Consider the following 144179-nt stretch of genomic DNA (forward strand, 5'->3'; position numbering starts at 1 on the left):
TATTGTGAGTCCGCACGGGTAGGTACCACCGCCCCGCCTATTTCTGCCGTGAAGCAGTAATGCGTTTCGGTTTGAAGGGTGGGGCAGCCGTTGTAACTATACTGAGACCTTAGAACTTATATCTCAAGGTGTGTGGCGCATTTACGTTGTAGATGTATATGGGTTCCAGTAACCACTTAACACCAGGTGGGCTGTGAGCTCGTCCACACATCTAAACAATAACAAAAAAAAACGTATGAAGTAAGTACTTTCGTAATACCCCCGTGGCTTTAATATTTTACCCATCTTCTCAGTGAATCGCGATTCGGATCCGGTGGTAGATTCCGCGAAGCACTGCTCTTGAGCCATCTTATCGTGGCCACCTTACACTTAAAGTATTCCGATTTTGTATTTCTATTTGTTAGGTACCTTAATTTTTTTTTTTTTTATTTATATAATTATATAAAAAAAAAAAAAAAAAAAAAAAAAGGTACCTTCATTTGAGTACGAAAATCTGTAACGGATCTAAATAAATAATTAGGTAATATTAACAGTAAATTCCTGGGGTATCCTAAAAAATCTGATTCTAAATAAAAACCTACAGAACTTTATGAATGCCAATAGAACTAACCTGATGTTTTAGCCACAAAAACCACAAACAGAGAGCTATCGTTCTAAAAAACTATTTCTTAATAAACGCTTAAAGAATTATGCTCTATGATAATTGACAATAAGCTTTTATTGACATTCCCGGCACGCAGATCTTTTATAACGATTTACAAATAAAATTGTAAAAAAATGTATTGAAGTTAATCGACACGAAAAATGTTGCAAGCAGCGCCAATACCAGTCCACGAACAGTTCCCGGATGTGGATAAAGATGTCAGCGAGGACGTCGTGGAACAATTACAGGTATTAATTAGGCCTAAAATTTCACGTCCTGTTGGATCCACTAAAGCCGCTCTCGTGATGGACGCTTCAGATTTTGGCACTGACAGCAACCATACTACAGTGTCCTTAGGGCGAGTTTTTTAACAATCTCGATAGCGTAAAAGTTAGCTCATAGTTGTATGGGATCATTTGCGTACTTTTGCCGCTAGGGGCATTGTTCCAACTGCATACAAAATTGGGTTAACTTTTACGCTATCGAGAACGTTAAGAAGCTCGCACTAAGCACACGGGTCGCTGTATTCGTCGAACTGGTCGCGGTGTGTTATTTAGTCTATGCGCTAAAATTTTTTTTACTTTTATTGCTTAGATGGGTGCACGAGCTCACTGCCCAACTGGTGTTAAGTGGTTACTAGACCCCATATATATCTACAACGTAAATGCGCCACCCACCTTGAGATATAAGTTCTAAGGTCTCAGTATAGTTACAACGGCTACCCCACTCTTCAAGCCGAAACGCATTACTGCTTCACGGCAGAAATGGACGGGGTTGTGGTACCTACCCGTGCGGACTCACAAGAGGTCCTACCAGCAATTTCTCAGCGGGTCGCGATTCCCATGCGGTAGTAGATGCCATCGGTAAGCAGCTGCCCTTGCACTGGTAGGCCTCTTTCGCAGGTGCTCAAGCAGTTTATTAAAAACCCTGCCCTCCCGGCTGAAACTTGGCGATGAAGCTGGAAAGGCTTTCGGACCACAGCAATTATTATTATTATGTATATTTTATTTATTTCAATAAAGAAACCATACATTTTGTTAGTAAATATTATTTATAATCTATGTTAGTAACTTAAAAGCCTAACATATAACTATTTGACTATTTATTACACTTTTTTTTTCTCAAGTGCCTTCTGGAAATGCCCTTATTTAGCAGTTCCTCGATGTTGCTCGATGTTCAGAAGACCTAATTAAAAAATCTTGAGTAACTATAGCATCGAATGTACTCTGGTAAAATTGCTCTTTCGGATTTTAGGATAATTTATATCCATCTCGTTTAAGAGACCTTGGACTATTATGAATCAAAGACCATTCCGTTTATACATATATTGAACACATTAGAACTAATCATAAACATATTTGCAGTATTCGATTTGAAACATTGCAATCTTGGATATCATTGTGACGGATCTCGAGGGAAAATACTTGCTAATCGATTAATACGACATTTTCTTCCGTATGACCGTGTATTTAGCACATTTACAATATTAACTTAAGTAAAACTAAAAAGCTACTACCGGTTCGTTCACATTTTTTTGACAAGTCTCTTTTTCTTAAGACCGTGTTGCCAGACTTAGATCTCAAAAGCTACGTTGCGTATCAATCATTAATTCTATCTCGTAATTCACACTGTATGGCCTCTGGAACATGACAGATAGTGATTGGCATTTGTAGGCGAAAATTAGTCAACGAGCTTAATAGAACATAGTATTCCACGTCACAGATACCGGTGGTAGCGTCACCGCCGTCTCTTCTGCAAGACTTAGCTTCAGTGGACAGACTCTTCATCACAAAACGTCTCCGGGTGAAAAACGTGCTCTTTCTACGAGGCAAGAAGAACAGGTTCTACGTGCGAACTCCCGATCAAAAACTGCTTTATTCTATTGAAGAAATAAACAGGTAATTTTAATTGTTTTTTTTTTATTTGTTTAGGATTGATGGATTACTGGTGGCCCGGAGGCCTTTCCAGTTTCACTAGGACAGGTGGGCGAGCAAAGGTTCAGCCAGGAGGGGTGGGCTTTGCTAACAGCTGCCCGAGCGCCTCCGAAGGAGACCTAACAACTCGCGAATGAATCTACCACCGGATCGGAATCGCGACCCGCTGAGATGACCCGGCGAGAAACTCAGCGAGCTGATTCATGGATTAGGTTGCACGTCGAACTCTTTGTCGAGTTCGACGAGTACGGTTACCGGGGTCCCTAAGCCTGCTCCTAGTGTTAGAGCTGAACGCGTCTAATGCAAAGGTTATTGGATCTGATGGATCCGTAAGGGCGTGGTGCAAGCGCCTGTGAGTGCCTGCTGTAATAAATATAAGTAATTGTACTGTAAAAACGGAGGCCTTAGAACTCATGTCTCGAGGTGGGTGACGGCATTTACGCTGTCGATGTCTAAGGGCTTCGATAGCACCAGGTTGGCCGCCCACCCTAGCAATAAAAATAGTTTTTTTGAAGAGACCGTAATTTAATTTCCTAGTTGGTGGGTTGGTTACCTGTTCTATGGTCTACGGCCGCTTCAGCTGCGCGTTAATAACGCTCAGGGTGTCGAAGTGATGAGAATCGTTCGTCCGTACGCCTGCACGGCCAGGGTGCTGCCCTGCCAGCTACAACGGCTCCAGGTCTTCTCGCCACCAGGACAGCTGGTCGGCACAGTCGAACAGCAATGGACTGCGGTCAAACCTCTGTACGTGATCCGGAATAAGGAACGCGATGTGGTGTTTTGGATACGGGGTACGTTTGTTTGTAAAACTATTGTAATACATGGACTGAAAAAAAAAAATTAGATGCAGGTTTGCGGCTCTGGCTCCCGCCATGGCAACATTACTAATCATCCATCTCGTCGTGGTAATAACATATTTAATTCATTCTACCGAATTATTCTAATTTACTTCTTTCGTCTTTTTTTTATTGCTTATACGATAGTACCAGCTCATGGCCTATCTGTTTTTAAGTGATTACTAGAGCCCATAGACATAAATAATGCAAATGGAATCACTCACCTTCAGTTCTAAGTCTACGGCTGTCCCACCCTACAAACCACAATGTTTTAACTGCTTTAAAAACTGCTCTGTGAAAACAGACAGAAATTTGCATGGAGTTGGAACGTTTGCCGCTAAGGGCGCTATTCCAACTCCATACTAATTTGAGTTAACTTTTACGATATCGAGAACGTTAAAAAACTCGCACTAAGCACACGGGTGTACTGGCGTGAGGAGTTTCCTTAGATCGCACGGGTAATTGCCAAAGACTAGTGGTCGCCTGATAGTCGAACTTCGACTAATAATTATTAATTTAAATTATCAGTTTGAACATTATTATGGTTCTATTGTCAAAGACTATATCATACTTCTATAATCACAGATTTCGTAAAGCTACACTATAGTTTAATTACTGGTGGTAGGACCTCTTGTGAGTCCGCAGGATGGAATAGGCAGGATGGTGGTACCTACCCGTGTAGGTACCACCATCCTGCCTATTTCTGCCGTGAAGCAGTAATGCGTTTCGGTTTGAAGGGTGGGGCAGCTGTACTGAGACCCTAAAACTTATATCTCAAGGTGGGTGGCGGCATTTACGTTGTAGATGTCTATGGGCTCTAGTGACCACTTAACACCAGGTGGGCTGTGAGCTCGTCTAACTATCTAAGCAATAAATATATATATATATATATATATATAGAGACAAATAATATTAAAGAAATCAATATTAATCTAGTCTCAACTTGATCACAGACTTTAACAATAAACAAAATAGTATAAATGCGTGTGTGTGTCAAATACATGTTAGTGTGTGTAATGTTTTCTTTATCGGTTTAATGTATTTTTTATGCATTATTTAAAAAAAATATTAGCATTGTGCACTCCTTCTCTATAGCGTGGGAAATTTTATACTTCTCCTTCCGCGCGATTTTCTTAAAAAAGGGATACAAAGTTTTTGCCTCACGTATTAATATATAGATAACTAAAGGACAAATCTACATTCCTGCCAGGTCCGTTGATAACAATCAGCTGCTTCAAGGACATTAAGTTCGACATCTTCAGGCCTGACGGCTCTCCTGTCGGCGGCACCTGCAAACGTTGGCAGGGAGTCACGCACGCATTGTTCCTTGCACCGGTTACTGACAGGTATAAATAGTATTTCAACTATTACGATTCGCGCAAAACGAAGGATATAGAAATGAAATAGCACATAAAGAAATGAAATAACTTCACACAAAATTAGTGTTTTTATTTTTTTATTGCTTAGATGGGTGAACGACCTCACAGCCCACCTGGTATTAAGCGGTTACTGGAGCTCATAGACATCTACAACATAAATGCGCCCCCCACTTTGAGATATAAGTTCTTAGGTCTCTAGTATAGTTACAACGGCTGCCCCAACCTTCAAACCGAAACGCATTACTGCTTCACGGCTGAAATAGGCGGGGTGGTGGTACCTACCCGTGCGGGCTCCCAAGAGGTCCTAACACCAGTAAAGAACGCCAAAAATGTAATTGGGGAATTGTATTTTTTTTATTTGTTTTTCGATTTTAATACTTTAAGGTATGTGCTTGATTTGAAAGAGACAGAAATAGTACTATGTCCTTTTCTAGACTAAAACAAACTGTTTAATTTTATGAACTGATAGGATACATTAGGATTTAAGTCGTACAAAGTAAAAACTCATTTTCTTAATTTTTTTAGTTAAGCCATATCAATTCTAAAGGCACGATTGATAATGACGCGGCAAGTTAGAAATAAATTAATTGAATTAATCCTCTCTAATATCCTCTATCCTCTTTTAGTAATATTTAGCATTAAATAAGTTCGAGAAATAAAATATACGCACATAAAAACAAAACACCAGGCCAAATATCTACGGAAGTGCAAATTCAGCTTTAATATAAGACTAAAGATTGTACCGATATTGTCTTATAGTGTTGTTCGTTGATTTTTACAGATTCGGCGTGGCCTTCGAAAGGAATCTGACGCTGGAAGAAAAAGCGTTACTACTCGCTGCCACTTTGCTAATGGATTACATGTATTATGATGCCTAAATAATATTGTTTTGAAATTACGTGATAGGTACATTGTATTGGATCGATTGTTCCGGATGTTTCACTGAATAAAGTGTTTTTCATTTCTGTTTTTCAATACTGACTTTTGTTTGTTTAATTTCACCGGTGGTAGGACTTCTAGTGAGTCCGAACGGGTAGGCACCACCCTGCCTATTTCTGCCGTGAAACAGTAATGCGTTTCGGTTTGAAGGGTGGGGTGGCCGTTGTAACTATACTGAGACCTTAGAACTGATATCTCAAGGTGGGTGGCGGATTTACGTCGTAGATGTCTATGGGCTCCAGTGACCACTTAACAACAGGTGGGCTGTGAGCTCGTTCATCTAAGCAATAGAAAAAAAAATGTGAACAATTAATTTGGAATAATAAACATTAGATTTAAATTGCAACCATCTGCAGCCATTGTTGCCGCATAATGTTGGATAACGCATGGAAAATTAATGGTAGTTCAACCAACGTTCCACTAAAAATGCATTTCGGACATTAATATTGAAATAAGGGGACATCCCGTTTCGTTATATTTTAAATGCATTTTACTATTTTGATCGCAAAAACGTCATTTTCCCCCTAAAAATTAATGTCGTCCGCACCACCCCTATTTGCATTGTGTTTAAACTTTTTTCATAACGGCAGATGTCCGAACTAAATGGCGCGAAATTTTGACAGAACGTGTAATTTTTGGCGCGAACAATGACAGTTGGATGTTGCAAGTACAAAAAATCCCTATATTAGGTATTTCGTTGAACCCTTTTTCCAAAGGATTGAATTCAATTATGTTGAAAGTTGTAATAATGGGGTGCTTTTTACTGATTTCGGGAAAATCGCAATGGGGTTTAAGTGTATGTAGGTCAGTGGGTACGCTACGCTTTATGGCATTAAAGTTTTTTCTTGTTTTTTTTTTATTTTTTCGTATAATATAAAAAGTGGCGCGCGTATGTCACGTGTACTGCACAAAAAAGGGTTTAAAAAGAGATCAACAATACGTGTTTAGAAAATGATTTAGAGTTGTTTTTTTTTTATTTGAAAAGGGATTTGCGAAATTACATTTTTTGGGAAAAAATTGAATTTTTTGTTGAATGTTCGACAAAATAACAGAAGGGCTAATGTCAAGATTGGAACTTTGGCAAGTGATTGATAACCTATTGTTGGTAAAAATTAAAGTTCAGCCGGCGTTTTTGAAAAATGCTTTCCTTGTACAACTCTAAAAATACTGTTCTTTTTTGTAATCTGTAATCTAAACATCACTAGAATCGCTCGCTCTTTACGGGAGTTTTTATCAGATATGTCCTTATGCTTTGGTGTGCTCTAGCCTCTAGTACCATTGATTTCCACAGGTGACAACAGATTTTACGACCAGGCGATCCATGACACTTTATATCCACATACTACCTAGGGCCACTTCAGTCATCCACAGTGCGCTTCCAGAGGTCTTTTTTGCCACGTACCATCCGGCTATGGAATGAGCTTCCCCTCCACTGTGTTTCCCGAGCGCTGTGACATGTCCTTCTTCAAACGAGGCTTGTGGACATTATTAAGCGGTAGGCAGCGGCTTGGCTCTGCCCCTGGCATTGCTGAAGTCCATGGGCGACGGTAACCACTCACGATCAGGTGGGCCGTATGTCTGCCTACAATGGCAATAAAAAAAACAGAATTAAAAAATCTTGTAAATTACAGAGAATCTGAATTTGAAATTCAGAAAGTGAGTGAAATACGCGATGTTAAGTTTACAATTCACAAAATCAGTGTGTTCTACGGTGATCTAAAGGTGTCACTGGTCTTCAAAACCCACACATAACTAATTTAGATATGAGGCCGTCAGCGCAAAAGTGTCCTTACAAAGCTTACCATATTTAGTACGGAGCTATTGAGGTTTGAATTGACACTGCTTCGTAGGTAAAAACAATACGCGCAAAGACAATGTTTACAAAGTTATCTAGGACTGAAACTAGGGACAGGCCGAATTGGCAAAAGAGTTTATTATGTTTTAAATAAATTTAGTAATTAACATGAGTATATTCCTACATATTTTGCAGCAAAGCCCTCTTGGGGTCCGGTTTCAAGGATGGAACAGCGTTAATAGAAGTAAATGACGAAGCTTAGACTTATATCTCGAACCCGGATTTACGTCATGATATCTATGGGCCCAGATATCCAGTATTCACTACAAATTTGTTTTCTTTTTTTTTATTGCTTAGCTGGCTGGATGAGCTCACGGCCCACCCGGTGTTAAGTATTCACCGGAGCTCATAAACATCAACAACGTACTGGAAACTATGCTGAGACCTTAAAACTCATATCTCAAGGTGGGTGGCGGCATTTACATTGTGGATGTCTATGAGTTTCGGTAACCACTTATCACCAGGTGGGCCGTGAGCTCATTCAGCCAGCTAAGCAATAAAAAAAGGAGATATGAGATCTAAAGTCTCCGTTTCACAGTACAACGGCTACCTCATCCTTCAAACCAAAACGTATTACTGCTTCACGGCAGAAATAGGCAGGGTGGTGATACTTCCCGGTGCGGGCTCACAAAACCTTACCACCAGTAGATTACCTTGTTTGAAGATTTCCACCTCCCGTCGCACTCTTCATGCCTGAAGGTCCTGATCATCTCCATCCATGACTTTCATCCTCGCGATGTTGTACCATCTCATCCTGTCCCTTAATAAGTACTAGAGGTCCCACAGTAGTCAAAATTCGACTAATTAATTGGAATTGTAAGTTTGTACACATACTATAATCACAAATTTCGCCAAGGCTACACTATAAAAAAATATGAATAAAGACAAACAATATTTAATCTATTCTCAATTTGACCACAGACGTCAAGAAAAAAAGTTTGACAATAAATAGTATTCATGCGTGTGTGCGTCAAATACATGGTATGTAGTGTGTGTAATGTTTTCTTTATTTTTTTAATGTATCTTTTATGCATTATTTAAAAAAAATTCTCTATATTCTCTATAAGTGTGGAAAATTTCATACGTCCTCCGTCCGCGCAATTTTCGTAAAAAGGGATACAAAGTTTTTGCTTCACGTATTAATATATAGATCATCCAATGTTGACGGTTACCTCAAAGCAAACAGCAGAAACATGACGCATTTCAAAATCTATTTCATGATACAACAAACCACAGAGCAGCGTCATTATGTTATATGATAAATGTTATTGTTGTTTTGTTTTCTAATGCTATGGAAACTCAAAGGAATCGTGTTACCATATAATTCGCTTTAATAAGACAAATGCGGTACACGCAAAGTCTTCCTGGTGGCAGTGAGTCAAGGTAATTAGAAATTTATGTGGTAAAGCTACGATTAATTTTAAAATTTCAGGTTTGCTTTGCGTGTGTGTGTATGACTTGACGATTCTTATGTGAGAGTCTTTAAGCACGTGTTCATCTAGACTATTAAAAATTGATTATCCATTACACAACCGAATCCTGGAAATCATTTTGCAAATTGTACATACACAAAAAAAAATTGATATAAACTTATGAATTATTATATTTATGAACCCCAAACGCTTTAAAAGCTTTCGAAATAACGAAGCACGACCGTGTCACGACCGTCGGGTTAACATCCGTGTAATGTTGACATTTTATGTTACAAAACTTAACCCCTCGCTGCGATGTTGTTCTGTTGACGGTTTAACCCATTTTTCTAAAATTTCACTGCGTTTCCGTCGGTACGGGCGACAGATGCGCCGCACGCGGGAGGGACCCTCGGCACACGATTTTTAATGGGTGTCGCTTTTTTTTTCTATATTTATTAAAAAGTACCACTGATTTTCGTTCGGAATTCCGTTTTTTCTGTGTTATCAATCTAAGCCGACAGTTGACGCGTACATAATCTTTAATTAAGAGTGTTTTTCATGTTTTTTTTTTGTACTTTAACATTATTACTTGATTTATTTATTGAAGTTTGAATGGGGTTCCATTTTTAACACGGTTTTATGTAGCTTGATATGTACTTACGTACGTCCGTTTTCGTCATTTTCGTCAACTTTAAGTGAAAATTTTCCATACGCATTAAGGTCCTATGATAATACGATTATTTTATAATTTCGCTCTTATACGCTGACCAACAGAATCTAAAAAAAAAAAGTGAGCCGTCACGGGACGCTTGGCAGATGTGAAACATTGACATTATTTTGTAAAAGTAATATGCAGAAAAGAACAGATTGTGATAGGAACTAAATATGTCATAATGATAAAATAAAATATTACGAAAAAATAATTTGTTTCCAAGTAAAACATAGGTTATATTGTGTACTGTAGTAAACAACACTGTATACACTACGGAGTATAACACTATAGGTATCCGAGATCAGTGTAGCGAGAGAGATGGCTTAACGCCGGATCGAGTGGGAGAGAATCGCACAGTCGATTGCGCATGACGACGCGTCGCCACGGCATGCGTCGCCACGCCAGAAATCGGTTTTACGTGCGGCTATAGATGTTTCACATCAAAAATGATTAATCGTTAATTGGATTTGCTATTTAAACGCCTTTGTTTTTACCTTTAAAGTACTATAAATATTAACTATTTTAAAAGCTTTTAATGTACATATAAAATGTTTTAACTTTAAAATCACCTAACACGATTTAAAAGAAGTAATATTTATTATATTTGAATCCTTCGAATTCTGTTATTTTCATATATGATCTATTATATTTTCTCATTATCGCGCCAATCTTTGTTGAATAATCTTGAAAATTTGTGTGAGATGATATAGAAAACTGAATTGCTGTAATAGTATCACACAAATGCGACACAAAACATCTCAAATGGCGAAGTTGATGATTGTTTCTCTAGCCCCAAAAGCTCAAGATTACACAAAATACATATGTACATATTTAGAGGTTAATAAAACCTTTTAAGCTCTCGAAGAGTGTATGCGGTCTCTAAGCGCTATGACAATTTGGTGTGCTTGAATTTTTTCGTAGGATTGACAATGGCGAAGTTGTCCAAGAAAGATCGTGTTTCCATCAACAACTACACACAAAAATAAAATTTTATTTTTTATTTTTATTGGTTAGGTGGACGAACTCATGGCCGACCTGGTGTTAATTGGTTACCGGAGCCCATCGATATTTACAACGTAAAATTTTCCACCTACCTTAAGATATAAGTTTCTCAGTTCCATAATACAACGGCTGCCCTACCTTTCAAACCGAAACGCATTACTGCTTTATGGCAGAAATAGGCAGGGTGGTGGTGCCTACCCGTGCGGATTCACAAGAGGTCCTACCACCATTAGGTACGTAATAAGTTCACCACAGTTCGACGTGTTACAAGCTTAAATAATACTAGATGATGACCGTGCTTTTCTCGGTTTTTTTTTTGATAACGCCATCTTGTTGTGTCTTTAAAGCGGTTAGTTGCTCTCAATTAAGAAAAAATAGTATTATTATTCGCCAATAGATGTCGGGAAGAGTTGATTATTGAAAACACGAATAAAACAACATTTTCTGAAAATAAAACGTAGCTAGATCGATTTATCGCCCCCGAAATCCCCTGTATACTAAATTTTATGAAAGTCGTTGGAGCCGTTTCCGAAATTCAGATTATATACATATATATTAATATACAAGAATTGCTCGTTTAAAGATATAAGATTAATATTTAAGAGTTGCAAGCGTCTTAGAACTCGTAACGTAAAGTAAAAGCCCACTGAGTTTCTCGCCGAATCTTCTCAGTGGGTCGCGTTTCCGATCCGGTGTTAGATTCTGCGAAGCACAGCTCTTGCTAGGGCCAGTGTTACACTCCCGGTTCGAGCCCCGCGAGCTCACCTACACACGTTAGGGTGAAGCTGAAATAGCCTCTCAAGGCTATCAGCACAGGTAGGAAGAAAAAAAACAGGTATTGAAAATCTTGCGAATTTTTTCAAACGACCTTAAATTAGAGAAAGTAAAGAATCTCTTGCGAAATTTACATTTTAATATTTGCGGTATACCGTTGACTATTTCAGTAGCATGTAAAAAGAGTTTTACGATTGTGTTAATGAGTACCGTCTATGTTGAGTAGTAGATTGCAGAAATACAGCTTAGTTCTATAAAACTGGCTGGCTATTACAGCAACACCTCCGGTTTGAGCCCCGTGAGCTCACCTACACGTCAAAGCGAAGCTGAAATAGCCTCTCAAGGCTATCAGCATAGATAGGAAAGTAAAAAAAGTAAAGTAAACAAGGAAAAAAAACCAATTACTTATTCATTCGGATGCTTAACGAGAAAAACATTGACATATTTGTATATTTAATTTATTGAATATGGTAGAAATGTTTCGCTCAATTAATGAAAAACAAACACGTAACAAACAGACGGAATTAGGAACATATACCGACCACAACACACGCGACAACACTTCACTTTAACAAAAACAGATTTCACGAAAACAAAATGAACCTCCTCCGACTCCTGTTTATAATATTGTTTTCTTGGAAATAACACTTTTTTCTAAATTTCCATACGACCATTATAAAATGATATTGTAGTTAATGTCTTTAAGAAGAAATTGTGGTAATAATGAATAATGTATCAATGTATTTTGAGTGTTAATTGGATTAGTGTATTCTCTGTAATTTTTTCCTGTTTTCGTAAATTTTATACTGTGGTTTTTTTTACTTTTGTTAATTATGTCATTTTTCAAAGATGCTCTATCGTAAAGTGCTGTTACGTGTATTGAGGCATAAATTTGGCTCTCTCCTAAAGCCAGAATGTATTTCTTTTATTTAATAAATTTTAATTTTCATTTCAACCGATGTGGATGGCCATTAATTATTAATTTATGTTATCTACTCAATTGTAACTGTGATAATCGTTTTTTTTTATTTAAATTCGTTCATTTTCAGAAATCGAAATGGTCTTTCCGTAGCTGTCATAATTAACACATTTGAATTATTTGTCAGTATTGCTATATTACATATTAATATATTAATTTCACAACGAATGTCGAACAACAATGCACCATAACAAGACAGACTGTGCGAAATATTTTTCAACTCTAGCAACATTGACAAACAAAACCTTTAACCTTTGGCCTAAAGGTACCAGGCCATAAACTCATAAAAAAAAACCTTTAACCTCGAAACGTCAAAATCCAATGTTCGTAATTTAAACTTTTAACCACAAACAAAACATTTGATTTTGACATTTAGAGTTTTATTTTCTATTCTGAATAGTCTTCATCTAATATATTGAACATTTCTGATCATCCACATCAGTAAAAAATTACATAAAATAATTTGACTAGAAACAATACATTACAGAAATTAAATAAAGTTTAAATCAATCCGTATTGTTTTTTCACAGTCGCACTTATTTTGAAACTATAGAATTTAGAAACTATATATACTATTTTTAAGTCGTCTTTTCACTGTGTTCTCATTTCTCAAGCGAGCATTCAGTAATTATAATCGGAGCGGTGAAACCTCTACTTTATATTAGTTATAAGCTCAAAAATACCATATAACATAAAATATTTATCATCAGACTGACTTATACTAATGTTCTAATTGTTTAATAAGGATGCATTTGAGTCGTCTATTATCAAAGGTGGCAATCTGTGCATTTGGACAAAAAAATGTTATTGATATGACGATACAGATTGATTTGAATATAATCGTCTCCTTCAAAGAATACGGTTCAAAACCTGCATTAAAAGTATTAAGTTAACCTGTTATTTATCTAAGATGTCGTTCAGAAGAGTTTTGTGACTGCCAATGGAATACAAAGTCAATAATTCGTTTTTCTGATTTACCAATAATTGTCCAAAAGTCACATTGCCGGCTTTGATAATAGTCGACTCATTTTAACTACACGTAGAACAATTTCGACAGCTGTAAGGAAAAACATTGTAACTGATTTTATCAAATCGATTTATAAACAACACAAAGAATATAATGTTTATGATCCCCGTATCCCTATTCTTTTATATATATTTAATTCTAACAAAATAAGATACAATGTTTTTGATTGCAGATGTCGATTTATGGATAGAATTTATTTAACTTTTTTTTTATTTGTATTCTGTTTCTGACGTCACGAATGATTAGCTATGAAAGTAGCGGTGCTATTTTCGATGGAGAAGTTGTAATGAAAATCATTTTTGATCAATGTTTTAAGCAGGATGTCTTTAATTTATGGCAATTTAATTAAATCTCATTGTATTTTGCGTGAATAATTAGTCTATGTTGAAACTTCCTTTGCCATGTGATACAATCAACATTTTGAAGTTTCCGAAGTAAACAACTATTAAAAAAATCTATTTATATACATATTTCTTTTTTTTAACGAAATGTTTCCTAAATAAATTTCAGGTTACGTACAACGTGCAACGTTATGAGTGTGTTATTCTTAAACTATAATATTAGTATGATCAAAAAAAAATAGCGATATTAATGTGTGGGTACAAAGATAAACAACTTTATTGTAGATTATTAATACGATAGTTTGTTATTTGCTTCATTTACGCGCGTAAATTAGTCCACGCGTCAAATTAGTTCACACGCCAATTTTATTTAACATGTCGACTGCTGTGTAGGTCACCGGTGACCTACGCGGTCACTGAAGTAATTATGTCGATTTCTTTTACTAAGGCGCCTGGCATGCCGTTTTTTTTTTTCGGGCCGGGGGCCGAACCTCCTACAAGGTCCCCGCGCCTAGGGGGCGCGTGCGGTATGTGGGACTGGTCTGCGACTGCGAGACCGCGGGCCCAAGGATGTTTTCAGAGCCCTACCTACTAAACGACTCCCCTGCACTCTTCGCCCAAGCATCATATCCCCTCCGAGGTCAGAACCCGGATGAGGTAGGGGGGTTACCGCTATCAACACTGGTGCCTAGCTTTGTTTTCTTTTGTTTTTAATGTATATTTTAGACTTTTAGGTATCTTAAAAACATACACATCTCGGTATCATTGAATTCGTCTCTCCCAGAGTCTACTAGATATTCTAGCGTAGTAAGATGATTGAATTGATACAATTACTTCAGTGCGCCGCGTAGGACACCGGTGACCTACACAACAGTCGACGTGTTAGCATTGTGACACAGCACACGCGGGACGCTCGATTGAACACTCGTGAAAAGACAACTTAATTTCTTTGGAATGTCTACAGAAAATATAAATGAGATCGTTTTCATTAAATTACCTATACATTGACTAGACACTGATTACGAGAAGCTTGAAATTTAGCGTTGACTTAAAATTAACACAAAAATATATAAATTTTTCTAACACTGTCGCTCCCGAACGAACAACGCCTAGCAAGAGAGAGACAGCCGACTTCGTACTGAAATATGTTGTAGAATACACATGGCTATGTCATATTAAGCTTTATTTAAATGAATCCTTGAATTTGTGTTTTCTAAGACAAGGAAATATAATTCAACAAACAAACAATGTCTTGAAACACAGCCATTCAATGTTTTCATTTAAATATTGAATTGGTCACTGTGAATCGAATTTTAACGTTTATAAACTAATTTAGTTACGTACTCAAGTATAACGCTTTATCGATTATTTTTTATTCGATTACAGAGATGATTCCAACAAGGTTTTATTCAAACAAAATCGTCTGTTACACGTAACGCAGAATCATTTAAAATATCTATATCTCCATAAAATCTAATAGCGCGAATCTGATGACGTTGACAGAACGAACTGTCACTGTCAAATGTAAATAAGAAAAAAAATTGCAAGTAAGTAGTATCTAAGTCGCATGCATTGTTTGGTGGTATTTTTCACTGAAATTAATGTTATATTGGACCAATGGATTCTATCGTCTGATTTTACTTAAAATTGCCATTCGGCTAAAATAGCCTGGTAAATTAAGTCGATTCTAAGGGTGAATTTCACTTCACAATGAATTTATCTATGGCAATTTTCGGGCAATTCTTCCCAGACATTTTAATTAATTTTGAAAATTATCTGTTGTTCAATACACGTGCAGAGTCAATACGATTGAACAAATAATATTCTATGAATATGATATAACTATCCAACAAAACCACTTAGCTATTCTGAATAAGGAAGAGTTATGTTTTATTGACAATTTTCTCATTGATAAATAACTTTTTTGACAAAAATATTTAAGTCTAAAACTATGTATAGCTTAATAACTAATTAAAATTCGATTCACAATACTTGTATAGGTGTTCAAAACAATAAACTATTTCTGTCTCCTTCACTCATTAATATACTACAAGTGAGAAAGACAGATTGCGGTTTCGTCTATGTACATTATAATATTAATAAAATTATTAACTAAATAACAAACAGTGCGACTGTTATTATTGTATTACGCATTGTACCCGTGTGTATCAAATATATTATAATTTTTTATATATATCATCTTACTTAACAATAATTTGTACTGTATTTTTTTTAATACCAAACACCGTTAAAATTCTCTTTGGTAAATTTGTACTATTCATTCTGGCCGCACACTAGATCATAAGGCTAGCCTATTTAAAGGCTTTGGCAGCGCGGCTAAACACTTGTGCCTGATAAGTAGCAGATCAGAAAAATGCAAGCACGAATGCAAATATTCTGGTACCTCAATGACATTAAGCATCCAAATTAAGTTTACTGTTTAATGGATTGAAATTTCAAACCGTCATGGCGTCATAACGTAAACCTTAAACTCACAGTTCACTACTAATTACAATGTAGGATTTACACCGATTACAAAAAATAATAAATAAATCTACGGCCGATACTGAACGCGTCTATGAAAAGAAATAGGACCGGCATTGATAAATTACCCTCCAATAAAAAAAAAAAATTTATTGGTCAATTTGCTAATAATTTTATTGTGATTTATGGTCCATCCGTAATGATACCCGTCGTCACTTTATTGATAGATGTCACAATGGAAAATTCAAAATATTATTGTTTCTTTTTTTTTAAGTCAAACGATTTCATTTTCGCGGTCTCGGTTATGAAAGACAAGATAAAATCTTAAATTGGAATGCCCATACTTTACAAGGCCCGGCTATCGAATCCGTAACAATACTGACTCCGATTTTGAACAGGACTTGCGATGCCTTAGAGATAAACGTTATGTGATGATATCAACGCGAATTTGTCACAAAATCTGACGTCACAACAAACTGCACTCCATACGTTGTTAGTTTATTATTGGTAGTCGAATATTTTTAAATTAAAATTTTTAGGATTATCGGTTTTTTTTTGTTATAGTTACATTTGCATTTACAAAAAAAAAATGTACTATCTTGCAATACATTTTAACCTATTGTCGTGCTGTCTAACTTTAATATAATCTTACAAAATTATTAACGAAATCAGCAGTGTTTTTCGAATACGGAATAATACATTTCAGGGTTGCAATGAAGTTTCTGAAACCGGTCTATTGAGGTTAATATTCTTCAAAACAGTAAAATCCTCAAGATACTTTTAAAGTTAGACTAAACTACATCTAGATCAAAAATAATAAACAACAATAAAAGGGCTTTCTTTTTTTGTCTACGAATATTATAATTTGTATCTTTCAAATTGCTGTTTAAGCTACAACAAAATTATTTATGTCCATATAATATCATAGCACTAGAACATTCGTAAAATTTGATGTAGCTTAAAGGCTCTGATTCCGAAGCCGTGCAAATCATCTAACAAGCATATAAGCAACTTAATTTGCGGGTGCAAATAAAGGTTTGCAGTAAATTGAAGAGCTGAATGTATTTGATACGTGTGCGGCCACGTTTGTCTGTCGTTCTCTGCAGGTACAATGCAGCTAAAAATAAAAACATTTGAACACAATCAATAGACTACATACAAAGGTCGCGACCTCCGTGAAAATCTAAATTCGAGACAATATAAAAATTTTCGGACATTTCACTCCTAGCTGTGGTTCTGAAATGTCCCTCCTAATGGAATATAGATGGTCACGGTGGGTCGTTGACCGCGCGTACAATTTTTTTTTTTAATTTATTTGTTATAATTTTAAATTTTAATATAATTTGTTGTAATATGCGTTATCTTTTCGGCTTCGCGCGTTTTTCGTTTTTTTTTTATTTGGCGTGACGGAGGAAGACTATAGGAAGGCTCTTCATTAATTAATACAGCTATTTATACCTAAAAGTTTGGAGTTTCTTCAAATATAATGTGATTGAGTGACACGGCACGGTAGATTAATGCTTTTGATAAAAAAATATGTTGAAATAATTATATAGATTGAAGGTTATTGAAATTTAAAATGTATTATTTCTATTTTTTTCGGTTTTATATTGTGATTATATGTGTATTAAATATAATTTGATTGATTTTAACACGGCACGATAAAACAATGCTTTTGGTGAATTTTTTTTTGTAGAAAAAATTTTACAGATTGAAGGTTATTGAAATTTAAAATGTATTATTTCTATTTTTTTCAGTTTTATATTGTGATTATATGTGTATTTAATATAATGTGATTGATTTTAACACGGCACGACAAAACAATACTTTTGGTAATTTTTTTTTGTTGAAACAATTTTATAGATTGAAGGTTATTGAAATTTAAAATGTATTTTTTCAGTTTTATATTGTGATTATATGTGTATTAAATATAATGTGATTGATTTTAACACGGCACGGTAAAGCAATGCTTTTGGTGAATTTTTTTTGTAGAAACAATTTTATAGATTGAAGGTTATTGAAATTTAAAATTTATTATGTTTTTTTTCAGCTTTCGTGTGTCGTATGTATAGTCAAAATTACATTTAGCATTTAACGTCGCGTTTTTCTTCTCATCATATTGATTCCAGTGTTTCGAATATTATACAGTATTCATTATATACCATCCGTGATTATAAACTTGAAGTGTAGTTTTAATTACGTGTTATGTATTTTTATTGGTTGTTTTCAATTGAATCAATTCCGATATTAAATTTTAATAGGGTTGTATTGTAATTGTTTGTCTAATAAATAAGTTCTGTTCTTAATTGATAATCAAGTTAGGTTAGTTTTCTGTTATTTATTGTTGCTGGAGTTTGTAAAATGGGTTTATAGACAGAATTAGAACGTCTATGTATTCTTCACATTGGCTTGCCCTACTAAAGTAATTAATTCGGCCTTATGTCATTTAAGCCGTGGTAAATTTTCATACCTTAATTGTTCCGAAAAAAGAATTATTTGAATTAATGTCATATTAAGTTTTACATATTTTATGATTTTTTTTTAAAGTTTTACCTGCATAATCTGGTATAAAGTTTCAAGTAAATGTATTTAGCTTTATTGATATTACAAAAAAAATATGTTTGTTAATGTAGTGAACAAATACATTTTTATGGAAGAATAAATAGGAACTTTTTTTTTTCATAATTAGTAACTTTGTTTAGTAACTTGAGATTATAAGTATAGTTTTGCATTAAGTCCGAAATTAAGTTAATACAATGAACGTAAATGGATTTTGTGATTTGATAATTTGAGTTCAAAAATTTATTTCGCATACATTTAGCGCGGTTAATATATTTTCAATAAACCAAATAAATAATTTTGGGTCGAAAAAATCGTAACCTATAAATTGTGAAGCTTTGCAACGTTTAGGAACTCGGCTAGAAATCTATAAAAGCGTTTGTATGACGAGACTAATCCTGGTTTCCGATCACAATATTTATAATTCCCTAGAAAACCGAATTTCGCCCCGTAAACGACGCGGAACCGCCAAGATAACGACCTCTATATATTTTCATTAAATTTAAATTACATCTTACGTACATACATAGGAACTTTCTTTAGAAGCTGCATCGTTTGTACAAGCTAACCTCCACACTCAACTACCGAATATTTAATTATTTAAAACAAACTTTCCTCATTACTCAAACAAGTGTTGATAACAAGACAGTGGCCGCGTCCCCGACCCCCTGGTCCCCCGCGCATAGAACTTGTTAACTCATAGTCAGTCTTTTAATGGTGTAGACGGTTCGCTTAGTTTAAACATTAATCCAATATATTACTCGTAGCGTCTTAAAATAGTGTTTATTTATATAATTAATTCTAATATTTGTACTTTTGTGAGGTAGATTGTCGCCGCGGGGGACCGAAGGAGCCGGGGATCGCTTAAGTAACATATAATGTTATCGATTACATGTAAATAAGTATGAATGGAGGCCCGGCCCGAAGGAGGGGCGCGGGACGAGCTGAGCCCGCCACCGCACCCGCTAACAATGACCCGTATGAGCGATGTGTTTCACAACTAAACTCGACCGACCGGGCCCCATCGACACCTAACTAATCAAATTTAATACTAATATTACGTTAATGTTGATCACTGCCCAATAGTACGTATCTTTGTGCTTAAGTCACTCGTCGACAACAATAAATAGTATCGAGTAGCTAAGGGAACGCGCGGCCTCCGTCCGGCGCTGTTTGTGTCGTTGTAACTCCAAAATATAACGTTTCAATAATAATATAATCAAATGTATGGGTCGCCAACAGCTAGTGTGTAGCCCGTGGGCCCGCAGTGAGAGGCGGCGCGAGGCAGCGGTGATCAACATCTTGCGCTAACACTACCCGAGCGCACCCGCGCATTACAAACCTTCCAATAATAAGTTACATACTACGGTGTATTTCTTCTCCCGATCGAAATCGACGTTTCAAAAACTCGTCTCGGACCGACCCGACGGAACATCCAGGAGATAATAATAAATAATCGAATTTAAAAGCGGCAACGTTTCACATTATATCACCCGTTTAATATAATTCTCAATAATATGAAGTCAGACTCTGACAGTAACAGAGGCCGGGGGCCGCCGCGCGGTGTGGCGCTCGAGCGGGCGGCCGCGGACAGCTTCTCCGATTACAATTATTACGTCTCATTATATTTTTTCAGCAATCGCTTGAAGGCACACAGCGTTAAATGTAGTGAGTAGAGTCGAGAGCAGCCGCGGGATGGGCTCGCGGCTAGGCCGGCGTGAGCGTCAGCGTGACGGTGGCGCGGCGGGTGGCGCGGCGCCGCACCGGCAGGAACACCAGCGACGGCACCAGGCTCAGTGCGCCGCCCGCCTCCTCCACCACGAAGGGCTGCATCGTGAGCGGCGCCTGCGGGGCTCGCGGCACCGCCAGCAGCGCGCCCGCCCCGCCGTGCGCCGCCCTCAGGTGCGCCTCCAGCGCCGCGAACCCTTCCGCACGAAACGAGCAGCGTGAACACGAGTACGACGCGTCCGCCTCGCCCTCGATATCGTCCACCGCCTCCGCCTTGTGTTCGCCGCCCTCTGGCTCGCCCGCTCCGATCTGAACTTCGCAAGGCGTTTCCGCCGCTTCGCTCGCCGCCTGTTGTTGCTGGGCGTGCGCGCGCTCGTGGGCGAACAAAAACGCGAGAACGTCCGTCGTGAACGGACAGTATGAGCACGCATAGGGCTTGTCTCTCGCCAGCAGGTCTAGCGGTCGCGGGGGCGGGGGCGGCGGTCTCGCGGGCGGAGCGTGCTCTGCGAGCAAGTGGGCGCGCAGTGCACGCGGGCCCCGGAACCTCCGCGCGCACAGCGGGCACGGCTCCGCGGGCGCAGACGTGGCGGGGGCGGGCGGTGCCGGGATGCCGTGCGTGTTATGCTTGTGTACACGTAGGAAATATTTACTACAAAGCTCCTTGTGACAAATGTCACACGTGACGCCACCCAGCTGTGTGCCGCTCTCAAGCGAGATGCCGTGCATGCGCTGCATGTGAGTGCGCATGAAATATTTGTTGCACAGCTCCTTGTTGCATATTTCACAGAAACTCGATCCTGATGATGAAGCTCGGCGCTCGTCGGGCGGGGGCGGCGAGGCTGAAGGGGGCCGCATTCCGCCTTCTCCCGGGTCTTCTGCTAATCTCTCGGCCGCGAGCTCGTTCAGCTGCGATATCATCGTCTGCAGCTTGCGGAGTTCTTCGCTGGCGGAGCCCGGGGACGCGGCGCCTCGCTCCTCTACGATGAGATTGAGAGGACTCGTCTGTCCGTCGCGAAGTACTGCCTCAAAATCGTCTTCGCACTCTCGTTTTACCTCCGCCATCTCTTCAGTGTCGAACGGTGGCGGGAGCGAATGAGACCGCGGTGGCGTATCAGGCGGTGGAGCCGGCAGAGCAGGTGGCGTATTTAGCGGCGGCGGTAGTGGAGTTCCCAGCGGTGTGCCCAGCGGTGTACCCAAGGGCGTGCTGAGCGAGGTGATCAACTGTCCTCCAGGCGGAGTGATTGACGGTGGAGAATGCTCCATCGACAATGAGTGCATCAGTGGAACCCCGTGTCTTCTTTCCCTGTGCGTCCGCAGAAAATATTTGTTGCAATACTCCTTGCAGCATATCTCGCAGAACGCTTCAGGGTTGACGACTCCGAGCCTTCGCAGCACGTCGGGTTGGAAGCCGGCTTCGCGAGCACGTCGCGCTGAATCAGGCGACAGCCTCCGTGGAGTGCCGCCAGACTCCTCGTCGGATGCACGCCGCGGAGGTGAGGGTTGCGCAGGAGGAGGTGCGGCCGGTTGAGGCTCGTTGCCGTCGTAGATACCATGCTTGTTGGCGCGATGCGTTTTAAGGAAGTACTTGTTGCAGAACTCCTTACAGCAGAGGTCACAGTAGGCTTCCGGATTGAAGATGCGCGGTGGATCGTGTCGCGGTAGGAGGCGGAAGGCGGCGAGCGGGTCGAAGGTCGGCAGCGCGAGCTCTCCAAAGGCGAGAGCGCTCTTGTAAATATCTGCCATCTTCGCGTGCAGGTCTAGGGGAGGGGGCGCGGGCGGGGGCGCGCGGGAGGGGGCCGCCTGCTTGCGTCGCTTGCGCCCCGGACTGCCGCCGCCGTTCTCCAATTCCACCTCGCGCTTCACCGCCGGCGCCACTGACATCGCGTCACCGCCGCATCTGGAAATCACATATACGAATAAATTAATTAAAATATCACAGAATAGGTATGTACTCACATAAGATTAAACATTGACAATTGATGTTTGTGCCTAAATAACTGGAGATTCCCGTGTCGAAATAAATATTTTTAATAAGTTTATTTAATTATAAAAATTTTCGAATAACAATAATTATTAAAAATACTTTTACGGTTTAAACTCGCATATAATATTTTCGACGTTTCATATTTGAAGTATTTGATATTTAATTGACGTAATAGGATTGGAAGAGCATTATTCATTATGAGCTGTTACCACCAGGCAGGACCATCGATTCTGAACTCTACTGCGAACTACTGATGAGATTAAAGCAAGAAGTTGAGAGAAAGCGGCCGGAATTAATCAACAGAAGGGGTGCGGTTTTTCATCATGATAACGCTAGACCTCACACATCTTTAGCCACTCAGCAAAAATTAAGAAAGCTTGGCTAGGAGGTGTTAATGCATCTGCTGTATAGTCCTGACCTTGCACCTTCAGATTTCCACCTGTTTCGGTTTCTTCAGAACTCTTTAGGCAGTGTCAGGTTAACATCACGAGAGGACTGCCAAAACCAATTGTGGTATTTTGATCAGAAGCCCCAAAATTTCTATAACAATGGGATCATGTCCCTACCTACAAGATGGCAAAAAGCTATCGAACAAAATGGTACCGACATACTTTAGTTAAATGTAAATAAACTATATTAAAAAAACATGTAAATTTTCTTAAAGAATGCGAAGAAACTTTTTCCCCAACCTGTTATATCGATAATAGTACTCTTGAAGAGTTAGGAAGGTCGTCGATTTATATCTGAGCTAAATCGTCTCAATAAATTGTCGTTAAGAAGCATGTCTTTTAGTTTCTAAGTCTACATGCATAAGTTTTTCGTAATTTTTTTTTTGTAAGTAAATCATTTTTTGTAAGATCGTGGTCAGGAGTGAAGATTACGAAGATTAATAAAAGCTTTCACACATTCGCTTAGCTTTTACGAGCAAACATTTGACAACAAAGCCATTAAAGAAAGGAGATTAAGATTGTTTTATTAAAAAAAAACAAATTGTCTACTTTTTGATAAGGGAAATTTAATATTAAACTCGGTTCGAAAAATCATAAACAACAACACTAAATGTTTAATACAACATAATTAATAAGAAAATTACTTCCATTAAAAAATATCAGATACAATTTTAATTTTAATCTTTATTCTCTTGTTATAATAATTATTAAACTACAAATTCAAATTCTTAATATAGTTAACACGTTAACTAATTTGAAAGAGGGGATTGGTAAATATATATTTATATCATAAATGGGAATATTTTAGTAAGAACCGCAGCTGTCTCATTTTTATCTTGCTATTGCCAATTCTTTTCAAGTCGCCGTGGCCTAAAGGATAAGTCGTCACCCATAGCGAGCAATACGACTGTCTCGTTTATTTATTTATTTATTGCTTAGATGGGTGGACGAGCTCACGGCCCACCTGATGTTAAGTGGTTACCGGAGCCCATAGGCATCTACAGCGTGAATACCAACACCCACCTTGAGATATGAGTTCTAACCGCATTACTGCTTCACGGCAGAAATAGGCATGGTGATGGTACCTACCCGTGCGGACTCCTAAGAGGTCCTGCCACCACTAATTACCCAAATTGTGGCGTCTGTGGGATTCGAACATACCCAAAATCACATCGCTCGATACGAATGCACCGGACGTCTTATCGCCTAGACCACGGAGACTTCGAAAAACAAAACTGCGTAATGATATCTCAAATCATGTTAAGTGAAAATGAAAGTAACATTGTTCTTAACTAAAGAATATTTAGTTGCTTTTAATTAATGGTTTAAGTGAGGTGCTGTCACAGACATGAGATCTGGTAAGCATAGCTTGTATGCTGTAAAAAAAACCGAATAAATTGTCTAATAACTAATAAGTCACGTAATAAGTAACAATTTTTGTAAATAATAAAAAATAAAACTAAATAAGTACCTGTTGTTCGAACTCAAGTCTAAACTTTTTTCACTCATTGAAGCTTTAAGCTCTTCTTCTCATAATAAGTAAAACTAATTAGAGAAATAAAACGAACAGTTTGTTAAACACTTTGTAACATTAAGTACGGTCGGCGAGAAAAACACTACGAAATTAAGTAGGTACAGTCGATTTCGAAAATTTCACTATTTGGTTTTTTTTTATATATATACATATTATTATGTATCTCGTAACTCCTGTCACCGTGTGTGCGGGATGGCAAGGGCACGTGTGGCCCGCGGCGCGTGCTCCCAAAACTGGTGTTTTAAGTAAAAACGCGTGCCTAACTATTTTTTGGGTAGAAAATAGCAAAAATAATTCACCCCACCCAACTGCCCCTGGTCGCGTCGATTATTGACATGGGGCCGGTGCATTACGTGTAAAGCCCGGTTCACATAGAGCAATGTTTTAAAAGATATTTTTGAGGGTAGAGAATAAAAAAAAAAATTTTTTTAAGTTTTTATTTTAATGTTATCCCGTCTGTCAGAGTGATTACACTAAGCATGACTTCTATTTTGGCTCCGGGCTTTACTCATGGTCGATCATTAACAAAATTACTCAGAGCCATACATTTACATACAAATTTAGATGTCTCACGAGATTAAATTGGCTTTTTTGTTTTGTTCCACTATTAAATGTTCTGCCTAATCATAGCATCCAGCAGCCTTGTAAATATTGCACCTATCAATACGCGATCCTGTCGTGTCATGTGGTGTCGTGTGATAAAACGCAAGTATCAAAATTATTTTAAAAACTATAATAGGTTTAATAACAACTGTAATAGTAACTCTAATATCTTCCTACTTATTTCTGCCGAAAATTTTATGAGTACCAACTACTTCGAAAAGAAGTGAGTTATTTAAATTTCACTAACGCAATTCTGAAGGGAGTTAAAAGGACAATCAGGTAATCTGAAAAAATGAGAAGAAGAATTAAATAACAATGGTATTTTAATTGAAGCTCTAAGTTATTCGAAATATTGTAAATAACAAAACTACAATAGTAAACACGAGATCGAACCTTCAAGTTAAGTTTTAAATGTGTAATAATCTGTATCACATGTAGACCGTCCTTTACATTCAACAATACAACATTGCTTTCCGAAAATTTGGAAACATTATCAAAAGGGCGTCCCTTCGTAAATATATTCCGTCTCTTTCTCGCGAACTAATCTCATATACACCGACCTCTTCACACACCTACTCGATATTCGCTTATTGTACTCTCTCACTCTAACTATAACGATGAAGAATTAATGAGTATGATAATTAAAAATAAATAATTGTAAATAGACATGCTTTAACATTAAGCGACTTCAAATAGAAAAAAAAAGATATTCTAAAACAAATACACTTAAAAAAATCATCGGAAATCGGTTGGCGTAATACTGAGTTATTCATCTATTTGTCGCGCACGTACTTAATCCAAAATTAAGACTTATATGATTTTCTCATGGATACCTTCATCAGAACTGGACTAAATTGAAATAGGACCACACGGGAAGCGTCAGCTTTCTAATAAAAAAAGAAACATCAAAATCCATTCACCCAGTCAAAAGCTATGAGGTAACAAACATAAAAAAAACATACAGTCGAATTTAGAACCTCCTTTTTGAAGTCGGTAAAAAAAAATAGATTCGTTGTTTTTTTTTAGGATTGAAGAATCACTGGTGGCCCGTTGCTCTTTCCAGTTTCACCAGGACAGGTGGGCGGCGAGCAAAGGCTCAGCCAGGAATGCTTCGACGTAAGTTTGGCTCAGGAAAACATATTATTATATTGATTTTTATTTTAACAGAAGATGGATAATAATGGAATAAGAATAATGCAACACTGGACAGCTGTGCATGTTGAGCACTCTGGATTCAAACCAACCTATAGGTTAAGGTAGTTTTAACAATTATTTTAATTATTTGTTTTAAATTTTAAATTAAATTTTTGTTTATATTTTATTCCAAAATTGTTGTTATTGTTTTTTATTTAAATTTTGTATCATTCCATGCGAAATGTTATTGTTCATGTGGATGCAAAATCTGATATAAATGACATAAATAAGACAAGAAAGTTCACTATTATTGGCATTATATTAGTTATCCGGGTATCGTCAGTCAGGAAGGTACTGTTAGATGACAGAATCTCTAGGGGACTTGTTGTTGGACCTTAGTCTGTTCTTAAAAGAACACAAGGCCCAGAGGATTCCACATAGTCGTCGTGGCCTAAGGGATAAGACGTCCGGTGCATTCGTGTTGAGCGATGCGCCGGTGTTCGAATCTCAGGCGGGTACCAATTTTTCTAATGAAATATGTACTCAACAAATGTTCACGATTGACTTCCACGGTGAAGGAATAACATCGTGTAATAAAATTGAAACCCGCAAAATTATAATTTGCGTAATTACTGGTGGTAGGACCTCTTGTGAGTCCGCACGGGTAGGTACCACCGCCCTGCCTATTTCTGCCGTGAAGCAGTAATGCGTTTCGGTTTGAAGGGTGGGGCAGCCGTTGTAACTATACTGAGACCTTACAACTTATATCTCAAGGTGGGTAAAAAAAAAAAAAAAAAACATGGTAATAACATGTCCGTTCATCTATAAGAAGGCACTGGTATTCCGCCTCGAAGGCAAAAAATGAGGTAGATACATCACTGATGATGGGTGTATGTTACTGGTGGTAGGACGTATTGTGAGTCCGCGCGGGTAGGTACCACCATCCTGCCTATTTCTGCCGTCAAGCAGTAATGCGTTTCGGTTTAAAGGGCGAGGCACCCGTTGCACTGTTAAAAGTGAGACCTTACAACTCATGTCTCAACGTGGGTGGCGGCATTTACGTTGTAGATGTCTATGAGCTCCGGTAACCACTTAACACCAGGTGGGCCGTAAGCTCGTCTACCCATCCTAGTAAAAAATTAACCTGCCTCTTTTTGTCTATTTATGAATTTCGTTCTAACGAGTTTGAAAACCGGTGGGGCACTCATTTTGCGGTACCTAATAACCGAAATGGTTTTCCTCGAGAGTTATCATGAAACAAGGTCTGAGAAAAGTAACCGGCAATAACTAACTAAATCTGTCCTCCTGGCATTATTTACGTCCATGTCAATGACATGTCAATAAAAGATACAAACTGGCTCGAGGATTTAAACAAACGACAATCCTAAACGTTCCTTTGTTCGAAGGTAACATACTTCTGTTATAGTTTTGTGACGTGATGCAGAAATAAAATCCACAAAATACGAATTCGAATAATGATAATTTTGAATAACTGGTAACTGGTTTTATTACTGGTGGTAGGACCTCTTGTGAGTCCGCGCGGGTAGGTACCACCGCCCCGCCTATTTCTGCCGTGAAGCAGTGATGCGTTTCGGTTTGAAGGGTGGGGCAGCCGTTGTAACTATACTTGAGACCTTAGAACTCATATCTCAAGATTGGTAGCGCATTTACGTTGTGAATGTCTATGGGCTCCAGTAACCACTTAACACCAGGTTGGCTGTGAGCTCGTCCACCCGATCAAGCAATAAAAAAAAAAGTTATAGTTTTTTGACGTGATGTAGAAATAACATTCACAAAATTCGAAGTCGAATAATGATAATTTTGAATGAATCAAAACAAAAAAATAGACTCTTAATAAGAAAATTTAAAAGAAAAATACGAAACCAGAACTAAGTTCAAACAGGCATTCGGTACAAAACAACGAACGGCGAAGGCCCCTGCGAGTTTTTTCATAATATATATTATTATTTTTTCGGTGCTCAAGTGAAAAGTTTTATATTAAAAAGTGGAAAACAAGTTTAATTACTTCCAAGGGAAGTGGGTGGGCAGACATCAATTTCCTTTATTAAAGTGTTATTGTAATTTAAGGGGAAAAAACTTGTGTTAACTTTTTAATTTTTTTTAAAATAAACACTCTCCCCACCTCTTATTCCCTCTTCTTTTTTTATTTTGGATCGATTTTTTACTTTCCGTGCATCGGCGAATTTAATTGGTGAGCGTATTTGGTTTGTTTATTGCTTTCGTGATTAGCATTGCTTTCAAGTTGTAAGACATTTTCTGGCAATCCTAATGAGTTCTTGTAAAAGAAAATTACATCTGCACGAATCAGTGATTATCGGACCTCTTGTGAGTACGCGCGGGTAGGTACCACCACCATGCCTATTTCTGGCGTGAAGCAGTAATGCGTTTCGGTTTGAAAGATGGGGCAACCGTTGTAACTATACTTGAGGCCTTAGAACTTATTCTCAAGGTGGGTGGCGCATTTACGTTGTAGTTGTCTGTGGGCTCCGGTAACCACTTAACACCAGGTGCCACCCAAGCAATAAACAAAAACTAAATTCACTCAGTTTTAATCTAAACATTTTTTATTTCCCAAAATAATCGTAGCGCGAGAACTATTGTTATTTCGGTGTTTTGTTCTCGGTACGTATATTGTCAGATTCGATAGGTATATGAAATAACATCCAATTGGAGTTAATTGAATATGACATTGATGTTACGAGTAGGACATTAATAATATTACCGGTAGCGATCACAAGATCTCCTGCCTTAACAACTCTGTCCTCAGGCTTCAAATGTTAACTGTGGACTGTGGCTTTTTTTGGAACCGGTGGCAGAGTTAACATTTTCATTTATATTTTGACATTCAACAAGTGTGTTTATGATGACATCCAAGTTGAAATAAATGACTTTGAATTTGAATTTGAATTAACAATTTAATGTGGTAATTTTTTCTGTTTTCGTCAGTCGTATGCATGAATAAAAGGAATTTGTATACACGAAGAAAGATTAGAAGAAAAATGGGAAAGAAAGGATTGTTTTTGTAGAGAGTACCTATATCTCGAAGACTGGCGAATGACGAACTAAAACCCTCCTAAAATACGGTAAATACGTTCCTACAAAGTCCCGTGTTGTGCGAAATCGTGTTATATGAGATTAGAAGCCAGTACAAAAAGTAGAGTATTTTTTCTGAATCAAACATCTCAACTATGCCTGTATATATTTTTTTATCTATTATAAACAAAAAATTATCAGTAAAATTACGATTATTCCTATATATTGCGTGGTCATAGTGTATGCACTATAAATAAATAAATAAAAATAAAATAAAAGTATGTAAAAATCAAATTAAAATCTTATTTCAAGACATCATAGTCTTATAGTGTATCACTACATATGTAGTATAAAACAAAGTCGCTTTCTCTGTCCCTATATCTGTCTGTCCCTATGTATGCTTAAATCTTTGAAACTACGCAATGGATTTTGATGCGGTTTTTTTTAATAGATAGAGTGATTGAAGAGGAATGTTTATATGTATAATAGCATCCATTAAATAGTGGAGAAATCAATAATAAATTACAGTTTCCGAAGCGAAGCGAGGGCGGGTCGCTAGTTATAAATAAGTTAAGAACTATGTTAGTATTTAAGCAAAATCTATCAACTCAACTATGCATTATGTAATTTGTTTAATAATGTAAAAAAATATCTCGTTATCGTGTTGTAGAGGTACCTTGGAGGATTTTGGTGAATTTTTCTTTTCGCGTTAGATTGAAACCGTGTTATAAAATACTGTGGTATAGGGGGGTCACCTGTATTGGAGACTTCGGAAATAATGAAATGTTAATAATTAACAATGAGATTAAACCGTAAAAGTAGTTTTAATTTATTATTATTTAACAATCCTTTTTAAAGAAATTAGTTCGAATACTAAGTACGAAATAACATTTTCTATTTGCAGATTACTATTTTCTAATGCAGTAAAATTAAAACCCAATCGAAGCCGCGACCTCGCGCGAGCGCTCAATATTCATTCAGAATTTTTTTTCAAGTCGAGTGCTAAATTTTTATGGCACAGTCGTTAACTTTGAAATATCGGTCGGGGGGTGTCCGGGGTGTGTCCGGGGGGCGAGGGGGCGGGGGTGGTTGGCAAATAAAATAAAAATAAAGGCCGATTACTGCCGACATTTTATAATGGACGTTGAAATGACATGCGGGCGCCGCCGCGGCGTACGACGCCCGTAGAGTCGTCGCGCGTTATAAATGCCAACAGAATGACCTATATTTCTATGCAATGCGTATCAGATATATATACATATTTGACTACCTAATCCCTGGCTACCTAAGGGACTATTCCGGACAGAGTTTGCTGTGACTGGCCATAGGTAAAGATCGGTATCCACCACTGAGAAAATCCCGCGAGAAACTCGGTAGGCTTTTATTTATATTTATTTTTATTGCTTTGTTGGGTAGACGAGCTCACAGCCCACCTGGTGTTAAGTGGTTACTGGAGCCTATAGACATCTACAAGGTAAATGCACCACAAACCTTGTGATATAAGTTCTAAGATCTCAAGTATAGTTACAACGGCTGCCCAACCCTTCAAACCGAAACGCATTACTGCTTCACGGCAGAAATAGGCAGGGTGGTGGTAGCCACCCGCGCGGACACACATGAGGTCCTACCAGCAGTAAAAAATCTTGGCTTGTATCGGATAGCAAATGTTTTTGTAGAGAACCTCTGTAATCTTTACTTCTGATTACGGATGTTATTGAATGAAAAGAAAATCTTTTTTTAGTAAATTTTAATAGCGTAAAAGTATTGATTTTCATAATTTCAAGATTACATGCACAGCGGTTCCACGTTGCCGAAGCCATCAGTCAAGAAAAGTAATTTTATTGTTTGTGTAGATAAAAATGTTAGAGGATGTTTGAAAATTGCACCTGTGACAGAGAAGTTGAGAAGTGCGCGTTTGGATTGGTACGGACATGTGATGAGACGAAATGACAATGAGGTTGGTAAGAGAATGTTAACTATCAATGTGGAAGGCTATAGAGGACGAGGTAGACCTAAGAAAAAATGGATGGATTGCGTGAAAGACGATATGTGTAAGAGGGGAGTGAGCGAAGAAATGGTATATGATAGAGGAGTATGGAAGGAGAAAACATGTTGCGCCGACCCCAGGTGACTGGGAGAAGGGCAGGAGAATGATGTGATAGATAAAAATATTGAATCGTAATATTATCTTTATAACTAACTCAATGAGGTTTTTAACCGAAATCAATACACAAATCGATTGATTAATGATAAAAAGCTTAAAAGCAATATTTGTTATCGTGAAAATGGTACTTGGCAAAACTGATTCAAATGCGCTGTAGGGTAATGCACGTTTTTTGGTTACTTTGACACGTGAGCCAGCTCACGGCCTCCTAGGCATTAATTTGTTATCAGAGCTCATGGACATCACTACACGAATACAGCTGCCCGCCTTGACATATGAGGTGCAAGCTTCAATTGTTTAGTACAATGGCTCTCCCAAACCGGAATGCATGTTTTGCGGGAGAAATGGGAGGGTTTTAAGTAGTACGGATATACTCCGCGCTATAGGCAGGTTTGGCAGTGCTCGAAGATGAAGTTAATGCATCAAATACCGATAAGGTCCAAAGGAAATGTAAAAGCGGTTTTTTCCAGCCTTATCGTTGGTATCCTAAGAGGCTATTGCAACAACATGTGGACGGGTAGATGAGCTCACGGGGCTCAACTTGAGAGCAGTATTTACGTAAATCCAGATCTTCTAAACAATAACAGCTTATCAACACTTCGAATGCTTCGCTTCTGTATGGATTGAAATGGAAATAAAAAATATCGCTAAAATATTTTGACCTAAGGTTAAGTCCTGTAAAAGCCGGTTTGGTTTTAAATATTGCCCTTGTAATAAGAGAAGCACATCTAATGGTACGTGGTTATCGTCTCTTGTGGATGTCAATTCCTCGGGCATAACCAAGCCACTACTTACAGAGTACTCTCTCTTTCCACAAGCCTCCTTTTAAAAGAGACAAGGGAAATACCATGGAGGAGTGTTCATTCCAAAGACGAATGGTAAGTGACAGATCTATGAAACTGTGGATTAACACAAATGTGTCATGTAATATAGATTAATTCTGCTGCTATGGCGGAACGTGCTACAGTAAAAACGAAATGATGGGATCATCTCAAACAATCTACTGGTACATTTTCATTATCTATCTATATATATAAAAATGAATTGCTGTTCGTTAGTCTCGCTAAAACTCGAGTACAGCTGGACCGATTTGGCTAATTTTGGTCTTGAATGATTTGTGGGAGTCCAGAGAAGGTTTAAAAGGTAGATAAATATGAAAATGCTCGGAATTAAATAAAAATAACAATTTTGTTTTTCCTTTGATGTGTCCCCCGTCGAACTGATTCCTTTTGTTTGTTTTAAGTTTATTTTATACAAAAGTTTAGGTATTTTATTTATCGATTCTGCCGGGTCAGCTAGTTTGTCATATTAATTTGTAGATGTTCTTACAGCACGGTAATAATCGCTTTAACGAAAGACTATTGCTACGAAAAACAAAAGAAAGTGTTGCTACTAAGTGGAATTTAGTGAGATCATATCGAGCGGTGAAAGACTAGATATATGATATAAGCGACACTTCGCTCAATACGCAACGTTTCTATTTCTAATTAAAGGTCCGTTTTATTTGGTATAAGTATCAACAATTCGATGTTTTTAATTGAACTTCAATTACGTTAACCACATTCAAATAACTGAAGAAGTTTTTTTGTCATGATATTTTTACCGAATTTTAGGTTTGAAATTGCTCTCCTGGAAAGTTGCAGAAATCTCGCTTAAACCCAAATTCGGCGAGCAAATTAACCCACAGACACAGCCCACTGAGTTTCTCGCCGGATCTTCTCAGTGGGTCGCGTTTCCGATTCGGTGGTAGATTCTGCGAAGCACTTCTCTTGCTAGGGCTAGTGTTAGCAACGTCGTCTGGTTAGAGCTTCGTGAGCTCACCTACCCGGAGAATCTAGTATAACCCTTCGAGGTTACTAAAATAAGTAGGAAAGAAAAAATTTGTAAAAATATATTCAAATTCAAATTCAAAATCATTTATTTCAACTTAGATGTCAGCATAACACACTTATTTATTTATTTATACTTTATGCACAAAACAAAACTTGTACACAGGCGGACACTTGTTGGATGTCAAAATATAATTAAAAATGTTAACTCTACCACCGGTTCCAAAAAGAGTCACAGTCCTGAGATGAACCGGCGAAACAAACTCAGCGGTTTTTTTTTTGTTTTTTCTCAAATATTTTCTTTTTTTTTTTAAATGAGTAAAAATATTTACAATAAACGAAAAAACAAGTCCAAAAATAAAATATATTCTGCAATTCACGTTGCCCACTCCACGCATCTCGCTGCGAAGTACACATGTCGCCGGGGTGTTTGCATTCAATCAGTTCGAGGCGGGATTCGGACTCATGACGCGGGGCCAGGTGCCGACCGACAGCTTTATAATTTTATAATTGACAGCCGAATGTAAATCAAACGATAATGGTGTTTATGGTGTACGACATACGGAAATTAATGTTGAAGGCTCATTGCACAGTAGGAACGTGGTTTGAGGCTAAGGAATGGCTTTGGAACACATCCACGGTGTTTCCCGAGCGCTATGACATGTCTTTCTTCAAACGAGGCTTGTGGAGAGTATTAAGCGGTAGGCAGAGGCTTGGCTCTGTCCCTGGCATTGCTGACGTCCATGAGCGACGGTAACCACTCACCATCAGGTGGGCCGTATGCTCCTCATCTGCCCATACGACAATAAAAAAAATAAAAAATTAATAGAAACATAAAAGTTGCATCTTCATTTGACTTCCGCAAGTCGTAACACGTTTAAGGCTAATTTATACGGCTTAAATTCATTTTATTTTTTTTCATTAAATTATTTCCGAAGTGTAAAATTTACAGTTTGTAAAGTAATTACAGTCGTGGTCACGTTTTTCGTGGTTCTCAACAACTAAAATTCTGTCCGAACTATATTTCCTTTGCATTAAATAAACAATAACAAACAACATTACAAATTCATGTATTTCAGAGAATCAAACAGATTTACGTGCTCCCTGCGTTGCCGCACGTCTACCTCCGCAGTGACTGTAGCAAATGAGGATACGGTATAAGTGATATTTTAAAAGCAATATACAAACGTAAAATTCATAGTTCAACGACCGCCAGCGTAGGATTTCCAAACCGTAATGTAAAAAAAAAAAAGATGTGTGGTGTCGTGTAGGAACGAAGTTCCTTGTTATAAAAAATATTAATTTTAAGTTCTATTCGAGGTATAAAGAAAATAATTATTCGGATATACATTTTTACTATGATTTTTTTATTGATAAAAATAAAATAAAACTACTTTACAAAGTTATCAACTTTATTTTAATCACAATGATTTATAAAAAATATATAATAATAATAATATACAAAGCAACAGCTATTTATATGAATAATAATAATAACCGTCATCACTTAGACTATACATTAGACACTGTATAGTCATCATACTAAGACTATACATAAAAAATAAGAATCTTACGTTACGGACGTTTTTTCCAAGTTAGGGTACCTCCGCATCGTCCCATAAGGAACTTCGTTCCAAAAAAATTTACTAAATGTATTGATCCCGCGGCATTAGCGTGGTTCTCAAATAATCTCACTACCATTAACATTGAGCTAAGCATAAACACGAACGCGATACCCGAGAGGTCGTGACCCCGCGCATCAGCTGTTCCATTTGCAGTACATTGAGCGCGGAAAACGTCAAGAAAATAAATGATATAAAAATCTCGACTTTTACTTTTTATCGGTACAGATTAAATCAGTTGAAGAGGTCTTACGCGGTATCTATGTATAGCCGAATAAAAAAAACAGGTGTGAGCTTGAATAGAAACACGTTCCATTGTTCAAGAATATCACACATAGTTAATAATACCCTTGTTCGGTAAAGATCTTCCTTTTACATAAATAAGGAAACGAAAACAGTTTCCTTATAAAATACAAACTTGTATTATATTATTGTTAATTTCATGTGTGTTTTTGCTGGAAATATATCTGTATATATCTGGAAATATATCTATACTAATAATGTAAGAATAAGAATATATCTGGAACAATATCTATACTTAATATTATAAAGCGGAAGAGATTTGAAGCGAAAACTTCTTTAGAATCGTTGTGATTTCAAACCGGATGCAACGGAAAAAACGACAGGTAAGAGACACAAATACAAAAATGTGTAGGATGAAGCCAGCAAAGAATGAGACAGAAATATACATACTATTTAATACAGCGCCATCTGTGAGATTTTTTAATACTAACGTGTGTATGAAAGCTCTTGTAGTGAATTTTAATTTAGGATTATACGTGAAATTAAAATATCAATTCACAGAGGGCGCTACCTTACAATTATTTACTAATGACAAAATTTTACATATACTTAAGACGTTTAGGATAATTGTATTTTAATTTTGGAAGGTTTCACTTCTACCACATGTGAATTGCACACATTTTGTTTGTTTGTTTGTTTGAACGCACTAATCTCAGGAACTACTTACTGGTCCGATTTGAAAAATTCTTTCAGTGTCAGATAGCTCATTTATCGGGGAAGGCTATGGGCTATATAACATCACGCTAAGACCAATGCAAGCGGAGCACCAATAAATAATGTTTCAAAATCGTTTTTTTTTCCTTTTGAGAGCTTCCACTGCGTGCGCTAACTAGTGTATTAATAATTCGGACAATAAATTATTATCGATATATAAAAAAAAAAAACTTCATTACACGTACACCGTATAGTTTGTAAAATATCGTAAATATTTGCACGACGATAACATCGATGGTCGTTTTAGTACATTTTTAATTTAGCTTATCGTCGCATTATCTTTAAAACTAGTCCGACGGCCGCGATAAAAATGAAAAATTTCAGACACAAAATCAATATAATACAAGGTCAGCTCCGCTTGTGTTTGTTTTCGTACATTTGTCGTGAATGTGTGCGTGTTAAAAGCTTTCGTGAACGTAATGTCCGAATTTGTTGACCGGCTTCAAAAAAAGAGGAGGTTCTCGACTGCATTTTTTTGTGCGTCACCTCAAAACTCTTTTTCATTTTTATTTTACTGCTTAGATGGATCACCTGGTGTTAAGCGGTTACTGGAGCCCATAGACATCTACAACGTAAATTGCCACCCACCTTGAGATATAAGTTCTAAGGTTTCAGTATAGCTACAACGGCTGCCCCACCCTTCAAACCGAAACACATTACTGCTTCACGGCAGAAATAGACAGGTGGTGGTACCTACCCGTGCGGACTCAGGAGGTCCTACCACCAGTAAGTACATTTTTTGTTGCTCCATCTACTTTAGTGAGATCGGTGTCGCAAATGTTCAATCATTCGTAATGAAAGCTCATTGGAACTTTTAGTGGTTCAAGGAACAGTAGACGGTCAACGCTCTCGCGGCCGATTACCCACAAGATGGACAGACTTGATTAAGTCATCTACTATGTGTTCCTTTACTGAATGTACACGTACCTCCAAAAATAGAGAGAGATGGAGAAGTCTCTCAAAAGCCGCAACCAAGCTATAAGACATACATAACCACAACCACTCCGCCAGGAGTGTACGACTGAGAAGAAGAATATAAATGTGAAATTAAATGACAAGAATGAAAATCTTGATACTTGAAAGAAACCTGTAGGCTTTAATCTCAACGGACTGCTACAAAAGTCAAAAGAGCGCTTTTTAGGGGTGAGTTGAGAGCAGGATAGTGTATAATTTATGGAGTTAGACAAATTAATAAAAAAACGTAATGTAAATTTAAACTTAAACAGTGTATCAGAAGAATGAAAAACTTATAATCTTGACACTTGAAAGAAGTGTCTACTAGGCTTTAATCTCAACGGACTGCTACAAAAGTCAAAAGAGAGCGTTATTTAATTAGAATAACTTATTTTTTTCTTTAATTCAAATCATCATTCAGAATCATTTTACATGAACCTCATTTTCCTCCTCTGGAACATTCTATACTTAGGATATTATTATTCAATCGAATTCTTGGGAATTCAACGTTTTCTCAAACTTGTAATACAATTATCTGAATAATTAATGATTTTATCTATATAATACACGTTCCTGTATTTTGGCACGTGTAAGTTCTCGTTCAATCTCGTTTAACGCCTTGTGAGGGAGTAATTAAAAATTAATACGCGATATTCGCCCTAAATAATTATTAATTAACTATTAATGTTTATGAATTGTATTACTGGCCTTAGACCGCTTCGCAGCTCTATACATTCATACGAAGTCACTGTCTAATTCGGTTTTGACGATAAATCTATTCATCCAGATAGACCCATATTTTTTATAGAAAAAAAATGAAATGTAAACACGAATAAATAACATTGTTTTTATAAAAATGCTTCAGTTCTGTTATCAATTTTACTATAAGCTGATTGGTTTCCTAGACTTTTCGTGCCAAATATACTTGTAAGCTGTAATTATGTATTGGTCAAATAATATCTTAGTTTTCTTATCAATATCCTCGAGAGTTGATGTCCTCAGCACCTTGAGAAATTTGATCACGCGGCTCGGCTACGCTGTCAATGGGTTTTGAATAAACTTTTTCTTTGAGAACGCTCCAATAAAAAAAATCCAGGGGATTTAAATCTGGGGAACGGGCTGGCCACAAGATAGTGCCTGAACGTCCAATACACTTTCCCGGATATTCCTGGTCAAGGAAATCTCTTACTTGCACTGCGTAATGCGCTGGGCAGCCATCTTGTTGATACCAAATGTGGCGACGATCTGTTAGTGATACGTCCTCTAACAAAGTTGGTAAACTTTCTGGTAAAATTAGGAACCTACCAAGAGCTTGTGCGAATAAATAACATTTGAACCTTCGAATAAATAATTATTTATTCGTAGATTTGGACTGAGTAAAATGGGTTCGCAAAAAATCGGGTTACTCGAGGTTTTTAATTTTTTACTAGTTTTTTTTAGTTTGAAACTAACAAGTATTGTACCATTTTACATTCCTGATTAAATGCCCAAACTTTTAATGGCACTTGCCAAGGCACTTTAGTACATTTTTTTTAAAGGAGGGCCTTACAAAGTCGACCAATTTTGAAAATTTTAGATTCATAGCTTAACAAATAGTCTTAATTCTAGAAAACTTGGGGCAGTTGTGTCATTATTTTTGACTGTGGGTCTAGAAATGTTATTTAGGATTACGGTTCCAAAGTTTAAATAAACAAAAATAATAAAAATTAACCACAATAACTGAAAAATAGTTACAGTTTGACCAAATTTCTAGGTTTTTCTTAAATGCCCATAATTTCCAAACTTCAGAAGAAAAAAAAACTCCTATGCGGATAGATTTTTTTTCTGATTTTTCTCATTATGGTTACAATCAATCCTATCACCCAGTTTGGACTTGACGTTGAGTTCTGGGACACCCTGTATATTTCTTCTGTACGTGTGTTTTTCACTGAACTCCTCCTAAACAGCTGGACCGATTTGAATGACTTTTTTGTATGCGTTTGGGTGGCGCCCTGGATGGTTTAGATTCACAAATCAGCCCGGCAGATGGCGCTGCAGTCGGTATCTAGATTATTTATCTGATCTATACTGCAACTAACCGGCTGGATCGACTAGAATGAATTTTTGCAAGACAACGTCTGTCGGGTCCGCTAGTAATCAATAAATTCGTATTAATATTACAGAAAACATTGTTTTGTCTTCATTGTTTTTTTTTATATGATTAAGGGATTACGGGTGACCCGGAGGCCTTTCCAGTTTCACTAGCACAAGTGGGCGAGTAAAGGCTCAGCCAGGAGGGTTGGGGCTTGCTAACAGCTGCCCGAGCGCCTCCAAAGGAGACTTAACAACTCAAGAGCAGCTGCTCCGGGAGTGAATCTACTACCGGTAAATAATCGCGACCCGCTGAGAAGATCCGGCGAGAAACTCAGCGGGCTGATATTTAGGTTAGGTTGCACGTCGAACTCTTTGCCGAGTTCGACGAGTACGGTTACCGGGGTCCCTAAGCCTGCTCCTAGTGTTAGAGCTGAAGGCGTCTAATGCAAGAGTTATTGGAACTAATGGATTCGTAAGGACGTGTTTCTTTAATTGTCTGGAACATTCGATATTATTATACATATACGCGTGTCACCTACGAAGTAACAATAATAATAGCATTTCTTGTAATTTTCCACTCTCTTGGTGGAGATGATTAAATTATCGTTTTATTTTATTGTTTTGTTCAAATAATAATAAAATTACTTTACGAAAACAAGCGGAAGACGTTCTCGGAAATGCTGAGTCGCGCGTGGGAATAACTAAATGTTTCGTTAAAGGCTCAGTAATGAAATTCGATTCACAAGAATGATAAAATGTCTTAATTAATAGGGATATTTTTGTTTTGCTTGCTCGTGGCGAGGCGCACTTTGAGCACGCGCGGGTCGGTACCAACGTTCTGTCTATTTTCGCCGCCACGCAATCATGTATTTCGATTTAAAGTGAATCCGTAGACATCACAACGTGATATCAGCCTTGTGACTTGAGGTCTGCGTTTGCAGGTGGTAGGACCTCTTGTGAGTCCGGATAGGTACCAACCACCCTGCCTATTTCTGCCGTGAAGCAATAATGCGTTTCGGTTTGAAGGGTAGGCCAGCCATTGTAACTATATTGAGACCTTAGAACTTATATCTCAAGGTGGGTGGCGCATTTACGTTGTAGATGTCTATGGGCTTCGGTAACCAGGCGGGCTGGGAGCTCGTTCAACCATGTAAGCAATAAACAAATGCAGATTATATGAGGTTTGATTTTTGTTACATGATATTATTCCTTAACCCTTTGACTGCTATGTAGGTCACCGGTGCCCTACGCGGCGCACTGAAGTAATTATGTCGGTTTCTGTTACTAAGACACCTGGATTGCCTGGCTTTGCCTTCTTTTGTTTGTTAATGTATGTTTCTTTTAGGTCTCGTAGAAATAGATCATTCTCACTATCTTCGGATTCGTCTTTACCAGAGTCTACAAGATATTCCGGCGCCTTAGTAAGAAGATCGAAGAAAGAAATCGACATAATTACTTCAGTGCGCCGCGTAGGGCACCGGTGACCTACATGGTACTTAAAGAGTTAATCGTGAAATTATTTCGTAAACTTTAGTCAATTGGACTTGGACTGACCAGATCCGCACAACCCTCGACACCACAGTTCGCGATGCTCTACACTCGGCGGCGGATAGAAAGAAGCAAATGGCATGGAATGATTCGGAATAGACTCTTGTTTCGAGGAGGTGGTCACGACCCTCAGTATTGAGGAAATCGAAGCGAGAAGAAGAAGGTCAATTACGTATTCCATTAGAGAAATTGGTTCTTTCTCCGGGATTTGAACCACGGCACAGTCGCATCTGGTCATTTGGGCCACGGCGATTTAAAAAAAACTTCGTATTTGTGCTTGTTTCTTTTTTTGTTGCCCTTGTAGGCAGACGAGCATACGGCCTACCTGATGGTGAGTGGTTACCGTCGCTCATGGACTTTAGCAATGCCAGGGACACAGCCAAGCCGGTGCCTACCGTTAAGTACTCTCCACAAGCCTCGTTTGAAGAAGGCATGTCATAGCGCTCGGGAAACACCGTGGAGGGAAGCTCATTCCAAAGCCGGATGGTACGTGCCAAAAAAGATCTCTGGAAACGCACTGTGGATGACCGCAGTGTCTCCAGGTAGTATGGATGAGCTCTATTTCAATGGCGGGCGGTGCGATGGTAAAAACAGTATATTACAATAAAAAGTTTTTTTCTAAGCACCACTATTTAATTTTGTTCCTTCTAGTTTTCGCGGTTCTTCATACATTATTAACATGAGGTTTACGATTTAACCTCATGTGACTACGTAAACTATAACCGTACGCGGAATGTTGGGAGTTGTTAATATTGAAAAGGCGCAAGATTCTTTATAGGTATTTTCGTGGTAAATATAAATATACTAGCTGTTGCCCGCGACTTTGGCCGCGTAGAATAGTTCACAAATAATGCTTTATTTTAGAAAAAAAATTGGTTAGCATAAAAAGCTAACTAATTAGCGTTATAGTGATCCAACCTTAATATATAGACATATGCTGTCGAGGCCTTTTTTTAGGTTTTTTAAAGGGGAACAATTCTGTCATTATTTTATTATTATTATTACATTATTTTAGCGAAACTTTAACCGTTTCTGGAGCGCACGCAGCGGAAGCTCTCAAAAGGGAAAAAAACCCCGATTTTGAAATTTCAAATTAGTCCAGTAGTTCCTGAGATTAGCGCGTTCAAACAAACAAACTCTTCAGCTTTATAATATTATTAAGTATAGATTCGCTGGATGTAAAATAGCGTTCCTTTTGAATTAAATTGAGGCATTAATTTTAATTAGGAATTAATAATGTATTTATAGTTTGTAATATTTATTTAATTGGAGAAGCCAGGGCGGGAAACTGATTTGTGGAGCGAATCATGCTTGACTGCTTAGGTAGCTTCCATAGACAAAATCAACTGAATTTCTCGCCGGATCTTCTCAGCGGGTCGCGTTTCCGATCCGGTAGTATATGCAGTCGCGAAGCAGCTGCCCTTGAGCTGTTAGGTCTCCTTCGGAAGCGCTCGGGCAGCTATTAGCAAATTTTGAAAGTCGTCGTCGCCTAAAGGATAAGACGTCCGGTGCATCCGTGTTGAGCGATGCACCGATGTTCGAATCCGAAGCAGGCGGGTACCAATTTTTCTAATGAAATACGTACTTAACAAATGTTCACGATTAACTTCTACTGTGAAGGAATAACGTCGTGTAATAAAAATGAAACCCGCAAAATTATAATTTGCGTAGTTAGGTACTGGTAGTAGGACCCCTTGTGAGTCCGTAAACCTTCCTCTTCAATCACTCTATCTATCAAAAAAAAACCGCATCAAAATCCGTTGCGTAGTTTTAAAGATTTAAGCATACATAGGAATTTAGTGACAGAGAAAGCGACTTTGTTTTATACTATGTAGTGATAAACACCCAAATAAAAAGCAAACACATCTATTTATCACACACGAATGTTTGCCCGATGTGATAATCGAACCTGGGACCTTCGGCGCTACAGTCAGTACTGCTGACTACCGAACCGCCGAATCAGTCAATAACTCACTCACCGAATCAGGCAGTAATTAAAACTGCTTTTACAGTTTGTTCTAGCGGTTTTTTATTTCTTTAATTCTTTGCGATAATTCGAATACTTCAGAGTATTCGTGATTCACGGACGAAGTCGTAAAATAAAGTATGTATTCGGAAAGTCGGAAATAATTTAATACGATGACAATAAAATAATTGTAAATAGACATGCTTTAACAAAAACCAACTTCAAATAGAAAAAAAAAAGATAATTCCAAAACAAATTAATCTATACTAACAATACTAACATTATAAAGAGAAAAGATTTGTTTGTTTGTTTGTATTGAATAGGCTCTGAAACTACTGAACCGATTTGAAAAATTTTTTCACTGTTTGGAAGCTACACTATTTCCGAGTGACATAGACTCTAAATCTTTATTGAAAAAATTAATAATCCTTACTAAAATTCCAATAATGTAACCCAAGGTGTAAAAAAATTGCCTAAAATATTCTTTACATCGCGTGCCCTACGAAAACTATTGGTGATAGAATAAAATAATGTACTACGGCTTTGTAGAGTACATTATTATTTACAAAAAGTGTCACAACAGTATATGTCTAACTATTATAGTTATGCCGCAATAAGTGTTCTTTTATTTAAAAAAATAAAACAACGTCAAATATCGTTGAAATTTTTGTTAAAGACCCGAGCGGAGCCGGAGCGGGTCGCTAGTACCAAATAAAACGCACCTTAGTTACAAAGATAAATGTCGCATATTACGAGTATGCGAAATATCTCTAAAAATAAATAGCGTTTTACCTCTTGTTAAATTAGGTATAATATCTGTTTATATGACTGTAAATTAAAAATATTTAAAATGATTTTTAGGTAACAATTTTTTTTATGAACCTTGCACAGTTTATGACGTCACGAAAATTAAAGAGAGTGCGAGAGAGAGAGAGGGACAGATATATCACGCATTTCACTCCTTGTGTGTCCAATTGCCGCGTCACTTGTATTTTTTCGAATCAATCTTGAGGGTTTTCTTTTTTAATATTGAATAGTGTTTGCCGTGATATACAAAGTAATTTATGTACCGGATTATGGGGCTTACGGAAGACTAGTATTATCTTACGAAAGTCAATCGAAGGCGTGATTGACATCAGCACAAAGAGCAACATTACCTCCGACGTTACGTCTGGACGATCGCTTTGTTTCTGGAACCGGACACTGAACATCACAGGTTATAAAGATTGTTATTACTCATTGTATTAAAGGCAGTGTCCGTTCATCCCCCACCCCCTCACATCCCCCACATACAACGTATATTAATCTAATCACACTGAAGCGTGCGTGTGTGAGTGTTACGTCTTTAATAATATCTGGGGGGGTAAGGAGCCCCCGGTGGGAGGCGGGAGAGCGCCTTCCCCTCACTAGTGAAAAAATATATCCTAAGGAAAACAATATTATAAATTGGACGAAGCGTGTGTGTGTAAAAATACGTTCCATTTTGCTCGCATGCCTTTTTATTTCATTTTACTTTATTTTATTCGTCGTGTGATGTACTATGTATATACACACATATATATTTTTATTAAATATACTTTATTTTTTTATTTGTCGTTCGCGATGTCGGTTTTTCTATTCTCGTTTCGTATCGTACATGCCTCGGCGTTACGCTTCCGGGTTTGCTTGTGTATTTCTCGATCGTTCAACTTATATTGGCTTAGTGCTGTTTATGTGCCAGTGCTAAACAATAAACTCAACTCTATTGTCAGCTAATAAGGCGTCGCAGACCTTTATAAGTTTCTTTTTCCTACCTATTCTAGTGACCTCGAGGGGTCATACTAGATTCACCGGGCGAGTTCGAGGGGCGTTGCTAGCACTAGCCCTAGCAAGAGCAAGTGCTTCGCAGAATCTACCACCGAATCGGAAACGTGACTCACTGAGAAGATCCGGCGACAAACTCAGTGGGCTGTGTCTATGGGTTAATTTACTCGCCGAACCCTTCCGGAGAATGGTGACCGGTGCTTGAGGTACATATGAGCACCGTTAGTGGATCGGGAGGATCCCAAATGAAGACCTTAGAGCGACGTCGACTGTTTACCATTAAGTTTTATAACGATGAATATAAAAAATACTGCTGTATATATTTTTATAGTTTAATAATAATGACGCTCGCTTCGCAGTCTTAAGAGGAGCGAGTAGAAAAAGTGTAGCGTGATTTTTTTATGGTACTGACATGAACGTTCTCACAGCCCACACGTTTAGTTGGCTTCCAGTGTGCTTAGTGTGAGTTTTTTAACTTGTCGATTACGTAAAAGTTAACTCAAATTTACATTTACATTTATAGTACCTATAAAGTACATGTAACATGATCCATAATACTTTGTAGCGGTTTATTATCATAGAACAAAGTTAATTTGAGATTGGCCCGAACCTCGTTAACGACATTTTCAAAATAAACTCGAGTATACACAAGTTCCGAAAAGCAATATTTAGTTTGTTAGCGTACTCGTCGAACTCGGCAAAGAGTGCGACGCGCAAATTAACCCCTAATCAGTCCGCTGAGTTTTTCGTCGCATCTTCAGTAGTAGATGCATTCGCGAAGCAGCTGCTCTTGAGTGGTTAGGTCACCTCCGGAGACGCTCGGGCAGCTGTTATTACCTTCCCTTCTTGTTTTTGTGGCCACAGAATCGTCATTAAAAGCATTGTTTTATAAAGGAAAACCTTTGTTATGTAAAAATACGATTTAATAGATAGTTTTTTTTTTAAATTTTCGTTAAAAAAGGATATATGTCTTAGACGTTTAAAATATTTCCTGAAACGCTATTGACATCGCAGACAACTTTTAGTGTAGACGACCGTGACTACTAAGACTGTAATTTTGCCTTGAGCAAGGTGCGCAAGTAAGAATTATTTCGACAGGCTAGGTACGTGCTCTTAAAATTATTTCCGGTACAAAATTATTTGAGGTGGTAGGACCTCTTCTGAGTCCGCACGGGTAGGTACCACGACCTATTTCTATACCACTATTTCTGCCGTGAAGCAGTAATGCGATTCGGTTTGAAGGGTGGGCAGCCGTTGTTACTATACTGAGACCTTAGAACCTATATCTCAAGATAGTCCATTTACGTTGTAGATGTTTATGGGTTTACATAACCACAGGTGGGCTGTGAGCACGTCCACCGACCTAAGCAAAAAAAAATGGTTCTCTATTGCGTAATACGTTCTTTTCTCCAATATAGAATACAATAATCAGATGAAATTAACTTAAAACACGTTGACACGGATAAATGTAGTAACAGCCAGGGCCGTAACAAGACATACGAACGACGACCAAAAAAAAATACATTTTTCAGTTATCCTCGAACGTTCTCGTCCCACATAACCGGGCCCGAAAAATAATAAAACGATTTAATCACAAGCGATAGTCGATAAAATTTCATAACAGAGCAACTTGTAAACATTCCACGATATTGTCGTACTAGGGCGGACAAGGGTAGGGGGAGTATGATTCGAAAATATATTTGGACAAAATAATATCTGGTATTTGCTATTATCAAGTTCAAGATCAGTTTTTTTTTCTCTGAACCAAATATTTGTTATTCTTAAAGAGCTCACGACCCACTTATTATTAAACTTTTTTTTCCATACCTAATCGCTGGTGGTCTAAGAGGCTATTCCAGTTACGCCCGGACGGGTAGGTAAGCTCACGGGCTCAACCTGAGTGAATTTGCTAACAGTAACCCTAGCAAGAGCAGTGCTTCGCAGAATCTCCCGGATTGAAATCGCAACCCATTGAGAAGACCCGACAAGAAACTCAGTGGACTGTGTCTATGGATTAGTTCTCTCGTCAAACTCTTCGTCGTAATTGACGAGTTGGACAAGGACGGTGACCGGTGCTTGAGACACCTAAAAGCACCGTTGATCAGGGATCCGACAAGATATCGGGTAGGTTTATTAACCAGCTACCGAAGTCTACAAGTATTACAGCAGGAATAGCAACTACTTAAGACTTGTCTGGTCTCTCCTACCCACCGTAACGAAACACATGATTGCTTAACTGAAACAGCAAGCCACACAATTGTACAGGTACTTCAAAACTCAACGAAGAAGAAATTGAACGAATAAAATAATTGTGAATTAGAAATTTCGATATCGAAATAAATTTTGATGAAAGCTCTCTATTTTTCAGGGGTAGGTTTTGAATGTGTGAAGCAAATTTAGCTGCAATTACTCAATACACAAGAATTTTCTTTTGTTTCTCGTGTGCGAAACACATATGAGATGATAGCAATTTTTCTTCCGTATCTAAGCTGACGGTCTTGAGTGGCCATTTCATCGCATCCCTAACAAGTAGGTGAGCTCACGGGGCTCAGGTCTGACGACTTTGCTAACACTAACCCTAGCAAGAGCAGTGCTTCGCAGAATACGATAGGAAGTATTCGGTAAATCCATAAATGCAAAACCTTTCATAAAGATAACTACTAACTCCGAACACAAGATGGCGCCCCACCTAGTGGCCTAGAATTCGAGCGAGGCGATTAAATGGCGGATAATTTAACAATTAATAAAATTAATAAACGTATAGCTTACAAACAGCTCAATACGTTTAGTTCGTCAGTTCGTCATGCACACGATCGTAATATACAAAACACGATTTAAACTAGAAACAACAAAGAGCTTATTATAAAATCCGTGTTTGTTTCCCACACAACGTTCACACTTACATCACCTTTAATTCCCTTTAAATACAATTGAATACCAGGTATCCGGAATATCCAGGAAATACCGCAAACGTGGTCACCGATGAAATTCGAGTAAACAATGTAAACAATACAAAAAAACATTTACAATTACAAAACGCAGTAGCCGAAGGAACAAGTAACAGGAAAAATAGGTATTATTTTGCTACGCGCGTGGTCACCGCGGGTCCTGGCCGCGTCCCATCCATCTTGCCCCCGGCTCTCCGCCACAATTTATTTGTCCAACCAGACTGACAGACCGACCGACTAGTTTTAACTCAAATACGAACCAAAGTATTTCCGCTCTATAATTTATCGTTGCTGACATAAACGTAAGGTATTTTATCTTTGTCTTTTTCCATTGCTTTTTTTTTTCGTACAAAGTCGGTTTTTATAGGGGTTTGACCTCGGAAAATCGACATACCTAGTATATTATCACGTAAAACCTTGTATTTCGGCATCCTAAAACTATTCTCAAAATTCACATATAATTGGAAGGTCGAAAGTTTTAAAGTCAGGGGTCAAAGGTCACAAAGCCGAATTTTTTTACTTTTGCAAATATCTCGTTTTCTATAGGTTTTACGGTATTTGTATTTATTATCAATATTTTAGAGAATTAAATTCTCTACAATGTATGCACTTAGAAAATACTAGCCGTACTCGCCCGCTTCGCTGGGCCTTTAAAATTAACATTATTATTTAGTGTCATTATTATTAGGGAGTCCAACACTCATATAAATATTAGCCTCTCCATTAAGTACATGTATTTTCTACAAGGATACCAAGTTTCAAGTCAATCGGATGCATGGTTCAGTAGTTATAACGGAACATCCGTAAAAACCACTGTAGATTTATATATTAATATAGATGTAGTACACAACTTTGACATGTATTTAAAAATTGGCGCGAAAACCTTACAAAAGTCGTCTGAACATAGCTTCATTACGTGTGGCGCCATCTGGGATCGTGTTAATGATTAGAAGTGTAATTGATACATAGACCTATATAGTAGAGACACGACATATTGTTCTATACGTACAATTGCTTATATAAATAGCACCCATTTTGAAGGCACATACATAAACATATATCTATCTCGTTCTTACTCAGCACTTTAACTCGCAGGAAAACAATATAACAGTATTTCAGTGCGTACATAAAATGAAACATGATTATACGTAAATATCTCCGTCTCCGTCTAATGAGGCCGAAAATCCGCCATGTTTAGCGCGCCAAATGTCATTGTCACGTCAGTTCGGCCGTCTGTTTTGGGTTGTACATTATTTATTGACTTTGATATCGATTTAATATGATTGATTATATAAAATTTCATAATTTATCATGCTTAAAACATACAAAAATAATAATTAAAACGTATTTTATAGGATCTCAAGAAAGTTGATGTCCTAAAACTATTATCTATATGTATTTAAATTCATTATGGAGCCCTCATCCGAAAAATCCATTTTTCGGTCGGAATCTATTGATCATGACACTAATCATAAATACCACTTTAAAATATGTCATCAAAACATATTTAGACATTCTGTTTAGATATTTCGGGAAAAAGGCTACCGACAAAATCTCTTCGGAACTATTTAAATAAAATAGTTTTATTCCGCAGTGAGTAAAACACTATTGTAAATTTGTTAAATATTTAGTAATTAAGTGATTTTAGAGAGGAAGTCACAAGGAATGACGTTTGTAATTAATGAATAAATGTTCTGTAGGTGTTTTTTTTTTCACGCGGTCCCTTGATAAGTTTAAAATTTGAATCACTCTCAAGCGTAAGTGATTCAAATGGTGCGGCGCACCTTCCTTGGGGTGCGCTGCGGTAGTATGTTACGGACTTTAGAGTCAGCAAAACAATTAAAATAGATTGTAATAGTCTAAGAAAAACACGTACTCAAAATACGATAACATTTAGCATGCTAGAAATGGGCTGATGGCTTTGAACTACGCCATATCTTTATGTTTTGCGACAAACGACAACTTTATAAAATCAGTGTAGCAACTTTTAAAAATCATCATATCGTTTACTTGGCAAATTAGAAGGACGAACTTGTCTTAGATTTCACCCATCTAAATCATATCTTAATTGCACATAACAATATACCTACTTACTTCCCATTAAAGTATAAATTCTACAAATAAATAATACTCAACAATATTTAAAATAAAATGAGCCAAGAACGTTTATCGATAAAACCTGATAACATTGAAATCTTTTGTACAGCACTAAAGCCGCCATGTTTTGTGGCCAGATGACGTCACAGTGGCACGAAATTTTGGTTGACGTTTCATTTCCATAGGTTTCCTACTTCATTGAATTGATATTGTTTAAGTTGAAATTCCGATTTCATACTTATTAAAATTATGGTTAACCCATTGAAGGTTTACCAGCAATAATTTTTATAATAAAAATGTTAAATTTAATTTAAACCCGAAATTAATTTCGCGAATCTTACCAAACCAAACAAAAAAAACTGCCAGATCCGAAGAGGTCTTAATTTTTTCTGTGTGCAAATTATAGTAATAATCTATACTAATATTATAAAGAGGAAAGATTTGTTTGTTTGTTTGTTTCGAATAGGCTCCGAAACTACTGGACCGATTTGAAAAATTCTTTTTCCATTAGAAGCCGACATTGTCCCTGATGAACATAGGCTACTTTTTTTAAATTTTTTTTTAATTTTTTTTTTTTAGGTTTCATGTGTGTTTTAATGTTTCCGAAGCGAAGCGAGGGCGGGTCGCTAGTTATTAATAAAGTAATAACATAACGACATTTTATTAAATTTCACTGACGATATCAGCGTAATATCCTAATTTCAGAGCAGTAAACGTCATTTCAAGTAATTTTCAATTTAATGATAACGTTTAATGATAACAAAAAATTAAAAGTGCTACACAGTCATCATTGCAGAACAGCTGATGTAAAACCATTTCAACATATATTTTTTTAAATAAAATAATGTTGTAAAAGAAAAGACATCAACAATTATCCAGGCTGCATACGTAATCTAGCTTCCGACTCAGAACCTTTATGGGTCAACTACCGCAGTAATGTACATTATTTAAAAAAAAAACATCCTACAAATTCAACATCCAATCAATGTGACTACAAATACATCGTCTTCGGCGAATCGAATCCGTTGACGATGACGTCACACCTGTCTAGTGCTATACAGGGTGTAAACAAACCACTTCTGAAGCCGAAACATGAACAAACAATATTCGCTGAGCACAGATACTCGTCGCGCACACACACACACACACACACACTTCGAGAACGATCCAGAACGTCGAACTCATCGATGGATCTTCAATTGCTATGCTATGTTATGTAATGTGGGCTAGTATCGAACACAGCAGCCTGTTTCATACCCGATCCTGCGGACTGAACGGTGAACAGTCGACGTCGCCTTAAACACGTCACTCCGGACGCTTCCGATCCACTAACAGTGCTTTTAGGTACCTCAAGCACCGGTCATCGTTCTCGTCGAACTTGTAGCTTGCGACGAAGGGCTCGACGAGTAAATTAACCCACAGACACAGCCCACTGAGTTTCTCGCCGGATCCGTGGGTCGCGTTTCCGATCCGGTGGTAGATTCTGCGAAGCACTGCTCTTGCTAAGGCCAGTGTTAGCAAGGTCGTAAGGTTAGAGCCTCGTGAGCTCACCTACTCGTTTTCTAAATAACCCCTCAAAGTTACTAGAATAGTAGGAAAAAAGAGCGTCCTGTCTGTCATTTGGATTGGTTCCAATAAACACGACATTATCAATGTCTATAGTTTGGTGTTTGGTGTTATATAGTGGTCAGAGGGCATTGTAATTCGGCTCGTAAAATTTTGAGAAGCGTTTGAAGTTCTCTGCGAGGATTAGAGGGGATTCTCTGTCCCTTTTCCGAAAAGAAAGTGTTTGTATAAAACTAGTATAATACCCGCGAACATTGACGACGCTATTGAATGTAATCTACTCTCTCTGTTCAACGAGAAATACAAACACCCATAACATATCTTATTTCAGACTGGATTTAGATTAAATTCGTTGACTTCTTGATTCGTGATGACTACAAGGCAATGAAAATAATCAATCGTCTCGCGGATAAGCTACAGATGAGCCCTGAGCACTCGTTAGCACACATGACGCTACAAAACTAGAACCATATATCACAATATCAGTTTGTAACATGTCCGTCCGGTAACATCACAATATCAGTCTGCGACGGTTTACAACCTCTTTATCAAGTCGCTCAAAAAAGACGAACTAATACCCCTTCTGATGGTAAGTAGCAGCGGCCGGCTATTACAAGGGCACTGCTAAGGGTGCAGCCAGACTGCTGTCACCTTAGTTAAGGCTAGTTTCAATATAGACATAGCGTAGGTGTAATTCTAGATTGTCTAAATGTAGCGACAGATTGAATTAAGGTTAACAATCCTTCAATCCTTCATCGTGAGGCAAGCTTATCGTGGACTCTACGAAGCTTGAAATTATATTGAAGCTAGCTTGAAAGAATGTCTCCATAATATTCGTAAATGATATTCTTTATATCTTCATCATCATCATAGTCGGTTACTATTGGCAGAGCAGTCGAGGTCATGTGAAATCCTTGTTTATTAAAGCCTTGACAGATTTTCTTCGTAATTCACAAACTGAGGCTAGGTGCACGCACTCGTTAAGTGAAACTTTTTATCGTATGTCAATTTAAAATAATATTTATTAATTAGTCTACGAAATGAATAAAACACATTCTTACACAGACAAACGTACTAACAATTAATTTAATATTTTCTTTTTATCCTGTTGATACTAGTCATGATATTAGGGCGAACTTATTTATTATATAGATTACTTACTTATAATATTAGTATAGACTATAATCTAGTATAGACTATATATTAGTATAGACTATAATCTATACTAATATTATAGGTATAAAGCTGAAGAGTTTGTTTGTTTGAACGCGCTAATCTCAGGAACTACTGGTCCGATTTAAAAAAATCTTTCAGTGTTAGATAGCCCATTTATTGAGGAAGGCTATGTTACATCACGGTAAGATCCATACAAGTGGAGCACCAATAAAGAGTCTTTCATAATAGGGGGTTTAAATAGCATAAGTCAAATGTAATTTCACTTTCTACTTAAATTAAGTGGGGGTAAAATTTAGCGTTATGCCAAAGTAACTATTCCACGCGGACGGAGTCTCGGACAAAAGCTAGTTATTATTATAAACTTATTGTACTGTCATCGGTCCTTGAGGCATGTACCTATTCAATCGGAGGTTTTCAATCTGTGAAAATGAGGATCAAAGATACCGTTTTATACAAACCTACGTACCTACATATAAAAGAAATATGATCTTAATCTCTTACATCGAATTGACGGAAACTCTCAAATGACAGAAACGATATTAAGAACGAACGCTAATTAAGAAAGTATCTGCAATCCACAATACGAGCGCGTGGCGATCTCGCACGGAGCAACGAAACCTATCGATTTTTGCACCACCACCCCCGCGAAATTATAGAAATCTAACAAAAGCATCCGAAAGGCGAAACTCGCAAGAAAACTAATAACTGGACTTACACCACCCTGTACACACATGCACACGCGCGCAGCGACACGCCGAACGCAGGGCTGCCACTATCAGGAATCGCTAATTATAATTAATCATTTTTATTATCCATAATATATTAATACGTGAAGCAAAAATGTTGTACCCCTTTTTAAGAAATTTGCGCGGACTGAGGAGTATGTAATTTCTCACACGCATAGAGAATGTACAGGAGTATAGAATGCTAATATTATTATTTTTAATTATGCATAAAGATACATTAAATCAATAACAAAAACAATGCACACACACTACCATGTATTTGACACACACACACGCATATATACTCTTTTGTTTATTGTTAAAGACTGTGGTCAATTTAAGAATAGATTAATAAAGTTTACGGTCTAATTGAGAATAGATTAATTTTGTTTGCAAAATCTGTTATTAAACAAGTACAGTTTTTGACAATAGAACCTTATTATTGTTCAAAGTTATAATTTCAATTCATTATGGTCGAATTACAACTACTGAGCGACCACTGGTTATCTTTTATTTTGCTGGTGTACGATCTCACGCGCTAAGCGGTGGACATCACGACGAAGATGTCACCGTCCACATTGAAACACGAGGTCGATATCTCGAGGTCTATATGCTTCGCGAGAGAAATAAGCGATGTTACGATCCCGTGTGGACTCCCAATACGCTTTACTACCAGTTTTCAGTGACGCCATTCAAATTCATCATTACTTAGATCGAAAATACAGGGTTCAGCAATCTCCTAAACCTTGATTGAACTCAAAGGACCATGAATCATTACTGCTTCAGTTATTAATTGGAGAGTACAATCACCACCGCCAACGAACATTGGCAACGCCACAATTAAATCTCGTTATAACAACCGAACAACAGCTATTTTAGTCCCAATACCACCTATCCTAATAAATTTAAAAGTAAACATGTCATGATAATAATACAAACTCCTACAATTTCATTAATTTAGTTAATTTGATCGATTGATGTCTGATAGATAAAATTTACTCAATCACACCAGACTTTAACTAAATACTCATTTCAAATCTTGTAAGCTTATAGTTTATAATTTGATTAATACGTCGCCATTTTCACAATGTATTAAGGCAAATCATATAAAACACAAACTGCTCTTCTCTATACTGATCAAGACAGTTAACACGTGTAATTCTTCAAGTGCAAAATACTTTTATATTGTACACTATTCCCCTCTTATACATCGTATTTCTCTTTGCTAATGGTTTGCTGGAAGAAAACTCATGAATGATTTAAGCTCGCCTTTGTACATAGTATTTAGACATTCTCTAAATCTGTTTTTATTGTATTTTCTTTTGTGTACAATAAGTATAAATAAAATAAAAAATAAAAAGCATTAGTTAATTCGGCTCTATTTCGAATACCAATTTATATAAATATGCTCTATTATGATTTAGCTTTAAAAACCGATAATTTAAACATCGAATTCTCGTTACTCCATAATGGACTTTAAAATTACGAAAACTAATTAAAAACCGCCCCTATTATTATTAATGGATAGCAACACTACGGCTCACACACACACGCGCCGAAAACTCTAATTATATACGTCTACGGAGAAAATAAAGATTGGGGAAAAATTTTAGAAGAAACAAGTATGCCGGACGGTGGGGCTGGGGGTAACTGACCGTCCCCCTGTCATTAGGCCCTCCGACCCCACGAGGGGGGCTAGTTCCCCCCCTGGATGTTTAATAATATGAAGAATTGGAGATAATTTGCGAGAAACTAAATAAGAAAGCCGGACGAAAATTGAAAGGTCGTGGGAGTGAGACGCGTGATGTATATCCGTCTCTTTTTGCGGAAGTTATATCCTCGTGTTATCTGTATAAAGAATTGCAAATTAATTATCATAAATACATAATATATACATGTATTCTAAGTCTGTATTCACATTTTAATTTTTCTATGTACATCATTACAACTTACTGGTGGTAGGAGCTCTTGTGAGTCCGCACGGGTAGGTACCACCACCCCGCCTATTTCTGCCGTGAAGAGCATTTACGTTGTAGATGTCTATGGGCTCCAGTAACTACTTAACACCAAGTGGGCTGTGAGCTCGTCCACACATCAAAGCAATAAAAAATTAAAAAAACCTTATGTGAAGTAATTTTTAATTAACAACGGCCGTCTGGTGTAGTGGTAAGTGACATGGTCACTACACAAGTGGGTCGCGGGTTCGAATCCCGCCAAGGGAGGATATTTGTATGATAAATATAAATGTCCTTTCCAGGGTTATGGATGTATATTAAATATATGTATGTGTATAATAAAAATCTTACATTTATTTCCGTTATCTGGTACCTGTAACACAAGTTCTTTACGAACTTATCACGGGACCAGTTAACGTGGCGTGATTGTTAGTAAAATATTTATTTAATGTTAGATAAACGAGAAATAATTAAATTAACAATAACCTGATTGTTCGTTTTTAATTGCCGCTAATTAGATTAAAGTCGAATGTGGATGAAGAGGTGGTGTAGCTGTTACAAAATCGAAATTTCCACCTCAACAATACAATTATGTTTTGGAGCTCGTGAATCAGAATGGAATAAGGTATTCGTGTTGTCCTTTGCCCCTAAGGTTCGTTCGTCTATAATACGCAACGATAAAAAAACAGAAATTCACCTCATGGTAAGTAAGTGCCAATGTACGATTGTTTTCTTTTGATAATTTGTTTATCACTAAAGGTAACTGTATTTTGGATGTTACTGGATTCCTTTTTATTAATACACATTCAGCAGAGCAAACATAGCTTTATTCTTGAAATAACAGAGTGCGTGTACAGATTACACCGGAAACGGAAAATGATGCAAACAAAAACGTAGATTACTATTAGACGTTGCTTAGTAGATATTTAACATTGTCAATAACGTTGTCCATTAAGTAATCGATAATAACGATTCAATTCTAATGACTGGACGAAAAATGAAAAAAATTAAGAATGAAAACAGTATATATTTTGATTGCGAAATAATTGATCTTAGAATCAAAGCGATAGAAGTTGAAAAGTACTTGAGTATTATAAAAATTCATTTATCAGAGAGAAATGCCAAATCAAAAGTCATAGTAATAAATAACCTTCATAGAAAAATGTGTATGTAAATGTTTAATTGTAATTCTTTTAGTTTATTATTTATACTGGTGGTAGGACCTCTTGTGAGTCCGCGCGGGTAGGTACCACCGCCCTTCCTATTTCTGCCGTAAAGTAGTAATGCATTTCGGTTTGAAGGGCGGGGCAGCCGTTGTAACTATACTTGAGACCTTAGAACTTAAATCTCAAGGTGGGTGGCGCGTTTACGTTGTAGATGTCTATGGGCTCTAGTAACCACTTAACACCAGGTGGGCTGTGAGCTCGTCCACCCATCTAAGCAATTAAAAAAAAAAAAATTGTTTTACTTTATTACTTAAGGTATGCGCTTGATTTTATAGAAACGTAAAGAGTACTTTGTCCTTTTCTAGACCAAAAAAAGAGACTTTTTAATTTTATAAACTGATAAAATACATGTTTATATGTAGTTCCAAGTAAAAATTCATTTTCTAATATTTTTTAATTAAACCACTTCAATTCTGTAGGTGCGTTAAATACGGAATGGTCATAAAAGTGTGTTATAATTTTAAATAGACATGCTTTAACAAAAACCGATTTCAAATAGAAAAAAAAAAGATATTCCAAGACAAATTAATATACACTAAAAACATTGTACATCAATGACTAAAAACAATAATCATCGAAATCGGTTGGCGTGATATTGAGTTATTGAGTTATTTGTCGCGCACATACTTAATGCAAATTTAAGACTTATATCGACGCTTGAAAGGCAAACGTGACTAAGCGACAATGCGTGAACTTTACAGTAGACTAATTTAAAGTTGAAATACCTGAAAACAAAATTTATTTTATCGAATCCAGCTGTAGTAGAATCTAGCTAGTAGCTGTAGGATTGAAATGATTTTAATAGACCTAGAAATATATATTTTTTTACGCATCGAATATGGTTATTGCCTATCATTTATGTACAAAGCAGTTATTGTCGCTTAGTCATGTTTGCCTTTCAAGCGTCGATATGGTTTTCTCATGGATACCATTATCAGAACTGGACTAAATTGAAATGGGTCCACACCGGAAGCGTCAGCTTTCTAATAAAAAAAGGAATCATCAAAATCGATTCACCCAGTCAAAAGTTATGAGGTAACAAATAACAAAAAAAAACAGTCGAATTGAGAACCTCCTCCTCCTTTTTTGAAGTCGGTTAAAAATGATGTGTATTGTTGTGAGCCCGCTTTGGGAGCAAACATGCGCTACTGTTCGAAGGTTTGGCTGATACATTAAGCAACGTAGAATACAACCTCACCTCTCAAAGTGGCATACACGTTGTGATATCTATAGGCACCCGAAACTCAACATGAATAGTGAGTTAGCACACCAAAAGTGATTTAAAAAAAAAACTAGTAACGCCATCTATTATCCGTAGAATAATACTAATTTGTCGTAGCTTTATTGTAGAGATTATTGATGATGAGAGAGATAATTGTAGAGATTGTGTAAATTTAAATGGCTTATGAATTGAATGTAGGGGATACTTTATGCAGGTCGATATATAATGTAAGCGTTTGGAATTAAAGGACAGCTAGGTTTAAAAGGCAACAAAAAGATCTGCGCGTGTAACCCACAAAGCGACCAGCGCCATCTAGTTGATTTTTATGAAGTTCATTTCAATTGTTCTTAGTACTTGCGCGTATGTACCTAAACATATTATATGACACTGATCTATTGTTGAAACCAGAAACTTAGGTCGCTCTAATTTGATTATTACTTAAACTACAATAAAATTTTAATTAGACTAAACAATCTTAACCAATAAATTGATAAACGAGGTTTCTTTAAACGTAAGTTGATAAATATAAATTATTCATAGCTGATCTTATTATACATAGTAAAGGTCGAGAATTCAACTGCGAAGCATTCTTGTATTCCAGTGTGCTTAGTGCGAGTTTCATAACGTTCTCGATAGCGTAAAAGTTAAGCCAATTTTGTATGCAGTTGGAACAGCGCCCCTAGCGGCAAACGTACGCAAACGATCCCATTCCATACTTACAAATATGAGCTAACTTTTACGCTTGAGAACGTTAAAAAACTCACACTAAGCACACAGAAGTGGAAAATTAATGTGTCGATAACTTGCTTCAATGTAAGCGCAGATATTCACGTTATGACATCCCATACCATACCCTGTCGTACATTGCTTGTTTGTTGACGTCAAAAAAAATGGAAGTTTTAAAACCACTATCTTAATCCTTTAATTCAAAACGGCAGCTCGGCGATAAAACATGGCCGGGGTCGCGTCATACCGGCTGACTAAACTATGCAAGCCTTAGACGAATGAATTCAAAGCAGTTTGATCATCCAATAAATTAGCGGAACCAACACGAAGGGAATGCTACATATTTATGAGGTCTCCGGGCCCCTAAAAATGGGCAATCGATAGTCCGTGTTAATTGGGTCTGCGAGAGCGGAACGCCTCGCGATGTCTACCGCTACCTATTTCAAATTCTTTTGCACGCATTGATTCGTCATGAAACTCCCTTAACAGTTGGGGGATACGAACATAGAAACATTCTTCACATATCATTATATCATATCATTATCTTTGTTTACGTGGAGAAAGTTATTATGAACTCCCGACAGTTGCAATGTCTCGTTGTGTTTGTCTTTGCAATTACAAACATTAACACGCGGATTCCAATTTAAAACAAATATATCTATCTATCGGGTATAATGATAGTAGAATATTTCTTTTCTAAATCCAAGTAACTATTCCTTTTTCCCGACAACGTTTAAACAAAATTTGATGATGATTTGCTTGTTTATTAAAGAAAGCGTTAAAAACACTATCACATTTTTAGTATTTCCATAAATAGAATACCTGGTATTTTTATGTCGAATTTACGTTCTCTTCGTACAGTTGAAGGTTGGACGTTATAAGACGTGGGAGGCCACCAATGGAGTGGACCTACCAAATTAAAACTTTTTATTTATTGCTTAGGTGGGTAGACGAGCTCACAGCCCACCTGGTGTTAAATGGTTACTGGAGCCCATAGACATCTACAACGTAAATGCGCCATCCACCTTGAGGTATAAGTTCTAAGGTCTCAAGTATAGTTACAACGGCTGCCCCACCCTTCAAACCGAAACGCATTACTGCTTCACGGTAGAAATAGGCGGGGCGGTGATCCCTTTCCGTGCGGACTCACAAGTACCACCAGTATAAAACTATATAACAAAAAAAATATATAACTGCAAAACCCATTTTCTTACAATTTTTAATCAAGCCACTTCAATTCCAAAGGTGCGAAATATTAAACATGTATTCATTTAGTACGTACGAAATTGAGTTTAAATTCTAGTGCACTAAGGTCTATAATACTGTTTTCTTCTCATCAATGAAAGTCGACTACATCTCTTTTTTTTTATAAAACAACCACTACCACTGCCTACACTCGAATGATTTAAAACCACAAGTAAACATTATCCTAGACATACCGCGTAATTGAATCTGAAGTGGGAATTTCCAATCATAATTTGCACAAACGGTATGATGATGTAACTATTATTTTTTTGCCTCTGTAGGCAGACTTACATACGGCACACCTGATGGTAAGTGGTTACCGTCGCTCATGGACGTCAGCAATGCCAGGGGCAGAGCCAGGCCACTGCCTAGCGGGAAGCCGCTGCCTACCGACGTGCTTTGTCGCAAACTCTTACCGGATCTGTTATCTTGACGTCAATGGTACCTTTTTTTTAATACGCTTTTATTGGCTTCAGACGTATGTATGTATGTAACGGAATCTTTGAACATGATTTTGATCCCCTTCAAAACACCGGATTAACTCGAAAGGTATACTTATTAAGGACCGATGACAATTCAATATTAAGAAAAATATTGAAGAAATTGAAATTCAACTAAAAAATGAAAAATAAATAAAAAAACTAACATAGATAGAAATAGAAAATAAATTTAAATTAAAAGTAGTGTGAGAAAAAATTATTTTATTGTAAAAAAAGCGTGGTGTGCTTTCTATTTTTAGTAGGATTTTCTATGAAAGCGTATTTTGTTAGTTTTTTTTAACTTTTATTTATTTTCTATAGACGGGCTCATGGTGTAAAGCGGCTTCCGGAGTCCATGGATATCAATCATCACATCGTGCGTGTGGTATAGGTGGTGGTACCTACCCGTTCTAACTCAAAAGACTTTACCACCAGTAATGTGATTATACTGTTTAATGGTATCGCAGCATAGTTAGTTAGTGGTAGCAGCCAATGCAGCGTAATTTCCCGACAATCTTTGTTTTTTTTACATATATTATACCAGAGTTATATGCAAATCTTATACAGGAATATGCACTAAAATAACTTTCAAAAGAAGTAAATTCCAAATTCCATTAGTTAATTTTTCACCCAGCTCTACAAAGGAAGTGAAAGAGGAGTTTATTTTTCTAAAAAAAAAAACCTTTTTTGGATTCACGCAGTTGAAAATTCATCATACAATATATGAAAATTGAACATGTCGAATGAGATGATGTGAATAATGAATGTACCAATTTATCTAATTAATCTCGTAGATTAAAAAAGTAATCAAAACATGTTTTTATTAAACTAACTGTTTATTATGAAACGAAAAGTAGTCAAATTATAGTGTTAACGTTTTTTTTTTTTTCTATCTGAGCTGATAGCCTTAGGGGCTATTTCAGCGTAACCGTGGCTAGTAGGTGAGCTCACGGGGCTCAAACCTGATGACGATGCTAACACTGGCCCTAGCAAGAGCCGTGCTTCGCAGAATCTACCTCCGAATCGGAAACGCGACCCACTGAGAAGATCCGGCGAGAAACTCAGTTGACTGTATCTGAGAGTTAATTTACTCGTCGAGACCTTCGTCGCAAGCGACGGGTTCGACGGGAACGGTGACCGGTGCTTGAAGTATCTAAAAGCACCGTTAGTGGATCTGGAGGATCCGAGATAACGTATTTTGGGCGACGTCGACTGCTTTCCATTCTGTCCGCAGGATCGGGAATGTAGTTACCGGCGGCCACGATGAGAGGGTTCTCGTGTCGTGCCGCTTTATCGAAGTGGCGCATCGACGCCGACTGTAGATACTTACTGATGGACTCTAAATCCAGGTCGTCATGGAGGTCGACGTTCCTGACGAACCACGGGGCTCCGACGGCTATCCTGCAGAAACGGGATTGAATAATTTGGAAGGATTTTAAGTGAGTGCGGGCCGCGTGAGCGAACACTACACTTGCATAGGTCATGACGGGGCGTATGCAAGTTTTGTAGAGTGTCACCTTATTTCTAAGGGACATTTTACTTCGCCTGCATAACCTCGGGTAGAGGGTGTTGACGAATTACGAAATAAGCGAACACATATTTTTCACGACCACAAAATGCTTTATAGAAACATCGCTTTTAATTAACATCGGAAAAGTAATATGAATGGAGCGTTTGATGAAACTTTTTTTTTTTTTCTAGATGGGTGGACGAGCTCACAGCCCATCTAGTTTTAAGTGGTTACTGGAGACCATAGACATCTACGACGTAAATGCGCCACCCACCTTGAGATATAAGTTCTAAGGTCTCAAGTTACAACGGCTGCCCCACCCTTCAAACCGAAACGCATTACTGCTTCACGGCAGAAATAGGCAGGGCGGTGGTACCTACCCGCACGGACTCACAAGAGGTCCTACCACCAGTAAAAAAAATGACGCTATGTTAACACCGTGGTAGGTTTTCGATTTAGATCTTAAACTATAGAAATACAAATCACAATACAAATACATCAGTAACGATATGGGCTTTTATCAACGTGTTTCCATATGTTTTTAAACTTTATAAAGACAGACTATTTAAAAAATACTAATAAATTAAAGTCGGGCACTTTTGACACGAATATCATTCTTTCGACGAAAAAACAGACGAACGTATAATCAGACACAATTATTGTACATACTTCGGCCGTACTTTGACTGAATACCGAAACAACTAGCACTTAATTGTACACGCAATAAAGTTGACAATTAAAACATCTACAGAAAATTAAAAAAAATGGGTCATCAGTTCGTATCGAACTAGTTCATTCATTAAAAAACGCAATTCACATCGATAGAAGTGTTCAGAAATATTCTATCTCTTTCTCTCGCAGGCTATATCCTGTATATTTGAGTTGCTTTTGTCTCTTTCGTGTCGCCTTTTCGTTTCATCAAGTTTCAAGCCGGTTCGGTGCTAAAGTTTAAGCTTTGTACAGAGTTAAAAACATAAGGACATGCATTTTTTTTATCTGATTATATTTTGAATTATTAGTAGTGGCATTTGCAAAAACAGTTCCAAATTAAAAGGACACGGCTTGTCTCCCAGAACACAGTTTTTTGTTCTATTTGTTACACGAATCTATAATGTATTCTGTGCAAAAACACGTCTTGTGGTTTCGAACACACAATGGCGGATCCAGGGGGGAGTCATGGGGGTCATGACCCCCCCCCCCCCCTGAGCTAGTTCCAGGACTTGAACTAGCTTGGACTAATTGAGGAACATAATGATATATTTATTATCTATTGTTATCAAAATTAAATTATAAGTTCTTAACTTGCCCACGACTATGTGACCCCCTCCTGGCGCCAAAGCTGGATCCGCCCTTGCGAACACAATAGCCGAATTCCCGACAAACTCTCCCGGATACGTACGATGATGTGAATTTTTAACCGCTATATCATTGACCCTTTGACGTCACAGTGTGTTATGTGTAGTTTTGATCAGCAAATTTTGCACCGAAACATTTCTATTTATTTATTGAACTGTCACAAAAGAAAACTTGTCAAGAAAACTTGCTTTCCGATCTGAAGGTACTTCGAAATGTCACAATGGCGCTGCATTTATGCCACTAAAGGGTCCAGTTAAGGTAAATCAAAAACCTGCGCAATAAGCCGAAACTATTTAGAAAAAAAGATTAATTCCTCATTTCATTAAAATTAGACCATCGTCGACTATTGTCCGTGAAAATTTCGAAGTATTACTGGTGGTAGGACCTCTTGTGAGTCCGCACGGGTAGGTACCACCACCCCGCCTATTTCTACCGTGAAGCAGTAATGCGTTTCGGTTTGAAGGGTGGGACAGCCATTGTAACTATACTTGAGATCTTAAAACTTATATCTCAAGGTGGGTGGCGCATTTACGTTGTAGATGTCTATGGGCTCCAGTAACCACTTAACACCGGGTGGGCTATGAACTCGGCCACCCATGTAAGCAATAAAAAATTAAAAAATAGTATTCGGAAATAATGTAATGACAACATGCAAAATTAAATCGTAAAATTAGTTTCAATTGCCTGTACGAGTCGCGAAAACCGATGAAAAAGACCTCGTTGCATGGTGACCAGACCTTTGACTCTTCTCACATCATTCTTGGAAGTTTTAGCGGCGAGAAACATTTTGAAAGGCATAATAATCAAGAGAAACGTTCATTAAAGCATTAAGTCGACCGCAAATTAGTGACTTTAAATTAACCTTAAATACTGGATGCAAAAAACAATAATAACATGACGTCTAACTAGTCAAAATAACACTTTAATGTTTTAAGATCAATATTCTTTGGTAAATTTTAAACGGTCGTGGATTAGTGGTGTACAAAATTTTTCTCTCTCTCTACGAAACTGGTCATTTAAATTTTGAAATATGTTTTATTTTTTTTATTTTTACGGTTATGCATTAATGGATCTTTTGTTTATTCCTCTCTATACAATGCTGGACTGGGATACTTCATGCAAAGTAGGATACATGAAGCACAGGTTTTGATTACATCTTTTGAATCAAATGAAATCAAATCAAAAAATTTTTATTCAACATAAATGAAAGTACATACTTATTGAACGTCAAAAGAACTACCGCCAATTCACAAGAACTAGCCTCCGTCCTGAGAAGAATGGGCAAGAAACTCAGCGGGCATGTCTTTTTTTTTTAATATTAGATTTTTTTTTTAATATTAGATTTTTTTTAAACATTCATTTTTACATGAGTATTATAACATAACAATTATTACAATATTGAAATGCCCGGAGCGAGCAACTCATTCCCACTTTGTGCAATCTTCTAGACAGAATCTTCTTTTAGAAGACTTCTTTTACAGATGAGTCGTGCGCTTGTTTGTTTGTCCACATCAAAGAAATACACTTACGTATGTATAAATTTACCATGTAATGTCGTAACAAACATGGTCTTTAAATAAAACTGGCGAGGAAGAAAACTCCGCTTAATACAAATGACTATTTCCGCCATTTTTCCTTTTGGATATATTCCCGATAGTGCACACACAGGCGCGTCTAATCCGTGTAGTTCGGGAGCGTGTGTGTCGAAATGAGGGGTGGGGGCAGATTGGGGGTACTGTTAAACTAATTATTGTGAGCGCGGGGGGGGGGACCAGGATTTTTCTACAACGCACAGATATATCACCATGTACGTACATATATTGCAAGATTAATAATTTCTCTATGTATATACACAAGAGCCATTTATTGAGTTCACATACTGGAATCGCCGTAAGGCATTGCTTCGGAATTGGCTCAATACTCCACTGTATGTATGTATCGCGAATTTAACTTAGTTATTTCGTGATATTGATTAATATAGATTTTTACACTTTACGCGACATTGAGGCCATCGTTTTCTCACATAAATGGTATATAGTTGCCGTCTGGTGTAGTGGTAAGTAACATGGTCACTACATAAGGGGGTCGCGGGTTCGAATTCCGCCAAGGGAAGATATTTTTAACATAAATATAAATGTCTTTTCCAGGGTCATGGATGTATATTAAATATATGTATGTGTATAATAAAAATCTTACATTTATTTCCGTTATCTGGTACCTGTAACACAAGTTCTTTACGAACTTATCACGGGACCAGTTAACGTGGCGTGATTGTTAGTAAATATTTATTTATATTTATTTATTATAGTTCAATTTGCTGTATCCGACACCGACGTTATGTTTTGCGCTATAAATGACCCATCGACTATTATTATTTCATATTAATTGAAAATTTATTTGTATTTGTATTGTGGGGTAAATAAATACAATTATTATTATTATTATTAAATGCGAGACAACATTGCGTATCATTTATGTCTTTTTTTTATAAATGAAACTCTCAAATGACACATACAAATGTAGTATTAGTTTATTTTTACAAATTTTAACGGCCGTTGTTTACCCGACCTTTTAGCCTATCTTATCGGCCGGTCATTTTCTTGACCCTCAAAGGGCTTTTTTGTTCTATTTTCCCGCTTTTTTCAGATACTAATCGATTTATCGACTAGCTATTGTAAGACGTTTAAGTTCGAATAAAAACTAAATTGAACAAAAACATCACTATTCAAATATCTGTCAAAAGTAGAGTTGCAATGTTGCCAGCTTTGCTTTTCTAAACTTTTGACAGTCGTCGTGGCCTAAAAGATAGACGTCCGGTGCATTTGTATATAGCGATGCAACGGTGTTCGAATCCTGCAGGCGGGTACCAATTTTTCTAATGAAATACGTACTTAACAATTGTTCACGATTGACTTCCACGGTGAAGGAATAAATAACATCGTGTAATAAAAATCAAACCCGCAAAATTATAATTTGCGTAATTACTGGCGGTAGGACGTCTTGTGAGTCCGCACGGGTAGGTACCACCACCCTGCCTATTTCTACCGTGAAGCAGTAATGCGTTTCGGTTTGAAGGGTGGGGCAGCCGTTGTAACTATACTTGAGACCTTAGAACTTATATCTCAAGGTGTGTGGCGCATTTACGTTGTAGATGTCTATGGGTTCCAGTAACCACTTAACATCAGGTGGGCTGTGAGCTCGTCCACACATCCAGGCAATAAAAATAAAAAAAATATAGAGATATTCATGTAAACAGCCGCGAAAAAAATATTCAGAAGCAAAATTAATGAAAAGGAACTCTAGAAAGACTAGAAAGACTAGAATTGGGTCTGCTTTTGGTTATAATAATACTTTTATATACTAATATAATAAATTTCATGTACTACGAGGGCTGTACTAAAAGTATCGGGAATGGAATATTTCCACTGTTACTGTCATATTAAAATCTTTTTAATTGAAAACTCCTTGGTTTTAAAAATCGAATACCATTTATTTATTTAAAAAAAGATTCTCGGTCTTGTCACGAGGTTTTGTCAAACTTGTTTAGTCGTTGAGAAAATGGAATTGACTCGAGAAAATTGAAGTTTAACACAAAAACAGTGTGTTGACCGGATGATTTCTGCATTTGGTGATGAAGCCCCATCCAAAACCACAATTTATCGCTGGTTTGCTGAGTTTCAACGTGGACGTGTCAAGAAGCTCAGTGATGATCCCCGTCAAGGTCGTCCAAAAACTGCAGTCACCCAAGAAAACGTTGATGCTGTGCGTAAGCTGATTGAGGGAGATCGACATGTGACATACCGCGAAATTCAGGCAACTTTAGACATTGGCATGAGTCAAATTCAAATAATTTTGCTTGAACAATTAGGTGGAAAAAAGTTGTTTTCCCGATGGATACCGCATTCGCTCTGTGAAGAGCAAAAAGCGGCTCGCGTTACTTGGTGCGTCAGAACTCTCGAAAGATTCCACGCAGGATCCTCAAATGCTGTATACAACATTGTATCAGGTGACGAATACTGGATATACGCGTACGAACCCGAAACAAAAAATCAGTCACGAGTTTGGGTGTTCGAAAATGAGTTAAAGCCAACAAAAATTGTTCGTTCACGGAGTGTTGCAAAAAAAATGGTGGCCACGTTTGTCTCCAAAACCGGCCATGTTACGACTATTCCTCTTAAGGGACAAAGAACGGTTAATGCAGAATGGTATGCTAGCATTTGTTTGCCACAGGTCGTTTCTGACCTCCGTAAAGAGAACTGCAACCGCCACATCATCCTCCATCACGACAATGCGAGTTCTCACACCGCGCACAGAACAAAAGAGTTTTTAGAGCAAGAAAACATAGAATTATTAGACCATCCGCCGTACAGCCCCGACCTAAGCCCTAATGATTTCTATACTTTCCCTAAAATAAAGAATAAATTGCGTGGACAGAGACTTAGAACTTGTATCTCAAAGTGAGTGGCGCATTTATGTTGTTGATGTCTATAGGCTCCAGTAACCACTTAATACCAGGTGGGTTGTGAGCTCGCCGAACTATGTAAGCAATAAAAAAAAAAACATCTTTAAAAGCTAAGAAGGCGTAGACCCTGATAATCGCACCTCATGTTACGTGTCTTTCAAAGTACTGAAAGAATACTAGTGTTAAACAAGGAAATTTTTGTCTGCAATCACTCCTCGCCGCCAGCATACAGTTCTTGTATACATTTTCCTCGAGGAAAACACGCAGTGACTGTTGTATGAGGTAACTTAAATTTAATATATTTATTGCTTCGAAAAGGAGTGCTGAAATATACCTAGCAATTCCCGGCGTCTTTACGTTGGGAGTCGACAGAATGGCGTTATCCAACACTGCAACAGGACCCACGGTTAATTATCAAATTTAATAAGTAGAAACAAATCACGCACGGTCATCCGACCGACAAAAAGCACAGGATTCAAAACAAAGGATATGTTATAGGTACCAGAGACTGGCGTACATACTTATATACGTTTAAATATACACATATATAGATAATAAACACCCAGACAAGGAGCAAACAAACCTGTTCATCACACGAATGCTTACCCGATTTGGGAATCGGACCCGCGATCCTTGGCGCAACAGTCAGGGGTGCTAACTACTGCACCATCGAGTCATTCAAAATAATACACGTCATTTTGGATCCTCCCGATCCACTAACGGTGCTTTTCGGTACCTCAAGCACCGGTTATCGTTGTCGTCGAACCCGTCGCTTGCGACGAAGGGCTCGGTGAGTAAATTAACCCACAAACACAGCCCACTGAGTTTCTCGTCGGATCTTCTGTGGGTCGCGTTTCCGATCCGGTGGTCGTCAGGTTTGAGCCCCGTTAGCTCACCTACTAGTTCAGTTAATCTAGAATATCCCCTCAAGGTTACTAGAATAGGTAGGAAAAAATAATGATACAGGGGTTAATAAAAGAGGTCAATCGTTTATCTCCTGTATACAAATTAGCTCGCCTTATCATCGCAACTAGTCTCGAGTTGAAAGAGAGAGAGAGAGTATACTTCATTGCACTCCATAACACTGATAACATATAAATACAGTCAACAGGCAGGTATAATTGTACAAATGGTGGTCTGACGTCAAAAGCGATATCTTCTACCCAACCGCATTTGCAAAGATAAATTTTGAAAAAAAAAAAAAAACTTTTGTGTTGCATTTTACTAACAATATTCGGAGTGATCTACCAAATTGACGAAACCTTTTTAGCACATCATCAAATAATGAAAAAAAATTTAATACAAATATACAATAAATACACATAATAATAAAAATACAACAAAACGATATTTTTTTTAAAACTGAAACACATACAAACAAACAAACAGCACTAATCAAAAAATGTAATGTTTCTTCATCATTCTTTTGATTTGTGTGCTTGAAAAAACTGCACTTCAAAAATTTTGGACGCAATCTTTTAAGCTTTATTTTCTATATTCTTGTTTTTACAGCTAATAACTTTGTGCTTCTAAAGCTTTATGTATAGTATGATAATGATAATGAATATGTTAAAAACGACTTACATACCAACCGCTTATGATGCACCAAACATTAAACCCACTGAGTTTCTCGCCGTATCTTCTCAATGGGTCGCGATTACGATCTGGTGATAGATTCTGCGAAGCGCCACTCTTGCTAGGGCTAGTGCTGGCAAATTCTCTTAGGTTGAGCCCGTGAGCTCATCTACCCGTCTGGGCGTAGCTGGAATAGCCTCTTAGGCTACCAGTGAAGAGATGGGGTGAAAAAAATGCACTAAACAGAACATCCAAAGATAATGAAGACCCTAAGACAAGCTTATCTGCTCCATCCGACTCAATAAACTCATTATCATGCCCGATAAACAACGCAGCTGTGGAACAAAACACAGCATCATAGGTTATCACAACAAAACATTAACGTGACGCGTAACTTACAAGAAAAATTTATATTTATCAATACTTGTTTTTTGTCAATACGAGAAACGCATCGATAATTTTTTTATGACATTTTCAAGGGGAATTCCTATTCCGAAATTTTTAAAATAGGTTTTTTTTTATTGGAGTCATATCGCACCGCTATCTAGCGAACGAAAAAGCGACACTACAAAGAAACAAACATAGGATTTAGCCTGCGAGAGCGCGGCTTTTTGGCGGGAACGCGAGGAGTGAAGTTGTGTGATTTGTTTTATTTTGTCTATTTAGTGTTTCTTCGGGCTTAAATAACTGTAATAACGGTGGTTTATTAAATTAGTATCTGTGAAATTGCACAAATGTGGGAAAATGAGACAAAGTCGGTGAACGTAACTTCTCGAGTTCCTTCAAAAATTCACTGAAAAAATTTCAATAAATGATCACCATTTTACTGAGATTATATTTCATCCCATATCATCTTATCTCGTTTCATTTAATTTCATGCCAATTTATTAAGTTTCCTTCGTTTTTTATTATTCATAAACTGTCAATAAATAAAACGGCGAATTATAAAAATCTTATTACTTGACGCTGGCTAATGCACAAACCGTGCCGGAGCCAAAATCTAAAGAAAAAGAAGAAGCCTGCGAGAAAATGAGATAGATTACTTCTGATCTAACTTCTACGGTACAGATTACAATTAAAACTTGCACTGAAGATACTTATTAAAACAGTCGAATTCAACTTTTTGTAATCTTCTCTTTCACCCCTTCCAAAAGCAGAAAGGTTTCTTTTTTCTGTCTGTAGTCAAATTGAGAATAGGTCAATATTGTTTATTTTTAATATTACTAGTATTTGTCTATAGCGTAGTCTTGGCGAAATCTGTAACAATAGAACCATAATAATGTTGAAACTTATAATTGCAATAAATTACAGTCGAATTTCGACTAATGCGGGACCACTAGTAGTGTTATAATTCTTTATTCTGTGTGTATGTATATTAGTGAAATCCTCCTAAATGGCTGGACCGATTGTGATGTAATTTCATGTTATTCGTGGTGGATTCGAGAATGATTTAATTCACAATTCGATCCACTACAAAATATTTTATAATAAAAGGATGAAATTTTCGAATTTAAGACGTGAATACAGAAAGTCTGTCGGGTCTGCTAAAACAACAGACAGACAAATATACAAAAATTCATTTTTCTCCTACTTACGCCGAAAGTTCGGTTTTCCTCTCGCTGTACAGGGAAGAAAGTGTAACTTTTTCTCCTTGGGTACAAGTGCGCATGCGCGTTAGTGTCTACGTCTGCTCTCACGCACCTAAAATTCTCCGCCATTGTTGTGCTCGGGTAATTTGCAATATTGTGTTTAGTGTAAAAGTGAAATAAAAAAGGCAATAAAATTTAATAGTGAAGTATTAAACAAAGATGAGTTCATCAGACAGTAGTAGTAGTTTATTTAAAAATTAAAAAACAGTTAAAAGTGGTTTTTTTATGAGCCCCTACCCCCGCCAGGGCTTCGCCCCTGGACCCCGGCTCGGTACTCCACGAACTTTCGGCCTGGTAGGAGAAAAAATAGAATGTTCACCGCGGGAAAAAGTTGGACATTTCCTCCCAAGCGTTTGCCAATTTTACACGCGGGAGGAAATGTCCAACTTTTCTTCCGCGGTGCACAATGTAGGTACTATTGCTGAACGAAAATCTTCCTAAGTGTAGAATGTTCCTAATTCTCGAACTAATTGGTTTATGAGCATAAGTGCATAATGCCGGCAATATGTGTAGTTTGGTATGACATATTTGCTATATATAGTGCCATCGTCTGGGAAACCAGGGAATATGTCTGGAGGAATGTCACTCGCGATGCCACTCAAATCTGAAGGTTGATTTACACGGTCTGCCTGTTTGAACAGTGGTTGTTTCGATACGCTAATAAAAACGTAACCTACAACATCAGATATTGGAAATTATAATATGTAATATACTTCAGACGTTAGAAATTAATATAAATAAATAATAAATAAATATTTACTAACAATCACGCCACGTTAACTGGTCCCGTGATAAGTTCGTAAAGAACTTGTGTTACAAGTACCAGATAACGGAAATAAATGTAAGATTTTTATTATACACATACATATATTTAATATACATCCATAAATCTGGAAAAGACATTTATCATACAAATATCTTCCCTTGGCGGGATTCGAACCCGCGACCCCCTTGTGTAGTGACCATGTCACTTACCACTACACCAGACGGCCGTTAATACTTCGAATACAACTGTGGTTTGATCAAAATTTTATATTTGAAAAGTTTCTCGAGTTTTATTTTTATTTTTATTAATATCATTATTTCCATGTCTACGAATAGTTTACCGCAAAATTAGGTTCAACTAAGTAAGTCTACAACTCGCGAAGAAACTACCAAAACTCATAATTACCATTTTTGTTGGCTTCGTTTTTTTGTCATACTAGCTGAGTCCCGCGATGTTACCCGCGGTTATTGTCGTACCGCGGGTGACGCCGCGGGCCGAAGCTAATCTAAAAAAAGTAGCTACTCCTTATATCATCAGCTGCCTATCAGTGAAAGTCCCGTCAAAACCGGTCCAGCCTTTCCAGAGATTAGCCGGAACAAACAGACAGACAGACAAACAGAAAAAATTAATAAATAAATATTTTGATATATGCATTGTGTATACATACTTACGCATTTAGTAAAAAGTGGTTATTTTATTATTACAAACAGACACTCCAATTTTATATAATTGTATATATATGTGCGAGCGAACTCATTGCCTACCTTGTCTAAAGTAAACCTTGAGACGTGAGGTCAGTCTCAATTGCACAAAATACCAACTATCACAAATAACTAACTACTACTAACTAAAAAACTATCTTCAAATAATTTTTTGGATGTTATTTATAAATGTTACAACAACAATATCCCATTTGTGTTTTTATTTTATTGCCCTTGTAGGCGAACGAGCACATGGCTCACCTGATGGCGAGTAGCTACCGCCGATCATGGACATCAGCAATACTAGGAGCACAATCAAACCGTTGCCTGCTGCTTGTACTTTCTAGCGCAAAAGTCTTTGTCCAGGCGTGAAGTACCAGTTCTCCCAACTCGCCTCCCAACATTTTCAATGTCAACTTGGCTTTGTCCTCCCAATGACTCCGATATTGGACATCGAAATGTCGACCCCAAGAATCCCAATACTCGTGGAAGGCTGCAGAGATACTCCTCGCAATAAAGGCCCCGCCACAAAAGGGTGCATTAAAACAGTATCATGTTGTCAAACGAAATAATAAAACCAATTGAATAGAACAAGGATGATAATTATTTCAGGTGGTTTGACCTTTTCTTTTACGAAAACTGAAATCAATAAAAAATTGTTTATTGTTTTTTTTTTTACAATCAAAACACGAATCACACAGCCAAAACCCGTAATTACGGAATAGGCTTTTGATGCTAGATTATATTTGATTAGAAACTTTTCGTAAATTTGGTGGGGTGTATTCTGAGGGCGGACAAGTCATTCGACCCCTTTCGGCCGCGACCCAACCCTGTATTCCGGATTGTACTATGAACATAACTTCGACCTCATATCTCAAGGCAGTACTCATACTGTAATGATTATGGACTCCGTTAGTTACTTTTGTTTTTATTGCCCGTATAGGCAGACTAGACTTGTGAGTCCGCACGGGTACGTACCACCGCCCCGCCTATTTCTGCCGTGAAGCAGTAATGCGTTTCGGTTTGAAGGGTGGGGCAGCCGTTGTAAGTATACTGAGACCTTAGAACTTATATCTCATAGTGGGTGGCGCATTTACGTTGTAGATGTCTATGGGCTCTAGTAACCACCTAGCACCAGGTGGGCTGTGAGCTCGTCCACCCATCTAAGCAATATCGGCTATCCTCATCCACTTCTTACCTGCTACCGTTCGAAAGTCACCGCACCAGCTAGCCAGGGGGAGGATTTTCTACACACACGTTAGGGTGAAGCTGAAATAGCCTCCCAAGGCTATCAGCATAGGCACGGAAAAAAAAGAGACAATCACACTATCTAACACACCTAGTACATTGAATATTAATAATTCGAATAAGCTTCGCTCTCTTTTATAGTGAAACTGCGATATTGAATTACTGAAAATATCTGAGCACTATCTGTAGAAGTTCTTATTTCGTTTATAGCCCGCAGTGTACAACGCATAGGTCGATGCCCTTCGCGTCATAAAAACCGACACGCGCGACACATGAATTGAATGTGTTACATTACGTGCCACGCTTTAAGTATTATTTTTTTGTCGTTAAATAATTCAAAACGAAAGACAAACTTTAAATAAATATTTACTAACAGTCACGCCACGTTAACTGGTCCCGTGATAAGTTCGTAAAGTAGGTACTTGTGTTACAGGTACCAGATAACGGAAATAAATGTAAGATTTTTATTATACACATACATATATTTAATATACATCCATAACCCTGGAAAAGACATTTATATTTATCATACAAATATCTTCCCTTGGCGGGATTCGAACCCGCGACCCCCTAGTGTAGTGACCATGTCACTTACCACTACACCAGACGGCCGTTATTTAGACGTTAATGACAATAATTAGAACTCGTACATATGTATAATGATAATTAAAACTGATCTGTGGGTATTTTTAATTTTAAGCAATTAGTGTTTCCAATTACTATCAAACTAGAAACTATAGGAGCAGATTCAAATATAAGTCGTTCAAAACATTATTCAAACATAATACGTCAACATCCTAGAACCTCGTTTACTATTCAAGAGAGAGCTTAACAGTGAAGTGTAATTTAAGCTCTTTTTTACACTTAAACGCGAGTAACATCATAACGATAATATTATCATTTTGCGGTTTCATTCGCGCTTGTTTGTGAATGTTTTTATTTTTTTGTGGTTACGTGTTCCGTGTAGTTCGTAAGCCATATGATGATATGCGTACATCGTAGACGTTAAAAGCGGATATCGCCACACACCTTGAGACAAATGGGCTCACTAAACTTCCCGTCAATTCTTCTCAGTGGGTCGCGATCCGATCCGGTGGTAAATTCAGCGAAACACTACTATTGCTAGGGCCTGTATTAGGGATTCTCTCAGGTTAATGTTAAAACTAGACTCTCGAACATTGGAGTTCTTTGGACACATTGCGCGAAAGGAGGGTCATAACTTTGAGCAACTGATGGTGACGGGCAAGATAGAGGGCAAACGTCCCAGAGGACGCAGTCCCACGAGATGTTCGGACCAAATTCGGCCTTGTCTGGACATCAAGTTCTACGATGCCCTCCACGAGGCCAAAGATCGCAGCAGATGGAGAACAGTCGTACAAGAGAGATTGATGCAGCGAGGGAATCACGACCCTGAGTAATGAGGAGGAGGAGCCCCGTCAGCTCACCGACCACTACGTGAGTTGTTAAACCAGCCCCTTAAACTACCGGTAGGAAGGGAAAAAAGGCATGACGTCATAGTCTCAACCGTATAATAGTAGAGCTGAAGTGTAGTACATGTAAGGGCTCTTAATAAATCCTAGTAATATTCATTTATTTATTTATTGCGTGAATGGACGAACGTTCTCACAGCCCGGTGTAAAGCGTTTGCTGTCGTCCATAGACATCCCAAAATCAAAGTCAAAGTCTTGATAAGCTCACTGGTCTTAGTCAATATCAGTGTTAAATATGTTGGTTTTCGGGATATCGTTATATTAGTCTCTCTATAATCCCCATCATCATGAGCCCCACAGTCAGTCACTGCTGGACATAGGCCTTTCCCAATTCAAACCACTTGGCCCGATCATCGGCTATACTCATCCACTTCTTACCGGCTACCGTTCGAAGGTCATCGCACCAACTAGCCCGGGGGCGTCCCGCGTTACCTTTTCTATATCTGATTTAATAAATTCTATATCTGAATCACATTACGTCTAATATTTGATTTTAGAAATTTTATTTGTCTTTCGTGACGCGGTAATGTTCGGAAGAGACGCCGTTTTAAGACATTCAATCAACCGTCCATGTTTTTGATTAATAATTTGAAGCTAGCTAGTGTAGTCCAATAACGCGGGGGCTCGGCCGCGGTAATAAGCACGAATTGCATTTTTATTGGTTTATCAGTCGCATGTGGATAATATGGGAACAGTTTACTTATGTTTTATTGCGCGGCAGTTGAAGTCCTATTAAACTCGGCGTTATTCGACGTATTGCGGTTATTAATGTTTTATTCGGCATACGCGAGTCGAGGTGATGCAAACTTTATCGGAATCTATTTAAGGTTTAATATCGCAAGTGCCGTTTTCATTTACAAACGATGCTTTCAATACTTTAGTTTTTTATGGGCTTTTTTTTAAGTTTCTCTTATGACGCTGTGACCGTTTTTGTGTTACGACCTTACGAGTAGACACTACTGCTTCGGCACTCTTAGCGGCAAACGTAAGGGCGCTGTTCCAACTCCATACAAATTTGAGTTAACTTTTACGCGATCGAGAACGTTAAAAAGCTCGCACTGAGCACACGGGTTAGAGTTTTGAGACAGCCGTGGTGGTAGGACATTTTGTGAGTCCGCGCGGGTAGGTACCACCACCCTGCCTATTTCTGCCGTGAAGCAGTAATGCGTTTCGGTTTGAAGGGTGGGGCAACCGTTGTAACTATACAGAGATCTTAGAACTTATATCTCAAGGTGGGTGGCGCATTTACGTTGTAGATGTCCATGGGCTCCAGTAACCACTTAACACCAGGTGGGCTGTGAGCTCGTCCACCTATCTAAGCAATAAAATAAAAAAGTCATTTTAGTTATGTCGACAATTCGCGAAACTCGAAGTAAAATACTATAACATAATAAATTATGTAAATCGTAATAAATTTTGTAATAAATTAATTATAGAACCGGTTTTAACGTTAATAATATACAGTTTTTGTTATTAGAGACGCCTATTTTCCTGCTATAGATATTATTAAAACCCATTAGGTCATAAGCAATTAATTATGTATATAAAAAGGTGGGCCGCGAACTCAGATTTTGGTCCGCTTACTGTTTGAGAGACTGTCCACGTATAACGTTGTTATTATTATTGTTGACATCAGCGGGTGTGAGTATATGTGTAATTACTCATTGTTACTCATTGAAGTTGATAATAACAGGGTCAGAGCAAAGAATCAATGCACGCATTTAAGTCCCTTGCTCGTGTAGATGAATTTATATTACAGAAGTAATTTCAGTGGTAATGGTCTAAAGGATAAGACGTCCGGTGCATTCGTATCGAGCGATGCACCGGTGTTCGAATCCCGCAGGCGGGTACCAATTTTTCTAATGAAATACGTACTTAATAAATGTTCACGATTGACTTCCACAGTGAAGGAATAGCATCGTGTAATAAAAATCAAACCCGCAAAATTATCATAGTGATGGTAGGACGTCTTTTGAGTCCGCACGGATAAGTACCAGCACCCTGCCTATTTCTGCCGTGAAGCAGTAATGCGTATCGGTTTGAAGGGTGGTGCAGCCGTTGTACTGAGACCTTAGAACTCATATCTCAAGGCCTTACGTTTTAGATGTAGCATTTACGTTGTAGATTTCTATGGGCTCCGGTGACCACTATCAGATGGGCCGTGAGCTCGTCCATCCATCTAAGCAATAAATAAATATAAACTTAACTGAACACCTTTCTTATTAATCCTTGCCCGATATAGAGACTCAAGAAGCATATTAAAAAAAATGTTTACATCATCCATGATAATTAACGTAACGAGAGTAATATATCCGTATATGTAAGCGTCTTATCAGCGGGAGACTGTCTGGCCCCTTTAAACACATAAATCACAGATAAAAAAGATAAACAACAACTATTCTTTAACTTAGATATCATTTTTTTTATTTTTTTTTATTGCTTAGATGTGTGGACGAGCTCACAGCCCACCTGGTGTTAAGTGGTTACTGGAGCCCATAGACATCTACAACGTAAATGCGCCACACACCTTGAGATATAGTTCTAAGGTCTCAGTATAGTCACAACGGCTGCCCCACCCTTCAAACCGAAACGCATTACTGCTTCACGGCAGAAATAAGCGGGGCGACAAAATAATGTGTGTTTTTTTATCGAAGACATAACGATTGATTAACTTCACGTCCTAATTTATTTAAACTTATTTATTTAAGCTTTAAGCTCATTGGTTACATCGAATAATCCGTCGTTTAGTTTTGAAGAGCCATTACAAATTACGATAACAATTTCCGGAAGACGCTAACGAAATTTAATGTTCAAAACGCTTTAGTGTTACTAATAATAGTCAAACGAATAAATTGGCTAACTACGATGCTACAGTAATTAGCTAATTAGATAAAAAACCACTTCTTGGAAACGTTGCGTTAGACCAGACGAGTCAGTGACGTCTGGTCTTCAACGCACAAAGCGAAGGCACAGCCCGAAAATTCTCATTTAAATCATGAATCACGTCGCTTTAGTCAGAGCAAACTTCATATATATAGAGCGAACGAAACACCCGTATTGATCATTCTAACATTGTCCACCAAACAGACAACATGTACCGATTCGTTTTCTTGTTCGTTCTTAACGCGGCGGCGAGCGCGGCGCCGGCGCCCAACGACATCCAATGTCCTTGCGAATTAGCCGTCAAGGACCGCGAAAATTTATGGGGCTTCCTGAAGAAGATCTCCCTCGACGTTCCTGATGAAGACAAAGAATTCTATTCAGCTCTGCCCGGGCAGTTGTCGCCGACGCTGGACTGTGACTGCGAGGAGTACAACAGAAAGAAGCGGAAGGTCGTCGAAGTCCCAGAGGTCATTGATGACGAGATCAACCAGACAGGCGCGGAGGAGACCAGAGAAAAGAAATCGTTGTATTTCATTAACCACGGTGTCGGTAGCTGCCCAGAAAACACGGTTGCTATCCACGGCTTGTGCGTTGAGAGAATTGAGGAACTCGACTATTAATTAGGTACAATAATTATTGTTCTATGGCCTAATGGAAAAAATTGCCGAAGTACTTGAAGAGGCTAAGGAAGGTTCAGTGAATTATTACAGGACTTTTCAGATCTCAATAGATCGTCACAAATTAGCGTTTTAACTCGTGTTTTGTGTCATTATATCAGATTCTTATCGTAAATGGTTTCCCGAAGTAACAGTGTTTTTTTTTACGAACTTTTTATGGAAACTGTAATCTGTTTTTACTTATAAGTAATTAGTAAGGTTTTAAGCTAGTCTTAATTTTTTAGTTGATTTTGTTTTTAAAAAAAATATGTCATCTGAAATTAGATTATTTCGTTGTAATATTTGTTTATGATATCCGAGCTTTAATTACAGTGATTAATGTGAATAAAATAACTTAAAAGTATAAATTTTATTTTTCATTTATTTTCTGATACTTTCTTACATCTGTCATTCAATCATCTAACTGTCTTCATAGCTGTCCGGTGCATCGCTAGATACGAATGCACCGGATATCTTATCCTTTAGGCCATGACGACTTACTTAAGCTATTTTTTACTTAGAACAATTTTTATTGACTTTTAGTGGAGCAATTAGATTTTAAATGAACTTTTAAGTAATGTGATGTGAGACGAGAGACTGACTAGAGTACTATTCTAATTATCTAATTAACGTTATGAAAGATACAGATATTTAAAGTAAACAATAACAACGGGAACATTTCTGGAGAGAGATTGTTTTTGCGCCGTATAATTATCGCCAGCTCCATTCACGTTTTTATCGAATTTTCTTACGATCATCGTGTAGGTATAGGTATATTTACCAATTGTTTGCGCAAAATAATTACACGCATAAGATCCAATATATTATGTATATAATTCTAACTTTTCAAATTACGAATTTCGAACGGTAAATGATTGTAACGGATGCGTGCACGATTATTTTTAGGTTAAAACATATCTAAATACTAATATTTTAAAGTAAAATTTAATTTAATAACAATTATGATAGCCAATCGAATATTCCCATGATGCTTACACATCGCGAGCGAACGACTGACATCACGCAGTCAACCAGAGCTGATTCGGAAAAACCAATGTTAGTTTCACAGCATCAGGCAAGTTTCAGTCGGTTGCTACTCATTGTTTTTTTTTGTTTTTTTTCTCCTACCTATGCTGATAGCCTTGAGAGGCTATATCAGCTTCACCCTAACGTGTAGGTGAGCTCACGGGGCTCAAACTGGAGTGTTGCTAACACTGGCCCTAGCAAGAGCAGTGCTTCGCAGAATCGACCACCGGATCGGAAACGCGACCCACTGAGAAGATCCGGCGATAAACTCTACTTGTAGTGCATTGCATAGCGCGAACATTCACCTTTAAGATCAGTATTTAATATAGAAACTCTTACTCTTAATATAGAACAAGTCTAGAAATCTATGAAAATAAGTTTTTTTTATTGCTTAGATGGATGGACAAGCTCACCTGGTGTTAAGTGGTTACTGGAGCCCATAGACATCTACAACATAAATGCCCGTCCACCTTGAGATATAAGTTTTTAAGGTCTCAGTATTATATTATATTATCTTAGCCGATGTCAAATGAAAAGAAAAATGTACCTAAATATGAATTAAGGTTGTTAATAAAGGCTTCTTTATCTTTATCTTTATAGTTACAGATCTAATAGCGCATCGTTAATACCTCACGATTACTCAGTGCATTCGCAAAAAACCGATATGTAACAATTCGAACAGGAAGGTAAATTCTGTAAGTAGTTTAAAACTAAAGGTTAAACATGATTTATAGAAAAAAAAATGCGTAAATATTATTGTCAAAAAAAAAACGATTTTAAACGGAAAGTATAAACATTTCGTGTGTCTTTAAGCTGAAGCTGGACTGATCGAGCTGATTCTATGTTGTATATCTGTCGCATTGCTGATTACAGAAGAAGGAACACTGGCTGAGCCTCTGCTCGCCCACCTGTCCTGGTGAAACTGGAAAGGTCTCAGGGCCACCAGTAATCCTTCAATCATAAAAAAAAGAAGGAACTATGAAATATAACTTCACTGAATTAAGTGAAAAAATTAAGTCATAGACGTCAGCAATACCAGGGGCATAGCCGATTCGCTGCTTCCTACCGCTGAAAACTCTTCGCAAGCGATCGTCAACTGGGATGTATTGATGGTAGGGCGTTTTGTCCGCACCACCACCACGCTATCTTCTGTTTCGACCCAGTTCCGGTTTTAAGAGTGGGATCTTCGTTTTTTTTTTTTTTTATTGCCATTGTAGGCAGACGAGCATACGGCCCACCTGATGGTGAGTGGTTACCGTCGCCCATGGACTACAGCAATGCCAGGGGCAGAGCCAAGCCGCTGCCTACCGCTTAATACTCTCCACTAGCCTCGTTTGAAGAAGGACATGTCATAGCGCTCGGGAAACACCGTGGAGGGGAGCTCATTCCATAGCCGGATGGTACGTGGCAAAAAAGATCTCTGGAAACGCACTGTGGATGACCGCAGTGGCTCCAGGTAGTACGGATGAACTCTACTCCGATGGCGGGCGGTGCGATGGTAAAAACGAGATGCCGGTATCATCTCGAACAATTCCTCAGAGCACTCCCCATGGAACATACGGTATAAAATACAGAGAGAACCGAAGTCCCTCCGCAGACCCAGAGGTTCCAAACGATCGTGTCTCAATGTATGCAGCGGCATTCTCTTTCTTAGCTCCTGTAACCAGCCAAGACCGGGTGAGGTCACCAGGTCACCCGCAGGTGGGGGTTCATTCAAAATTCAACCATCCCCAAAATAAAATAACGTTACAAACGTACCACCATTTAAATAAAGATAGTTTCCACGAACGCCACCGAACAACCGACCTTGAAATGGACATTACTTAATGAATTAATTACTAATGATAATCATTACGTTCGCTAATAGTTAATTATTGGACAGTATCATTTTTGTTTGTTTGTTTTGTGAATTAGATTTTTGGGGAATTCGATTTTGCGCGAGACACTGCTCTTGCTAAAGCAGACGTTAGTAAACTCTCTCAGGTTGAGCCCCGTGAGCTCGCCTACAAAGTCAGTAGTGGAACCAGAAGTAACTTTCGAGAGCACTGGCAGATACGTAGGAAAACATACGGATTTATTTTCCGCCAAAAAAAAATCGTATATCAGCTTTTTATTTCATACTTTTTTCTTCATTAATTTTAATAATTTTTAATCATTTTATTTTTTATTATTTCATTTTATTCATACATATATAATATTGCAAAAAATTGGGTCTCCAATCATCAGTCAACATCGCAAGATGGAGACTCCCGCGGAAATGCCCTCCATATTTCGCGGTAACCGGTAGATTAGTTGCACGATCGGAAATACCTCATGAGGTACGTTTCAAAGGCTTGGAATCCTAAAAATCATCGCATAAATATCCGTAAGACAATCTCTTGTATGATTATTCAATTATTCAACTTGAACTTGAACATAATGATGATAATTATTGCATTGTCGTTCGATAGATTATCGAACCTAATTCCTCTAATGACATGATTTAATGAGACTAAGTTTTGAGCGGGAAGATAATTTCAACCATACTTTTTTCATAAAAATCTAAGCAAACGATCGCTTGGTCATAATGCCAACGTTTAATAATCATGTAGTTCGTCACTATACTTAAAAACATTTGAATTGTACACATGTGCAATTAATATTATGATACATCTGACGCAAACGTTGAAGGTATGACGCAACGGGAACAATACTGACTCATCCAACGACATCAAAATACGTTGGTAACAGTTAAATTGAAACAATTATGTGCGCGCACCTAATTTATTAGAATTATTCATATTATCAATTAGTATTTGTGTCAATGTTTGTGGTTTTGCGTTGTTCTGTTTACGTCAAGATTAGGTAAGACGTGTTTATTATGCACTTAATATGAGTGGCTTACGTTATGTTATTATAAGTAGTAGTACAAGGGACTTGCCTATTTGGGCCTGCCTATTAAGAATACGAAGACTTCGGGTTCAAGTGATCAAGTAACGTCTATGGGGCCTACCTTTTTTAAATGACTGACTTTAAAAGACATGTCTAAGATTTTGACTTTTTAACTTGTCAAATTATGACAATTTACTTCGAAATTACGTATTAATATTTTTAGAAATATGGTACACATTATCAGTGTTAGATAGCCCATTTATTGAGGAAGACTATAGGATATATAACATCACGCTAAGACCAATACAAACGGAGCACCAATAAGGAATGTTTCAAAATCGGTTTTTTTTTCTTTTCAACGTAAATGAAGTCGCGGGTAAAATTTAGCGTTATGCCAAAGTAACTATTCCACGCGGACGAAGTCGCGGACAAAAGTTAGTCTTAAATAGAATATCCAATTAAAATATTTACTGCTTTGTTTGTTATGTACGTACATATATAGATGCTGTGTGGTGTGATTTGTGTTTTTACTTCTTCATTTTTTAGTTTGTTTTTCAATTTATAACCATAGACTACAGATTACAACACGTATTTCAATGACTGTCCTATTCTGTGCAGATGAATTCATCCACCAACTAATACAAAGCGGGCTCTGAATTCTCTCGCGCAGATCAATAAAAATAAACGTCTCAAAAAGCAAAAAGCTTAATTCGAAGATGTTATTCCAATGCTTGTCAGATCAGACGAGCGTCTCGTAATCCTTGTATGTAATAATTGATGAAGAGCCGCGGAAGCTAGGAGAGAAACAGAGAAGGATAGAAAGCTCTTTATTGCATACTAGCTGACCCGGCAGACTTCGTAGTGCCTCAATCGATAAATAAAAGACCTAAACTTCTGTATAAAATAAACTTAAAACAAACAACGTCAACGGAAAAACAAAATTGTTATTTTTATTTAAATTGGAGCATTTTCATATTTATCTACCTTTTAAACCTTCTCTGGACTTCCACAAATAATTCAAGACCAAAATTAGCCAAATCGGTCCAGCCGTTCTCGAGTTTTAGCGAGACTAACGAACAGCAATTCATTTTTATATATATAGAGAGATAAAGAAACGTATACAAGAATGTACTCTTTTAAAGTCGTCGTGGCCTAAACGATAAGACGCTCGGTGTACGCGGATCTAGCGATGCGACTGTGCCAGTATTCGAATCCTGCAAGCAGGTATAATTTTTTATATTTTTAATAATCGAATTTGTTTAAAGATATGATATCCACAAACGATTTTCCTTTAAACAAATAACGTCACGTAAGAAAATCAGACACGCAAAATTTCTAAATATGCCGTCTAATTAAGACATCGACCTCATGTCTCAAGTTTAGAGGTTTGCGTTCACGTTGCCCACGACTTGTGGTGACCTGTGCAGTGGGCTCGCCCACTCATTTATACAATTCTACCGTACGTGTGCCACTGAACTCCTCTTAAACGGTTGGACCGATAATTTTTTTTTTATATGCCTTTGGGTGGTGCCCTGGATGGTTTAAATTCAGAAATTTATTTACGTTAAGTGGCTAGATCGACTTGAATGAATTTTTGTGTATCCATTCACAGGATAACGTCTGTCGGGTCCGCTGGTTTAATATAATACTTGTAATTTCACATTGAAAGCCACCGCAGTACAACGTGCTCGTAATGCTAACATCCGCCTTCAATGAAGAACATCGCTCGTCGTGGCTGCGTGGTTGGAAGCGACGTGGTTGAATGCGAGCAGTGATGATGAGACGCAACCCTGTCCATCGCCAGCCACGACTACTTCGCCAAGATTATTCGACAAGGAAGAATACCACATCACCTTTTAATGTAAGGCACGGTTTCCTCTTCTGACTAGTCATTGTAAATACCCATTACACAAAATTATATAACGCTTATGAAACGACAGAACAGTCATGTGTTTTATGTGTGTAAAAAAACCACAAAATTTCCTTATATCACCCGTATAATGATGATAACATTCCAAGATGCAATTTAATGCGAACACGATGTAATATTGCGACATGATTTTTTAAATTTAATTATAAACACTTTACGGTTTTCGGATGAAAGATTTTTGGTGATTTGGATGGACAGATCGTTGTGGCGAGGCTTGTGGGACGCTTGTGTCGAGTAGTGGTCGTATATGGGCTGAAAGGTAGAAGAAGATAGACTTTCACCCACAACTAATTAATCACTTGATTGTTTTTTTTTCCAATGTATGGCGTGTGTGTGTATACTTATTAACACAGCGAAAATTACGGTAATTAACAGCGTTACATCGATAAATATAAATTTGCCAAGCTAATAAAAGCGTGTTAAAAAATTTACAGTTCATGTCAAAAAAAAATACCAATCTAACATGGCTTCGCTTTTACGGAAAACGCGGGAAAACCACAACATCGTAAACGCGTTTAAAAAAAAAAAACAACGCGATCGGCCTAATTCTTTTTTTAAATAACAAATCCATTTATCGGATCGGCGAGAAGCGAAAAAAAAAACCTTTTCTAAATTGCGAAATTGATAGTCTCGGGTAATCCCGTACGGCCTTGCCGCCAACTGGTTTTACCGTCAGCGGTCTTCGGCGACGTCACAACTTAGGACACGCGCTAAACTGGTTCTTCCGATGATTAGAATCGAAACACGTTGTGCGCGCCATTTTAGTTTTAATAGTCTATGTGTGTTTACATTAACAGTTTCGAATTAATTTAAACAAACAAAAGAAATTTTTGCTTATACTTTATGTGTTTAATTCGTAATTTTTGGTATATGATTCTCATATATATACTTCAGTTTTGGGAGTTAATAATAATTAATTTATAACATAGTGATTAGTGAGTGATCCGAGAATTGGCTCAAGTTTATACAGCCTATACTTAGATTTTCTAATAAATAATCACTTAGATTTCCAACTTTCCCGAAATTCGTGGGAATATTTAGTCATTGATTCGATTAACATAAGGTTGTTTTCAATCAGAAATTATAATAACACGATTATAACGTTATTTGGCACCTATTTTCACACGGCCCATAGACACGAAAAATGTAGCATATGGTTTAATTCACACTTTGTGGTAGAACGGCTGCACCAATACAAAGCGTAACGTAACGTAGAATTGTTACGCGGCAGATGTGGCACTACGTACGTGTAGGGTCGGAGGTAAGGTCTAAATTGGGTAAATACACGAAGTTACCTACGGACGGATAGTAATGCACTGTTAGTAGCAAGATACGGACGAGCCAAAAAGACTTATTTTAAAAGCAATAAAAAAAGCAAGATCTTCTGCATGGAAAATTATGTAATTAAACCTATTTTAACCTCGTGCGTTTACATTATTATTTATCATTAAATTATTTCTGACATTTCGAATACCTCCCAATTTTCGTGGTCGCGAACGACTACATATAAATAATAAATGCGAGACTAAGCCGCATGTGTAGTTTTGATTACGTCGTCGACTCGTTAAAATCAAAGAAAATACTAGAAAAATCATTATTTATAAAGCGAAAAGTTCATTGACCTAATGTATTTATAATCAAGTGTAAGTCAGCGGTCCAGGGTAGTCTAGATTCTAAGAACTAGATACAGACCGGCGAGGTCATGACCTAGGCCTCGCGGATGCCGCTTCACTAGACCATAACCGGAAATCGGAAATTCCGTATTATACGCATGTTTACATTTCAAACTTAGAATGTTGTTTATTTCATACGCGTATTATTTCATACGTATTTTCTTTCATAGGCGTACGTACTATCTGTCGAAAATTACATACTAATATTCGAATCCAAAAATCGATTTCTGACTCTTTTTTACAATCCAAAGTTTCAAATTAAGAACAATTTTTAAACTTGCATACGTGTTTTTAATAAGCGCATCCATTGATGCATATGAAATAATTAAAATACACAAAAAGAATAATAGAATACAGAAAAAAAAAGTACTTGTTTTTGTTAATTGTTGTGTTAAAAGAATGTGCTCGAAATGCGGAAGGCGTCTTATCTTAAAGATTAAAAGCTTAACTTTATCTACAACATGTAGTATTCCGAATTACCGTCATCACGAGCCGCGACTCGCCGCCACCTCTATTAAATTATTGATCCTATGGTAATGCCTTCATTGCCAGCAATGCTTTCCGAGTCAACGGGTTATAGCTTCTAGATCACAAGCAATCAAAGTATTGTGACCTAAAAATAGAAAATTTGAAGTCATCGTGGCCTAAAGGATAAGACGTCCGGTGCATTCGTATCGAGCGATGCACCGGTGTTCGAATCCCGCGGGCGGGTACCAATTTTTCTAATGAAATACGTACTTAACAAATGTTCACGACTGACTTCCACGGTGAAGGAATAACATCGTGTAATAAAAAGTCAAACCCGCAAAATTATAATTTGCGTAATCACTGGTGGTAGGACCTCTTGTGAGTCCGCACGGGTGGGTACCACCGCCCTGCCTATTTCTGCCGTGAAGCAGTAATGCGTTTCGGTTTGAAGGGTGGGGTAGCCGTTGTAACTATACTGAGACCTTAGAACTTATATTCAAGATGGGTGGCGCATTTACGTTGTAGATATCTATGAGCTCCAGTAACCACTTAACACCAGGTGAGTTGTGAGCTCGTCCACCCATCTAAGAAATAAAAAATAAAAATAAAATTGAATTAAAAATAGGGTTAGAAAAAATTATTTTATTGTAAAAAAAGCGTGGGGTGCTTTTCAGGATATTATCAAAATAACCCTTCTACTCATATCTGTTCATAAAATATTTATAACTACTGATACCATGCATTTTTAGTTGGATTTTCTATAAAAGCGTATTTTGTTAGTTTTTTTTAAACTATTATTTATTTTTCATTTTTTAGTTGAGTTTAAATTTTTTCTATATTTTTTATTATTATTTTTTTATTATAGAATTTTCATCGGTCCTTAATAAGTACACTGAATTTCTAGTTAATCCGACGTATTGAAGGGGGTCAAAATCATGTTCAAAGATTCCGTTACAAACATACATACGTCTGAAACTAATAAAAGCGTTTTAAAATAGACCGAGAGATCTTCCACCGAGCGGGTAATATTAGTAAAACAGGCCCAAATGGTATCGTTCGGAACTTGTTAGTATCTGTTATCTTAAAAATGTCTTTAATGCGATTCGAACTTTTGTGTATCTTCTTTTCTATGATAACTACATCAGGATATTGCGTCACCAACAAAGATATAATGGTCTTTTAGGCTTTTTCTGTCGCGTAACAGTTCCGGATTGAATTCACTTCGACCTCATGTTTAAAAATGGACCTCGAGTTGTAATGTCTGATGGGATCCCGTACCGCTTAACACCAGACGGCCCGTGAACTCGTTCATCGATCTACACAATAAGCATAACTCGGTCGTGATCCGCTGTGACATCAGCTATTACTGGTGGTAGGACGTCTTGCGAGTCCACACGGGTGGGTAACAACCACCCCGCCTATTTCTGGCGTGAAGCAATGCATTTCGGATTGAAAGGTGGGACAGCCGTTGTAACTATACTGAAACCTTAGAACGCGTGGTGGGTGGCGGCATTTTCGTTGTAGATGTTTATGGGCTCCGGTAATCCCTTAACACCAAGTGGGCTGTGAGCTCGTCTATCCATCTATGCAATAAATAAATAAAAGCATCTTAAGCAAAATAATCTTAAGATCTGTCGTTGAGTTTTATCTAGCTGCTCTTAAATTTCGAAAAATCCAAAAGTGTTTTTTTTTTTTTTTGCTTGTATGAGTGGACGAGCTCACAGCCCACCTGATGTTAAATGGTTACTGGAGCCCATAGACATCTACAACGTAAATGCGCCACCCACCTTGAGATATAAGTTCTAAGGTCTCATGTTTTAGTTACAACGGCTACCCCACCCTTCAAACCGAAACGCATTATTGCTTTACGGCAGAAATAGGCAAGGCGGTGGAACCCACCCGCGCGGACTCACAAGAGGTCCTACCACCAGGTCTTAGCATTAGTCTCTGGATACTGTTGACGGTCTCAATGATAGAGTTACTAGTGCGATTTAAAAAAAAAACCTGTAAACAAGGTCAACGCTCCGACACAATGCATTCGATTAGCATATTATCAGATCACAGTCAATGTCTAGACGATACATTTGTAGTTTTTAAATGCAATCACTTCTCGGAAATTGGGAAAAAAGGAATGGACTTATCAAGCGACTGCCATAATATACCCCATATTTATACCCCAAAATATAATATTACTACTTGTTTATTTTATTTTGTCCCTTAATGCGCTAAACTTAAGGGTCAATGCGATAGTTCTCCATCCGAAGACTTGTTCGGGGTTAAATATTTACATTGCATGAATGACATTATTTGTCGCCTACGTCTCTTTAGAATTGAATGAATTCAACAACTACACAATTGAAACTTAGACTTGCCGGACCTCACTGCAGTGCAGAGGGGCCTCCGGTAGCCCGTTAACGCTGGATAAGCGGTAAGTTGATTCATGTTTCTTTACAATAAACAAAAAAGTGTACAGTACCTACCCAACTGTACTGTAACCATAAAAGTATAAACAAATGAACGTTTCTTCCGTCTCTCCGGCAGCTTTGAACATTTTTTGGGACAAACGTCAACCTGTCTTGAGGCAACAACAAAATTGCGAGCACATAATCTCGATCAATTCTAGCTGTTTTTTATAGCTTAGATGAGTGGACGAGCTCATCGCCCACCTGGTTTTAAATGGTTACCAGAGCCCATAGACATCTACAACGTAAATGCCGCCACCCACCTTGAGACACGAGTTCTAAAGTCTCAGTTTTAACAGTACAACGGCTTCTCCACCATTCAAACTGAAACACAATCCTGGTTCATGGTACAAATAGGCAGTGGGGTGGTACCTAACCGTGCCGACTCACAAGACGTCCTACCACCAGTAAAGCTGCTGACGACTAATAACCTAAATTCCCCTTTAACTTATCTGTTGCGAAAATGTCTCCTCATTTACAATTATTATCACCTCCGTAAATTGTTCCTGACCTTTATCCTCGTACTTGAGACAGTGAGGTCTATTCTAAGCTCTTATGTCCTAACGTCGTAATGTGGGCAGACAGCCAACGAAGTGGACCGACGACCTGGTCAAACTGGCTGGTAGGAACTGGATGCGGAAGGCAAGAGACCGAAGAGAATGAGGTGCATAGACCTACACTCAGCATTGCGTGCATACGGGTTGAAGAAGAGAAGCTCTCATGGGTTGATAGTACCTGCTACTCCTGCTACTGCTGCTAAACATTTTAAATATTTCAAATCGTATTACTTATTTTGATTGCAACAAAACTGGAAATCGATTCTTAATGTTAACACCTATACGAAGTGCCCTAGGACAAAATTCAACAATAGTCAAGGTTTCATCATCATCAGCCCACAGTCGTCCACTGCTGGATATGGACGGCTACCAATCCACACAACTGAGCCCGGTCTTCGACTCTCCTCATCCACTTCTTGCCGGCAACCGTTCGGAGCTCATCACACCACCTAGGCAGAGGGCGTCTCACGTTACGTTTTCTCCACTACAAGTCTCCACTCGAGAACCCGTCTGCTCCAGCGATCGTCAATTCTCCGGCATATATGGCCAGCCCACAGCCACTTCAGCTTGCTGACTCTTTGACTATGTCGATGACTCTAGTTCTCTGTCGAATAACCTCATTCCTGATTTCATTCTTCAGAGAAACTCCAAGCATGGCTCTTTCCATGACCACCTTGAGCTGATGGACCAATCGAACTGTGAGGGTCCAGGTTTACCTATTTTTTTATTATCTCAAAAAAAATGAAAATGATATTATACCCTCAACTCAGCAAATAAAACATGATTCAAATCTGATCAGGAGTTTTTAATTTTGTGTTAAATACACAATGTACTATTTGAACGATGACGTCACCGTTCACGTGCGCCAAACAAACTGCATACCCACATTCGTTTTGAGTGAAAGAGAGAAAGCGTTTCCTCCCTAATTTCGAATTTTCGAATGCTTTTATTTAGTTTACTTGATGGCGCACGACTAACATAGCTTCTTAACCCTTGTTAAATGTTACTACTTTTTTTTTTCTTTCAATATTAACGTTTCATATCCCGCTTAAATCAAGTCGAAAGAGGGTCCTTAATATTTTTTTTATTGCCCTTGTAGGCAGACGAACATACGGCCCACCAGTAGGTCAGTGGTCACCGTCGCTCATGGGCATCAGTAATGCCGGGGGCACAGCCAAGCGGCCTATCGCTGGAACCTACCTACCGCTACCATCGCACCCATGAAATATCTTGCTTGCTATAAACATTCGACTAAAACAGTTGCGCCAACCCTGTTACATTTTAGCACGCACTCAATACCGGATTATAGGGTTCCGTAGTGGAATAACAAAAAGGAAAACTTATAGCCACAACTTCTTTGTCTGTCCGTACATAAATATATGTCGATCATTTAACTTGCAAGTAAATCGTGCTAATACCAATGAACAGCTGTATAATCTCATAAATAGAAAAAATAAAACACTCAGGGATGTCAATTCTACACGTGTAACTGAAGTCTGGAAATTTAGACTGCCATGTCACATAAATAGAGCTGAAAATAAGAATGTAACGATAATTCAAGATATGCTTACGTCAATAAAAGTAAAATACAATTTTAAAAAAAATATATATATATATATATATCAATCCTGAATGGAATTCCTGAAGGAACTTTTCGGTGTGCACACACACAAACAAACACACTCGGTCTATTTATTTTGTTATCATATACGAGCAGACTAGATCACGGCTCATCTGATTCTAAATGAGTACATTAAGATATCCAAATGGGAATGGCGTCCTCCTTCAATCAATTAAATAGATAACTGAGAGTAATTGACCAGTAGTGGACTGGGCTTGGTTATAACCAGCTTACTGGTGGTAGGACCTCTTGTGAGTCCGCGCGGGTAGGTACCACCGCCCTGCCTATTTCTGCCCTGAAGCAGTAATGCGTTTCGGTCTGAAGGGTAGGGCAGCCGTTGTAAATATACTGAGATCTTAGGATTTATATCTCAAGGTGGGTGGCGCATCTACGTTGTAGATGTCTATGGGCTCCAGTAACCACTTAACACCAGGTGGGCTGTGAGCTCATCCACCCAACTAAGCAATAAAAATAAATAAATAAATCTTAAAGTTATACAATAAAACGAATATAATATTTTGAATTGCACACTCAATTGTGCTAATATAAATAAATAAATAAAATTGATACTTGAAAATTCAACCCCTCAGAACACTTAATTAACAATTATTTTCGCTTTATCATCGAAATTAATTCGTGAAGACGGTGAGAATGAGGACGACAGACGCTAATGTTTAATGAACCAAACCTTGGTACGAGTGTCGTGCGAACTCACACGGAATCATACCGGCCTTTGCTTTTCTTTTCACGAATTCAAATTCGTGATTTCTTATTAAAAAGTTTTCATCATATCAATCATACCAAAACACTAATATTAAACATGGCCGAACGTTTCTCGCTGTCCGATTCAGAACTCACCCAGCGTAGCACAAAACGAAAATAATTAATTACGCACGCTTAACCTAAAGTTAGAACTAATAGAAACCTTTGAAGGAAACGCGAGTGGCGCGATTTTCAAATCGAGGACGGATAAGGTCGTCTATAAGTGCCGTGCGCTACAAACCGCGGCCTTCGGCGGGCATTCGACACACGTCATCGCTGCCTGTCCGGTCGCTCCCCCAATAAATGAAATTTAACAGAATGAGGGAAAAAAAAATCAATACGAACACTAGTCACCGGGTATCGGCCACTATCGCAGCCCCTCTAATTTACTGCCAGCGATAAAAACAATCGTACGCCTGTGTGCGCGCCTACACACACGCACGCACACACGCCGACAACTATCATATTAAACCTCTACAATATTCATGCGACATTATGAAAGCCCTTATGTAACGTACCTAAGTCATCAATAATTCGAGCGGATTGATTCAAGCCACAATACTCACGGATAGAGCAGACGTCAAATGTTCTGAAAGTTGAGCATCCTAATTCTCCGACACGACGAGGTCGACGAACCCGGCGGACACGCTGACAAACACACAGTCCGCCATGTTGTAATTTAAACGTCAATTTTAAAATTCGAATCCGCCAACTGTCAAACTCGTGCGTCAGTAAACTTGGTGACAAACTTAAACCTCGCCCGCGTTACTTCCGAAACATATATCCGGTAGCCGAATTTTTATTTATTACTTTTAAGGTTTAAAATGTTTATGTTGTAATTACGCCTATCTATAAACACTTTGTTGTATAAAACGGTATAAAAATATTAAAATTATGAACCGTGGAAAACTTGTAAATGAAAACGAAATATAAATATATATTAATAATAATAAAAACGTTCAAGCGGCTCAGTGTTCGAGCGCCTACTGACTTAAAATTTTTGGGTATAAAAACATGCTACAATAGCCTCCCGAGGGAACGAGCAGTCTTGATACTTTCACCGGGAAAACTGAATGATACGAGGAAAATCAGTGAGAAACTAGTCAGAGATTCGTGAAGGAATTTGATCTTTATGTAATCCTATTACGTTACAATTTCTTAATACATAATATGTATAACATAACAACTGTGTGTTATTGAAATTTTTATTAAATTGTTGGTTCACTGAATAATAATTCCACTGAACGACATGTTTTTCACAATTTTCTTGTTGTTGTTATATATTTATATATGTATTATGTTATTTGTTTTTATTTATAAAATTATCTGTTCATTATGATGGGAAAAAAATTTGACCTAAGACCTTAGTTTTAAAGATAAAAAAATATGAAGTTATTTTTTCAAATTTGATCTGTGTAGAGTAAGACAGTGGGCGCTACATGCAAAATAAATGTTAAATTATTTAAATAATTATATTATTCCTTTTACTACTTCTTCTAAATGAAAATTAATAATTTATAATTGTTTATCGTGCGTGCGAAAGTGATACAAAATGGTGGTCACGATCCTCAGCAATGAGGAATACGATGCAAGGAGGAGGACGTATCCAAAACAAAATAATAGTACAGTAATTCTTAATTGTAAAATGATAGTTGGATGTTTTTACTCTTCTAAAACTTAATTCACACGATACGTACATAGTTGCAAAATAATGTAGTATTTTTTTATCTAGTATCAAATGTTCAATTACATTAAGTGTCGAAAATGATCTTTGCCTAACACTTAAATGTTAAAGAACAAAACAAAAATTACAGAATCGATCCGTCTAAAATGCTGAAAACGTGTCTCACATTAATGAGTAAAATAATTTTAGCAATATGTATATATAAAGAGAAACAAAAAAAATTCACAGATGATAGTGAAAGTGTTCAAGTATCAAGAGCTCGCGGTCGTCGTGTAGGGGAGCGTGTGTGCGTGTGCGAGGGGCGCGCGGAGGTGAGGCGAGGCGGTGGGGGACGCGGACGGGCGGCGGGTGAAATTTTTCGTTTTTCGCCCACTTTTCCGTCCCGCTCTAGTTTTTCCTCTCCCTCATTTTTTCTTCGCCCGCTTTCTTCTTCCTAGTGCCCCACCACATGTGTGCCGGGTATAGTACAATTGAAAAATACAGAAGCGACCTACTTCGTTTCCGGTTTCGATATTATTATTATTATTTTAATAATCTTATGTCTATTCGTGTGTATAAATGGATTTTAATTATCGAAAGAATCTACAAACGAATAAATAATGTATGAAGTCAACTTTCGCCGTCAGCTTACAAAACTATTTATTAAATAAATCTAAAGATAAAAGCAAAGAATATAATATATACACAGCACTGCACATAAAACATTATAGAATTTACAAAATAAACGTTTTTCGTGCTTACATCACAAGGAAAAATATTTTACTAAAGCATTCGTATGTAGAAACATTAGACCAAACGTAAAGTTTAGACATCTAAAAACTAATATTTCAATCATTATTATTTAAAACATATAAATTTTAAAAATTCGAATATTATAATTTAAAAAAAATTAAATTTTAACAATTAAATTTATGACGGTAAAAACTGACGCTAAGCCCAACTGCACTTAAGCTATTGCATATAATTATAGTATTTTTCAAGCCTCCATTTAAAAAAATAGTTTTATTACAAGTTTTTAACATTTCAAATTACGCATTAAAAACGTTCGAAATTTGAGCATGTACCCGACACGTGTCAGCGACCTTCGCGCGATATTAGTTGGGTCTGTCTGCTGCTTTTGGGTGTACCTCGCGGAGCGCGGCCACCCGCCCTCGCTCCGCGGCGGCGCCTTACGGATATACAGAGCGTCCTAAATAGTTTACGTTTTTAATTGTTTTTTTTTACTTCCTTATATTGATTTTTTATTTATTTACAAATTAATTTTACGACTATTGCTTTAAAGTCGAGAGTTCGCTTAAAAAAATTAAAAAAAATTGGTCGAGTTTGATTACTACTTGTAATTACAGCTTTAGACAAGTATAGACAGTACCTAAAATTGTATTATTGTCTAATTCATACTAACTTTAAATTTGCTAGCTAATGGATTCCAATTTACTTTATCAACTAAACTTAATGTTAGATTTAATGAATTGACGAACTAGCTAATAACTCAGCACTCCTAATAAAAGTACTCGGAAAACGTTATCCTTCATGAGCTTATGCATCTCGCGGAGTATACTGAACTAGCTCGGCAAAACTGCATTTCAAACAGCGATGATATAGTGTAGTGTAGTTTAGATGATTTTTGTATTAAAACAATAGATCTTAAATTTCACCTCAAGGCCAGAGAGCTACGTCTGATAAACGAACAGCCTGTAAAGCAAGCAGAACTAGGAAACGAGGGAGTAAGTACACACTCCCCACCCCAACCCGAGGGGGAGTACATGGCAAATACGCGAAAGCAATAGGACTTATTAAAAATTCTCCAGAAATATGATTTATGTGTTGACGGCAGCGCCTCCTTTCTCTCGCTCAAGGACGGCCGCTTGATTCGATTTTTAAACCACCCCGTGTAGGCAAAGACTTTTTACGAATGAAAAAAATATATTGTTTTCAATTTTTTAGCTCGCGGGCGTCCCTTTTCCTTTTTTTTTTTATTTTCAAATTCGAACGAAGCTAGCTTTAAAAACAGCTTGGGCGCTGTGTTGAAATTCCTTTAGCCGATTTGTTGTTTTAATATTGACAGATGTCACATGTCAAAAAATAAAAATAAAAATTTATTTTTTCAAAATTATTAACGATGTATTGAAATATATGTGCACACACACCTGTTGCTATGTTTCGATGTTTATATAAACGTCATTTTTTCCCATGTTGGTATTAAAAAACTAGCAGACATTATTACTTGACGTATCAAAACAAATTAAGATTCCTAACAATTCAACCTTAAAACATTACAATAATTAAATGTAACGATTTGGCTAAGATTTCACCAAAAAAATACCACTATTTTTAACAGATATCACCCTAGTATCATCCTAATATTTATTCTAATATTTACACAAAAACATCAGGATTCATTAACAAACCGATTTCACTTTTAATGTATCCGAAATATCCGAAGACGTATTTACCTTACGTGAAATAGTTTCTGGAGGATCTTTCACTGGTGGTAGTGTCTTCAAATTATCGTCTTTTTTTTCCAACCTATGCTGACAGGTTTATTGTCATCAGCCTATAGGACATTGGCTGAAGCCAAGATGCGTCATAATGACCAATCTAGCGATATCCCACCTATCCCTATCCAATGATTCCAAGAACGGCTGCCACTCTAGAAGCTTTTTTTTTTTTTTTTTTTTTTTTTTTTTTTTTTTTTTTTTTTTTTTTTTTTTTTTTTTTTTTTTTTTTTTTATTGCTTAGATGGGTGGACGAGCTCACAGCCCACCTGGTGTTAAGTGGTTACTGGAGCCCATAGACATCTACAACGTAAATGCGCCACCCACCTTGAGATATCAGTTGTAAGGTCTCAGTATAGTTACAACGGCTGCCCCACCCTTCAAACCGAAACGCATTACTGCTTCACGGCAGAAATAGGCAGGGCGGTGGTACCTACCCGCGCGGACTTACAACAGGTCCTACCACCAGTAAAAGCTTTTAGAGACCATCTGTTCTAGAAGGAAGGAAGGCTATGTCGATTAGCACGATTCTCCTGCGAAACCCCAAGCGTGCTCTCTTGATTGCTGTCTGAGCAACACTGAGCCTTTTATTAATGCTCAGCTTCAACAATGTCCGGGTCCAGCCATAGGTAATAGAAGGACCTATCACACGGCTTTTAGTCCACGGCGCTTAGGCCAACGTTTAGTCCATTTCTGCCGCAAAGCCATCGCGAGTATAAAGGATAATCCACTCAAATGCATCTAAGGCAAACCATGAACTACTCCAACCATTCACTATGAACCAAACAAACAAATAATTGTCAAATAAAAACAGTTTTAATCCGACCTAAAATCGAAATGGAGAAAGTCTAATTTGACGCGTCTGTTCAAATTTTAGTTCCGAATCAATATCTTCACGCTCGTATTCCGCAAGGGTAAGCACAGACGTATCTATATATGTCTTTAGTGAGAAATTGAAGACAAATAGGGCAGTAGGTTTTAAACTTCAAGGGATGAATAGGGGTCCCTTTTATAGTTCACCGGGTGTGTCCACTAAACTAGCGGTTTTATTTATTATTTCTTTTTGCGTGGACGAGTGAACGATCTCACAGCACACTCGATGTTAAGTGCTCACCGGAGCTCATAGACATTACTGTGTTAATCTTGAAACCTGAGGTCTAAATCTCAACTGTATACCTACAATCCTATTGGTCTCACTGGTCTACCGAAGACCGAACCCACTAGAGGAATCTGACTCAAAGTGAGACGAAAATTCAAGCTGGACACGACCTTCGGAAATAAAGGACCCAACCAATAATACGAGTTTGTTGGAATTTGTATCCAGTATGTTAAAATTTAAAAATATTTATTTATTTCAAGTTGGTATCGCAATTGTTCCCCCTCCGTCTCTTCTTCCTATATACTGAAAAAGGATTACACGCTTCTAAAATTGCTTCAAAGTTTTTATTGAAAAATCAGCCCCAAAATTCCACCGCTCTCATTTCCCTACAGACCGCTAACCTAACCCGAAACCAAAACTTCATTGCAATAGGAAGAAGTAGTTGGTAATAGCTAGAACTGGGGGGTAGTCAATAACCGCCGCTTCCTGCCCGATATTCGGCGTATTTTCTACTCAATAGTCGAACACATACCTAAAGCATCCTATTCAGAAGTAGCAAAACACGCTACACATTTTTGACCAAAGAGCTGCCTGTATCCTACACTGGCCATAAATCACCAGTCAAGTTTAAATTTTATCTTTAATTATTTAAAAGTTATACATCATTATGGTTTATTATACAGTAAACTGTTATAATAATGACAAAGCCGTGATGGTTCGAGATTGTGCTCCACACAGCAACAGCACCGAACGAATCTTCGGTCAGCGCACAGAAACGAATTTTCGGTCAGCGCTCAGCATGAATCTTCGGTCAGCGCTCAGAACGACTCTTCGGTCAGCGCTCAGAACTAATCTTCGGTCAGCGCTAATAACATAGACTAGTTGTAACTGTAATCCCGTTCAATTCGTTTAATATAATTTGATAAGTATACTAAATTTTGCGTGTAGCGATCTATCTATGTAGTCGTAATTTACTTTTCGATATACAAAATTCCAACGGATTCCAGTGGATTCCAAACTGTTTACATACCATATAATAATATGTATTTCTTATTTAATCGGAGAGATGCAACTTTTTTTATTGCCTTTGAGGCGGATCAGCATACGGCCCATCTGATGGTGAGTGGCTACCGTCGGTCAAGGACGTCAGCAACACCAGGAGCACAAGCAGATCATTGACTAAAATCCTATACCAGGAATTAATTTACAAAAAAAATTGCAATTTCTCGACATACACTTTTTTTACCTTTAGTGACATAGTAGTTTAAAAACTAACGCGGGTAAATTTAGTGCATTTGCACTTAAAATCAATTAAACTCATCCGCATCCAAAAATGTAATGCAAGAATCGAAAATGAACCTCCTATAAGAGTACCTATCGAATAAGCTCAATCGCGTAGTGTCCCTACGCCGTAGCGCCGTAGCGGCTACGTAGACATTGCTACTTCTTTCCTATTGTCCGGCCGCTAAAAGACAGCCAGCGTGACAGGTCGTAATCGAACGGCAGATGTAACTTTGGAATCACGTAAAATATACAATAAAAAAATATGCATCTTTCCTAGTAGTTAACGATTAAAAAACCCTCAAGTAAATGTAAACTTAGAACTTAGAACTTATATCTCAAGGTGGGTGGCGCATTTACGTTGTATATGTCTATGGGCTCCAGTAACCACTTAACACCAGGTGGGCTGTGAGCTCGTCCACCCATCTAAGGAATACAAAAAAAAGATCTCTTACAGACAACCAGAACGGACAAGAATCACTTTAAGACAACTTTCTACAAAATTTTATTTTGAATCATTCATTCAATAACTCTCTAGATAGCGGGGTAATAGTTAAATCATTTGCTACGACATCGCTGACGTGGCTTGTAGGGTCGCACGCACACAGCTCCCGGAGACGTACGTAATCAGCCGTGTAAGTGTAAAGTGTCGTCCTGTTAGGCAACCCTACCGAGACAGGATCACCCAGCGTCCTGTAAGAGATTTAAAAAAGACATATCAAGGAGTGAATGGCTATTCGGTTTAAGAGACATTTTTGAAACTATTCAGGAGAGTTGAAAGTTTAAAATTTTGAAAATATATGAAGACAAAAAAAAACTTCTTCAGCTAGGTATTTGAATGCAGTAAACTTAATTGAAGTTCAATTAAAAACATCGAACTGTTGACGCTGCTAATACCAAATAAAACGCACCTTTAATTACTTTTGTAATTGTGCTTACTTAAGTAAAGTAAGTAATTAATAATTAATTTTAATAATAAAATAATAATTAGTAATAGAGTATTAAGCGGTACGCAGCGGCTTGAATCTGCCGGTGGCATTGCTGAGGTCCATGGGCGACGGTAACCACTCACCATCAGGTGGGCCGTACGCTCGTCTGCGTACAAGGACAATAAAAAAAAAATTAGAAAAAAAATTAAGCCAATAGGCATACATGCAATAGGCGTTCTTATCACTAAAGGCGGCCTTTACCAGTTTTTTCCCCCTACCTATTCGCTGGTAACCTAGGGAGCTATTCCCGCTACAACTGGACGGGTAGGTGAGCTCACGGGCTCAACCTGAGAGAATTTGCTAACACTAGCCCTAGCAAGAGCAGTGCCTCGCAGAATCTACTACCGGTCGGAATCGCGACCAGCTTAGAAAAAGATCCGGCGAGAAAGCCAGCGGGCAACCTCTACCAGACAATTGTTTTCAGGTAAACCGAACAAACAAAAACAAGTCAATAGAATTAAACATTCCGCCGCGTATGTGAATTGATATTTGAGAGTTCTGAAAGCAATTTAAGATTGAAGCTATAGCAACTGTGACCTAGTTCGCGGCGTTGTCCTAATGAAATTAAATTTTACTGGTGATAGGACCTCTTGTGAGTCCGCATGGGTAGGTAACATCAACCTGCCTATTTCTGCCGTGAAGCAATAATGCGTTACGGTTTGAAGGGTGAGGCAGCCATTGTAATGCTTGAGACCTTAGAACTTATATCTCAAGGTGGGTGGCGCATTTACGTTGTAGATGTCTATGGGCTCCAGTAACCACTTAACACCAGGTGGGCTGTGAGGTCATCCACCCAACTAAGCAATAAAAAAATGTATTAGCTATATTTCTTTGATTTTTCTACGAATTTAGTAATACATTTGGTGTCGTAATATCGAGAAATGAAAGACTGTTTGGCTTAAGGGATACTTTATAATAGACGACAACGTTTTATTTAGTACCAGCTGACCCGGCAGACTTCGTAGTGCCTCAACCGACAAATAAAAGATCTAAACTTTTGTATAAAATAAACTTAAAACAAACAAAGGAATCCTTCCGATGGGAGATACATCAAAGGAAAAACAAAATTGCTATTTTTATTTAATTCCAAGCATTTTCATATTAATCTACCTTTTAAACCTTCTCTGGACTTCCACATATAATTCAAGACCAAAATTAGCCAAATCGGTCCAGCTGTTCTCTAGTTTTAGCGAGACTAGCGAACAGCAATTCATTTTTATATATTTAGTATTAGCATCAACAGTTCGATGTTTTTAATTGCATTTTAATTAAGTTTACTCTATTCAATTAACTGAAGAATAATTTTTTTGTTATGATATTTTTATCCAATTTTAAACTTTAAATGGCTCTCGTGTAAAGTTACAAATTTTTATTTATTTATTTATTATTTGTGGTCATAGGTTAACAAAGATTAATAAGTTAATATTAATAAATGTATCACTATGTCCTGCTAGTAAAGCGTACAAAAAAACCTGTCGCTAAAACCAAATTACTTTCTGCCCCTCGATATGTGAATTTTAAACTGTTACTCCCAGAGAACGCTATAAGCATGCCATAGACGTGGACACGCGTCAAATTCCTATACATTTCTAAAGTTACGGTTCTCGTATTATAGAACTTTCGGGGTGTTTGACCGGCTATCGTTTTCTTTCCCAATTCGAAGTAACCCTGAAATTTCTCGGAATCATTGTGTGATAAATAAAACTTTTGCAAAAAAACAAGCAATACCGAAAGATATTTTCATTTATTTCTCGTTGATAATGTTAAAGTAATTAGAGAATGAACTTATGGCGGTAGGACCTCTTGAGAGTCCGCACGGGTAGGTACCACCGCCCTGCCTATTTCTGCCGTGAAGCAGTAATGCGTTTCGGTTTGAAGGGCGGGGCAGCCGTTGTAACTATACTTGAGACCTTAGAACTTATATCTCAAGGTGGGTGGCGCATTTACGTCGTAGATGTCTATGGGCTCCAGTAACCACTTAACACCAGGTGGGCTATGAGCTCATCCAGCCAACTAGCAATAAAAAAATATTTTCATTTATTTCTCGTTAGTAATGTTAAAGTAATTAGAGAATGAACTTATTTTAAAAGTCGATTAACAAAATACCGAACTTTGCTTTCGAAATGAAGGGAAAAGAAATGCCGATCGAAGTCAAGGCACACTTGCTTTTAAGCGGTTTCCAGAGCCCGTGGTCAGCATAAAGTCGTGCGCGCGTCTAAAGATTATTCTTATTTTACTAATTTATATTATTATCTCTTTCTCTATATCCCTCCACATTCATAGGTAACGCTCTCTTACCAACCTCATTTTCATTTCGTCTCATCACATGTCCATACCAGGTGCCACTTTCAGACTTCCTCTAAAATGTATATTTATATAAAAAAAATTCGAAATGTAGAAATAAAAATAAAATTTTAATAAATAAAATGAACTGCTTTTTTTAAAAAAGATTTTGTATTACTAACACTTCATATGAAATTTAATTCTGAAATAAAAGTTTATTATTATCATTATTAGTCCGAGTCTCCGCTTTCGCAATTTTAGTAGCAAGTATAAATAACAAATTAATATAGTATGCTCCTGCCAATAGACACAGCCCGCTGAGTTTCTCGTCGGGTCTTCTCAGTGGGTCGCGTTTCCGATCCGGTGGTAGATTCTGCGAAGCACTGCTCTTGCTAGGGCCAATGTCAGCAACACATCCGGCTTGAGCCCCGAGAGCTCACCTACACGCTAGGGTAAATCTGAAATAGCCTCTCAAGGCTATCAGAAAAAATGCTCTTTTTTTATTGCTTAGGTGGGTGGACGAGCTCACAGCCCACCTGGTATTAAGTGATTACTGGAGCCCATAGACATCTACAACGTAAATGCGCCACCCACCTTGAGATAAGTTCTAAGTTCTAAGGTCTCAGTATAGTTACAACGGCTGCCCCACCCATCAAACCGAAACGGATTACTGCTTCACGGCAGAAATAGGCGGGGTGGTGGTACCTACCCGTGCAGACTCACAAGAGGTCCTACCACCAGTACACATAATTATAACTACATAGTTCCACAGTTTAATCTTGCGTTTTTGTTATTGTAGTTAGGTATATCATTAGTGTATTAGTATTTTATTAGTGCGGTAGTACCTTATTAATCATACTGAGTGTCCACGAAAAACTGTAAAGAATTTTCGAAATAATCATCATTCTCCTGCCCTTCTCCATAGTCACTAAGGGTCGGCGCAACATGTTTTTTCCTTCCATACTCCTCTATCATATACCATTTCTTTGCTCACTCCCCTCTTACACATATCGGCTTGCACGCAATCCATCCATTTCTTCTTAGGTCTACCTCTTCCTCTATATCCTTCCACATTCATAGTTAACACTCTCTTGCCAACCTCATTTTCATTTCGCCTCATCACATGTCCATACCATCTCAAACGCGCACTTCTCAACTTCTGTGTCACAGGTGCCACTTTCAGACTTCCTCTAACATAACAGGTTGGGGAAAAAGTATTTTCGCATTATAGTATGTATGAACTTGTAAATAAAATCTCTTTGGCTATACTATTTGTATCTGGCTGGTTTTGGTATCATTAAAAGTTTAAATTTTAAAGAAGATAATCCCAAATTCAAATTAGGATAATGTGTGATATTTATTTATTTATCGTACTATCAAGATGAGTGAATCTAATGAAGAAATTCGATACATTTTAAAATTTTACTACAAAAAAGGTAAAACTGTAACGCAAGCCGCGAAAAAAATTTGCGATGTTTATGGACCTAGTGCAGTGTCTGTGAGAGTAGCACAAATTTGGTTTAAGCGTTTTCAATCCGGAAATTTTGATGTTAAAGATGCACGTCGCTCTGGTCGCCCTATTACGGATAAAATGGATGCCATTTTTGAAAAAATGGAGCAAGATCGGCATATCAGTAGTTACGACGTAGCTGAAGAACTGGGAATTGACCACAAAACAGTTTTGGCACATTTCTGAACTCTACTGCGAACAACTGATGAGATTAAAGCAAGAAGTTGAGAGAAAGCGGCCGGAATTAATCAACAGAAGGGGTGTGGTTTTTCATCATGATAACGCTAGACCTCACACATCTTTAGCCACTCAGCAAAAATGAAGGGAGCTTGGCTGGGAGGTGTTAATGCATCCGCCGCATAGTCCTGACCTTGCACCTTCAGATTTCCACCTGTTTCAGTCTCTTCAGAATTCTTTAGGCAGTGTCAGGTTAACATCACGAGAGGACTGCCAAAACCAATTGTCGCGGTATTTTGATCAGAAGCCCTAAAATTTCTATAGCAATGGTATCATGTCCCTACTTACAAGATGGCAAAAAGCTATCGAACAAAATGGTACCTACATACTTTAGTTAAATGTAAATAAACTATATTAAAAAATGTTGGAAATTTTCTTAAAAAATGCGAAGAAACCTTTTCCCCTATTATATATTTATATAAAGAATTTTCGAAGTGTCGAATTTCATTTAATGGCAATAAAAAATACGCAAGATCAAACCATAAAAGCGGTTTTAATAATAAAAAATATATATATTTAGGAGCGTTTGAAATCGCTTGCAGAGTCCTTATAAAGTAACAGAGCACATAATACGTACCTACGCCCGAACAAAATATGCCAACCCTAAATAATGATAAGAACAGGGAGAAAAATCAATACATTCAAGTCACATTAATATTGTACAAGCAATGTATTTATTTCCCACAAATTATTTATTTATAATTGTAATTTAATTACGTATTTTTTGTATATAGACATGTAATCTAATAGACAGCCTATTGTAGTCCAAAATGAAACGGGAAAAACGAAAAAAGATACCTGACAATTGACTTTAATACTTTAATAGTTTAAGCTGTGTTAGTAAAGTTCAATGCTTTTATCGACTGTTGTAGATAGACAAGCGAGCTCACAGCCCACCTAACATTAAGTGATCATAACTATAACCCACGTTAAGCCATGAAGTGCACGTCGAAATTGTAAGAACTATAATGCCTGATTCCTCACGTCAGGCATTATTTTTTACTGGTGGTAGGACCTCTTGTGAGTCCACGCGGGTAGGTACCACCACCCTGCCTATTTCTGCCGTGAAGCAGTAATGCGTTTCGGTTTGAAGGGTAGGGCAGCCGTTGTAACTATACTTGAGACCTTAGAACTTATATCTCAAGGTGGGTGGCGCATTTACGTTGTAGATGTCTATGGGCTTCAGTAACCACTTAACACCAGGTGGGCTGTGAGCTCGTCCACCCATCTAAGCATTTTTTTTTTTATTAAAGGCAGGATATAGCAGAACAACACTATTATTACGAATGAGACAGCAGGACAACACTATTATTATGATGAAGAAGATGAGGTTCCATCCTAGACGGAACACCCCCTGACCCGTATACTGCATCCATTCAAACTCTATAAGCTCGTTACGCTTGTTGAGAAATCAACAGAATAAAATCACATTGAGTTGCAAAACTTGTAAATACTTAATAACCCTCGTATCGCCTACGGCTTTAATCATAATGAATGGACATTCTAAACAGCGTCGTGAAAGCATAAAAACAAAATAATTAAAAATATACAAAATCTCGTGTTCGGAGATAAGTACGAGCGACATCAAAATACATTTCTTTTTTTTTTTTCTAAAACTATCTACTATCTCATTCCCCCTTCGCCCCCTTGCACCCCTTCGCATGTGTTTGCGTGTGTGTACATTCCAACTCACACAGCGGCCCCTCTGCTTTCACAGTTCTAATTTTTCGGGAATTTAGGCCATATTCGTAAATATGAAATGGAAAAAATATTTCGCGTTTAATTGGAATGTCGGCCTTATTTCGATAAGCGCAAGGCATGTTTCGGTCTGAGGGCGGGTTCGAAAAAAAATTACTTCATATGTCGTCCTTAAGACGGAGCGCCGCGCGTTTCGTATGTGTGTTCGGAACAGAAGTGGAGTTGAGTCGGTTTCGTTGTCAATTTAAATTTAATTGCATTTTTTTTTCCAAAAATCTGTTTCTTCTGCATCTATTGTGCTAATTTCTTACTTTAAATTAGGTACAAAATTAACTGCTGGCTTAGGTACCACGGCTGACAAAAGAATAGGTTATACTTGACGTCACACCAAATCAATAGGTAATTTCTATATATAAAAATGAATTACTGTTCGTTAGTCTCGCTAAAACTCGAGAACGGCTGGACCGATTTGGCTAATTTTGGTCTTGAATTATTTATGGAAGTACAGAGAAGGTTTAAAAGGTAGATAAATATGAAAATTCTCGGAAGTAAATTGTTTTCCTTTGATGTTTCCCCCGTCGGCCGGATTCCTTTTGTTTGTTTTGAGTTTATTTTATACAAAAGTGTAGGTCTTTTATTTATCGATTAAGACACTAAGAAGTCTGCCGGGTCAGCTAGTACACTATAAATGCAACTTTAAGCACGCATTAATATAAGGCGATGACGATTATAGTCAATGGTAATAAAATATGTACTGAAGTAATACTAACATATTTTATGTTAACTCAAAATAAGTCGTTTTAACCAAAGGAACGGTTTTCAAAGCCATTTTTCAAAGAATTGAAAGTCGATGTCAGCATACGTCGTGAAGTGTATCCGTCAGTTTAAGTCTGTGCTAAGCAGTGGAGCTTATAAAATGCATTAAATGCTTATAAGCAGTGGTATGCGGTAGGCAGCGGCTTGGCTCTGCCCTTGGCATTGCTGAAGTCCATGGGCGACGGTAACCACTCACCATCAGGTGATGGTATGGCCGTATGCTCGTCTGTCTACAAAGGCAATTAAAAAAAAAAACTGAAGTTCGTTTATGTTTGAGCAAGATTTCATTTCTATTTCGACTTCTAGAATGCTCTCTTTACGCTCTATACATTAATGATAAGTTATTTTCATGGCAATTTATAAAAGTTGCTATCGTCTTAGGAGCTCTTGTGAGTCCGCACGGGTAGGTACCACCACCCCGCCTATTTCCGCCGTGAAGCAGTAATGCGTTTCGGTTTGAAGGGTGGGGCAGCCGTTGTAACTATACTCGAGACCTTGGAACTTATATCTCAAGGTGGGTGGCGCATTTACGTTGTAGATGTCTATGAGCTCCAGTAACCACTTAACACCAGGTGGGCTGTGAGCTCGTCCACCCATCTAAGCAATAAAAAAAAATCACCAAAACCTGCTTTTTTGGCTCTTTTCTAAAACAACACCCTGTGTTAGAAAAGAGCCAAATTAACAATGCCAGACCAAGGAAGATGTGCGTACTGTCGATACGAGTTATACGATCGCTTCATGTCTTCATAGTTTATCTATATATGTATATATTCAAACATTTATAAGTACGGTTATCAGTCTCTGGTGTGACAACACAGTGAATCCTAAATTGGGGCCGCATGATCGTGCGTGATTTGTTTCCAATTATTAAGTTATTAAATTTAATATTTTGTTTGTGTGAAATCATAATTTTATAAAGAAAAATGTATGTAGGTACATTGTTAATAGCATGTCAGAGGATTGTTTGTCGATTGATCGCTTCCATGCTTCAAAAAAGAAACGAATGCTGGCATTGTGTTATTCCCCCCGCCCAATTAGTCTAATGCCGTCTTTGATACAAAAAAAATTTATTGAAATTAGATAATAAAATAACGATATCATATCATAGAGGCTCCGGAATGTTAGTCGCGAAAACAACAATTTTTTTATTTTTTTATTTTTTTAGTAAAACTGAAAACCGTCGTCTCCACGCCATCCTGTGTCCATCACCGCGCAATATATATAGCTCAAGCCGTAGCTATGCGAACAAATATATTATATTTTCCTATATGTTAGTTCCATCATTTATACTTTATTACTGTATATACAACTATCTGTGCACGATTCTGTCTGTCCCTCTGTAACGTTTCGTTAATGCTGCTGACGTATCCTGTAACCGGACTGTTCGTGAAATTACTGATATTTATATCTTAACGTTCTGGTATAGAACTGCAAGTTCAAATATGGATATAACAACTCATAGGAAAGTCCATACTGGTATTATTAATGTAAAAAGTGTGTTTGTTTGTTTGTCTATCTTTCTTCGACACATCGATACGAAACAACGCATTGTTTTTTTTTTTTTGTAACAGTTTTAGGTCTGGACATGTTTTACCACAAAAATAAACCTCATTCACACAGGAAACTGTATCTTTAGAATTACATGAGACTTTAGACAAAATAAAATACACTTATCGTCGACCGTGCGGACGAAGCCGCGCGTAACTGTTAGTGCTACAAAATGAAAAGTCTGGTAGTGATCTCTGATCCCTGTGTTTTGTGTGAGGTTTATAATTTCTGCCCCATAGACACATCCCAGTCAGTTTCTCGTCGGATTTTCTCAGTGGGTTGCTATTCCGATGCGATGGTAGATTCTGCGAAGCATTGCTCTTGCTGGGGCCGTGTTCCATTCCCGATCCTGCGGACACAATGGAAGGCAGTTGACGTCGCCCAAAACACGTCATTTCGGATCCTCCCGATCCACTAACGGTGCTTTTAGGTACTTCAAGCACCGGTCATCGTTCTTGTCGAACCGGTCGCTTGTGACGAAGGGCTCGACGAGCGAATTAACCCATAGACACAGCCCACTGAGTTTCTCGCCGGATCTTCTCTGTGGGTCGCGTTTCCGATCCGGTGGTAATTCTGCGGAGCGCTGCTCTTGCTAGGGCCAGTGTTAGCTACACTCCGGTTTGGGCCCCGTCAGCTCACCTACACGTTAGGGCGAAGCTGACGTAGCCTCTCAAGGCTATCAGCATAGGTAGGAAAAATTAAATACCTAAAAAGTAAAACTTAAATTTGTCGCTAAGCGCCAGAAACAACCAGATCAGGAGTGAATAGCCAGCCCATTGTTTTTATAGAATTGATAAAGAAGAAAGAGCAGACGATAAAAATATTCGGAAAATGCGAATTAACGTGACTTCATTTATACTGCAGACTACATAAATTAGTATATACTTACTCGAATATACCGTTGCGATCTCTGATCTCCAAGGGAATGATGTAGTAGTGTTTATCAAGAGATAATACATACGAATTTAATAAAACGTGAATCGTATTAACCACATTTGCAAGATAAGTTTGCTTAAATAGAAAGTGGGAACAACATTAAGACCGTAAGCCTACCGAGCAATACTGACCCCTCAATGAAAGATCTAGTCTTTTTATTTATTGCGTAGATGGGTGGAGGACGAGCTCACAGCCCACCCGGTGTTAAGTGGTTATTTGAGCCCATAGACGTCTACAACGAAAATGCCGCCACCCTCCTTGAGATATGAGTCTTAATGATATGATATGAGCCACTAGTTACAACGGCTGGATAATTGTACCTACCCGGGCGGACTCACAAGAGGTTCTACCACCAGTAATTACGCAAATTATAATTTTGCAGGTTTGGTCTTCATTGTTTCCTGTATAGCATTATTATCTATGTTTCTGGTTAAAGTATTTATGAGCTTACTTTTAAACACGTCTCAAAAAAACAACCAAAAAACAACGTGTCAACAAAAAAAATTTTATATTTACCTTAATTCATTCTCTCGGATCGTTTGGAACCTCTGGGTCTGCGGAGGGACTTCGGTTCCCTCTGTATTTTGTACCGTATGTTCCATGGGGAGTGCTCTGAGGAATTATTCGAGATGATACCGGCATCTCGTTTTTACCACCGCACCGCCCGCCACCGGAGTAGAGTTCATCCATACTACCTGGAGCCACTGCGGTCATCCACAGTGCGCTTCCAGAGATCTTTTTTGCCACGCACCATCCGGCTATGGAATGAGCTCCCCTCCACGGTGTTTCCCGAGCGCTATGACATGTCCTTCTTCAAACGAGGCTTATGGAGAGTATTAAGCGGTAGGCAGCGGCTTGGCTCTGCCCCTGGCATTGCTGAAGTCCATGAGCGACGGTAACCACTCACCATCAGGTGGGCCGTATGCTCGTATGCCAACAAGGGCAATAAAAAAAATAAAAAAAATTATAATTACCTTTCCGACAAACAATTAAATCAATGACAATAATAATAATGGCTGATTCGAAGTAAGTATCAGTTGAATGGAATATTTGAAATGTATTCTGAACTGATAATTATTTTTAATAAATGTATCCTTTTTATTTGATTGGTTTTGTTAATTTAAGTATGTTTCAATGATACTGTGTACACATGTGGACTTGTTGTTGTCTGAAATAAAATAATTAATTCATTCAATGACAACAAAATTATCAAATACCGTGACAGCGTTGTTTTAGTTTACCGTAACAAAATAAGAAAACTAGACCTTTTGAAACACCGTCGATTTTAACGGTGTTCCGCTACATTTTGTGCTAGATATTAATACACAATGTAACATGGAAGGAACTCAATTAAAGATTTTCGTCTAATAAGAAATCCCAAGGATTTTATTCAGCAGTATTTGTCTTTGCGAGGTGAAATGCTTACGTTACAGGAAATGAATTGTTTTCTTTTTAAATCGACGAGTGACGTTTCTCGTAATCTTTTAATCTGTTACTAGAGGTCCCGCAGTAGTCGAAATTCGACTATAATTAATTGGAATTGTAAGTTTGTACACTATTATGATTGTATTTTATACTTCTATAATCACAAATTTCGCCAAGACTACACTATAAAAAAATATTAATAAAGACAAAGAATATTTAATCTATTCTCAATTTGACCACAGACGTCAAGAACGAAAGTTTGACAATAAATAGTATGCATGCGTGTGTGCGTCAAATACATGGTATGTAGTGTGTGTAAAGTTTTCTTTATTGATTTAATGTATCTTTTACGCATTATTAGCATTATGCACTTCTTCTGTATATTCTCTATAAGTGTGGAAAATTTCATACTCCTCCGTCCGCGCAATTTTCGTAAAAAGGGATACAAAGTTTTTGCTTCACGTATTAATATTCTGTTATTAATCTGACTTCACAGCACTAATTATTTCATTTCGATTTTTTTAAAACGAATCTCCTAATAGTTTTTGAGACGATAAAAAAGCAATCTCAGACTAAAATCTCATATGGCGGTAAAGGAAAAACGAATATGAAAATTGTTTCCAGTCCCAAATTCATCCAGTCCAAGGTCCCGGACATTCGCTCAGAACTCTCACTGGAAAATTTAGACCTGTGTCCATAGTGCGAGTTTTTTAAAGTTCTCGATAGCGTAAAAGTTAACTCAAATATGTATGAAGTTGAATCAGCGCCCCTAACGGCAAACGTAGGTAAACGTTCCAACCCCATACAAATCTGAGATAACTTTTACGCTATCGCGAACGTTAAAAAACTCACACTAAGCACAGTAAACAGGATTCTGACGCTTCACTCGAGAGATTACTGGTGGTAGGGCGTCTTGTAATTGATCTTATTAATTATATCATCCCGAAATGACGTCCTTCGGGATTATCCCGGAGATGAAATCCCGTCTTATCATCAGGACGGGTACCGGCGAAGGCGGACTTTCGGCGCGCACTGCGGTACCGTATGTCTGGTGTAGCCGGTGTGGTGGAGCTCGATGGGGTAATGGATTCCCCAGCGTTAAAAAAAAAAAAAAAAAAAAAAAAAAAAAAAAAAAAAAAAAAAAAAAAAAAAAAAAAAAAAAAAAAAAAGGGCGTCTTGTAAGTCCGCACGGGTAGGTACCACCACCCCGCCTATTTCTGCCGTGAAGCAGTAATGCGTTTCATTTTGAAAGATAGGCCAGCCGTTGTACTATAAAACTGAGATTTAGAACTCGCGTCTCAAGGCGTTGTTGATGTCTATAGACTCCGGTAACCACTTAAAACAAGGTAAGCTTCGAGCTCGTCCTCCTATACGCAAAAAGCAAAAGTTCTTATAATACACTACCTGGTTCGAAGAATCAAGGACTTACTATATTTATCTAATAATACGAAAACTGAGAAATTTTCGTAGGTTACTGGTATCGAGTTGTCTTAGGAGACTGAAATTCAATGTAATCGTGACAAAGCAACTATGCATTACGCTTTGAAGGATATACCATCACCCTGCCTATTTCTGCCGTGAAGCAGTAATGCGTTTCGGTTTGAAGGGTGGGGCAGCCGTTGTAACTTAAGACCTTAAAATGTATATCATATTAACCAGGGTGGGTTGCACATTTACGTTGTAGATGCCTATGGGCTCCGGTAACCACATAACACCAGGTGGGCTGTGAGCTCGTTCAACCATCTAAGCAATAAAACAAATTTAAAAAAGGAGGCGATGTTACCCCCAGCGAGCAATGAGAATATAAAAAAAACTGAATTTAACTTCAAGAGATTAATAAATAGGATATTATTATGTATTCGGAACCTTGAAATTAAACTAATGTTTAAACAAAGTTAGTTCTAAATCATACCCACTGTTATGGTGTCTACTGTGTAGTCTGAGCCTGTGAGTATCCTTCAGTAAGGAAATCTTCCTCGGTGTCCAATAATTGAAATGATCAAAAATTTTTGAGAATTCCAATTTAAAATGAAATGACTCATTCTTTTAATAAGTATTAGTCATAAAAAGGTGACTTCGTTTTCTTGGAATAACTATGTTCCTCTAAATATTAGTAATAGATGTTAAATATATAATTGTGTTACAGAATAATTATAATTGAATAGAAATTTTCTAAATCAGTTGTGAAATATTTTGTATAAGCGCCACCTAGTAGATTGAGAATGAACTAGTTGCAACAAACTTCAATTTTAATCTACTAACTTTATGAGCCATTTCTGTTTTCAATCTAACTTTAAATGTTTCTAATATAGCCTACTAGATGGCATTACTCTCATACATTTGTAGTAACCGTAAATTGAGGGTATAGAAACTAGTGGTAGAATATGAAAAAATCTGGGATCTCCTTTGCGACCTCAATACACATTGATTTTGTAAAAATAAAATAAGACTTGACCTAAAGGTCTTAGTTATCACGTCATAAAATTCCTTAAAAAAATTAATGTAATTTGAACTTTTGGCGGGAGCTCGAGGGGCGAAGCTCTGTACATATTGTGCATGCATAGCTCGGCTTACTGAATTTTTTTACTTTGTAAACTGATTGTTTCTTCAGGTTTAAATGTGCAATATCGGTGGTTTAACTTACTATCTAACTTCTCGGGATCTTTCAAAGAGTTCACTAAAAAAGTGTCAGTAAATTTGTAACTACCACGCTAGTGAGACTATATTTCATCCCACATAATCTTGATTCATGTAATTTAATCTCAATTGATTGATGTATCAAATTAATCAACTTCTTTTCATTTCGCTACATTTTATTTTTCATAAAACAAAAAATACAAAAGATTAGGCTCTATGGTATAATACCTGCGCCTTTCCAGTAGAAAAAAGGGAATACTACTCTAATTTAAATTTTATTTAATACCTATGTCACAACAAATTAAATAAATTAAAAAATGGTTTTTAATGTTACTAATTTCTGTATTAAATGAAAAACAAGCAAAATCATGACGCAAAAACGACCAAATGGATGTCCTGTCCTAATGTAAATACTGAATTCCCTGGATTAGCTTTTATATGTATTTTAGAAGAATTATGCATTGTCAAAAGAAAAGATTCGTTGCACGACCTAATAGGTACTAAAGGTATTTCATACACGATACTTAACAAAGATGGAGAGAAAGTGTTCTTAGCAACACAAGAAACAGCGTGTGAAAAATTCAAACTAAAAATATTCAACTACTACGGTAACGAAGTGATCACTGTCAAAAAACAGTATTCCTTTTGTCAAAACAAATTATTTGTTTGGGCTCCGCCCGATAACTTTTTAGGAACTGTCCATCAGTCAAAATTTGCGAAAAGAAAACTGCTTGTCCAGAATAAATCACAAAAATTAATATTTACAATCGACAAACAGGGTTTGTGTAAAGACGAATTAAAATTACAGGAAAAATCAATTGGCTTAATTAATATTTTCAAAAATTCTAGCACTATTCAGCTGTGTTTTCCAATTGAAATGGAAATTGAACAAAAAACCATTCTGCTTGCTGCTTGTTTTCTACTAGACTATATAAAACTGTAACTAGTAAAATAATTAAAGTGTCTCTCTATAAATATGAAATTATGTTCTTTGAAAATTTATTTAGGCTCTTATGTATTATTATATATTATAATATTTAAGCATCTCAATAAAATCGATGTAAACAAAATGAAAACAAGGAGAGAAAGAATGAATGGTGGTATGGCCTACCATTATTAACCAAGTCAAAAGAAAAAAGGTCATAAATATACTTACAGAACAAGGTCAAAACTAAATGGGTTAGTATATTATGGTGTAAGTTCATATTATGGATAGTTCATCATCGCTTACAAAGTTCGGGTGAAATTCATTTTAATATATTTAACATTAGAAGCTTTAAAGCTTCTAATTTAAATACTATAGGAACATATTATTTGTAATGTTGACAATAGTCAACAGAATTTACAAGTGAAATAAATAAATCACCTATTATGAAAACAAGCTTGGAGGCTGTAAATCTTACAATGAACCATAATAACGATGCTTGAAAGGCAAACGTGACTAAGCAACGATGCGTAAACTTTATAGTAGACTAATTTAAAGTTGAAATTAATTTAAAATATACATGAGAAATACCTGTGGTGAGAAATACCTGGGTGGCTCAGGTTTTTGTCACGTACCTAGTCGTATTTTTTCGACCTATATTCGAATATAGCGCGTAGTGTTTAGCGCTTTGTAAACTCACAGTTGGTGGCGCTGACGCACATAATATTCCGAGCGTCAGCTGATTGAAAACAGACACTGTCAAACAGTTTGTAGCTCAGTTAAGTTGTCAAAAGCAGATCGACAAGAGTTCGTGCTGGCACAAAAATGTCGTTGTACGATCGGCTGTACAAAAGCTTTTATTAGATATTATAAGGATTCCTTGTCAATGCAAGCAATCCAAAAGAAAACAAACGTATTTTGGGTACCGTTAAAAAGATAAGCACAAAAAAAATCCAAGAGTTAGAGCGCCTTACTTTGTTAAAAGTCGAAGAACTGTCAGTTTAAGTGTGCATGCAGTCTTGTGCAATAAAGACGAGTATAAACCAATTTTTCTTTTTCTATTTTTGCCTGTAAAATGATTAAAAATCATAATTATGAATTACTACGTGAAAACTAAAGGGGGAGAGGGGGAGTCTTGGCATATACTCCGAGTGATCACCGAGGGGAGGGAGAGGTCGAAAAAACTAAGAAAATAGGTCACGTAGTATAGGTACGTCCCCTTAGTACTTACGTAGCAAATGTAGCGTATATATAGCGATAGTGATGAACAATAAAATGAAAAATATGTTAACCACAGTTAAGACATTTAAAAAGTACCTATATACCTTGAAACATATAAAGAACTTACGAAGTATCTAGATTTAGTGTTGTTAGGCATGCCGCAAGCGTCGTTAAGAGAAACGCAATGGAACACTTGCTTATTTAATTACATTCTTTATATTTCTCGCTCACTCAGTTCACAGAACAGAACAAAAATAATGATAATACACATACACATAGGGTGGCAGACACCCTATGAAAAATAAAACACTCATTTAAATCATCCAACTTATATTTTAATTATTACTATTGTTTATGCTTATTTTCTTACAAAAATCAGTCTTTTATTACTAATACGCAGTCGGTAAAATGTGTCCATGGTGAAGTTTACCGTTTTCGTTTCTTCTGAGGCGATTTAGTTTCTTCTTCCGCATTTCCATTGATCTGGTCGTCGTCATGCTGCTTTCTTCTAACCGGACCGGTGTGGGTAATAGGAACAGCTCTCTCGTCCTTACTCTGAGAGGATTTCGGAGCTATAACCGTCAACACCCCATCCGAAGACAGTCTAGATTCCACGGTCTCCGGCTTACATCCTTCAGGCAGAGCATAACGACGCTTGAAATGGCGCGTAACGTAACCATGCTCATCTTGTTTCTCTTCGTGTTGTCCTTCGATCACGATGTACCCGTCCGCAGTCTTCACAGATATCTCCTCAGGCGTGAAATGTTGAACATCCAGATTGATCTGGAGTTTGTCTCTGTCAGTCTTGATGGTCGAACCGACGTCGCGAGCGGCAGCTGCCAAGTTTCGCCACGGACGTACATATTTCATGCGCACAATTGGCCGATCAATAATGTCCGCTAGAAAATCGTCCGGAGACAAATCCATACCGAAGAGCTGGTCCCGAATGCGATGAGGACGCAAATCATCCAATAAGTATGGTAACAACGCCATCGCTTACGTTTTGTTGAAAAATTGCAGGAAAAACTCTGGAACTCGCTTAGAACTGGGTCATACACATACATAAGTTCAGGGTGTATGTTGTTTAAAAAGAATGGATTTTATTCAAATTAAATTATATCGGGACATGAATTACAGTTACCATTTTAAATACAAATGATAATCAAGCAAAAAATTATTAAATTACCTGTGTAACTTATTTTTTAGTTTCCTATTATCCCTTTCTGTGGACTGTTCGCAAAGGCAGTTGCTACATTTCGATATCATTTATTGTTGTTTGGTGAGAGTTATCGTATAATAAAATGCAAATATATCTTTAGTATATATGTCAAATATTTAAAAATATGCATATAATTATTATAAATAGATTAATTTATAATAAAATTTTAAATAAACATTTAGTTACACGCAACCGCATCACTTCTGTGGACTTAAAATTTCGCCAAAAAAATCAATATCTACTAAAAGTACTACTCACCACATTTTTTTTATACTGGCCACATTATAAAGCTAGCATTGGCCATTTTGGATACAGCTACTGAGCGTTGGCGATCGTTCGGAATATTTTTTATAAATTCAGTGGTGATTTCGTAAAAGATCGGTAGAACTTTTCTGTTCCTGATATATTTCGGTAAGTAATTATTGATTTCAACAATTGATGATGATGATGATTCATCCGACCGATTTCGGCCATGGCGACCACTTTGACTCCTATCCGTCGATTTGGCGCTCGTGCGCTCGAAGATGGCTTATATAGCCTATCTTCGCGGCAAAACTCCTTGCGCATTGAGGGCACGTAAGCACGCCGTTCTCATAATTATAGGTTATGGCAGCAGGTGGGCGGACCTTCAACTGGTCGCGTTTGTAATCAAGGTCAGCTTTACGCTGATCCTCGAGCTCGCGTACTTTGCTGTTCACCATCCTGCGCCATTCTGGCCGCTGTGCTGCCAAGCGCTCCCATTGAGAGGGCTCTATATTACATCTCTTCATGTGTCGTTTCACGACATCCTTGTACCGCAGGAGCTGTCCGCCATGCTTTCGCTTGCCATCCTGCAATTCAGAGAAGAAGATGCGCTTCGCCACTCTTTCCTCCGCCATGCGTGATATATGACCGCACCATCGAAGCTGCCGACGCATTAAATATGACTCAATGCCACCAACATTGGCACGTCGCAAGACTTCGGTATTTCGCACTCTATCAGACCATCTGATTTTCATGATGGCACGAAGACATTTAAGGTGGAAGCGATCCAGAGTGCGAATGTGGCGGCGGTACACACACCACGACTCGGAGGAGTATAGGAGGCTTGGCAGCACAATTGCCATGTAAACTGAAATTTTAGTGGCCAACTTAAGGTCGTGCGAGCAGAAGACCTTGGAATATAGCTTTCCAAATGCTGCAGCAGCGGCACCGACCCTGCTATTGATCTCATCATCAAGGTCACACTTGGATGTTAAAGTGTTCCCCAGATAGCGAAATTTATCCACCTGCTTCAACACATCCTCACCAAGCTTTATGGTTAGTGTCTCGTGACCGTGACTGTCCAGGGACATCACCTCCGTCTTATTGACACTAATCTTCAGGCCGAATTTACGGCAGGCTTGGTGAAAAACGGACATCAGCTGTTGCAGGCCGTCTGGGGATTCTGCTAAGAAGCACAAGTCATCAGCATAAATGATCTCAGTGATCAATGCATACGACACTTTGGTGCGAGCCTTAAGTCTAGCCAAATTGAAAAGGCTGCCGTCCGTACGAAAGCGGATGCGGACTCCTTGGGAAACAGTTTGTAAAACCTCTCTAACTACGACCGCAAAGTACAAGGCGAACAGAGTAGGCGCTAAGACGCATCCTTGCTTCACCCCACAGGTAACGGGGAAGAAGCCCGTCTGTTCACCATCTACAGTGACGCAGCATTGCATGTCGTCATGTAGGAGTCTAAGAAGCGCCACAAACTTTTCCGTGCATCCGAGTTTCCGTAACACCAACCATAAGGCTTCGCGAGGCACGCTGTCAAAAGCCTTCTCCAGGTCAACAAAACAGAGGTACAGCTGACGACCCTGTTCTCTGCTCTTTTCTTGTAGTTGACGCACAGAGAAGATCGCTTCACATGTGCCTCGATCCGGTCGGAAGCCAAACTGAGTTTCGGGCAGGATCTTTTCAGATAAGTCCTTTAGGCGGTTTAAGAGTACCCTAGCAAATACCTTTCCGGGGGCCGATAGGAGCGAAATACCGCGGTAGGAGTCGCAGTCAGATCGGTCGCCTCTGTTCTTATAGAGAGCAGTTATGCGCGATACTTTAAAGCTATCCGGAACGCGCTCTTCCTCCCACATACGAACAAACAGTTCCCAAACCAACGTGTGCAAATCCTCTCCACCGTACTTGATCAGCTCTCCTGGTATAAGGTCAACGCCAGCCGCCCTTTTATTTTTTTGCTGTCTAATGGCAGTAACAACCTCGTCACGCAATAGGGGCTCGTCCAGCTCAAGGGCAAGAGGGAGTTGAGGCATTAAAGCGATGCTTTGCAGATCTGCTGATCGATCCACATTCAGCAGGGCATTGAAGTGCTCTGCCCAGCGCTTTAGTACATCCTCCTTGCTTGTTAAGAGGTGCCTACTATCCAGAGACCTTAAAGGAACCTTTGCATGATTGGATGTACCCATCAGCTTACGCACCTCGCTATAGAACTCACCGAGCTGGTTTGTGTCAGTGAGCCATTGCATATGAATAGCTTTGTCCTGCCACCACTTGTCTTTTATTTGTCGAGACAGCTTGCGCAATTCGAGGTCACTAGCTTTGACCGCCGCAACGCTTCCTTTACGCCTTCTGTGCTGTCGCAAGAGATCACGGTGTTTGTCGAATGCCGCCCGCAAAACCACATCATTTCCATCAAACCAGTCTTCATTGCGACGGCATTTCCTACCCAGTGCAATTGATGCGGTATCCATGATATGAGATGATAAAGCGCCCCAGTCAGCATCAACATCACCTGTCTCATTAACTGGCAACAGGTTCTTAGACAAAACTTCAGCATAGTTCTTCCTCACCTCAGGATCTCTTAGCTTCTCTATGTCCAAAGACGCAAGCTTTTTCTTAGGAGATCTACGCGGGCGGCGAAGACGGAGTCGTAGCTTAGTGACAATAAGTCGGTGGTCAGACCAGCAGTGCGCACCACGCATAACGCGGGTGATCTGCACTTGGCTGAAATCTCTTTGCCTTACGATAGCATAGTCGATCAAATGCCAGTGCTTGGATCTTGGGTGCATCCATGTTGTCTTGTACTTAGCGGCAAGTCTAAACATAGTGTTCGTAATTGCTAGACCGTATTGAGCACAAAGACTGAGCAGCAACTGACCATTGCTGTTCATGTTGCCGACTCCATGTCTACCCAGAACTCCAGGCCAAGCCTCATAGTCCCGACCAACCCTGGCATTGAAGTCGCCAAGCAATAGTACCTGCTCTCTGGCGTTTATGCTGTCAAGGCAAAGAGTCACTTCCCCATAGAATTTGTCCTTAATGTCATCAGACTTGTCAAGCGTTGGAGCATAGACACTGATGACATTAAGGTAATTGTCTTTGTTCAGGTGAACGCGCAGTGTGGTAACGCGGTCCGAGATATGTACAGGGTACTCCTCTAATCGCTTTACTAAGTGATTCTTGATGGCAAATCCTACACCTGAATGTCGCGTTTCAGAGGCAGCGGTACCTTTCCAAAAGAAAGTATAACCAGCACCTACTTCCACCAGCTCTCCTTCATCGGCAAGATGTGTTTCGCTGAGAGCAGCCACATCTACGTTGTAACGATGAAGTTCCCGAGCTACTATGGCGGTCTTGCGTTCAGGGTAGGCGTTGCCATCTCGATCAAGAAGCGTTCTCACGTTCCACGCGCCAAATGTCATGATAGATGTTTTTATAATACTTCTTTTGCAACGTCGACCACGATTTGACTGATGCAGTGGCAGCCGCGGTTACTACCACTTATCAAATGGGACGAGCAATTTTTAGGGCACCTTTTCTAGCCCCCTCCCCGGCTGAGCGGGGAAAGCAGTGCCTCCCTAAACAGGGCTGCTTTGTCATCTCGGGTGCTGCCGAACCCACGCTGTCGCCCCAAACTCGCAGCGCAAGAACGACCACGGTGTGTACTCACACCCCCGAGACCGCCTATGTGCAGGTATCGGACAAAGCCTAGCTTACATCAGGCTAGACCTCTCTACTTCTACCCATCGCCACAGGACTTTTGCTTATTCGGAGTCCATTAACGGAAGCGGTCAGATACGCAGGATATATTTAGGTGCGCAAACGTTTGCGCTCACGCAGGCGCACACCCTCGTCCTATCCCTTCTTGGATCAGTGGAACGGGAAACCGCTACGACTGAAGAAGGGGTTGGATGTTGTGTCTGGCCGACGGTGACTACATGCCCTCCACCATCGCCCTAGGCCATCCACCTTGCCTTGCTGACCTGCCGAGTCCGCCAAGTCACGTTGCATATCTGCGTTGTGTTGCCTTCCTCGCCAAGTCAGACTTTGTATGTTAGGCGGGAGGGAGCCGCGTGTAGGGATGGGTATTAGAGAGATGAGGAGAAGAGGGAGTTAGGAGTAGGAAGGACAGGATACTGTAGCCACGGAAGAGTAGGTTGTGGTCTATAGTAGCTCAGGGAAGGCGGGATCGCATGCCCGTGCACTCAGTAATATACTACCGGACAAATAGTATATTTGAGGGCCCCCTGCCTCAAATCAACAATTATCACGTAGCCGTATGGCCGTTCATGGAGTAATTTCGGAAATGTTTTTGTCTTATTTTCTAACCTTAAAAACTAAAAGAGCATTGTGATTTTTTTATTGAATGTCCTTTCTGTGGACCCCTTTTATGTGGACTTGAATGTCCACGCGAAAGACAATGTCTGCAGAAAATATCACATTATTGATTTCAAAACTAAAACACTGTCTTACTTATCTCTTAACTAGATGACGTTGACTCCTTTGGTCGTGCATGCTATTAAATCTACATAACATGAATTTTAAAAGAGGTTGTCTTGTATTTTGGCCAATGCCTACACGAAAGAAAGTGTCCACAGAAAATCGTTCTTAAGTTTTCCAACTGATTCAGCAGCTTGTTTGTAAACGTGAACAATGTGCATTGTGTATCATCGGTAGCTGATTTATATCCCCTGCTAGACCTCTGCTCCAAGACACGCTTCTTGCGTATAAACTAAAAGGGTTTGGCTTATTTGTATCTATTGCATGGTATGGTAGGTAGAAGTAAATATAGTTTAATTTGTTCCAGCTACATGATGCCACGTTCAAGTAGATCTAGGTTACAACTGAGTGAAGAACAAAAGAAAAAACGTAGGCGTGAGCAAAAAAAACTAAGTATGCGCAGAGCTAGATCAAAGTTAGATTCTGTTGCTCTTGAAGAAAGACGCAAAAAGGACCGAGAAAGGTATCATCGTAAAAAAGAAGAGGGGCTGATTAAGACCATTAAAGACTTGAAACCCCGAGACCAGCGACAATTACGGAAAATGTGGCGAGAGAAAGCAAAACTTAGACGTGAGAAAGAGAAAATAAAAAGAACGACTGAGCAAATGTTACACGAAAATACACCCCCTTCAAGTCCACAACCATCATCTTCACCACAACAATCATCTTTTTCACGAATTCGGTCAGGAAAAGCAGTAGGTGCACGGAATAAACGAAGATTGAAGGCTAAAAATGAATATTTAATAAATAGATTAATTGTTTTAGAACGAAAGCTAGCTAAATACAGAATGCGTCTACACAGAATTAAAAAAGGACAGAAACGAGGTAACACTGTACTAGTCAAACGAAAAATACATGACTTTTTTATTGACGATGAGCATAGCAGACTCACAGCAGGCAAAAAAGAGACTATCACACGACGTAAAGTAAAAAAGCAAATACGTCTGTTGAATGACACAATTCTCAATCTACACAAGATATTTAACAATAAGACGGGTTTAAACATATCATATGAGACATTTCGTAGACATCGTCCTTTTTGGGTGATATTTCCTAAAACAACTTCTAGAAATACCTGTTTGTGTCGTCAACATGCCAATAACGATTACATTGCTAGTGCTCTACATCAAGCTAAGATAATATCATTTTCTAACGCCACTGATGTTGCCAGGTCGCTTTGCTGTGATAACATTCTGAGGGTTTCTTGTCTTGAACGAACATGTACCCTATGTTTTGAAAAAACTTTGGACTATACGGTCATCAATGGGAATGACACGATTCTTTACCAAAGATGGGTCACTAAGAAAGTGCCCCAAATAATTAAAGGCAATGAAAAATTATGTCAAAAAACACTCAAAGAATGCGTCAGAACTTCTCATCAATTACTTGTTAATAAATTTAATATAAGTTTGTCGACATTTATGCAACATCTTGCAAATATAATGAACCAATACAAGGCTATTCGATATATTAAACAAAACTTATCGCCATCACAAAGTTTACTGCATATTGATTTTTCAGAAAATTATTCCTGCAAATATGGATCAGAAGTTCAGTCAGTCCACTTTGGTGGATCCAAATCACAACTCTCGTTACACACTTGCGTTTATTATTCTGTTGATTCTCAGCCACCAACAAACCTTATAAAAACAACATCCATTTGCACTGTCTCGGAGAACTTACGACACGATCCTGTACTCATTTGCGCCCACTTGAAGCCCGTAATTGAAAAAATTAAATTGATTACACCAGATTTGACAGAGCTGCATATATTAAGTGATGGACCCGCTACTCAATATCGTAATAAAACAATGTTCCATATGTTAGCAAACTATGTGAGCAAAATTTCAAATGTAGAAACTATTGTGTGGCATTTCAGTGAGGCTGGACATGGCAAAAGTGCTCCTGATAGCGTAGGTGGCTGTGTAAAACGCACATGTGACAAGGCTGTTGCAAATGGCCAAGACATATCAGGTATTGACAGTTTTGTTGATTGCGTAAAAGTCACCTGTAAAGGCATTGACATTATTCGTATTAATAATGATGTATCTGATATACAAAAAATTGCCGATGCTAACAAAGTACGCCCCTTCAAAGGGACCTTAAAAATTCACCAGATCACATGGAGCTCAAAATCTCCTAACATTATTCACTGCAGGCGACTAAGTTGCTTATTGTGTGCACCTCACATTAGGTGTACACATTTTAAAATTGGGCAAATTCAGATTGAATATATTTCACGAGATACAAAAGAATCTTCGCCTACGATATCATCATCTATTTTATCAAGGACGGGTACCCCCAGACCAGTATCTTCTATTGATACTGCATCAGCGTCAACCGTCACTGGACCAAGAACACCATCTCCGCTCGAATCGTTTTTAAACACACCGTCTCCTGAATTAACAACGAGAATAGTCCGTCAACCGCTAACCCCACGGAAGCAAAATATAGTATATACTGACTCAGATGACTCAGCAACCCCCAAAAAATCCAGATTCCATACATTCTTTGATACCAGCGACACGGAGGACTCAATTCCATCCCCAAAAAAAGTTAAGTGTCAGTCGCTTTTTGATTATAGCGATGAAGAAAAATTTTAAAGTGTTTTTTATTTTAATATTAATAAAGTACTGTTTATACATAAGTATATTTTTTCAATTTTGATTCTTTTCTGTACGAGTCTGTCCCTTCTGTGGTCAAGAAAAAAATTAAAAACCCTCTATTTCAGCAAAACCTGAAAAACGATCTCGTTTTATATTATAATTTAGATACTATGATTAATAACTAGTAAATGAAACTGATTTTGTAAAAATACGAACGATGTTTTTTTTTCCAAAAATTTTACCTTGTTTTGTGTATGACCCAACTGACTCTCGTATCTCTTGAATACTGACTGTGTGATCATAGATTATACACTTAATATATTAGAGATAGATGCGCAACTCTCATTTTTATTTTTGCTTTAGTTAAAGCCCGGTCCAGCAGGCGTCGCTACGGTCGATTATTAGTCTCCCTACCCCCCACCAGGTGGCTTTTTTACTAATTTTAATATTTTTAATAACTCTCTTTATGAAAAAATCTTATCGTTTAGAATCGCTGGAATTCCCGGTAGTACTTATGAGATATTAAGGAATGTTTGATTGTGTTCAGCATTCTAATCGATAAGATCTTTTCATACAGAGAGAAAACAGTTTTTTAAAATAAAAAGCTGTAATTCTCTGTAAGCTATTTAATTTCCCTATATTACAAACAATTTTCGGTTAAAAGATTGTATGAACGTACAATTGTATAAAACTTCGAATAACAATAACTCCTCTAGACTAATCCTACTAGCGTACTTATTAACATTAAATCGAAAGTTATCTAAAAGTTATTTAAGTCTAGATAATCAAATCATTCAATGTCAATTAAGTCATTTGTGCGAAATATAAACATGTCAGCTTTCCATTATAAACATAGTAGACAATTTGAATTAAATTTAATAAATTTGTTTCTTAATGATAGCAGTTCTTGCTTAAAGTTGATCGTGACAGATCATGACCTTGTATGAAAATATTACATTTATAAATACTACCTATGCTTCGTCATACAATAATTGTCATTTAAACTAGCATTGTAGAGATAATACACACACTAAAGTGAATACTAAATTATTCTTAGCATTCTTATAAACATTTAGAAATTTAAGAAACGATTAACCCACGATCATGTTCATAACATGTGACATTTTGTTCTGCACAAACGTTTTGTTACATGATTTGAAAAACAAAAAAAAAACAAAAAATGTTTAAAAAATGTAATGATGATTTAAAGTACTCTTAAATATTGATAGTTTGTACTTAATGACACTTATAGTAATCTTAGACATGATTACAATAGTTATACTTTTATTCTTTAACTAAATTATTTCTATTCTGACGTTTCTGATGCTTTAGCTTTGGTAATACTAGATGAAACAAACAGCAGATTGAAAGAAAATCATCTTAAAGTTAATTACATTCATTACAAACCATTAGTTTGCATTTTGTTACAAAAGAAACTGATGTTCGTTACATGCAAATGAATTATAAACATACACATGCAAACATAAAATGTAAATTTATCTTTTAATCCAAATTAAATGTACATTAATATTACATCTAAATAATAGAAAGGGTCTCGAAAATTTTTATTGCACTCAACAGCAGACGAGCACACAACCCGGCTCATGATAAGTGGTCACCAGTGCTTATAAACTTCAGCAGTGTCATAGGGGTTGCTGTCTATCACTTAAGTTTTAATAAATTATTAATATACTCAGTCACAAGCATATTGATTTCACATAATGAAAATGTAAGAAACATAATCATGTTTGGGCATTTTCATTTATATCTGCTCATACAGAAAACACAAGTTAGCAAATATATTCCACAGTTAATCTAAATAATTGCAAATAATGCTTTTGAAGATCGTTGACTTTTGATCATTAATTAAAATCATCTTCTCGTAGAATTTACAAAAGCTCATTTACAAAAATTTATATCAGTATTTTCATATATTACTAACTTACTAATTACAACTATTCAAACGTAATAGTATAACTATAAGAACTAAACAACCTATTTTAAAACAAAATTGGCATCAATTTAGTTCTTATGAACTATTTCAATTATTAATTTATAAATTATAAACATATTTAAAAAAAATTAAGATCCCTTGAGAGTTCACGTTCCTTGCTGAATCAGTTTCTCTTCTGAAACGGAGAAACAAAGTATCTTAAGTATGTAACAAATATTGAAAAAATACGACCATGAAAAATTTAGTGTTAATGTAATCATACTTACAAATTAATATATTACATAACACGTTCTGGTTCAAATATAGTGCATCAATCTTTTCATGTTTCAGACATTTTAGTGCTCCTTATAATTTTTCCATAAAATTTTGTCATTATCAAACCTTTGTCTACAAAAATAAAAACATTATTTTATATTGGGTAGAAGGATGAACGTGGTCACAGGCCACTTGGTTATCAAACACCAGGAAACAAAATGTGAATGCCATCATCTAACTTTGGATGTGAGATCAATTGTGCTGTATTTTATTTAAACAGGAAAGCATGACTGATTGATCATTCCAAAAAACTAGTTCGGGCCCACTTGACAATAAGCATATAATACGCTGAGTTGCAAAACATAAATACTTCCACCCACTCGAGACAATTTTATTATCTGAGGTGTGTGTGTGATAGTACGAGACTTAACACCGACTGTTTTAATCAAACTTAACATATATGATAGCTAGGCAGCAGAAATAGGAAGGACCATTAGTTGGTGCTAATTCATTTAATTATATTATGAATAATAATTCTGTTAGCAAATAATATACCGGGAAAATAGTGTAAACTCACCGTTATCAAGGCATCCGAAATAGCATTTCATTTTCGATCTTCGAGGCATGCTGATTTTTAATAATAAACTTTCTGTAAGAAACGAAAATAGTTACACAGGCTTACGAAACGCTAACGAAGAAAAAAGTATTGGAACCAAGTTATGTCTAAAGAGAATTCAAAACAGAGTTTCTCAATGTCTAATCGTCTAATATTCTCATAAAGCTAAAAGATGCTCTAAATTAATACTACAACGTAAAATAACTCACACCAAGACCAAAAAAAAACGATTTAAAAAATTAAATCGTTACGACATTTTGAAAACTTTTTTTTTTTTTTTTGAGATTGTTTTACGGCCCTGGAATTTTGAAAACTTCAAAGCAGTGTTTCCACTTAAGTTTTTTTTAACACATTTTACCCTAGTTTCTTTTGAATTTATCCCTAAAATTTCCTAGACAACTTTCATAAATCCTTTATATAGAAAGCATAAATAAAATACAGAAAATAAACCACAGCATATTATTTAATGTAGATATATATAATATAAACGCCCCCAGAAGATCATAGATCTATAGGATTAGAATTTTCAAGGAAGTCGACGCATTGCTTTTATATTCTTTTGCTGCACGCAACCTAACACTGTTCGGTTCTAAAATTGAGCAATTGTTTGCTGGCAAAGTTGGGAACTTTCTATGAAGCAAGCCGTTCAGGGTTTCATTAGAAAGCCTGTTTCTTTTGTCAGTTTTTACATTTGAGAACACTGAATAATCTTTCCACCTCAGTCTTTGAAGAAGGAACTGCTAGCAAAAGTGAAATGACAATTACAAGGTTTTCGTAAATGAAATTACCATGATAATCTTTCATGGTACATGAAGTACCTGTATGTTACAATACAAGTAAGTTCTGGTGACATCAACGAAAATAGGTAAATAAAAGTTTGGCGGATTATACAGGGTGGCCCATAAGTCCTTTGAAAAGTAAAATTTGAATAAAACGAACAGGGCGCGCGTGAGCGGTGCAGGGGAAGCGGGGGGAGTAACTTCGGTTTCTGGGAATTTAGTCGCGATGGAGCGTTTTACCGGAGCGGACCGTGCGTTTTGTGTGCGCGAGTTTTATAAAAAAGACAATTCGGCAACCGTTGCGCGGCGTAAATTTCGAGAACACAAAGGTTTACACAACTTTGACGACACTCCAACTCTTCAAACGATTAAGAACTGGGTTGCTAAGTTCGAGGAGACCGGTTCGACGTTAGATAAACCGCGGTTGGGTCGCCCAAGGACGTCACGTACGGAACAAAACATAGACACAGTGACACAGTCTATTCGCGAAAATCCGACACAGTCAACTCGTAAGCGCGCCAGAGCATTAAACGTATCCAGGACATCGTTACAACGGATTTTGAAGAAAGATTTACATATGCACCCTTACAAAATTCAGTTGGTTCAAGAATTAAAGGAAACTGACGGTATTCAAAGACAAAATTATGCGAATGAAATGTTGAATCGGTTTACTTCCTTCAATAACATAATGTTCTCTGACGAGGCTCATTTCCATCTTAACGGGCATGTTAGTAAACAAAATTGCCGCTATTGGAGCCCCATCAATCCAAAACTTAAGCATCAGAAGCCCTTACATAGTCCGAAAGTGACTGTTTGGGCCGCTATGTCAGCCCATGGTATCCTAGGGCCTTACTTCTTTGAGGATGGCAGAGGGCGCGCAGTTACTGTTACGTCGGAGCGATATGTTGCTATGATCGAAGAGTTTTTCATACCAGAATTGCAAAACTTTTCAGGCTTTAATGCCAGGACGTGGTTTCAACAGGATGGGGCCACTTCTCACACCTCTAACACTGCTATGCCCGTTATCCGTCAACTTTTTCCTGGCAAAGTTATCTCTAAGAGAGGAGACATTTCCTGGCCTCCACGTAGTCCAGATCTGACCCCGATGGATTTTTTTTTGTGGGGCTACCTTAAGGCTAAAGTATACGACACAAACCCGCGGTCAATTGAGGCCCTAAAAGAAAACATCCGCAGAGAAATGACAAGCATTTCAGCAGTGACGTGCCGCGCAGTCATCGACAATTTTAGACGTCGTTTGCAAGAGTGCCGTGATCGCAACGGATTACATTTAGGAGATGTTATTTTCAAAAAATAATTCCCGTTTTTTAAGCTTTTTATGTAAATAAAAATTTAATTCATAATGTAATTAGTTTTATTTTAATAAATTTTTTTTCATATCAAAGGACTTATGGGCCACCCTGTACTTATTGGGATTCTGGGGAATCCCTAAGAAAAAAGCAGTGGCTTAATCTATGATTTACTTTACTAGAGGGTTACTGTTGAATCAAACCTTCTTAATAGTTTTTATACACAACTCTGTTTTATTCTTTTACTTGTCAACTCGACTTAATGTCATTCTCTCTCCATAAAATAAAATGTTCATTGTTTTACTTTAAAAACCGTTTATTTTAAAATTCACAACAGTTACTAGTATAGGCTTTGCTTTTTACCCCGAAATATCCTAAATCCTGGTATTTTTTAAATTGTCTTTATCATCCAAAATATCAGCTATTTTTCCCTAAAAAAGGGAGAATTCCCTAAAAGTGGAAGCACTGCTTCAAAGTACGCTAACCTTTTTTATTGAGTCAGAACTCGTATCTGCCATCTAGTGAGTTTATTAGTTCATTAAGGCCAAAACGTTTCAAAAATGACCTCGCCGGTTCCTAAAGATGACGCTAGTTGAATGTTCTTTTCCTTTGTATGGGAGTTGCACCCCCCTGTGTGTGATTGCAGCGCCCTCGCTTCGCTTATATATTTTTAAAGTTCAAAACCTCGAATTGTCGAGAAACTTTAGGAACCTTCGCGAAAGTTTGCTACCGCGCCATCTGTTGACGAATAGAAAACTCACAGTTATTTGTTTCAAAATAAATTGTTAACAATAAAATGTGGAAAATAATTTCGTCATGTCAATACTAGATGGTACTAATTAACATTATTTGTCTAGATTTTTAGCCGACTTTTGATATTGAACGATCCGATGCGATGCCATGACCGAACGTTCTAGTAAAGTCTACTGAACACTTGAACATTATTTTTAAATTATGGCCTTGATACCGACGCTTTATAATTTTTTTGGGCATGAGCTTAAAAATATGAAAATATTAAACAATCTACTTACTAAAGAACTTCAAAGTATGAACGCAACGTTTACAAAATTAACGTTTTCTTTATATGTATTATTTTATTTATTATTCTATTGAAAAAGAAAAGTATAAACAGAAACTAAAATGCAGAATGACATTAATTATCAATGATAGGCTATAATTGTGAACCCCTACATAATACGTTTTCTTTAAACAAGTCTTAGTCTTATGAGTATTCTAAAGTAAGCAGCGGCGTAGTTGTGATAGTGATAGGGTAGAGTCTAATCATTACTCTAATAATCTAAATTAAAAATAGCCGCGGATTTCAATTTTAGTTGAAAAAAAATTACATATGCTTAGTTTTGATAGTGTCTATTAGGAGTGGGTAATATCGGTTTTGCCGCGTATCGAATCGTATCTATATATCGAGGATCAATATCGGATATTGAATCTATATATTTTCTGAATCTATATATTGATGGATGCTAGTAGATTTTCTCGATTCATGATATTTGAGATTTGAAACGATACGCTGATATAATATCGTAGTAGATATAGATTTAAGTCAACGTTATACGGTTGGTTTTCTGATATCAATTTATAATATGATCTTAAAGTAATAAAAAGAACATGAAAATAAAAATATCAAAAAAACTTTCCTTCATGCTTTTACCAGGCTTAGGACTGGCTACATTATTTTCAGTTTTTAGTATTTTGTGTCTTAATTTAAAATTACAAAATATACCAAAAGAGTGTAGATTTCAAAAGTTTAATACAAACACAAGAAATAAACTCAATTATTTGGATTCAACTAAAAATAGAAAAATGTGTACTTTAAAAATCAAACACAAAAAACTTTTAAGTATTTATAAACACTTGTCCAAAAATTCTAGTTCAAGGTCAAAGCGCGTGAAATTAAATTCAACGATGCAAATAGGCTATACTGCATTCAAGTTAGGGTCGAAAGTTGAAACTTCTTTCCTTAACTGTATCCTGCTGATACGCTAAGAATAATCTACAGACATATGGACTTAAATATAAGGTTTACAATTGTATGGATAATGCCTGTTTCTGTTTCATTCATCACATGATATCCCTATCGTGCGCTCACTCACTCTGGCCGATTCGATACGAACCAAATGAATATTGCTGATATTAACGAATCGGTACGATATGCCGATGCGCATCATATCGAGCAATATCGTGTATCGGCTGATATCGAAATATAGATTTCGATTCACGAATCGGTACGATATGGCGATGCGCATCACATCGAGCAATATCGTGTATCGGCTGATATCGATATATAGATTTCGTGCGGGGCGATATCGGATTCAACGATACTGCTGCGATATATAGATATTGAATCTATATACGATTTATATCACCCACTCCTAACTGTCTATGGGTTAGTGACGCTCATTGTAGGTACCAACCACCACCTCGGGATGCCAGTACAGGGCGCAGGCAATTTCTTAATAAAACACATATTTTGGGGTCTAAGTTTATTTTTGCTTGTCTTGAAAATTTTTCACTGCTCATTTATGTACAACTCAGAACCAATATGGTGGTAAACGTTTTCCAAAGCCCATTAACAAATTATGTTTGTTTCCGATGCCCAAAACAAAAATCCTAGGCTGGGGCTATTAAATGTGGACGTCTGTTTAGCATTTAGACTAAAAACGTTTTATGTATTAGGCACATAATATAAAATGTTCAAAATAAGTACTGGTAAGATACGAAGACAAACGCAATAACACCGGTTTGAATATTGCCCAAAACAAATTTCAGGCGCAATAAATTTTGCAAACTCATTTATAACCTATTGTGGATTCTTTTATATTTTTCAACTTCTTAATTCCACCCTATTCTACAAAAGTCATAAACTTTATAAATTTATGGTTTCTTTAAATTAAAATCATTTAAATGTTTCCTGCGGTAATTACAAACTTAATTTTAATCAAATTTTTATTAATTAAATCATAGTTTTACAATTCGGTCCATTATGTCGATATTACGAGTCAAATTAAAGAAATAGGTACCTATGTAATTATATTCTTACCTATCTAGAACATGAAATTACGGATAGCTGTCTACGATACAGTGGCATTTGCATAAAATAGCTGTTGTTGTCAGGCATTTCAAATAGTGAAATAAACATATTCGAGCAGATTCTAATGCTATCTATTCGTTCAGTTTACGCAAAATTTGAAATAGTCATTAGTCTGAACTCAAGTTACCTTTTTTTAGTAAAAATGTTATCTAATTTTCCGTAACCGGAGAGTTTTTGTATGAAAAGGTCATTAAACTTAGATACATGATAAATTCTTTTAATTCCTCATTGTTGAAACACGTGTTTTTCTTAGGTTAAAACGCCGGCTTCAACAAAATTGGATTAGAAATAAGTATTGCCATAATTTTTTAAACGTCATATAAGCATAGGTAGATATTATTATAATTATAAAGTTGTCCTAAACAAGAAAAATCTGCATTTGAAGTGGCAAAGAATGTTACATTTGTTTAGGTATCTAAAGGTACCTACCTACCTACTATTAGTAGCATAGAGCGTAAACTTCTACGGCTCTCTCTACCTACCATAATCAGCCTCTAAAAATTAGTTCTAATTAAACAACTTGAAAAAAGATATAATTTACATTTAGGTTTTTCAATATTTTTATGTCCACAAGTTGAAAAGTTGAAATATAGGTTATGTTTTTATTTCCGTAATTCAGTCTGATTCAATTAATTATTCTAGGAAATAATCGGCATTTCCATGGCTCAGTTCGCTTTAAATATCGATAGTCTTTAAAAAAAAATTATGATGTGAAATCTGATAAGGTTTGCGCACTATGCGCTCATGCAATTTCAACTTTAATCAATAGCCCTAAAGCAGTGCTGCCAACAAATAAAAAAATATTTATTGTAAGTGAAATAACTAAATTTGTCAGAATTCATCGCTTCTTTGCAATTTTTTATTATGGTTTGTGTTTAATTATATTTTAAACGTGTTGATGAAATAGTAAGATGATTAGCATTAAATTTACACCACTTTCGTGAAGGTTTTCTGGCTAATCGTTTCAGTTTGTGTGGCATAAAACTATGGGCTATAACTATTGCTGGTGGGCGGAGACTTTAACAGCTTCATAAGGACGGGTGGATTAACTCAAAAACACAGCTTGGAGGGAAAGAGTTTGCTAATAGCCGCCAGAGTGCCTCCAAAAGGGGTTTAATAGTACTAGGACAGTTACTTTACGAGTGCATCTACTCCGTGTCGAGAAGCTTAGAGCTCAGTATCACATTCAAATCGTCGACGAGTTAGCTGAACCATGCTTTTATTGCTCTTGGCGTTAAAATTAGTAGTGATAATGAGAACGTATCAGGTGGATCTTGCATTATTTGAAAGATGAGACTAAAGATCTGTAGGTTTTGCGAGATAATGTCGCGAGGCAAAGATAGTTTCCTCTACCTGTAGATAACGAGAACACAAATTTGATACAGGGTGTATAGGAGGAGAAGACGAGGAACAATTATTTTAATGATTTCTGACATCTAAATGAACAATAAGACTTTACTTTTGATGAACAAAACAAGTAACTCATCTTAAACTGAACATTACTACGTTCTGGTTTGCTATTGTAATTTTAATCAATGTTTTCTCCAATCTACATTATGATACAATAATAGCTCATTATTCGCGTTTCCTTCACTCGCGTTTTCACTATTCGCAGATTAAAATGTGACCCGATTCCTATTTTCGCAATTAAAGATCTCTTTATTCGCGGATCTAATCGATACAATATAGACATTGATAAAAAGAAATCCAATATTCAGTATTCAACTGAATATCCTTTATAATCGCGCTATAATCACGGTTTCTCTATTAGCGACATATTTACGTAACGTATACACCCCGATAAAGAGATTTACTGTCCAAAAAAAAACGTCAAAAAATGGAACGAATTATGTGCTTTTTATTTATTGGTATTACTAATTTCGTTAAGAATTTCATCGGAAGCAGCCAGCGCCGAATGCGGTGAATAGTAAAACTATAAGAAGGAAGCGGTTGGAATGATCTGGGTAAAATGTTATTTCTTACGAATTACGATGATTCTTTGATTAAATTTGGAAAAGTTTTGTGGTCAAATTATTTAACATTCATCTTGTATCATTTATTGACTCTAATTTCAACTAAGTTATTTCTGTAATGTTAAAATTTCGATGCTTTTCTAGAATATTCAGGAATGTTCCAGATATTCTTGTGTGTAGATCGTATTGCCACCTTGTGCCAAATAGCGGCACTAAAATAATTCGGCAGAGCTATACAACATTTGGTAATTTTATTTATTTTGCTATTTTCCCCAGTTTTTTAAATTACTGTGTTTTTAACTAACAATTACATTTAATTGGATGCAATTTACACTGCCTTAATAAATTTTTTTTAGTTGTAATTTGGTTTCTTACATTTATGCTGTATATTTTTAGTGATCTGCAAAATGCGAAACACTGAACAGCTTAGGAAAATTTAAAATGTGAGATGTTTCTTTTACTTAAAAAGGTTTTTTCTCTGTTATGTTTTAATTATTTATTTAACTAGTCTGGCATATTTTAGTGAATCTATTGATGAAAATGTACGAAATATGTAATTACCTTTATAATTTCTTGAATTATTTTAAGGAAATATATTTTTCCTAACACTTTAAATTTCAAAGCGGGTGATACAATAATAACTAATACAAAAAGAAACTTGCAGTGTTAAGTAAATGATTTTTCTCTTCGTTTTATGGCCTCCCAAAATGAAATAATTGCCAATTAATTTGAAATGATTAATTATTTTTATTTAATATTGTTTCGGTTTGTATTGATGGTAAAATGTTGATGCTCTCTGACGGAAATAGCGTCAGAATCGAGAAACTTCTACTGATTCATAGATGTCGCTTGTTAGAGGAAAGTATAAAAACGAATTTACACACCGCGCCCGGCGTTATTTGAACTGAGAGAAGTACAGAGACTAACGTGCGATACTTTGCGCTTTGAAACACGTGTGTTAAAAACCCTCTAGTCATTTTGTGTGAATTAAACAAAAAGCAGTAAAGAAAATGCCGGAAGAAATGGAGACACAGCCAGCGGAGGTTGAAACCTTCGCGTTCCAGGCTGAGATCGCTCAGCTTATGTCCCTGATCATCAACACCTTTTACTCCAACAAAGAAATTTTCCTTCGTGAGCTGATTTCCAATTCATCGGACGCTTTAGACAAAATCAGGTATGAATCTCTCACGGATCCGTCAAAACTCGATAGTGGCAAAGAGCTGTACATCAAGATCATTCCCAACAAGAACGAGGGCACTCTTACGATCATCGATACCGGTATTGGTATGACCAAGGCCGATTTGGTGAACAATTTGGGAACCATCGCGAAATCTGGTACTAAAGCTTTCATGGAGGCTCTTCAAGCAGGTGCCGACATCAGCATGATTGGACAGTTCGGTGTTGGCTTCTACTCCAGTTACTTGGTCGCTGACCGCGTGACTGTTCACTCTAAACACAATGACGACGAGCAATACGTGTGGGAATCTTCTGCAGGAGGCTCGTTCACAGTCCGCCCAGACAGCGGTGAGCCCCTTGGTCGAGGTACAAAGATCGTCCTTCACGTCAAAGAGGACTTGGCAGAATTCATGGAAGAACACAAAATCAAAGAGATCGTAAAGAAACATTCCCAGTTCATCGGCTACCCAATCAAGCTGATGGTTGAAAAAGAACGCGAAAAAGAACTGTCTGATGATGAAGCCGAAGAAGAAAAGAAGGAAGAGGAAGATGAGAAGCCTAAGATTGAAGATGTAGGTGAGGATGAAGACGAGGACAAAAAAGATACGAAGAAGAAGAAGAAAACAATTAAAGAAAAATACACAGAGGATGAAGAACTCAACAAGACAAAGCCTATCTGGACCAGAAACGCTGATGACATTACCCAAGATGAGTATGGAGACTTCTACAAATCCCTTACCAATGATTGGGAGGACCATCTTGCAGTCAAACACTTCTCCGTTGAAGGTCAGTTAGAGTTCCGTGCACTACTTTTTGTGCCACGTCGTGCACCTTTTGACTTGTTTGAAAACAAGAAGCGCAAGAACAATATCAAGCTGTATGTACGAAGAGTTTTCATCATGGACAACTGTGAGGATCTCATCCCAGAGTACCTTAACTTCATTAGAGGTGTTGTCGACAGTGAGGACCTTCCTCTAAACATTTCACGTGAGATGCTTCAACAGAATAAAATTCTGAAAGTAATTAGGAAGAATTTAGTTAAAAAATGCCTAGAACTATTTGAAGAATTGGCAGAGGACAAAGAAAACTACAAGAAGTATTATGAACAATTCAGCAAGAACTTAAAATTGGGTATCCATGAAGACTCTCAAAACAGGGCTAAGCTCTCTGAGCTTCTGCGGTACCACACTTCGGCATCGGGTGATGAAGCCTGCTCTCTGAAAGAGTATGTATCCAGGATGAAGGAGAATCAGAAACATATCTACTACATCACTGGAGAAAACAGAGACCAGGTGGCGAACTCCTCATTTGTGGAGAGAGTGAAGAAACGTGGCTATGAAGTAGTCTACATGACTGAGCCCATTGATGAATATGTAGTACAACAGATGAGGGAGTATGATGGCAAGACCCTTGTATCGGTCACAAAGGAAGGATTAGAACTTCCTGAAGATGAGGAAGAAAAGAAGAAACGTGAGGAAGATAAGGTGAAGTTCGAAGGGCTGTGCAAGGTGATGAAGAACATCCTGGACAACAAAGTTGAGAAAGTTGTTGTCTCTAACAGACTTGTGGAGTCTCCTTGCTGTATTGTTACTGCTCAATATGGATGGTCTGCCAACATGGAACGTATCATGAAGGCTCAGGCTCTACGTGACACATCCACAATGGGATACATGGCTGCGAAGAAGCATTTGGAAATCAATCCTGATCACTCGATTGTGGAAACATTAAGGCAGAAAGCGGAAGCCGACAAGAATGACAAAGCTGTTAAGGATCTTGTTATCTTATTGTATGAAACTGCCCTGCTGTCTTCTGGCTTCACGCTTGATGAGCCCCAAGTCCATGCTTCCCGTATCTATAGAATGATCAAACTGGGTCTTGGTATTGATGAAGATGAGCCGATTCAGGTTGAAGAGCCTGCTTCTGGAGATGTGCCGCCATTGGAGGGTGATGCCGATGATGCATCTCGCATGGAGGAGGTTGATTAAGATCTCTACTTTAACTGTAGGAACCATGTCATAATGGTTTGTTTTTGTGCATCGGTGTACAGCCAAAGACTGATTTAGTTCAAAAATTCCATTATTTTAATAAATAATCAAAATGATTTTCTGTTGATTTTTTTTTAAAGTAACTTCATAATTGTGCCAGAATACTTACAATATTGTATCTTTATAAATGTTTTGTTACTGTTCGTAATGTAGGCAACCTTTGAAAATGTTCTTAGTGCAGTATTACACATTAGTAAATAGCTAAAGGTGAACTCTGAATGTATCAATAAAACTCCACTTATATGTGAAAAGCAGTTTAATTTTTAAGAACCCTTGCAGTTACAAATGCCATACTACATTTATTTTTCCGGAAGTTTCAAAAATTAATGTGACGCATGCCAAACAAATGGCTTGCTACACACGTAGTTTGAATAAATCTCTATTTAATTAAAATAGAATGCAACTGCATAAGTACTATGTAGGTACCTTGTAATCTATATACCTATATAAGTGTCTTGTTAGTTTCACTATTTATAACACAAGAACGGCTGAACTGATTTGGCTGAAAATTGGTGGGGAGGTAGCTTAGAACCAGGAGAAGGACATAGGATACTATATCCGTCTTGCCTTCGCCATTACCATAAACAAATCACAAGGTCAATTCTTAAAAGTTTGTAGTCTGAATCTAGAAAATGCATGTTTTTCCTATGGTCAATTATATGTGGCATGTTAACGGGTTGGAAGACCGTCTGCGTTATTTATTCTTGCACCTGATAATAAAACGAAAAGTTCGTCTTATCACAAGGTGCTTCACTAAAAAGTGGACGACCCCATGCACTAAAATACATGGCCAATAAAGAACCATTAAAATACTTGCTTTTTTAATTTACATTAATTATCCGAATAAAAATTGACCTTGATAAAATCAAGTCTGCTCATAGGTACATTGTCTCTAAGGCGGAACAAAGTTCGCTGGGTCAGCTAGTTATTGTTAAAAAACTCTTAAAATGACATACGTTACATCCACAATCTGCCCTATCCGATCTGATTCTAAATATCTAAGTAGGTATAGGTACCTAATCATTGATTAGGAATGAAAATTGACATACCTACATTTAATACGATATGCCATGTGATGTCATATGGCTCATGTGATGGTAATTGTTGACGGAGCCGACCAACATACTCCTTTACGGAAGGTAATATGCATTGATATTTCGTCGTGACAATGCCCTTCTGCTTACTAAGATTACTAGGTAGCCTAAGGGGTTATTCCAACTTCGCGCGAATGAGTACCTACGTGATCTTACGGGCTCAACCTAAGTATTTGCTAACACTAGTCCTAGCAAGAGCAGTGCTCCCCAGAATCCAACATCGCGAGGAATCGCGACCCATGAAGATCCGGCGCGACACTCGTGGGCTGTCTTTTTTTTTTTCCTACCTAGCTGAGAGCCTTGAGAGGCTATTTCAGCGTAACCTTAACTAGTAGGTGAGACGACGTTGCTAACACGAACCCTAGCAAGAGCCGTGCTTCGCAGAATCTACTACCGGATCGGAAACGCGACCCACTGAGAAGATCCGGCGAGAAACTCAGTGGGCTGTGTCTGAGGGTTAATTTACTCGTCGAGCCCTTCGTCGCAAGCGACGGGTTCGACGAGAACGATGACCGGTGCTTGAGGTACCTAAAAGCACCGTTAGTGGATCGGGAAGATCCGAAATGATGTGTTTGGGGCGACGTCGACTGCTTTCCATTCTATCCGCAGGATCGGGAATGTAATTACCGGCGGCAACAATGAGAGGGTGTGTCGTGCCGCTTTATTGAAATGGTCTGTGTCTATGGGAGCAATAATAGCTCAGCGGGTAGCACGGATATCCGAAAATTAACATTATTGTTTATTGTAGCGGTAGGCAGCGGCTTGGCTCTGCCCCTGGCATTGCTGAAGTCCATGAGCGACGGTAACCACTCACCATCAGGTGGGCCGTATGCTCGTCTGCCTACAAGGGCAATAAAAAAAATAAAAAAAATGTCATTATTATTAGGGAGTCCAACACTCATATTTTAGCCTATCCACTAAGTAGGTACATGTATTTTCTACATGGACACCAAGTTTCAAGTCAATCGGATGCATGGTTCAGTAGTTATAACGGAACATCCGTAAAAACCACTGTAGATTTATATATTAGTATAGATTAACAACATAACTAGATACTACATATTATATGCAATTCACGGGTCTTATACGTACATACAATTTCTCATGAGACGTTATTATAATTTATTACAGTTTGAGGTTGAAATTGCTAAGAATATTATAAAATGTTAGCTATATTTTTTTGTCTTGTGAAAGATTATTCACTTTTAGATTTGATTCTTTCCAATGCAGAGATTACCAAGTTTGGTGTTAGACGTAAGTACTGTTTACTCTTATGAGGTCTAATGTATTAGTATCCACTGAGTTTCTCGTCGATCTAGTACTAGATGCATTCGCGAAGCAGCTGCCCTTGAACTTTTAGGTCTCCTTCGGAGGCGTGGGCTGTGCACATGCTCGCCTACCTGTCCTGATGAAACAGGAAAGGGCTGCAGGTCAAAAGTAATATTTCCTTCCTAAAAAATACTAGTCTTATTTCTGGTTCTCAGTACCTAACGTGTATTTAATTCATACGTACTTGCGATGAATGTCTATTCGATTATTTATTAAGCATAAGCAAACAGCCCTCCCGATAAATCTTCGCTCATGGACGTCAACGGCAGAGAGAAAGCTAAGCCTTGTAGCTCTCAAGATCTTAGCTCTCAAGCAACACTCAGGACAGGAATTCAATCTAAAGCCACGTGTCTCAAACGAGCTCTTGAAATGTACTGCTTCTAAGTAGTAGGGGTAAATTGTGTTTGTGCGATTAGTGGAATTTATGGTAAAAAAAAAAATATTAAATATACACCAAACAATTAATTAATCTAGGTGATTACATTATTCGACGTGCTTGCGCCTGACGTTAATTTTTACTTAAAGTATCTTAAAAATGTTGTTTTAAAATTTATGTAAGGCGTATAACTCGAATATTTAAATTTTAGAACGAATATTATTGTAATTCAAAGATATTCGAGAATTCCTCTGTAATGCAAAAACAAGCTATGCAATTTAAATCATAGTCTGTTTCAACCTATACAAAATCTGCAATTTCTAGTTAGCATCTATGTACGTTGGTCAAGGTGGATCACGTACCTACCTAATTTGATTATTGTAATGTACGCCCTTAAAATTTTGAGATATGTCGGGAACCTGACTTACCACGATAGTAACTATAATTTAAAGACTTAAGAGGACTGCAAAACAATTATTCTGACCTTCCGTCCGAAAGCGTGAGCCCTCGCTTCAAGTGAAAGTTTGGGTATTCAAAAAAAAAAAGATGGTTAAAATACTCCTTAGCCAATACATATAAGACTTGATATATCCAGATCGCACGACCTATCACTCGTTCACACAACAAGAGCTTTACAAAATGCATTCGTTCTTGTCATTTCATTGAACATATTTTCAATATACTGTTTCGTTTCTGGTTACCCAGACCTTCTAGAGTCTAGACAATCTTACATTCGTTTAAACGCGTAGGTAAACTATACCATAAAATAATATTTTCTAGGTTCACATTAAGTAGTAGCAGTTTTGTGGATTGTACAACTGTGTACCTTTTTTTTTTTTTTTTTTTTTTTTTTTTCCACAGGAGAAAATCGCCGGATCCCCACCCGCGCGGCAGGTGGGGTATGTGGGAGTTGAACCTCACTAAAAACTCCTGCCGCTCACAACCGGCGCCCTACCTCGGACCGGGCCAGAGCCCAGTCGGGGCTATTGAAACGGCGGGACAGGGTTGACGCAGAGCACATTACATCCATCCCACCGTCCCACGGACGCCGGACCGGTGGCCGCCAGCGAAACGACCACCGGTTCCCTCGTTCAGCGGAACTGTGTACCTAGGTAATTTTGAATATTTTATATTTTTTTAATACACTGCCATCTATCGACATAACTGTGAGATACTCCACGTAATCTACTCCACGCTAGATGGCATACTCAAGCAATTTTAAACGACTCCAGAAACATTACTATACGTCCGATAACTAGATGACTATTCTAGAAAAATCTTCGGTCAATAAGGTTATTGGTACAATATAGGAAAAATGCTTTCTGCATGTATAATTGTATATCTGACGAGATTAATTTTTTATTTAAAATCAACTTTTTTCTAAATCTCCTGACCTAGTTTTTTTGAATTACATGGAACATTGCCATGGAACTTTAAAGTAATAATACAATAGGGCTCTCGAAAGTCCGATTTTAAATTAGATTGTACGTATATTTACAATAACAACGCTTATTATGTTTTTCTTTTTTTTTAAACCAAATAAAAATGACGTTATTTCATTCCGTACAAGTACTCCTTCTCTTATTCCGTTCTTAAATATTATATTAACGCGAGCTAATATCTCAAGTTATCCTATGTCAATATTATGTAATTTTTATTACGTAGGTAGATGGGTGAACGCGCGTCTTCTTCTTCTTCTCAGTCGTGTCACTCTTGACAGAGTGGTCGTGATCGTCATCTAGTGTTGGAAGGGGCGTACAGCCCACCTAATTTTAAGTGGTCGTATCCGAGGTGGTTATCAGGGCCCACGAACATCACAAAAATAATGCCACCATCCTTGGGATATGAAGTCGAATTTTCAATTGTATAAAGTCTGCTCCACATTTCAAACAGAAATGCATGATTCCTTCGCAGAAATATAGGTAGGAATGGTAGGAGGTAATATCTACCCGTAAGTGGGTATCAAAATACGTCCTACTACCAGGTAAAAGGCAGTCACGTTTAAATATAAGGATACATCATGAGCATTTTAACCCTTTGAGCATGTCTAGTACGTACGTCATCTGATTGAATTCCGCTATATTATATCCTAAACGCAATCATTTCTTTCTTTAGACAAGATCGCTTGAAAGATTGATAGGCTTTTTTTTATTTTTTTTTAGTGCTTATATGTGTGGACGAGCTCACAGCCCACTTGGTGTTAAGTGGTTACTAGAGCCCATAGCCCATACGTAAATGCCGTCACTCACCTGAGATATAAGTTCTAATGTCTCAGTATAGTTACAACGGTTACCCCACCCTTCAAACCGAAACGCATTACTGCTTTACGGCAGAAATAGGCAGGGCGGTGGTACCTACCCGTGCGGACTCACAAGGGGTCCTACCAGCAGTAATTACTCAAATTGTAATTTTGCGGGTTTGATTTTTATTACACGGTGTTATTCCTTCACCGTGGAAGTCAATCGTGAAGATATCTTAAGTAGGTACGTATTAAATTTCATTAGAAAAATTCGATTCGAACACCGTTGCATCGCTACATACCAATGCACCCGACCTCTTGGCTTTTAGGCCACGACGACTACATATGTTTGAATTCATTTTAATTGTGTATATGACCTAGAATCATGTTTAAAATACCTACATACATTTTTTTCCTGCGTGTGAGTAATTTGAGAAAATATTGTCATTCGAAATTAGATATTTCATGAAAAGTTTTAAAAAGTACATGCATAATTGTCATTGATTCACCAATAAATACATTCACTAAGATCAACCAGTTTATTCTGTAATAATTTTACGCAAACTAGAGTTATTATAGTGCTACTTTACGTCGATGACCTTCTAGAAATTTATAGCCTACGATTTTAAACTTCGAAATTAGCAAAAGCGTATGTAAGCTGTACCATTTCACTCACAAAAATAAATGATATAATAAGCACCACACACGTCGTATTGTAATAATGGTAATAAGTACAGCTGTTGTTGTATTGATTCCGAAAAGATGACATTATTTTGGGAACATTGAAATCACGGTGGAATTTTCTAGTGTCTTGTTCCATTCTTCAATCCGTTAGCTCAAGTCAGCTGTTGATGTAAACAATGATGTTTCCGTCTCTTTCTTCACCGCTTCGGGTAGCTTCGATGCCATTTTATTGGCTGTTGTAAAGTTCCATCTCGTTCTAGCTCGTTCCATTAGTGTTACCAGGGAAAAAAGTTTTTTCCGTAGAATGGTAGACGGTCACTTGGTGTTAAGTGGCTTTTTTATTTTTTTTATTGCTTAGATGGGTGGACGAGCTCACAGCCCACCTGGAGTTAGGTGGTTACTGGAGCCCATAGACATCTAAGACGTAAATGCGTCACCCATCCTGAAATTTAAGTTCTAAGGTCTCAAGTATAGTTACAACCGCCGCCCCATCTTTCAAACCGAAACGCATTACTGCTTCACGACAGAAATGGGCAGGGTGGTGGTACCTACCCATGCGGACTCACAAGAGCTCCTACCATCAGTAATTACGCAAATTATAATCTTGCGGGTTTGATTTTTATTACACGATGTTATTCCTTCACCGTGGAAGTCAATCGTGAACATTTGTTGAATAGGTACTTATTTCATTAGAAAAATTAGTACCCACCTGGGATTCGACAACAACAAATGTTCACGATTGACTTCCACGGTGAAGGAATAACATCGTGTAATAAAAACCAAACCCGCAAATTTATAATTTGCGTTATGACTGGTGGTAGGACCTCTTGTGAGTCCGCACGGGTAGGTACCACCACCCCGCCTATTTCCGCCGTGAAGCAGTAATGCGTTTCGGTTCGAAGGGTGGGGTAGCCGTTGTAACTATACTGAGACCTTAGAACTTATATCTCGAGGTGGGTGGCGCATTTACGTTGTAGATGTCTATGGGCTCCAGTAACCACTTAACACCAGGTGGGCTGTGAGCTCGCCCATTTATATAAGCAATAAAAAAAATTAAAAAAAATTCGAACACCGGTGCATCGCTTAACATGAATGCGCCGGACGTCTTATCTTTTAGGCCACGACGACTCAAAACACAGCACAAGCAGAGTTATGAATGTAAAAAAAATCACTCTACTAAATAAATTTAAATCGTTCAATAAAAGTTTCGTATTGCACTAGATATATATTTTTACTTAATTGGACACTAAGGTTCGTAATAAATGTCATCACAGTTAACAGTAGGTATATACGACTGTGGAAATGGTTAAAAACATTAGGAAACAAAAAATGGTAAGATGTAGTAATTTAAATTTAAATGAATAAACTTTAAATTCAAATTGAGATAAATTTAACGCAAGTAACAAAGTTTAGAAAAAGTATAATTAATTAGAGAGAAAGTTGTTGCATATACATTGACTTCATTTAATTAGATTAATCTTAATTGAATTTTACTAGTGGGAAATTAGTGCACTAAAATCAGATTTTGGTTTGTGACCTTAACGTTTTTGACGATATTCACTTCCGATACCATACTGATTTTTAACTATTTTTAACTATTTGATTTTAGGTAAATAAAAACTGATTTCTAGGTAGTCCATATTTTTTTGTTGGCTTGCCACCCTCAGCTAACGCCTGACTTTGGAGAGTAGTACAGATATATATATTTGTACTTTTCTTGCTACGCTGCGATTGGATAGATTTTAGCTTTCTAGAATATTCGATGGAAAAGCGGTCATTATTGGCGGTTTCCAGTGAAGTGTAGATTATTCTCGAATCACGTTCATTCTGTTTAAATATGCGACACCGCTGGCGGGAAGTCAGAATTATTTGAAACGCAATACGAAGCAGACGAAGAGAGTTCAGTGCAAACTGAAAACAAGTTTTTCGACGATTTATTTATTGTTTATTGTGAAGAAGTATCTACAGTGATTAATATTCAAAATGCCAGCTATCGGAATCGATTTGGGAACGACATACTCATGTGTTGGAGTATGGCAGCACGGGAACGTGGAGATCATCGCGAACGACCAGGGCAACCGCACCACACCATCGTACGTCGCGTTCACGGACACGGAGCGTCTCATCGGCGACGCAGCCAAGAACCAGGTCGCCTTGAACCCTAACAACACCGTGTTCGACGCGAAGAGGCTGATCGGGAGGAAATTCGACGACCCCAAGATTCAGCAGGACATGAAGCACTGGCCCTTCAAAGTGATCAACGACTGCGGCAAACCGAAAATACAGATCGAGTTCAAAGGTGAGACGAAACGATTTGCGCCAGAAGAAATTAGCAGCATGGTGCTGACAAAAATGAAGGAGACGGCGGAAGCCTATCTGGGAAGTACAGTGCGGGATGCGGTAGTCACAGTTCCGGCATACTTCAACGACTCCCAGCGTCAGGCCACCAAGGACGCCGGAGCCATAGCCGGCCTGAACGTGCTTCGCATCATCAACGAGCCCACAGCCGC

The 144179-nt window shown here is 37.7% G+C and overlaps 6 protein-coding genes and 2 long non-coding RNA genes across 13 annotated transcripts in view; 5 read left to right on the top strand and 3 right to left on the bottom strand.

The window, feature by feature from the left end:
* Positions 1 to 735: 735 nt before the first annotated feature.
* LOC692834 (phospholipid scramblase) lies at positions 736 to 5715 on the top strand. The gene is given in 5 exon segments (NM_001046679.1): positions 736 to 891; positions 2366 to 2541; positions 3115 to 3368; positions 4624 to 4759; positions 5574 to 5715. Coding segments are annotated over 5 exon segments (750 nt in total). The 5' UTR covers positions 736 to 804; the 3' UTR covers positions 5671 to 5715.
* A 12587-nt stretch (positions 5716 to 18302) lies between these two features.
* LOC101741209 (uncharacterized) lies at positions 18303 to 92341 on the bottom strand. Its single transcript, XM_038020933.2, has 2 exons — positions 91936 to 92341; positions 18303 to 22501 (listed from the first exon to the last, which is right to left on the bottom strand). The coding sequence occupies exon 2, from the start codon at positions 22483 to 22485 to the stop codon at positions 20584 to 20586; it is 1902 nt and encodes a 633-aa protein (XP_037876861.1). The 5' UTR covers positions 22486 to 22501; positions 91936 to 92341; the 3' UTR covers positions 18303 to 20583.
* Positions 69212 to 89781, top strand: LOC110386521 (uncharacterized). 4 transcript variants are annotated; one of them, XR_009976901.1, is made up of 5 exons: positions 69212 to 69295; positions 82999 to 83120; positions 83566 to 83757; positions 88334 to 88395; positions 89011 to 89781. It is a non-coding gene; the product is annotated as an uncharacterized LOC110386521 (long non-coding RNA). The 4 variants fall into 4 exon arrangements; XR_009976900.1 differs by lacking the exon at positions 69212 to 69295 and adding an exon at positions 81912 to 82330 and having other exon boundaries at positions 83509 to 83757; positions 89322 to 89781; XR_005246390.2 differs by lacking the exon at positions 69212 to 69295 and adding an exon at positions 81912 to 82330.
* Positions 92342 to 112227: 19886 nt separating the features above from the next.
* LOC119630689 (uncharacterized) lies at positions 112228 to 122774 on the top strand. 2 transcript variants are annotated; one of them, XM_062676631.1, is made up of 2 exons: positions 112228 to 113186; positions 120435 to 122774. In XM_062676631.1, the coding sequence occupies exon 2, from the start codon at positions 120439 to 120441 to the stop codon at positions 122728 to 122730; it is 2292 nt and encodes a 763-aa protein (XP_062532615.1). In that variant the 5' UTR covers positions 112228 to 113186; positions 120435 to 120438; the 3' UTR covers positions 122731 to 122774. The 2 variants fall into 2 exon arrangements, with proteins under 2 accessions (XP_062532615.1, XP_037876892.1); XM_038020964.2 differs by lacking the exon at positions 112228 to 113186 and adding an exon at positions 115378 to 115783.
* Positions 114467 to 115231, bottom strand: LOC119628416 (protein lethal(2)essential for life-like). Its single transcript, XM_038020965.2, has one exon. It carries the CDS (start codon positions 115144 to 115146, stop codon positions 114580 to 114582), a length of 567 nt encoding a protein of 188 aa, XP_037876893.1. The 5' UTR covers positions 115147 to 115231; the 3' UTR covers positions 114467 to 114579.
* Positions 122775 to 123162: 388 nt separating the features above from the next.
* Positions 123163 to 126395, bottom strand: LOC134201548 (uncharacterized). Of its 2 annotated transcripts, XR_009976898.1 has the most exons (4): positions 125768 to 126395; positions 125520 to 125591; positions 124954 to 125074; positions 123163 to 124862 (listed from the first exon to the last, which is right to left on the bottom strand). It is a non-coding gene; the product is annotated as an uncharacterized LOC134201548 (long non-coding RNA). The 2 variants fall into 2 exon arrangements; XR_009976897.1 differs by having other exon boundaries at positions 125520 to 126393.
* A 7249-nt stretch (positions 126396 to 133644) lies between these two features.
* Positions 133645 to 136198, top strand: Hsp90 (90-kDa heat shock protein; the record flags this gene model as incomplete). Its single annotated transcript, NM_001043411.1, is given in 1 exon segment — positions 133645 to 136198. A coding segment is annotated over 1 exon segment (2151 nt). The 3' UTR covers positions 135888 to 136198.
* Positions 136199 to 143652: 7454 nt separating this feature from the next.
* LOC733093 (heat shock protein 70 A1) overlaps positions 143653 to 144179 on the top strand; it is a 1923-nt gene continuing 1396 nt past the window's right edge. Inside the window, 1 exon segment of the mRNA NM_001309597.1 lies at positions 143653 to 144179. This exon segment is cut by the window's right edge and continues 1396 nt beyond it. Coding sequence (NP_001296526.1) covers positions 143653 to 144179 — 527 coding nt within the window.

This window comes from Bombyx mori, chromosome 27 (genome assembly GCF_030269925.1).
Source record: "Bombyx mori chromosome 27, ASM3026992v2".
NCBI classification, from domain to species: Eukaryota; Metazoa; Arthropoda; class Insecta; order Lepidoptera; family Bombycidae; genus Bombyx; species Bombyx mori.

Bases quoted from the DNA above. Each gene is read 5' to 3' on its own strand.
- LOC119628416 (XM_038020965.2), bottom strand. From the start codon at position 115,146: ATGGCGTTGTTACCATACTTATTGGATGATTTGCGTCCTCATCGCATT.
- LOC119630689 (XM_062676631.1), top strand. From the start codon at position 120,439: ATGATGCCACGTTCAAGTAGATCTAGGTTACAACTGAGTGAAGAACAA.
- LOC101741209 (XM_038020933.2), bottom strand. From the start codon at position 22,485: ATGTCAGTGGCGCCGGCGGTGAAGCGCGAGGTGGAATTGGAGAACGGC.